A 117,029-nucleotide genomic window follows, 5' to 3' on the forward strand; every position below is an offset into this window, starting at 1 on the left:
CTGAATGAACTAATCGTATGAAATCCTTTCCTCTTTACATAGCTGAATGCGCTGACAACAAAATCACAAAAAATTATCAATGGAAATGAAATGTATTAACCCATGGAGGTCTGGATATGGAGTCACACTCAAAATCACAGTGGAAAACCGCACTACAGGCTGATCCAACTTTATGTAATGTCCTTAATACAAGTCCCAATGAGGCTCAGTAGTGTGTGTGGCCTCCACGTGCCCGTATGACCTCCCTACAATGCCTGGGCATGATCCTGATGAGGTGGAGGATGGTCTCCTGAGAGATGTCCTCCCAGACCTGGACTAAAGCATCCGCCAACTCTTGGACAGTCTGTGGTGGATGGAACGAGACGTCCCAGATGTGCTCAATCGGATTCAGGGGAACGGGCGGCCAGTCCATAGCATCAATGCCTTCCTCTTGTAGGAACTGCTGACACACTCCAGCCACATGAGGTCTAGCATTGTCTTGTATTAGAAGGAACCCAGGGCCAACCGCACCAGCATATGGTCTCACAAGGGGTCTGAGGATCTCATCTTGGTACCTAATGGCAGTCAGGCTACCTCTGGCAAGCACATGGAGGGCTGTGCGGCCCCCCAAAGAAATTCCACCCCACACCATTACTGACCCACTGCCAAACCGGTCATGCTGGAGGATGTTGCAGGCAGCAGAACGTTCATCCACGGCTTCTCCAGACTCTGTCACGTCTGTCACATGTGCTCAGTGTGAACCTGCTTTCATCTGTGAAGAGCACAGGGCGCCAGTGGTGAATTTGCCAATCTTGGTGTTCTCTGGCAAATGCCAAATGTCCTGCACAGTGTTGGGCTGTAAGCACAACCCCCACCTGTGGACGTCAGGCCCTCATACCACCCTCATGGAGTATTTCTGACCGTTTGAGTGGGCTCTGGCAGTGCTCCTCCTGATCCTCCTTGCACAAAGATGAAGGTAGCGGTCCGGCTGCTGGCCTCCTCCACACATCTCCTGATGTACTGGCCTGTCTCCTGGTAGCGCCTCCATGCTCTGGACACTACACTGACAGACACAGCAAACCTTGCCACAGCTCGCATTGATGTGCCATCCTGGATGAGCTGCACTACCTGAGCCACTTGTGTGGGTTGTAGACTCCGTTTCATGCTACCACTAGAGTGAAAGTACCGCCAGCATTCAAAAGTGACCAAAACATCAGCCGGAAAGCATAGGAACTGAGAAGTGGTCTGTGGTCACCACCTGCAGAACCACTCCTTTATTGGGGGTGTTTTGCTAATTGCCTATAATTTCCACCTGTTGTCTGTTCCATGTGAAATTGATTGTCAATCAGTGGACAGTGGGATTTCACACAAGTGTCAGTGACTTGGAGTTACATTATGTTGTTTAAGTGTTCCCTTTATTTTTTTGAGCAGTGTATAAGGATACTTTGCTATATAAATGCCTTTTTGTAAGGTGATGACAATTGTTGAGAGTTTATACAGAAATTGCAGTTTACACAATCACCACAAGATGGCACCACCACCCTCCATAAGCAGGTATGGCTGTCTGCACGGCTCTCGTTGAGTTCTCTTGCTGTGCGGCTGCGTCTCGTCTGTCTTCTGAGAGACTTTTCCCTTATATAACAGCACAGACACTACGACACAGTATTCATCACAGTAATTTATTAATTACAATTCTAAAATTAATATTAATAAATTAACATAAATTATTGCACTATTTTTTTATTGCTGTAAGTATGTACTATACTATTTGCAGTTGTAAACGTGTGTCTTCCTCCTCCATTGGTCCCTTATCAGAAGATCGCCCCCAATCCATTGTAGGATCTCTTGGTCGGGGCTGAACACTTACTTTAACCTATTGAATACTATTCCGGCACAAGAGCTACAGGGTCACTTCACTTTCTTAATCCAACTATTTGGGGCCTCCCTCACCTCTGATAAAGCCCCTCCCCCTTTATATTTTATTCTGTCATGTCCATAATACCTGGCCCTACCTCTCTCATACTTTGGGCTTTTCCTATTTGGGCAACCCCTCAATACTAAGGTCTAGTAGGGTTCCCATCATCAGGACCCCCCTCTATAGGCCAAAACGCTAACTCTGGAGGACCCCATTGCATTACACCAGTGGTCTCAAACTGTGGCACTCTAGATGTTGCAAAACTCCAAATCCCAGCATGCCCGAACAGCCAATGTGCACCAACTGAAGGCACCCAACAACCGATAGGGCAAAGATTGTTGCAAAACTCCAACTCCCTGCATGCCCGGACAGCCAACGGCTGTCCGGGCATGCAGGGAGTTGGAGTTTTGCAACATCTAGAGTGCCACAGATTGAGACCACTGCATTACACAGACACCTATTGGTTTTATGAATACTACAAAGGTAAGAGTCTGATGCCAGGTGCCTACCCTGGTCGTAGATCATAGGGAGGGACACCCCTTGAACAGCGAATAAGAGTTGCCTCTAAAGACAACCCCTTTAATACTAGTCTAACATAGAGCCTGGCTACCTATAGGAATTTACATGGGCATCCCGCCTGGTTCGCCAACTTTTGTCTGCATTATAAATGAAGGATGTATTTATGAATACTACAAAGGTAATGCTCTGATGCCAGGTGCCTTCCCTGGTCAGCAGATCATAGGGGGGGGGGGGGGCAATATCTTGATCAGCGAATAAGAGTTAGCCTCCAAAAAACAATGAGTCTATCATAAAGCTTGCCTACCTATAGGAGTATATATGGACATCCCGCCTGGTTCGCCAACTTTGTGTGTGCATTATAAATTAGATATTGCATTTTTTACCTTATACTAAGCATCACGATAGCAGCAATATAAGGAACTAAATTCATCTGACTTCTTTCTACATTCATTATAAAAATATTAAGCACGATATAAAATATACAATTATAACATAGAATCGATGGATGTAAACATAATTACGGAACAATGAGGAGGGGTTTTGGGGGTTTGAGGGGGCGATTCTAAACCTTTTTTTTTATATTATTAAAATGTGGGACTTGGATGAATATTAATGTATCAAAAGAGGACTTGGATGAATATTAATGTAGCTTATGTAGTACTGATCCCAACCTGTAGGTGATGTAATGAGAAAATAAATCATAGAGAGCAAAACTCCACCTATAGGTTATGAGTGGTAGTGCAACTTATTGTGTTTAATGATTTTTTCTTGGAAGTTGACTCCTTTTTATCCTCACGGTTCCTGCAGTTTTTGGAATCGACTTCGCAGTAATTTAACTAAATTACAAGGTTATCTAACATTCAATAATCCTCAGAGATGGATGTGGGATCTGTGTCTACAGATTATTGTACTTAAGTTGTTTGTTCACCTTCGTAAGTGTGAGAGAATGGATGTCACCATTAGGTGTTGCCTAGTTTATGGTGAAATATAATGGAATGTATCTGCCTTATTAAATATAAGTGGTAGATTTGGCAACCTTGAGATGGTTCTACACAATGTGCAGACGAGTTTCATGACTCTTGTAACCTGTAATATGTTCCACTTGAATAAGACTATGTAGAATGGTGGATCTGTGATGTGTTGTGAATGCCTGGTGACACCTAGTTATGGTCGGTGTCATCTGCTCTTTTCACCCTCCTCGAAGCTCTTCACCCAGGCCACCGTATGACGCTTGCTCTCCTCCCAGCTGAACAGCGGCTTGTAACCAAAGTGTCTCTCCGCCTTGTCCGTCTGCACCGTAAATGTGGTGCTGGCCACCGCCAGGGTGTACGGGTTGAGTATAGGGGCGTAGATGCAGAACGGATGGAGAAGCCATTGAAGAAGTGAATTAAGCAGGGCGATCAAATAGAGAAGGAAGTAAGGCACCAGGGGGCGAGACGAGATCATCCGAAACCCACAGGCCGACAGGAACTCCATGTTAAAGTCTTCGTAGCTTTTATATGGAGAGTGGTCGTAGCAGAAATAGACCTGTCCGCCCAGAGCAGAAGGGCGTTCCTGCAGATGGTGGGCAGCGAGGAGATGCATCCAGGCCACGTTACCTGCATGGGGGGGAAATGGAAAATAACAAGATATGAGGGACATCAAAATATTAGTACCACCAGAAGGAAGCGGGGAGACATCAGGACCAACAGCGTGAAGAAACCAGGAGAAGTGTGAATACAGCTCTTGATGTGACCAGAGACACATTAGATTATGGTTGATGAAAACGAGTGATTCAACCAAACGATTTCTCAAGTGAAATGTTATAGCGAACAATCGTATTATTTAATGGATAAGAGACCATCATAGAAAGAACCATCATGGAAAAAAGTCGACTGTGCTGGGAATTTTTTCATTCAGGACAGGTCTTTTATCCACAAACAATCTTTCAGGATAGAACATTCTCAGAATAATGGTTTTTCCTTTGCTCTGGGGTCATTGATCATGTATAACCAGTGTGAAGAGCTGTAATGGCCAATATGGTCTAAAATGTTGTTGGCTGCATTGGCAAAATGATGAGGCTATGAAGTTAGAAAGTGTTCCCCATCAGCCCCGTAAATATTCCATGGGCAGGTAGCTATACTTACCTAGTCTCGTCTTCTACGCCTGTAATCATACCCATTCAGTGTGATTGACCGCCTAGGCACAGTCCGCGTCATTGCTCTGTTCCGTCTGCTTAGCAGACGGAGGAGAGCGATGACGTGGACTGTGCCTGGGCGGTCAGTCATACTGAGGGGGCTTGATTGCAGCGGGTGAAGACGGGACTAGGTAAGTATAGCTACCCGCCCAGGGAATACTTACGGGGCTGAGAGGGAACACTTTCTAGTCTTATCCTCTCCTACTGTAATCATACCCCCTCAGTGTGATTGACCACCTAGGCACAGCCCATGTCATCGCTCTGCTCCGTCTGCTTAGCAGACGGAGCAGAGTGATGACGTGGGCTGTGCCTGGGCGATCAATCATACTGAGGAGGCTTGATTACAACCGGAGAAGACGGGACTAGGTGAGTATAGCTCCCTGCCCCGAGCACTACTTACGGTGCTGACAGGGGACACTTTCTAACTTCATATCCTCACTATCCCTGCAGGCAGGAACTTCTCCCAGGGATAGTGAGAAAGAAGATTCTACCATATATAATGTGTTGCCACGTCTTATATATATATGGTAAAATCTTATGATTGGTTCCTTTTAAGACACTATTGCTCAGAATCAGTAGCAGGGTGGTAAAGCACAGAATTTGTAAAGTTGCTTAACTCTAAACCTGTAAAAGGTTGTTCTTACCGACGTAAACTCTGCCGTGTTCTGTAGATGGAGGAATGGCTCGGAACACCCGACGCCCAGTCCTCAGCCCCTGCTTATAAAACTGCCTCATCAGCTCGTGTCCCTCGCCGTAGATCCCTGTGGGACGCAGCGAACAGGTGTAAAGGATCTTCCCGCCATTTATCTGCATGCACAACACAAATTATCCACTCGCTCTCCTGCAAGGACATCATGAATGTGTACTGTACCGACCCCTACAGGACATTCTGGGCATTACCTTTTTCCCGTTAGCCGCCAGCACCATTTTCTCGGCTTTGGACTTGCTCAGCGGGTACGGTTGGTCATGGTAGATGTTATATTCTGTGTCTTCGTTACCCCTGAAACATAAGACGCAAGAAGTAAACCTCGGGTCCTTGGCTTATAAAAGAGAAACCGCGACTAAGGGTCTAATTTAAAGGAGCAGCACCTACAGTAGGATTAAAGGGGTACTCCACTGGAAAAGATCTTATCCCCTATCCAAAGGATAAGATGTCTAGTCGCAGGGGGCCGCCCCTGGGGACTCCCACGATCTCCACTTAGGCACCCCAGTCATCCGATGCACGAAGCGAACTCCACTCTGTGCCGGTTGACTGGCGACTACAGCTGCCACGCACCCCTCCATTCATGTCTATGGGAGGAGGCGTGACGGCTACTACGTAGCCGTCACGCCTCCTTCCATAGACATGAATGGAGGGGGCGTGGCGTAATGTCACGTACATGAAAGCTCCAAGCTTCCGTGTTCTGGGCTCCGCCGCTGCCGGCCCGGAGATTGCGGTGGCCGGGACCCACGTGATTAGACATCTTATCCTTTGGATGGGGGATAAATAAGATGTTTTACGGCAGAGTACCCCTTTAAGGGATTTCTGTAAGCTTCTTAAAGGGCCACTAACCCTAGTAATGGCAGCTGGAGTGAGAAGAAGGCTGAAATCGGTGACACATATGGAGATAGGGGTTTCTGCACTGGACATATGTGACATTGGGGAAGGAAAGATTGTCATTCATCATATTCACGAATACCTATTCACAATACGGGAGTTGCCTCTTCCAGCCTTCCTGAATTGACTGATAAGAAAGAAATAGACTATATCCAACTCAACACAAAGAGGGAAAAGAGTCTGCAAGGAGCCTGCATATACATTACCTGTAGAAGGGATCCCCATGTATATTGGGCCCCACGACCTCCATACTGCTGGTGTAGACCAGATACTGGATCCCTTCCTCCTCACATACTCTCAGCACGTTCTCTGTTCCTGCAGAATTATTATGGTTAGTCATGATAACGTTTCACGTTCACAACAAGGTCACATGCACAGGGCATACAAAAAGTCTTCACCCCGCGGGCACTATTCTCACATTTTGTTATGCTGCTCCTCATGTTCCTCATTCTGACCGCAAGATCCCATAATGACAGTGATCACAGAATGTTACAAATCTTTACTAATTTATTGAAAAGGATAAACTAGAATCCTACAGTTACGTAAGTATTCATACCCTCTTCTATACCATGTGACATAAGTATTCATACCCTTTTCTCAGGACTTAGGTGAAGCCCCTTTGGCAGTGATTCCGGCCTCCAGTCTTCTTGAGGCCACGAGGTTCACCCACATGGATTTGGGGATTTTCTGCCATTCTTATCTGCAGATCCTCTCAGCTCTGTCAGGTTGGATGAGAACTGTTGGTAGAAGCTATTTCATTGGGTTCGGGCTCTGGCTGGGTCATCAAGGACATTTAGAGTTGTACCTAAGCTGCTACTGTGTTGTCTTGACTGTGTGCTTAGAGTCATTGTCTTGTTGGAAGGTGAGGTCAGCCCAGTCTGAGAATCAGAGCACTCTGGATAAGGTTTTGAATAAGAATATCTATGTACATTGTTCCATTCAGCTTTCCCTCAACTCTGAACAGCCTCCCTGTATCCATAGCATGATGCTGCCCCCACCATGATCACTGTAGGGATGGTATTGGGCAGGTGATGGGCAGTACCTGGTTTCCTCCAGACATGATGCTGCCCCCACCATGATCACTGTAGGGATGGCATTGGGCAGGTGATGGGCAGTGCCTGGTCACCCCCAGACATGATGCTGCCCCCACCATGATCACTGTAGGGATGATATTGGGCAGGTGATGGGCAGTGCCTTGTTTCCTCCAGACATGATGCTGCCCCCACAATGATCACTGTAGGGATGGTATTGGGCAGGTGATGGGCAGTGCCTGGTTTCCTACAGACATGATGCTGCCCCACCATGATCACTGTAGGGATGGTATTGGGCAGGTGATGGGCAGTGCCTGGTTTCCCCCAGACATGATGCTGTCCCCACCATGATCACTGTAGGGATGGTATTGGACAGGTGTTGGGCAGTGCCTTGTTTCCTCCAGACATGATGCTGCCTCCACCATGATCACTGTAGGGATGGTATTGGGCAGGTGATGGGCAGTGCCTTGTTTCCTCCAGACATGATGCTGCCCCCACAATGATCACTGTAGGGATGGTATTGGGCAGGTGATGGGCAGTGCCTGGTTTCCTCCATACATGATGCTGCCCCCACCATGATCACTGTAGGGATGGTATTGGGCAGGTGATGGGCAGTGCCTGGTTTCCTCCAGACATGACGCTTAGGATTGAGGCCAAAAAGTTTAATCTTGGTTACATCAGACCAGAGAATCTTGTTCCCTACAGTCTGATCATTTAGATCCTTTTCTATAATCTCTGGCATCTTCCATGTATATTACTGAGGAGGCTTCTTTCTCCCATAAAGCCCAAATTGTGGAGGCTGCAGTGATGGTTCTGGACCTTCTGGAAGTTTCTCCCATCTGCACACAGGATCTTTGGAGCTCAGTGACCATTGGGTTCTCGGTCTCCTCTCTTACCAAGACCCTTCTCTCCTGATGACTTAGTTTGGTGGGGCGGCAGCTCCAGGAAGAGTCCTGGTTGTTCCTTCTTCTCTCATGTAAGAATTATGGAGGCCTCTGAGCTTCTGGGAAATTTCAGTGCAGTAGAAATGATTTTGTCCTCTTCTCCAGATCTGAGCCTCCACACAAACCTGTCTCTGAGCTCTACAGGAAGTTCTTTCCGCCTCATGTCTTGTTTTTTTTTCTGATATCCATTGTCAGCATGAGACCTTATACAGATGTATCTGTGTCTTCCCAAATCCTGTCCAATCAGCTGAATTTACCACAGGTGACTGTGAGCAAGGATCAGGCGAGGCTAAAGTCTTATGGATTAGTCTCGGTGACACATGTAATCTCTTTCTTGGTTTGGTCTGTTGGCTGAAAACGTTACATAAGTCGCAGGGCAAGACACAGGTGACACCTTAGTTTGCTCTTGTTGATCAGACAGAATTACTAGAGTAGGCACAGTGGCCTAGTATAGGCTTTTGGTTGCCATAGCAACCAATCTGGCATCTGATAGTAGTGGCACCTTTCATTTAGTCTTTCGATCACAGCATTTATATGGTTAAATGCCCATCATTAGCATCATCGCTGTTGGTCATTGATGGTGTGTGTCGGCTGCTGATAGCATTAGCAGCTGGTACCCACCATCTACACCATCTATTAATCGAGTTCAGCTCCTGAACTTCCTTCACTGTCTGTTAGAATGCTGCTGGCATACATGTACTGCCATCTGCATGAAGGGGTTAGTAAAGACCGACTGTCACTGTGTGGGGGGAATACTACAGTCATTGTGTGGGGGGAATACTACAGTCATTGTGTGGGGGGATTTATGGTCACTGTGTGGGGGGGGGGGGGTTCTATGGTCACTGTGTGGGGGGGAATCTATGGTCACTGTGTGGGGGGGGATCTATGGTCACTGTGTGGGGGGGGTCTATGGTCACTGTGTGGGGGGAATCTACGGTCACTGTGTGGAAGGGGATCTACGGTCACTGTGTGGGGGGATGTACGGTCACTGTGTGGGGGGGGATCTACGGTCACTGTGTGGGGGGAATTCTACAGTCACTGTGGGAGGCGGGCATACTCCAGTCACTGTTTGGGGGGATTTATGGTCACTGTGTGGGGGGATCTACGGTCACTGTGTGGGGGATCTACAGTCACTGTGTGGGGATCTACGGTCACTGTGTGGGGGGATCTACAGTCACTGTGTGGGGGGATCTACAGTCACTGTGTGGGGGGAATCTACGGTCACTGTGTGGGGGGGATCTACGGTCACTGTGTGGGGGGAATCTACGGTCACTGTGTGGGGGGATCTACAGTCACTGTGGATTGCTGATTATGGATACAGCTTTATAGATGAACAGGAATCTCTCCCCCTCCCTGGCTGTATGTGGGTTGTTTTCTCAGAAATAAATTGAGCCTTTGCTGTGAGAGTGAAATATCATCGAATCCTAGAAAAGAGACCGCACCCTATACAAATATCAATGTCACCACTAGAGGAGAGACCAACAGGGTAATGTCCTCCAGAGCCGCAAGACTGACAGCAACAACCAGAGTCTTCACCATGAGAGGCACTACTATAGGGTACAAGTAGGCTCTGGTAAATAGGGGCAGTATTATAGTAGTTATATTCTTGTATATAGGGGGCAGTATTATAGTAGTTATATTCTTGTAAATAGGAGCAGTATTATAGTAGTTATATTCTTGTATATAGGAGCAGTATTATAGTAGTTATATTCTTGTATATAGGAGCAGTATTATAGTAGTTATATTCTTGTATATAGGGTCAGTATTATAGTAGTTATATTCTTGTAAATAGGAGCAGTATTATAGTAGTTATATTCTTGTATATAGGAGCAGTATTATAGTAGTTATATTCTTGTATATAGGAGCAGTATTATAGTAGTTATATTCTTGTATATAGGGGGCAGTATTATAGTAGTTATATTCTTGTAAATAGGAGCAGTATTATAGTAGTTATATTCTTGTAAATAGGAGCAGTATTATAGTAGTTATATTCTTGTATATAGGAGCAGTATTATAGTAGTTATATTCTTGTATATAGGGGGCAGTATTATAGTAGTTATATTCTTGTATATAGGAGCAGTATTATAGTAGTTATATTCTTGTATATAGGAGCAGTATTATAGTAGTTATATTCTTGTATATAGGAGCAGTATTATAGTAGTTATATTCTTGTAAATAGGAGCAGTATTATAGTAGTTATATTCTTGTATATAGAAGCAGTATTATAGTAGTTATATTCTTGTAAATAGGAGCAGTATTATAGTAGTTATATTCTTGTATATAGGAGGAAGTATTATAGTAGTTATATTCTTGTATATAGGAGGCAGTATTATAGTAGTTATATTCTTGTATATAGGAGCAGTATTATAGTAGTTATATTCTTGTAAATAGGAGCAGTATTATAGTAGTTATATTCTTGTATATAGGAGGAAGTATTATAGTAGTTATATTCTTGTATATAGGAGCAGTATTATAGTAGTTATATTCTTGTATATAGGAGCAGTATTATAGTAGTTATATTCTTGTATATAGGAGGCAGTATTATAGTAGTTATATTCTTGTATATAGGAGCAGTATTATAGTAGTTATATTCTTGTATATAGGAGCAGTATTATAGTAGTTATATTCTTGTATATAGGAGGCAGTATTATAGTAGTTATATTCTTGTATATAGGAGCAGTATTATAGTAGTTATATTCTTGTATATAGGAGGCAGTATTATAGTAGTTATATTCTTGTATATAGGAGCAGTATTATAGTAGTTATATTCTTGTATATAGGAGCAGTATTATACTAATTATATTCTTGTATATAGGAGCAGTATTATAGTAGTTATATTCTTGTATATAGGAGGCAGTATTATAGTAGTTATATTCTTGTATATAGGAGCAGTATTATAGTAATTATATTCTTGTATATAGGGGCAGTATTATAGTAGCTATATACTTGTATATAAGAGAAGTATTATAGTAGTTATATTCTTGTATATAGGAGCAGTATTATAGTAGTTATATTCTTGTATATAGGGGGCAGTATTACAGTAGTTATATTCTTGTATATAGGGGGCAGTATTATAGTAGTTATATTCTTGTATATTGGAGCAGTATTATAGTAGTTATATTTTTGTATATAGGAGCAGTATTATAGTAGTTATATTCTTGTATATAGGAGGCAGTATTATAGTAGTTATATTCTTGTATATAGGAGCAATATTATAGTAGTTATATTCTTGTAGATAGGAGCAGTATTATAGTAGTTATATTCTTGTATATAGGAGCAGTATTATAGTAGTTATATTCTTGTATATAGGAGCAGTATTATAGTAGTTATATTCTTGTATATAGGAGCAGTATTATAGTAGATATATTCTTGTATATAGGAGCAGTATTATAGTAGTTATATTCTTGTACATAGGAGCAGTATTATAGTAGTTATATTCTTGTATATAGGAGCAGTATTATAGTAGTTATATTCTTGTATATAGGAGCAGTATTATAGTAGGTATATTCTTGTATATAGGAGCAGTATTATAGTAGTTATATTCTTGTATATAGGAGCAGTATTATAGTAGTTATATTCTTGTATATAGGAGCAGTATTATAGTAGGTATATTCTTGTATATAGGAGCAGTATTATAGTAGTTATATTCTTGTACATAGGGAGCAGTATTATAGTAGTTATATTCTTGTACATAGGGAGCAGTATGTTGGGAGGTCTGCTTCCTTTCGTTCTTTCTTGCTTCATGAATGTTTTCTTTATACAAAACCAGGAGAACAATTATACTTTTGGATATAGTAACCGCAGCTACCGAGGGAACGGCGCCATTTGGACCGCTCTGTGTAGAGATCACATTTTACGATGGGGTCATCATTCTCTCTGATGAGTAACAATGTTTTCCTGAGGTTTATACATCAGGATCAGGTGGACTTGTGGTCTGGGGAACTTGTTGGGTTCATGAACTTTAGTCTCGGTGGGGGACGATCGGTGACACGTGGCTCATATATTTTATACGTGTCTTGGACTTGATATTTCCGTCATACATGTGCCAGGTTTTCCTCTGCAGCTTATTCTGTAGACACTTGTTGGGTTCATCCTGGTTGTTGTATTATACACATATCCCACATTCTTCTCCTTCTATGGTCCCATGTACTGTGTGGTGCCCAATATTTACCCTTTAGGGTTTGGCATGGATTTTGCATATTTTCTTATGAATGAAGACAGATCTGCTCTGGGCTCCCAAAAGAACACGTAAAACAAAATATGGAAATTCAAGCTCCAAAACTTCTCATGGTTATTTCTTACCTGTCACGTTGACCTTCGTGACCTTGCTGGCCGGGACACGACCCCAGACGTCCACCAAGCTGGCTGTGTGTATGACCACATCGCCACCGACGAGGGCAGCTCGGACGTCCTCCGGAGAGGAGATATCACCCTGGATCAGCGTGAGCTTCACCTGGTCTACGAGAGAACAGAGGAGAGTTGGAAATCCTGTCTCACTTAAAGGGGAACTCCACTTAAAGGGGAACTCCACTTCAATTCACAGTGTGAATTCTAAGAATTCTAAGAATTCTAATTCTACAGACATGGTAGAACATGTGACGGATCTGGAAACTTAGATAATGACCAATATTCATCAGGCTTCACCTTACATAACTTCTACACTTTTGACATGCCATCTCACAAAGCTGTTTTGTGATTGAGCAACTAACTAATACCAGTTACATACTTTTTCTCCTTGCACTGTGGATGTTTACTCTATATCTGTGGATATCAGAGGATCTTTGCTCTATTAATAGACATGAATGGCTCAACTGGTTGTGTGTTATTAGTTAGTTTGCTCTCTAAGTCAGTGTCTCCCAACCAGTGTGCCTCCAGCTGTTGCAAAACTACCACTCCTAGCTTGCCCGGACAGCCAAAGGCATGCTGGGAGTTGTAGTTTTGGAACAACTGGAGGCACACTGTTTGTGAAACATTGATTTAAGTCACCATTACAGACAAACAGTCAGAACACATTATATTAGTAATAAATGCTTAAATCTGGGGTATTCCAAAGGGTTTACTTTTTTTTGTTTTCTCCGTGCACTGTAGATGTTTACCCAATGTGCTCAATAAAGAGACTAATAACTCTACTGGTTTTATGTAATTAGTTTAGTGAGATAGCTATCTTAGCCAACATTATATTAGTAATCAATGCAGAAATCTGAGGTATTCCAAAGGGTTCACTTATTTGTTTCTCCCTGCACTGTGCATGTTTACACAGTGTGAATTCTAAGGAGTTCACTTACTTTTTCTCTCTGCAATGTGGATGTTTACTCAATGTGTTCAACAATAAGCCAAGAATTGCACAACTGGTCGTGTGTTATTCATTTAGTTAGATTGCTATATAGGTCTGTGTCTCACAACCAGTGTGCCTACAGCTGTTGCAAAACTACAACTCCCGAAGGCTGTCCGGGCATGCATGGAGTTGTAGTTCTGCAACATCTGGAGGCATACTGTTTGGAAAACATTATGGATAGGGTCACACGTAGCACATCCACTGCGTATTTGACGTTGCGGAAGCGTTACTGCCCGTCTCTAGAGTGTGCTTCCTGCTGTGCCCGTGTGTCCTGCAGCAATCCTCCGCTACGAGCAGACACAGAGGGAACTGTGAGATGCGCAGCTCTGCAGACATCGCGGCTGCTCCCCCTTCTCCCTGAGCTAGGCCGAGAGCGTCCATGATGTCTGCAGTACACTGTGCATGTGCTTGACTCACAGTTCCCTCTGTGTCTGCTCGTAGCGGAGGATTGCTGCAGGACACATGGGCACAGCTGGAGGCGCACTCTAGGGATGGGCAGTAGCACATCTGCAGCATGAAATACGAAGCAGATGTGCTACATGTGACCCCACCCTATATTAGTAATTAATGCAGAAATCTGGGGGAGTCATCTGGGGGCTTCATCTTCTTTTTCTCCCTGCTCTGTGAATGTTTACTCAGCAAAATAGCGTTACCAATACATGGTGCATGTACGCAGCACTGGGACTGGGGATTATGCTACATACTTCTTATGAAGAATGTTCCAGATGTGGGGAGGAATGGATGACCTGCATACTGAGAGATTTTTGGCCAGTGCACCAGGGTGCGGTATGTAGATAATATTTTCTGTAATTTCTCTTTGGCCTCCAAGAGCAACTCCTCCCGCGCACGCATCTGTCCACTTGTTACCATTTCTACATATCTCTCTTCTCCCTTTAAATAACTGGAGTCCAGTGAGTTGTCTAGACTGGATACAATTGTAACGAATCCTCAGCTGTGAGAACTAAGGTCAGGACTCATTTCCAGCCAAGAATGTTCCCATTTCCTGACTGAAAGCTTAAATATTGGAAAAGATGAAGAACCTGTTAGAAAGTTGCAGAATGTTCTAATGAACGACTCACGGGGGAGACCGCTATGACACGATGGACCCCGGGCGCTAATTTACAACCTTTTTGGAAAAAAATATGACAAGTTACGTTACAAATATTTTCCTAGAATTTTTCCCTTCCCCCCTCAGAGCAGAGGATTTCACAGCGACTGCACCAGAGGTTTATATAGGAAAAATGTTCTGGGTTGATTTAGAATATTCCTGATTTGGGGCCAGAATCTGCACAATATCTGGTGTGAATTATGATTTTTTAATAACATGACATTTTTGGCCGCCATCTTGGCTGATTTTTTTCCAGTATCAAGGACTTTACTGGAACTTCTCCATTTGGTGTCTTCACCACTATCTGGTCCCCCATGTGAGCCGGAGACGCGCCTGCGCAGATTTATTCCCGGTGGGGAATAGAGATCTGGTGACCAATGACAACCACTTAGTAAGCACTGATACAAATTGTCGTAGTCAGATTTGAATGGAAAGTTAGACTCAAAACATTTAAAGGGGTATTCCAGCACAAAAAAATTAAAATAAATAATAATAACAATCATAATGAAATGGTGCTAGGGCAAAAAAAAAATGAAATAAAAACATTCAGCTATTTTCCATTCGCTTCTGTGACCGTCCTCAGTCTTCTCTCTTCTTCTGAGATGGGTGCATGAAGCAGGACCTACCAGCTCAGCCAATCACTGGCTTCAACCATGTCCAGTGATTGGCTAGGTCGGCAGGTCCTGCATTGAGCGCATGTCTCCGAAGCAGGAAAAAGAGAGAAGATGGGAGGACTGGATGGAAGTGAATAGGAGCTGTGGGGGACCAAGGCTAGGTCAGTATTGTTTTTTATTTTATTTTTTTATTTTCCGTGACGCTACCAACATTTATACCCCTTTAAGCCCCACCTTTAAACAAATCAGTAAAGGACCTGAAACGACTTGAAATGAGACCAAAATGACCACTTTTAGGTAAGTTTTAATAAACCTCTCCTCTTTTGTTACCTGGTTCGCGTTATTTCAGTAAATCTGGGGTTGTTGTATTATTATATTGATACCCTGAGACAGCGTTTCCCAACCAGTGCGCCTCCAGCTGTTGCACAACTACAACTCCCAGCATGAGCTGACAACCTTCACACATTGCAGTTTTGTTGCGGTACTGCAGCATTTTAACGATGACTGCAGTACTGCAACATGTGAACGCAGCCTCAATATGCACGTGAGCTTAGGACAGGCTTGTCTCTATGACATGGAAGAGGCTGTCACTGCATGCTGGGAGTTGTAGTTTTCCATCAGGGAGTTGTAGTTTTCCATCAGAGACTTGTAGTTTTCCATCACTTTTCCATCAGGGAGTTGTAGTTTTCCATCAGGGAGTTGTAGTTTTCCATCAGTTTTCCATCAGGGAGTTGTAGTTTTCCATCAGGGAGTTGTAGTTTTCCATCAGGTTTTCCATCAGGGAGTTGTAGTTTTCCATCAGTTTTCCATCAGGGAGTTGTAGTTTTCCATCAGTTTTCCATCAGGGAGTTGTAGTTTCCCATCAGTTTTCCATTAGGGAGTTGTAGTTTTCCATCAGGGAGTTGTAGTTTTCCATCAGGTTTTCCATCAGGGAGTTGTAGTTTTCCATCAGTTTTCCATCAGGGAGTTGTAGTTTTCCATCAGTTTTCCATCAGGGAGTTGTAGTTTTCCATCAGTTTTCCATCAGGGAGTTGTAGTTTTCCATCAGTTTTCCATCAGGGAGTTGTAGTTTTCCATCAGTTTTCCATCACCCTACTGGGTGCACAAGTGTCTCTATAAATGTCTTCTGGACGCGGTCAGAGGTCACATGACAAGGTCTTGTGAGTCCAACGAGGAAAAAAAAATGTCACCCTGCGATAATCCAATTATATCAGACCATGTGACCTGAAAACGGAAGAATGAGGTCTGAGCTGGAGAATGGAAGCGAATTCACCCCAGGTTCCTGTCTGAAAGGAAATGTAATGATTCATGGAATATTTGTGCTGTGTTATCTTTAATATTATTTTAATCTTGTGTTTATCCAGACTGATGCTCCACTCACATCCGAAGCTGCGTTCACAAGGAATTCCTGCTCGGCTGTGCTGCACTGCAGGAGAAGTAGTGTTTACTAAAGAATTACTGCCCAAATTATAGGGCCGTGGTCTTCACACTGTGGGCCTTCAGATGTTGCAAAACTACAACTCCCAGCATGCCCGGACAGCCGTTGGCTGTCCGGGCATGCTGGGATTTGTAGTTTTGCAACCACTGGAGAAAGCTTTTGTAGAGCAGTGGTCTCCAAACCATGGACCTCCAGATGTTGCAAAACATTTAGGAATGCTGGGAGTTGTAGTTTTCTAAGCACTGAAGAACACAGGTGTAGAGCAGTGGTCTCCAAACTGGGGACCTCCAGATGGGTTCGCCATGTGTTCTCCAGTAGTGGCAAAACTACAACTCCCAGCATGTGTTCTCTAATAGTTGCAAAACTACAACAACTCCCAGCATGTGTTCTCCAGTAATTGCAAAACTACAACTCCCAGCATGTGTTCTCTAATAGTTGCAAAACTACAACTCCCAGAATGTGTTCTCCAATAGTTGCAAAACTACAACTCCCAGCATGTGTTCTCCAATAGTTGCAAAACTACAACTCCCAGCATGTGTTCTCCAGTAGTCGCAAAACTATATCTCCCAGCATGGGTTCCCAAGTGGTTGCTAAACTACAACTCCCAGCGTGTGTTCTCCAGTAATTGCAAAACTACAACTCCCAGGATGTTTTCTCCAGTAATTGCAAAACTACAACTCCCAGCATGGGAATAGTAGTTTTTACAACTAGGGGAGAACACTGATGTAAAGCAATGGTCTCCAGATGTTGCAAAACTACAACTCCTAGCATGCACGGAAAGACGGACGTTGTCTGTCCGGGCATGTTGGGAGTTGTAGTTTTGCAACCAATGGAGATCACTGGGGTAGAGCAGTGGTCTTCAAACCCTGGACCTCCAGATGTTGCAAAACTACAACTTCCAACATGCATGGCGAACCAATGGCTGTCCGGGAATGCTGGGAGTTGTAGTTTTGCAATCTCTGAAGAACACAGGTGGAGAGCAGTGGTCTCCAAACTGGGGGCCTCCAGATGGGTTCTCCATGTGTTCTCGAGTAGTCGCAAAACTACAACTCCCAGCATGGAAATAGTAGTTTTTACAACTACTGGAGAACACTGGTGTAAAGCAATAGTCTCCAGATGTTGCAAAACTACAACTCCTAGCATGCCCGGACAGACAACACTACAACTCCCAGCATGTGTTTTCTCCAGATATTGGAAATTTACAACTCCCGGCATGCTGGGAGTTGTGGTTTCGCAACCACTGTAGAAGACACACGCTAGGAGTTGTAGTTTTCCACTTTTGTGACCACTGCTACAGGGCGTTATATAAATAAAGTTTATTGAAGGCTTTATGGGATGGGATCACATGTTCCTTGGCAACCAATCAGCCTCCAGATTTTATTTTGTTCTGGTTTGAAAATGAAAGCAAAACTCTTGATTGGTTGCTATGGAGGTTCACTGTATCCCAGCTCTCTCTTTTCTTCAATAAACTTTATTTACACAGGTCCTGGAGGACAAAGCATAGTAGTATAGTAAATAAAGGCAAGAGAATGTAAATAATAATAGTAAATTAACTGCATAAAATTGTCTGTCGGATTTCATTTTATATGTGCACTGGAAATTTTAGCCTAAAAGTTTTTTAAAGCGGTTTTCAGCACCACACCTGTCCTCAGGTTATATGTGGTATTGCAGGTTAGTTCCATGAATGTGAATGGCCAATAGTAAAAAAAATTAAAAAAATTGGATCTTGTGCAGCACTGGTCTTGGCATAAATTGAGGCAATATCCCCGTTTGTTTTAGCGAAAATTACTTTATTTATTGCACATACGCATTTCACAACATGTTTCTGGCCTAGAACATGCCCTTTCGCAAGTGAAGTGCACATCATACTGACCACAACCATTTCACACTTAAAGGGGTACTCTGCCCCTAGACATCTTATCTCCTAACCAAAGGATAGGGGATAAGATGTCTGATCGCGGGGGTCCCACCCCGCAATCTCGGCTGCAGCGCCCCAGACACGCCGCCTCCCAAAGACTTGCATTGAAGAGGCACAGCCGTGACGTCACAAGTCTCCGGTGCTGCACCCAACGCTCTAAACAAACGCCGGGTGCAGGGGGGGGGGGGGGGGGGAGAAAATAGTAAAAAAGTAGAAATAAAGGGAGGACGAAGAGGGAAAAAACTAAATAACCAAACCACTGTTATAATGCACGGTGAAGGGAAAAAGAGTATAACTTATATAAAGACTAAAATAATCTATTAATATTCCATAGTAGCAAACACACTGGGAAAGAACATATGTGTCAAACTAAAAAACACAAGCTAAAAGCTATAGCCCCATGAATTAATATACTAATATAAATATAATTGCACACATATATATATATATATATATATATATATATATATATATATATATAATTATATAACTGGGAAAAGCCCAATTAAAATACATAAACATATAATTATATATACCAAAAATAAACTGATTAAATCAGTAAAATGGGTGTAATTTAAATAATAATGATAATAATGATGCACATTACAAAAATAGGATACGGTATGCAGTGATTAGTAGGTGACAATATCAAATTAGTTTAAAAATGCACATGTAACAATAATGACCTACCAATAATAATCTATATATAAAACTCTATGTATGTGGGTGTATGTTCCAGCATCACTTCCAAACGGCTGAAGATATTTCGATAAAACTTGGTCACATGTTACAAATATGTCAACTACAAACATAGGATATATAAATTAAACCTATCCCACCCCCATTTGTGAGGGTCGGGGTTTTTGTTTAAAGTCCCATACAAGTCTATGGGAAATGTATGTTCCAGTATAACTTACAAACGGCTGGAGATATTTTAAACAAGACCACATGGATCCATAGGATTAATACCCTGCAGCCTTTAGGGCTCAATGAGATCTCGGAGACTATCCTGATTTATATTTCCTGTATATTATTTATGGTTTAGAATTATATATCAGTGGAGACTAAATATTATATTGGAGAGGAGATAACCGGTTCCAGTCTCTATATGACAGTGTTATTGGTAGGTCATTATTATGACAGTGTTATTGGTAGGTCATTATTATGACAGTGTTATTGGTAGGTCATTATTATGATAGTGTTATTGGTAGTCATTATTATGACATTGTTATTGGTAGGTCATTATTATGACAGTGTTATTGGTAGGTCATTATTATGACAGTGTTATTGGTAGGTCATTATTATGACAGTGTTATTGGTAGGTCATTATTATGACAGTGTTATTGGTAGGTCATTATTATGACAGTGTTATTGGTAGGTCATTATTATGACATTGTTATTGGTAGGTCATTATTATGACAGTGTTATTGGTAGGTCATTATTATGACATTGTTATTGGTAGGTCATTATTATGACATTGTTATTGGTAGGTCATTATTATGATAGTGTTATTGGTAGGTCATTATTATGACATTGTTATTGGTAGGTCATTATTATGACAGTGTTATTGGTAGGTCATTATTATGACAGTGTTATTGGTAGGTCATTATTATGACATTGTTATTGGTAGGTCATTATTATGACATTGTTATTGGTAGGTCATTATTATGACAGTGTTATTGGTAGGTCATTATTATGACAGTGTTATTGGTAGGTCATTATTATGATAGTGTTATTGGTAGTCATTATTATGACATTGTTATTGGTAGGTCATTATTATGACATTGTTATTGGTAGGTCATTATTATGACATTGTTATTGGTAGGTCATTATTATGATAGTGTTATTGGTAGGTCATTATTATGATAGTGTTATTGGTAGGTCATTATTATGACATTGTTATTGGTAGGTCATTATTATGACAGTGTTATTGGTAGGTCATTATTATGACAGTGTTATTGGTAGGTCATTATTATGACATTGTTATTGGTAGGTCATTATTATGACAGTGTTATTGGTAGGTCATTATTATGACATTGTTATTGGTAGGTCATTATTATGACATTGTTATTGGTAGGTCATTATTATGACATTGTTATTGGTAGGTCATTATTATGACATTGTTATTGGTAGGTCATTATTATGACAGTGTTATTGGTAGGTCATTATTATGACATTGTTATTGGTAGGTCATTATTATGACAGTGTTATTGGTAGGTCATTATTATGACATTGTTATTGGTAGGTCATTATTATGACAGTGTTATTGGTAGGTCATTATTATGACAGTGTTATTGGTAGGTCATTATTATGACATTGTTATTGGTAGGTCATTATTATGATAGTGTTATTGGTAGGTCATTATTATGACATTGTTATTGGTAGGTCATTATTATGACAGTGTTATTGGTAGGTCATTATTATGACAGTGTTATTGGTAGGTCATTATTATGACATTGTTATTGGTAGGTCATTATTATGACATTGTTATTGGTAGGTCATTATTATGACAGTGTTATTGGTAGGTCATTATTATGACATTGTTATTGGTAGGTCATTATTATGACAGTGTTATTGGTAGGTCATTATTATGACAGTGTTATTGGTAGGTCATTATTATGATAGTGTTATTGGTAGGTCATTATTATGACAGTGTTATTGGTAGGTCATTATTATGACATTGTTATTGGTAGGTCATTATTATGACATTGTTATTGGTAGGTCATTATTATGACATTGTTATTGGTAGGTCATTATTATGACAGTGTTATTGGTAGGTCATTATTATGACATTGTTATTGGTAGGTCATTATTATGACATTGTTATTGGTAGGTCATTATTATGACAGTGTTATTGGTAGGTCATTATTACGACATTGTTATTGGTAGGTCATTATTATGACATTGTTATTGGTAGGTCATTATTATGACAGTGTTATTGGTAGGTCATTATTATGACATTGTTATTGGTAGGTCATTATTATGACAGTGTTATTGGTAGGTCATTATTATGACAGTGTTATTGGTAGGTCATTATTATGACATTGTTATTGGTAGGTCATTATTATGACAGTGTTATTGGTAGGTCATTATTATGACAGTGTTATTGGTAGGTCATTATTATGACAGTGTTATTGGTAGGTCATTATTATGACAGTGTTATTGGTAGGTCATTATTATGACAGTGTTATTGGTAGGTCATTATTATGACAGTGTTATTGGTAGGTCATTATTATGACAGTGTTATTGGTAGGTCATTATTATGACAGTGTTATTGGTAGGTCATTATTATGACAGTGTTATTGGTAGGTCATTATTATGACAGTGTTATTGGTAGGTCATTATTATGACAGTGTTATTGGTAGGTCATTATTATGACAGTGTTATTGGTAGGTCATTATTATGACAGTGTTATTGGTAGGTCATTATTATGACAGTGTTATTGGTAGGTCATTATTATGACATTGTTATTGGTAGGTCATTATTATGACAGTGTTATTGGTAGGTCATTATTATGACAGTGTTATTGGTAGGTCATTATTATGACATTGTTATTATAGGTCATTATTATGACAGTGTTATTGGTAGGTCATTATTATAACATTGTTATTGGTAGGTCATTATTATGACATTGTTATTGGTAGGTCATTATTATGACATTGTTATTGGTAGGTCATTATTATGACAGTGTTATTTGTAGGTCATTATTATGATAGTGTTATTGGTAGGTCATTATTATGATAGTGTTATTGGTAGGTCATTATTATGACAGTGTTATTGGTAGGTCATTATTACGACATTGTTATTGGTAGGTCATTATTATGACAGTGTTATTGGTAGGTCATTATTATGATAGTGTTATTGGTAGGTCATTATTATGACATTGTTATTATAGGTCATTATTATGACATTGTTATTATAGGTCATTATTATGATAGTGTTATTGGTAGGTCATTATTATGACATTGTTATTATAGGTCATTATTATGACATTGTTATTATAGGTCATTATTAATAGCTTTTAAACTAATTTGATATTGCCACCTACTAATCACTGCATACCGTATCCTGTTTTTGTAATGTGCATCATTATTATCATTATTATTTTATTTACACCCATTTTACTGATTTAATCAGTTTATTTTTGGTATATATAATTATATGTTTATGTATTTTAATTGCGCTTTTCCCAATTATATATAGATATATATGTGTGTACAACACAAATAGAGAAACACAGCCGCCCATCCACCATTTGTATTTTGATCTATTCGCTTCTCAGCATAATAAAAAAAACTAACAGGTTGTTATTATACATTTTGATCAAAAAAGTACAAGTCCACTCGTCACGTCAAGGCCACCTAGTCAGAGTGGGTCCCTAACCGAACACTGGTGTAGTGCCAGGCGGCGACCACTGCCTCAGAGACACCAGGCCCATAGGGGGAGCGACCCAGTGGCCAGGCAGCCCCACTACTACCCGACCAAGCCCCTGGCTCCGGGCCGCACCACCCCACAGACAAAACATCACAGAAACAATGGCCGCCACAGAGAACCACACCAGTATGGAACCTACCATGTACTCCCTGCCAGAGGGCTGCGCTCTACCCACTCCGCTCCACCCATATTATTCCCATCACTGTGCATCATAACAATGGTTTGGTTATTATGTTTCTTCTCTTCGTCCTCCCTTTTTTTTCTACTTTTTTTTTAACTATTTTCTACCTTCATTCTCTCCTTGTTTTCTTCTTCATCCTTTATTTCAGATCACGCCAAGCTATTCTGCTGTTTAATTCTTTCTACGTTTACGGTTGTGGTCAGTATGATCAGCACTTTTCTTGAGAAAGGGCCTGTTCCATGCTGGAAACGCGTCGATATGTGCAATAAATAAAGTAATTGCAAGTGGTGACTTTTTCGTAGGACTTTTCCATAACTCCCGGATTGGTGTAGATGGCGGCACTGCCCGGACGCTGCATTGTTACATAATATCCGAGCTGAGGACCCGATCAGTAGATAAAGGTTTATACGATGACATGGAGTAAAATTAGATGGGTCACCGGCTTCACCTGTCGTGTAGATGTCACATTATCCTGATATCAGCCTCTGTGGGGGCACAGTATGGCGGGTCTTGTTCTCTTGGTGTTGGGTGATTTATCCGCCGTCCTTCTCTGCTTTCAGTCCCGCAAAATAATAGTTTACCAAACAAAGTCACTGGTAGATACGGTCAGTACGTGGAACTTAATGGGCCCTGATATATGGGGACTGATATGGTGGTAGTGATATTGTCACGATTCGGCTTACGGGTTGTGGATCCGCTGTGTCAGTGAGGGATTGGCGTGGACCGTGCTAGTGGACCGGTTCTAAGAGGCTACTGGTTTTCACCAGAGCCCGCCGCAAAGCGGGATGGTCTTGCTGCGGCAGTAGCAACCAGGTCGTATCCACTAGCAACGGCTCAACCTCGCTGACTGCTGAGAAGGCGTGGGACAGAAGGACTAGGCAGAGGCAAGGTCAGACGTAGCAGAAGGTCGGGGGCAGGCGGCAAGGTTCGTAGTCAGGATGGATAGCAGAAGTTCAGGTACACAGGCTTTGGACACACTAAACGCTTTCACTGGCACAAGGCAACAAGATCCGGCAAGGGAGTGCAAGGGAGGGGATCAGATATAGCCAGGGAGCAGATGGAAGCCAATTAGGCTAATTGGGCCAGGCACCAATCATTGGTGCACTGGCCCTTTAAGTCTCAGAGAGCTGGCGCGCGCGCGCCCTAGAGAGCAGAGCCGCGCGCGCCAGCACAAGACAGCAGGGGACCGGGACGGGTAAGTGACCTGGGATGCGATTCGCGAGCGGGCGCGTCCCGCTGTGCGAATCGCATCCCCGACGGCCATGACAGTGCAGCGCTCCCGGCCAGCGGGACTGACCGGGGCGCTGCAGGGAGAAAGACGCCGTGAGCGCTCCGGGGAGGAGCGGGGACCCGGAGCGCTAGGCGTAACAGTACCCCCCCCTTAGGTCTCCCCTTTTTTTTGTCCGGTAACTGCCTCCCCTGGGATGAGGACACCGGGAAAGAATGGAGGGTTTCCTCAACGGCAGGCAGTGCAGCAGGAGTAGGAATGGGGAGGGAGGGCAGAGGGTGAAGCTTGGCACGGGGCAGGGTGACACAAGGACGGGAGCCATGAGGAGGCACAGAGGCTTGCCTGACGGGACTGGGAGGGGGGGGAGAGGCACTTCCTAAGGCAGGCAGAGTCCCAGTTCTTGATCTCCCCGGTGGTCCAATCAAGGGTGGGAGAATGAAGCCGGAGCCACGGCAGACCGAGGAGGACCTCAGAGGTACAGTTGGGGAGAACGAAGAGCTCAATCCTTTCGTGGTGGGGTCCAATACACATCAGGAGGGGTTCTGTGCGGTAACGCACGGTGCAATCCAGTCTGACTCCATTGACCGCGGAAATGTAGAGCGGCTTGACGAGACGGGACACCGGGATGCGGAATTTATTAACAAACGACTCCAAAATAAAATTTCCAGAGGCACCGGAGTCCAAGCAGGCCACGGCTGAGAGGGAGGAGTTGGCTGAAGGAGAAATCCGCACGGGCACCGTGAGACGTGGAGAAGCAGACTTAGAACCAAGAGACGCCACACCCACGTGAGCTGGGTGCGTGCGTGCGTTTCCCAGACGTGGAGGACGGATAGGGCAATCCACCAAGAAATGCTCGGTACTGGCACAGTAAAGACAGAGATTTTCTTCCCTACGGCGATTCCTCTCTTCCTGGGTCAGGCGAGACCGATCCACTTGCATGGCCTCCTCGGCGGAAGGCCCAGGCGTAGACTGCAAAGGATGCTGTGGGAGAGGTGCCCAGAGATCTAAGTCTTTTTCCTGGCGGAGCTCTTGGTGTCGCTCAGAAAAATGCATGTCAATGCGGGTAGCCAAATGGATGAGTTCTTGCAGGTTGGCAGGAACCTCTCGTGCGGCCAGCACATCCTTGATGCGACTGGATAGGCCTTTTTTAAAGGTCGCGCAGAGAGCCTCGTTATTCCATGATAACTCGGAAGCAAGAGTACGAAATTGGATGGCGTACTCGCCCACTGAAGAATTACCCTGGACCAGGTTCAACAGGGCAGTCTCGGCAGAAGAAGCTCAGGCAGGCTCCTCGAAGACACTACGGACTTCAGCGAAGAAGGCCTGGACTGTGGCTGTGGCAGGATCATTGCGGTCCCAGAGCGGTGTGGCCCAAGACAAGGCCTTTCCTGAAAGAAGGCTTACTACGAACGCCACCTTAGACCGTTCTGTAGGAAACAAGTCCGACAACATCTCCATATGCAGGGAACACTGAGACAAAAATCCACGGCAGAGTTTAGAGTCCCCATCAAATTTGTCCGGCAGGGACAAGCGGAGGCTAGGAGCGGCCACTCGCTGCGGAGGAGGTGCAGGAGCTGGCGGAGGAGATGGTTGCTGCTGTAGCAGAGGCAGAAGTTGCTGTAACGTGGCGGTCAACTGCGACAGCTGCTGTCCTTGTTGGGCAATTTGCTGCGATTGCTGAGCGACCACCGTGGTAAGGTCAGCGAGACTTGGCAGCGGCACCTCAGCGGGATCCATGGCCGGATCTACTGTCACGATTCGGCTTACGGGTTGTGGATCCGCTGTGTCAGCGAGGGATTGGCGTGGACCGTGCTAGTGGACCGGTTCTAAGAGGCTACTGGTTTTCACCAGAGCCCGCCGCAAAGCGGGATGGTCTTGCTGCGGCAGTAGCAACCAGGTCGTATCCACTAGCAACGGCTCAACCTCGCTGACTGCTGAGAAGGCGTGGGACAGAAGGACTAGGCAGAGGCAAGGTCAGACGTAGCAGAAGGTCGGGGCAGGCGGCAAGGTTCGTAGTCAAGATGGATAGCAGAAGTTCAGGTACACAGGCTTTGGACACACTAAACGCTTTCACTGGCACAAGGCAACAAGATCCGGCAAGGGAGTGCAAGGGAGGAGATCAGATATAGCCAGGGAGCAGATGGAAGCCAATTAGGCTAATTGGGCCAGGCACCAATCATTGGTGCACTGGCCCTTTAAGTCTCAGAGAGCTGGCGCGCGCGCGCCCTAGAGACCGGAGCCGCGCGCGCCAGCACAAGACAGCAGGGGACCGGGACGGGTAAGTGACCTGGGATGCGATTCGCGAGCGGGCGCGTCCCGCTGTGCGAATCGCATCCCCGACAGCCATGACAGTGCAGCGCTCCCGGTCAGCGGGACCGACCGGGGCGCTGCAGGGAGAGAGACGCCGTGAGCGCTCCGGGGAGGAGCGGGGACCCGGAGCGCTAGGCGTAACAGATATATGGGGACTGATATGGTGGTAGTGTTATATGGGGACTGATATGGTGGTAGTGTTATATGGGGACTGCTATGGTGGTAGTGTTATATGGGGACTGATATGGTGGTAGTGTTATATGGGGACTGATATGGTGGTAGTGTTATATGGGGACTGCTATGGTGGTAGTGTTATATGGGGACTGATATGGTGGTAGTGTTATATGGGGACTGATATGGTGGTAGTGTTATATGGGGACTGATATGGTGGTAGTGTTATATGGGGACTGATATGGTGGTAGTGTTATATATGGGGACTGATATGGTGGTAATGTTATATGGGGACTGATATGGTGGTAGTGTTATATGGGGACTGCTATGGTGGTAGTGTTATATATGGGGACTGATATGGTGGTAGTGTTATATGGGGACTGATATGGTGGTAATGTTATATGGGGACTGATATGGTGGTAATGTTATATGAGGACTGATATGGTGGTAATGTTATATGGGGACTGATATGGTGGTAATGTTATATGAGGACTGATATGGTGGTAATGTTATATGGGGACTGATATGGTGGTAGTGTTATATATGAGGACTGATATGGTGGTAGTGTTATATGGGGACTGATATGGTGGTAGTGTTATATGGGGACTGATATGGTGGTAGTGTTATATATGGGGACTGATATGGTGGTAGTGTTATATGAGGACTGATATGGTGGTAGTGTTATATGAGGACTGATATGGTGGTAGTGTTATATGGGGACTGATATGGTGGTAGTGTTATATGGGGACTGATATGGTGGTAGTGTTATATGGGGACTGATATGGTGGTAGTGTTATATGGGGACTGATATGGTGGTAGTGTTATATGGGGACTGATATGGTGGTAGTGTTATATGGGGAATGATATGGTGGTAGTGTTATATGGGGACTGATATGGTGGTAGTGTTATATGGGGACTGATATGGTGGTAGTGTTATATGAGGACTGATATGGTGGTAGTGTTATATGGGGAATGATATGGTGGTAGTGTTATATGGAGACTGATATGGTGGTAGTGTTATATGGGGACTGATATGGTGGTAGTGTTATATGGGGACTGATATGGTGGTAGTGTTATATATGGGGACTGATATGGCTGATATGGTGGTAGTGTTATATGGGGACTGATATGGTGGTAGTGTTATATGAGGACTGATATGGTGGTAGTGTTATATGGGGACTGATATGGTGGTAGTGTTATATGGGGACTGATATGGTGGTAGTGTTATATGGGGACTGATATGGTGGTAGTGTTATATGGGGACTGATATGGTGGTAGTGTTATATAGAGAATATTATACTGGTAATGTTATATGGAGAATATTATACTGGTAATGTTATATATTATACTGGTAATGTTATATATTATACTGGTAATGTTATATATTATACTGGTAATGTTATATATTATACTGGTAATGTTATATACTATACTGGTAATGTTATATATTATACTGGTAATGTTATATATTATACTGGTAATGTTATATACTATACTGGTAATGTTATATACTATACTGGTAATGTTATATATTATACTGGTAATGTTATATATTATACTGGTAATGTTATATATTATCCTGGTAATGTTATATACTATACTGGTAATGTTATATATTATACTGGTAATGTTATATACTATACTGGTAATGTTATATACTATACTGGTAATGTTATATATTATACTGGTAATGTTATATACTATACTGGTAATGTTATATATTATACTGGTAGTGTTATATACTATACTGGTAATGTTATATATTATACTGGTAATGTTATATACTATACTGGTAATGTTATATATTATACTGGTAATGTTATATATTATACTGGTTATGTTATATATTATACTGGTAATGTTATATATTATACTGGTAATGTTATATATTATACTGGTAATGTTATATATTATACTGGTAATGTTATATACTATACTGGTAATGTTATATATTATACTGGTAATGTTATATATTATACTGGTAGTGTTATATACTATACTGGTAATGTTATATATTATACTGGTAATGTTATATATTATACTGGTAATGTTATATATTATACTGGTAATGTTATATACTATACTGGTAATGTTATATATTATACTGGTAATGTTATATATTATACTGGTAGTGTTATATACTATACTGGTAATGTTATATATTATACTGGTAATGTTATATATTATACTGGTAATGTTATATATTATACTGGTTATGTTATATACTATACTGGTAATGTTATATATTATACTGGTAATGTTATATATTATACTGGTAATGTTATTTGGGCTCTTTGTCCTGTTTGGGGTCTGCACTGTGTATTAGGCACATATAGGGGGTCCCCTGTATAAGGGCCGCGCTCGTCTTTCGGGATTCTCTACATTGGTTATTACGGTTATTTTTGTAATAAACAAGGAAGGAAGTGAAGACGAAGGTGAAGAGATGAGGAAACCCGGCGTGACCAGAACATCCTCGTCTACGATTCATCACCTTCACATTGTACCGCCATATAGTGCGCACTACAAAACAATGTCATTATCTTGTATGTAGCTGTAATACACGTATGTGCAGGAATATCTACCGCCCTCCCCTGACCTCCTCTGTGCTGCTATCAGACATCTTTATATGTTCTGCTTCTCGGCCTTCACCTGAGGGGAAGTGAAACCTTTGTCAAGAGCAGAATGTCCCCTCCACTTCCCCCATACCAGTAATAGTACCGCCCTGCAGAGCAACCACACCCGGCAGAGCACCTCCGCCCTGCAGAGCACCTCCACCCTGCAGAGCACCTCCGCCCTGCAGAGCACCTCCACCCTGCAGAGCACCTCCACCCTGCAGAGCACCTCCGCCCTGCAGAGCACCTCCACCCTGCAGAGCACCTCCACCCTGCAGAGCACCTCCACCCCGCAGAGCACCTCCACCCTGCAGAGCACCTCCACCCTGCAGAGCAGCTCCACCCTGCAGAGCACCTCCACCCTGCAGAGCACCTCCACCCTGCAGAGCACCTCCGCCCTGCAGAGCACCTCCGCCCTGCAGAGCACCTCCGCCCTGCAGAGCACCTCCGCCCTGCAGAGCACCTCCGCCCTGCAGAGCACCCCCACCCTGCAGAGCACCCCCGCCCTGCAGAGCACCTCCGCCCTGCAGAGCACCTCCGCCCTGCAGAGCACCTCCGCCCTGCAGAGCAGCTCCACCCTGCAGAGCACCTCCACCCTGCAGAGCAGCTCCACCCTGCAGAGCACCTCCGCCCTGCAGAGCACCCCCGCCCTACAGAGCACCTCCGCCCTGCAGAGCACCCCCACCCTACAGAGCACCTCCACCCTGCAGAGCACCTCCACCCTGCAGAGCACCTCCACCCTGCAGAGCACCTCCGCCCTGCAGAGCACCTCCACCCTGCAGAGCATTACATTACTGGATTTATATATATCCCTTATTATGACCCCTACAGGCAGGTCAGGGACTAGCGGTCATCTGAGACCTACTATTAGGAGACGCCAGACTATCATTCTGTGGTTTCCTGTTTTGCTTCAGTTCCTGACGCGACTCTGTATAAGGATGATCCGGTGTTGTAGTATTATTGTTTAAGAGAACATGCCTCATACTCCAATCACCTCCAGAGCTGCACTCACTATTCTGTTACATCATGTCTCATACTCCAGTCACCTCCAGAGCTGCACTCACTATTCTATTACATCATGTCTCATACTCCAGTCACCTCCAGAGCTGCACTCACGATTCTGTTACATCATGTCTCATACTCCAATCACCTCCAGAGCTGCACTCACTATTCTATTACATCATGTCTCATACTCCAGTCACCTCCAGAGCTGCACTCACGATTCTGTTACATCATGTCTCATACTCCAGTCACCTCCAGAGCTGCACTCACTATTCTATTACATCACATCTCATACTCCAGTCACCTCCAGAGCTGCACTCACTATTCTGTTACATCACATCTAATATTCCAATCACTTCCAGAGCTGCACTCACTATTCTGTTACATCATGTCTCGTACTCCAATCACCACCAGAGCTGCACTCACTATTCTGTTACATCATGTCTCATACTCCAATCACCTCCAGAGCTGCACTCACTATTCTATTACATCACATCTCATACTCCAATCACCTCCAGAGCTGCACTCACTATTCTGTTACATCATATCTCATACTCCAATCACCTCCAGAGCTGCACTCACTCTTCTATTACATCACATCTCATACTCCAGTCACCTCCAGAGCTGCACTCACTATTCTGTTACATCATATCTCATACTCCAATCACCTCCAGAGCTGCACTCACTCTTCTATTACATCATGTCTCATACTCCAATCACCTCCAGAGCTGCACTCACTATTCTATTACATCATGTCTCATACTCCAGTCACCTCCAGAGCTGCACTCACGATTCTGTTACATCATGTCTCATACTCCAATCACCTCCAGAGCTGCACTCACTATTCTATTACATCATGTCTCATACTCCAGTCACCTCCAGAGCTGCACTCACGATTCTGTTACATCATGTCTCATACTCCAGTCACCTCCAGAGCTGCACTCACTATTCTATTACATCACATCTCATACTCCAGTCACCTCCAGAGCTGCACTCACTATTCTGTTACATCACATCTAATATTCCAATCACTTCCAGAGCTGCACTCACTATTCTGTTACATCATGTCTCGTACTCCAATCACCACCAGAGCTGCACTCACTATTCTGTTACATCATGTCTCATACTCCAATCACCTCCAGAGCTGCACTCACTATTCTATTACATCACATCTCATACTCCAGTCACCTCCAGAGCTGCACTCACTATTCTGTTACATCACATCTAATATTCCAATCACCTCCAGAGCTGCACTCACTATTCTGTTACATCATGTCTCATGCTCCAATCACCTCCAGAGCTGCACTCACTATTCTATTACATCACATCTCATACTCCAATCACCTCCAGAGCTGCACTCACTATTCTGTTACATCATGTCTCATACTCCAGTCAACTCCAGAGCTGCACTCACTATTCTGTTACATCATGTCTCATACTCCAATCACCTCCAGAGCTGCACTCACTATTCTATTACATCACATCTCATACTCCAATCACCTCCAGATCTGCACTCACTATTCTGTTACATCATATCTCATACTCCAATCACCTCCAGAGCTGCACTCACTCTTCTATTACATCACATCTCATACTCCAGTCACCTCCAGAGCTGCACTCACTCTTCTATTACATCATGTCTCATACTCCAGTCACCTCCAGAGCTGCACTCACTATTCTATTACATCATGTCTCATACTCCAGTCACCTCCAGAGCTGCACTCACTATTCTGTTACATCATGTCTCATACTCCAATCACCTGCAGAGCTGCACTCAATATTCTGTTACATCGTGTCTCATACTCCAGTCACCTCTAGAGCTGCACTCACTCTTCTATTACATCATGTCTCATACTCCAATCATCTCCAGAGCTGCACTCACTATTCTGTTACATCACATCTCATATTCCAATCACCTCCAGAGCTGCACTCACTATTCTGCTGTTACATCATGTCTTATCCCCCAGTCACCTTCATAGTAGCACTCACTATTCTGCCGTTACACCATGTCTTATCCTCCAGTCACCTTCACCGTAGCACTCACTTTTCTGCTGTTACTTCACATCTTTTCCTCCAGAGCTGCACTCACTATTCTGATATTATATCATGCCTTATACTGCAGTCATCTCCAGAGCTGCACTTACTATTCTGCTGTCACATTGTGTCTTATACTCCAGTTGTACAAAACAGAGATCCCTCCATACACAGCACCACCTATAGGTGGCCATAGGTACTGCAAAATCATAAAGAAAGAACAGAAGGATGTTTCTACTTATAAGCAGGGGTGGAGACATTTAGCCTCCTGGGTGGAGATGATGTCATCAGTGCTCAGTGACATCATATCATGGGATACCCTGGTCAGTGTTACTAATAGCAGGAATCCTCCCACTTAGAATGTAGTTTCTGTTTGTTACCATCCCTGGCTTGTGCAGATCTGTGCGGATTATAGCACATGTTTTGTGTGTTTGTACCCAGCATTCCCTAGCACATTGTTTCTCCACCAGTGTGCCTCCAACTGTTGAAAAAATGTAACTCCCAGCATGCCCGGACAGCTACTCCACTACCTTTTTCTAGTCTTGTTCCTATTTCTTCAGGTTGTTCTTGGTTCATCTTTTTTTTGTGTAGTTCTGTTTTTTTGTGTTTCAGTTCTCTCCTCGGCCTTTCTTTGTTTCTGGGCCCTAGTCTAGTGTTTCTCCTAGTCATCTATTACAGGGTTTCTATAGGAACACTGCAGGGACATTGGGGGTTATTTTTGGTGTTTAGTTAGAGTTCAGGAAAAGATCTAGGGAAAGATTAGGAACAGCTAAGTAGGTTTAGTCCTTCAGTTTTTTATGTTTTTGTTATCTTTATTATTCAACTTTCTTTCATTTGTGCCAAAATTCCTTCCATCACCTTTGGTTTCTGTCAATATTGGTGAGTTGTTATCCTTGTCCTTGTTATCTATTGGTGAGTTGTTATCCTTGTCCTTGTTATCTATTGGTGAGTTGTTATCCTTGTCCTTGTTATCTATTGGTGAGTTGCTATCCTTGTCCTTGTTATCTATTGGTGAGTTGTTATCCTTGTCCTTGTTATCTATTGGTGAGTTGTTATCCTTGTCCTTGTTATCTATTGGTGAGTTGTTATCCTTGTCCTTGTTATCTATTGGTGAGTTGTTATCCTTGTCCTTGTTATCTATTGGTGAGTTGTTATCCTTGTCCTTGTTATCTATTGGTGAGTTGTTATCCTTGTCCTTGTTATCTATTGGTGAGTTGCTATCCTTGTCCTTGTTATCTATTGGTGAGTTGTTATCCTTGTCCTTGTTATCTATTGGTGAGTTGCTATCCTTGTCCTTGTTATCTATTGGTGAGTTGTTATCCTTGTCCTTGTTATCTATTGGTGAGTTGTTATCCTTGTCCTTGTTATCTATTGGTGAGTTGCTATCCTTGTCCTTGTTATCTATTGGTGAGTTGTTATCCTTGTCCTTGTTATCTATTGGTGAGTTGCTATCCTTGTCCTTGTTATCTATTGGTGAGTTGTTATCCTTGTCCTTGTTATCTATTGGTGAGTTGTTATCCTTGTCCTTGTTACCTATTGGTGAGTTGTTATCATTGTCCTTGTTATCTATTGGTGAGTTGTTATCCTTGTCCTTGTTATCTATTGGTGAGTTGTTATCCTTGTCCTTGTTATCTATTGGTGAGTTGTTATCCTTGTCCTTGTTATCTATTGGTGAGTTGCTATCCTTGTCCTTGTTATCTATTGGTGAGTTGTTATCCTTGTCCTTGTTATCTATTGGTGAGTTGTTATCATTGTCCTTGTTATCTATTGGTGAGTTGCTATCCTTGTCCTTGTTATCTATTGGTGAGTTGTTATCCTTGTCCTTGTTATCTATTGGTGAGTTGTTATCCTTGTCCTTGTTATCTATTGGTGAGTTGTTATCCTTGTCCTTGTTATCTATTGGTGAGTTGTTATCCTTGTCCTTGTTACCTATTGGTGAGTTGTTATCCTTGTCCTTGTTATCTATTGGTGAGTTGCTATCCTTGTCCTTGTTATCTATTGGTGAGTTGTTATCCTTGTCCTTGTTATCTATTGGTGAGTTGTTATCCTTGTCCTTGTTACCTATTGGTGAGTTGTTATCCTTGTCCTTGTTATCTATTGGTGAGTTGCTATCCTTGTCCTTGTTATCTATTGGTGAGTTGTTATCCTTGTCCTTGTTATCTATTGGTGAGTTGTTATCCTTGTCCTTGTTACCTATTGGTGAGTTGTTATCCTTGTCCTTGTTACCTATTGGTGAGTTGTTATCCTTGTCCTTGTTATCTATTGGTGAGTTGCTATCCTTGTCCTTGTTATCTATTGGTGAGTTGCTATCCTTGTCCTTGTTATCTATTGGTGAGTTGTTATCCTTGTCCTTGTTATCTATTGGTGAGTTGTTATCCTTGTCCTTGTTATCTATTGGTGAGTTGTTATCCTTGTCCTTGTTATCTATTGGTGAGTTGTTATCCTTGTCCTTGTTATCTATTGGTGAGTTGTTATCCTTGTCCTTGTTATCTATTGGTGAGTTGTTATCCTTGTCCTTGTTATCTATTGGTGAGTTGCTATCCTTGTCCTTGTTATCTATTGGTGAGTTGCTATCCTTGTCCTTGTTATCTATTGGTGAGTTGTTATCCTTGTCCTTGTTATCTATTGGTGAGTTGTTATCCTTGTCCTTGTTATCTATTGGTGAGTTGTTATCCTTGTCCTTGTTATCTATTGGTGAGTTGTTATCCTTGTCCTTGTTATCTATTGGTGAGTTGTTATCCTTGTCCTTGTTATCTATTGGTGAGTTGTTATCCTTGTCCTTGTTATCTATTGGTGAGTTGTTATCCTTGTCCTTGTTACCTATTGGTGAGTTGTTATCCTTGTCCTTGTTATCTATTGGTGAGTTGCTATCCTTGTCCTTGTTATCTATTGGTGAGTTGTTATCCTTGTCCTTGTTACCTATTGGTGAGTTGTTATCCTTGTCCTTGTTATCTATTGGTGAGTTGTTATCCTTGTCATTGTCCAGGTCTGCCATCTAGTGCCCAGCTGGTATTTCTCAGGTCACCCACCTTGTGTTTAGGGCCTCATAACCATATATATTTATATTTACATTTATGGCAGTAAATGTTGGCCCCCCTGAAATTTTTCAAGAAAAAGAAGTATTTCTCACAGAAAAGGATTGCAGTAACACATGTTTTGCTATACACATGTTTATTCCCTTTGTGTGTATTGGAGCTAAAACATAAAAGGGGGGGGGGGGGTTGGAAGCAAATTGGACATAATGTCACCAAACTCCAAAAATGGGATGGACAAAATGATTGGCCCCTTTCATAATTGTGGATAAATAAGATTGTTTCAAGCATGTGATGTTCCTTTATACTCACCTGGGGCAAGTAACAGGTGTGGGCAATATAAAAATCACAGCTGAAAGCAGATAAAAAAGGAGAGAAGTTCACTTAGTATTTGCATTGTGTGTCTGTGTGTGCCACACTAAGCAAGGACAACAGAAAGAGGAGAAGAGAACTGTCTGAGGACTTGAGAACCAAAATTGGGGAAAAATATCAACAATCTCAAGGTTACAAGTCCATCTCCAGAGATCGAGATTTGTCTTTGTCCACAGTGAGGAACATTATCAAGAAGTTTGCAACCCCCGGCACTGTAGATAATCTCCCTGGGCATGGACGGAAGAGAAAAATTTATGAAAGGTGTCAATGCAGGATAGTCCAGATGGTGGATAAGCAGCCCCAAACAAGTTCCAAAGATATTCAAGCTGTCCTGTAGGCTCAGGGAGCATCAGTGTCAGCGCAAACTATCCGTCAACATTTAAATGAAATTAAATGCTATGGAGGAGACCCAGGAGGACCCCACTATGGAGGAGACCCAGGAGGACCCCACTATGGAGGAGACCCAGGAGGACCCCACTATGAAGGAGACCCAGGAGGACCCCTCCATGGAGGAGACCCAGGAGGACCCCACTATGGAGGAGACCCAGGAGGACCCCACTATGGAGGAGACCCAGGAGGACCCCACTATGGAGGAGACCCCGGAGGACCCCACTGCTGACACAGAGACATAAAAAAGCAAGACTACATTTTACCAAAATGAGCTTGAATAACTAAAATCCTTCTGGGAAAACGTCTTGTGGACAGATGAGACCAAGATAGATCTTTTTGGTAAAGCAAATCATTCTACTGTTTACCGAAAACGTAATGAGGCCTACAAAGAAAAGAACACAGTACCTACAGTGACATATGGTGGAGGTCAGTGATGTTTTGGGTTGTTTTGCTGCCTCTGGCACTGGGGGCCTTGAATGTGTACAAGACATCATGAAATCTGAGGATTACCAATGGATTTTGGGTCGCACTGTACAGCCCAGTGTCAGAAAGCTGAGTTTGTGTCCGAGATCTTGGGTCTTCCAGCAGGACAATGACCCCAAATATACATCAAAAAGCCCCAGAAATGGATGACAACAAAGCGCTGGAGAGTCCTGAAGTGTCAGCAATGAGTCCAGATCTAAATCCCATTGATCACCTGTGGAGAGATCTTATAATTACTGTTGGGAAAAGGCGCCGTCCAATAAGAGACCGGGAGCAGTTTGTAATGGAAGAGTGGTCCAACATTCCGGCTGAGAGGTGTAAGAAGCTTATTGATGGTTATAGGAAGAGTGGTCCAACATTTCGGCTGAGAGGTGTAAGAAGCTTATTGATGGTTATAGGAAGAGTGGTCCAACATTCCGGCTGAGAGGTGTAAGAAGCTTATTGATGGTTATAGGAAGAGTGGTCCAACATTCCGTCTGAGAGGTGTAAGAAGCTTATTGATGGTTATAGGAAGAGTGGTCCAACATTCCGGCTGAGAGGTGTATGAAGCTTATTGATGCTTATTGGAAGACACTGATTTCACTTATTTTTTCCAAAGGGTGCAACCAAATATAATTTTGTGACAATAATTGTGTCCGGACCATTTTTGGAGTTTGGTGACATTATGTCCAATTTGCTTTTTTTTCCTCCTTTTTCTGTTTTAGTTCCAATACACACAAAGGGAATAAACATGTGTATAGCAAAACCTGTGTTACTGCAATCCTTTCCTGTGAGAAATACTTCATTTTATAGAGAAATTCAGGGGTGACAACATTTACAGCCATGACTATATATATAATTCAGGGGGAACGTTTCGCATTCTCCAGGGAGATGTCAGGGTCTCTGTCAGTTTTTGTTTCCCGTTTTCCGTTCTGATAACAAGATGGCCGTATCTGGGCCGGGGAGAATATTGGCGCCTCTGGTTTCATGGTTCCTGCTGATAACAGACGGGAATGTTCCCTTGGTGGCGGCCATTGTGCTGGATATATGTACAGGCCTTCTGGGACTACAGATTCAACCTGCCCACTTGGGGGCGCCCTATATAGTGATACCAGATAACTCACCGGTGCTGAGCGTCCTGAGGGTCTCGTCCAGGTGAAGGTCAAATACTCGAATCTCCGCCACGTTCCTGGAGCGCTCCGCCAACATCCGCACCAGGTGGGACCCCAGGAACCCGCAGCCCCCCGTCACCACGTACACCTGCCCCTTCTCAGCTGGCATCTGTGGGCGAAAGAGGAAGGATGGACATGAGGCAAAGGGGACTACAACCTCCATCATGTGGGATACTGTCTGTTCAGCCATGTATCTAATTCATGTGGGATACTGTCTGTGCAACCATGTATCTAATTCATATGTGATACTGTCTGTTCAGCCATGTATCTAATTCATATGTGATACTGTCTGTTCAGCCATGTATCTAATTCATGTGGGATACTGTCTGTTCAGCCATGTATCTAATTCATGTGTGATACTGTCTGTTCAGCCATGTATCTAATTCATGTGTGATACTGTCTGTTCAGCCATGTATCTAATTCATGTGGGATACTGTCTGTTCAGCCATGTATCTAATTCATGTGTGATACTGTCTGTTCAGCCATGTATCTAATTCATGTGTGATACTGTCTGTTCAGCCATGTATCTAATTAATGTGTGATACTGTCTGTGCAACCATGCATCTAATTCATATGTGATACTGTCTGTTCAGCCATGTATCTAATTCATATGTGATACTGTCTGTTCAGCCATGTATCTAATTCATGTGTGATACTGTCTGTTCAGCCATGTATCTAATTCATGTGTGATACTGTCTGTTCAGCCATGTATCTAATTCATATGTGATACTGTCTGTTCAGCCATGTATCTAATTCATGTGTGATACTGTCTGTTCAGCCATGTATCTAATTCATGTGTGATACTGTCTGTTCAGCCATGTATCTAATTCATGTGGGATACTGTCTGTTCAGCCTTGTATCTAATTCATGTGGGATACTGTCTGTTCAGCCATGTATCTAATTCATGTGGGATACTGTCTGTTCAGCCATGTATCTAATTCATGTGGGATACTGTCTGTTCAGCCATGTATCTAATTCATGTGTGATACTGTCTGCTCAGCCATGTATCTAATTCATGTGTGATACTGTCTGTTCAGCCATGTATCTAATTCATATGTGATACTGTCTGTTCAGCCATGTATCTAATTCATGTGTGATACTGTATGTTCAGCCATGTATCTAATTCATATGTGATACTGTCTGTTCAGCCATGTATCTAATTCATATGTGATACTGTATGTTCAGCCATGTATCTAATTCATATGTGATACTGTCTGTTCAGCCATGTATCTAATTCATGTGTGATACTGTCTGTTCAGCCATGTATCTAATTCATGTGTGATACTGTCTGTTCAGCCATGTATCTAATTAATGTGTGATACTGTCTGTGCAACCATGCATCTAATTCATATGTGATACTGTCTGTTCAGCCATGTATCTAATTCATATGTGATACTGTCTGTTCAGCCATGTATCTAATTCATGTGTGATACTGTCTGTTCAGCCATGTATCTAATTCATGTGTGATACTGTCTGTTCAGCCATGTATCTAATTCATGTGTGATACTGTCTGTTCAGCCATGTATCTAATTCATGTGGGATACTGTCTGTTCAGCCATGTATCTAATTCATGTGGGATACTGTCTGTTCAGCCATGTATCTAATTCATATGTGATACTGTCTGTTCAGCCATGTATCTAATTCATGTGTGATACTGTCTGTTCAGCCATGTATCTAATTCATGTGTGATACTGTCTGTTCAGCCATGTATCTAATTCATGTGGGATACTGTCTGTTCAGCCATGTATCTAATTCATGTGGGATACTGTCTGTTCAGCCATGTATCTAATTCATGTGGGATACTGTCTGTTCAGCCATGTATCTAATTCATGTGGGATACTGTCTGTTCAGCCATGTATCTAATTCATGTGTGATACTGTCTGCTCAGCCATGTATCTAATTCATGTGTGATACTGTCTGTTCAGCCATGTATCTAATTCATATGTGATACTGTCTGTTCAGCCATGTATCTAATTCATGTGTGATACTGTATGTTCAGCCATGTATCTAATTCATATGTGATACTGTCTGTTCAGCCATGTATCTAATTCATATGTGATACTGTATGTTCAGCCATGTATCTAATTCATATGTGATACTGTCTGTTCAGCCATGTATCTAATTCATGTGTGATACTGTCTGTTCAGCCATGTATCTAATTCATGTGTGATACTGTCTGTTCAGCCATGTATCTAATTAATGTGTGATACTGTCTGTGCAACCATGCATCTAATTCATATGTGATACTGTCTGTTCAGCCATGTATCTAATTCATATGTGATACTGTCTGTTCAGCCATGTATCTAATTCATGTGTGATACTGTCTGTTCAGCCATGTATCTAATTCATGTGTGATACTGTCTGTTCAGCCATGTATCTAATTCATATGTGATACTGTCTGTTCAGCCATGTATCTAATTCATGTGTGATACTGTATGTTCAGCCATGTATCTAATTCATATGTGATACTGTCTGTTCAGCCATGTATCTAATTCATGTGTGATACTGTCTGTTCAGCCATGTATCTAATTCATGTGGGATACTGTCTGTTCAGCCATGTATCTAATTCATGTGGGATACTGTCTGTTCAGCCATGTATCTAATTCATGTGGGATACTGTCTGTTCAGCCATGTATCTAATTCATGTGGGATACTGTCTGTTCAGCCATGTATCTAATTCATGTGGGATACTGTCTGTTCAGCCATGTATCTAATTCATGTGTGATACTGTCTGCTCAGCCATGTATCTAATTCATGTGTGATACTGTCTGTTCAGCCATGTATCTAATTCATATGTGATACTGTCTGTTCAGCCATGTATCTAATTCATGTGTGATACTGTATGTTCAGCCATGTATCTAATTCATATGTGATACTGTCTGTTCAGCCATGTATCTAATTCATATGTGATACTGTATGTTCAGCCATGTATCTAATTCATATGTGATACTGTCTGTTCAGCCATGTATCTAATTCATGTGTGATACTGTCTGTTCAGCCATGTATCTAATTCATGTGTGATACTGTCTGTTCAGCCATGTATCTAATTCATATGTGATACTGTCTGTTCAGCCATGTATCTAATTCATATGTGATACTGTATGTTCAGCCATGTATCTAATTCATATGTGATACTGTCTGTTCAGCCATGTATCTAATTCATGTGTGATACTGTCTGTTCAGCCATGTATCTAATTCATGTGTGATACTGTCTGTTCAGCCATGTATCTAATTCATGTGTGATACTGTCTGTTCAGCCATGTATCTAATTCATATGTGATACTGTCTGTTCAGCCATGTATCTAATTCATGTGTGATACTGTCTGTTCAGCCATGTATCTAATTCATGTGGGATACTGTCTGTTCAGCCATGTATCTAATTCATGTGGGATACTGTCTGTTCAGCCATGTATCTAATTCATGTGGGATACTGTCTGTTCAGCCATGTATCTAATTCATGTGGGATACTGTCTGTTCAGCCATGTATCTAATTCATGTGGGATACTGTCTGTTCAGCCATGTATCTAATTCATGTGTGATACTGTCTGCTCAGCCATGTATCTAATTCATGTGTGATACTGTCTGTTCAGCCATGTATCTAATTCATATGTGATACTGTCTGTTCAGCCATGTATCTAATTCATGTGTGATACTGTATGTTCAGCCATGTATCTAATTCATATGTGATACTGTCTGTTCAGCCATGTATCTAATTCATATGTGATACTGTATGTTCAGCCATGTATCTAATTCATATGTGATACTGTCTGTTCAGCCATGTATCTAATTCATGTGTGATACTGTCTGTTCAGCCATGTATCTAATTCATATGTGATACTGTCTGTTCAGCCATGTATCTAATTCATGTGTGATACTGTCTGTTCAGCCATGTATCTAATTCATGTGTGATACTGTATGTTCAGCCATGTATCTAATTCATATGTGATACTGTCTGTTCAGCCATGTATCTAATTCATATGTGATACTGTATGTTCAGCCATGTATCTAATTCATATGTGATACTGTCTGTTCAGCCATGTATCTAATTCATGTGTGATACTGTCTGTTCAGCCATGTATCTAATTCATGTGTGATACTGTCTGTTCAGCCATGTATCTAATTCATATGTGATACTGTCTGTTCAGCCATGTATCTAATTCATATGTGATACTGTATGTTCAGCCATGTATCTAATTCATATGTGATACTGTCTGTTCAGCCATGTATCTAATTCATGTGTGATACTGTCTGTTCAGCCATGTATCTAATTCATGTGTGATACTGTCTGTTCAGCCATGTATCTAATTCATATGATCATGTGACCACACAGATGATGACATTAGCTGCAGTGTCGGGTCAGTGTATCGGTCACTCTCGGATTATGTCTTCTCAGCTTGTGGTCCTCGCCCACAGTCCTGGATATGACAGGTCAGCACAATGCTCAGGCCTACATGCTATAGCAGCACATCGCACAGCAGAGCCTGCAGCACATCGCACAGCAGAGCCTGCAGCACATCGCACATTGGAGTCACTGAATGGTATCTTTTATTTATGTGGAAAAAATCTTTTGTTACATGATGACTTAACTGCTGCCAGATCCTATTATCCTGATACATTGTATACAGCCAGTCCTATTGTACCTATTGTACCCTGTAAGGACAATGCTCTGTGAGCGGCAGACATCAGCAGCACAAATCTCTCTGGAAGTTTGTCACAAGGACGAGCTATGTACAATGTATCAGTCTGGGGTCCAGGATGTTTAGCTCACAGAGCATTGTCTAGACTGGATACAATTGTATCACTTCTCAGCTGAGAGCAGGACGAGCTATGTACAATGTATCAGTCTGGGGTCCAGGATGTTTAGCTCACAGAGCATTGTCTAGACTGGATACAATTGTATCACTTCTCAGCTGAGAGCAGGACGAGCTATGTACAATGTATCAGTCTGGAGTCCAGGAGGTTTAGCTCACAGAGCATTGTCTAGACTGGATACAATTGTATCACTTCTCAGCTGAGAGCAGGACGAGCTATGTACAATGTATCAGTCTGGAGTCCAGGATGTTTAGCTCACAGAGCATTGTCCAGACTGGATACAATTGTATCACTCCTCAGTAGATATATAAGCCCCCACTCGCCTAAGACCCCCTTGTATTAGGCTTTTGTCTGTACAGCAATGAGGGGCCCCTCACATGCTCTGTGGTCTCCCCTGCCCCCACTCAGGGGCCCCTCACATGCTCTGTGGTCTCCCCTGCCCCCACTCAGGGGCCCCTCACATGCTCTGTGGTCTCCCCTGCCCCCACTCAGGGGCCCCTCACATGCTCTGTGGTCTCCCCTGCCCCCACTCAGGGGCCCCTCAGTGTATATGGGGGTGCAGATACTGAATCGTCTTCTTTTCTAGTAGTTGTAGGATGTGGTTTCTGTGTTTCCTCCTGTGACGTGTGGAGCTGCGGGGCCACAGAGACAATACAGGGGTCCGGGGTCCACTGCCTTATCTTATCAGGACGGGGCACAGTACAGGGACACAGTGACCCCCCCGGATCACACAGGGCAGTCACTAGGACCTCAGGACCGCTGCACCGTATACTGCTCTGTATATTACACGGGGTCAGTATATACTGCTCTGTATATTACACAAGGTCAGTATATACTGCTCTGTATATTACACAAGGTCAGTATATACTGCTCTGTATATTATACAAGGTCAGTATATACTGCTCTGTATATTACACAAGGTCAGTATATACTGCTCTGTATATTACACAAGGTCAGTATATACTGCTCTGTATATTACACAAGGTCAGTATATACTGCTCTGTATATTACACGGGGTCAGTATATACTGCTCTGTATATTACACTGGGTCAGTATATACTGCTCTGTATATTACACGGGGTCAGTATATACTGCTCTGTATATTACACTGGGTCAGTATATACTGCTCTGTATATTACACGGGGTCAGTATATACTGCTCTGTATATTACACGGGGTCAGTATATACTGCTCTGTATATTACACGGGGTCAGTATATACTGCTCTGTGTATTACACAAGGTCAGTATATACTGCTCTGTATATTACACAAGGTCAGTATATACTGCTCTGTGTATTACACAAGGTCAGTATATACTGCTCTGTATATTACACAAGGTCAGTATATACTGCTCTGTATATTACACAAGGTCAGTATATACTGCTCTGTATATTACATGGGGTCAGTATATACTGCTCTGTATATTACACGGGGTCAGTATATACTGCTCTGTATATTACACGGTGTCAGTATATACTGCTCTGTATATTACACGGGGTCAGTATATACTGCTCTGTGTATTACACAAGGTCAGTATATACTGCTCTGTATATTACACGGGGTCAGTATATACTGCTCTGTATATTACACGGGGTCAGTATATACTGCTCTGTATATTACATGGGGTCAGTATATACTGCTCTGTGTATTACACAAGGTCAGTATATACTGCTCTGTATATTACACGGGGTCAGTATATACTGCTCTGTATATTACACAAGGTCAGTATATACTGCTCTGTGTATTACACAAGGTCAGTATATACTGCTCTGTATATTACACAAGGTCAGTATATACTGCTCTGTATATTACACAAGGTCAGTATATACTGCTCTGTATATTACACAAGGTCAGTATATACTGCTCTGTATATTACACAAGGTCAGTATATACTGCTCTGTATATTACACAAGGTCAGTATATACTGCTCTGTATATTACACAAGGTCAGTATATACTGCTCTGTATATTACATGGGGTCAGTATATACTGCTCTGTATATTACACAAGGTCAGTATATACTGCTCTGTATATTACATGGGGTCAGTATATACTGCTCTGTATATTACACGGTGTCAGTATATACTGCTCTGTATATTACACGGGGTCAGTATATACTGCTCTGTATATTACATGGGGTCAGTATATACTGCTCTGTGTATTACACAAGGTCAGTATATACTGCTCTGTATATTACACGGGGTCAGTATATACTGCTCTGTATATTACACAAGGTCAGTATATACTGCTCTGTGTATTACACAAGGTCAGTATATACTGCTCTGTATATTACACAAGGTCAGTATATACTGCTCTGTATATTACACAAGGTCAGTATATACTGCTCTGTATATTACACAAGGTCAGTATATACTGCTCTGTATATTACACAAGGTCAGTATATACTGCTCTGTATATTACACTCTGCGCGCTATTAACCCTTTAGACGCAGTGTTCTAAGTTGAACGCCGCATCTAATGTGAAGGTAAAACCCATGCCAGTTAGCTGTTCGGGATCGCCGCGGTGAAATCGCGGCATCCCGAACAGCTTACATAACAGCAGGAGGGTCCCTACCTGCCTCCATGCTGTCCGATCGCCGAATGACTGCTCAGTGCCTGAGATCCAGGCATAAGCAGTCAAGCGGCAGAATCATCGATCAGCGTTTTCTTATGAGAAACCAATGATCAGTGTAAGAGATCAGTGTGTGCAGTGTTATAGCCCCATATGGGATAACAATGATCAGTGTAAGAGATCAGTGTGTGCAGTGTTATAGTCCCCTATGGGATAATAATGATCAGTATAAGAGATCAGTGTGTGCAGTGTTATAGCCCCATATGGGATAACAATGATCAGTGTAAGAGATCAGTGTGTGCAGTGTTATAGTCTCCTATGGGATAACAATGATCAGTATAAGAGATCAGTGTGTGCAGTGTTATAGTCTCCTATGGGATAACAATGATCAGTATAAGAGATCAGTGTGTGCAGTGTTATAGTCTCCTATGGAATAACAATGATCAGTATAAAAGATCAGTGTGTGCAGTGTTATAGTCTCCTATGGGATAACAATGATCAGTAAAGGAGATCAGTGTGTCCAGTGTTATAGGTCCCTATGGGATAACAATGATCAGTAAAAGAGATCAGTGTGTGCAGTGTTATAGCCCCCTATGGGATAACAATGATCAGTGTAAGAGATCAGTGTGTGCAGTGTTATAGGTCCCTATGGGATAACAATGATCAGTATAAGAGATCAGTGTGTGCAGTGTTATAGCCCCCTATGGGATAATAATGATCAGTATAAGAGATCAGTGTGTGCAGTGTAATAGGTCCCTATGGGATAATAATGATCATTATAAGAGATCAGTGTGTGCAGTGTTATAGTCTCCTATGGGATAACAATGATCAGTATAAGAGATCAGTGTGTGCAGTGTTATAGTCTCCTATGGGATAAGAATGATCAGTAAAAGAGATCAGTGTGTGCAGTGTTATAGCCCCCTATGGGATAACAATGATCAGTGTAAGAGATCAGTGTGTGCAGTGTTATAGGTCCCTATGGGATAACAATGATCAGTGTAAGAGATCAGTGTGTGCAGTGTTATAGTCTCCTATGGGATAACAATGATCAGTGTAAGAGATCAGTGTGTGCAGTGTTATAGTCTCCTATGGGAGCTATAACACTGCAAATAAAAGTGGGGGAAAAAAGTTAATAAAGATAATTTAACCCCTTCCCTAATAAAAGTTTGAATCACCCCCCTTTTCCCATAAAAAAAAAACAGTGTAAATAAAAATAAACATATGTGGTATCGCCGCGTACGGAAATGTCTGAATTATAAAAATATATCATATCATTAAACTGCACGGTCAATGGCGTAGGGGGGGGAAAAAAGTCCAAAATAGTGCATTTTTGGTCACTTTTTATATGATGAAAAAATGAATAAAAAGTCAATAAGTCCAATCAATACAAAAATGGCACCGCTAAAAACTTCAGATCACGGTGCAAAAAATGTCCTCATACCGGCCGTACGCAGAAAAATAAAAAAGTTATAGGGGTCAGAAGATGACATTTTTAAACGTATACATTTTCCTGCATGTAGTTATGATTTTTTCCAGAAGTCCGACAAAATCACCTATATAAGTAGGGGATCATTCTAACCGTATGGACCTACAGAATAATGATAAAGGGTCATTTTTACCCAAAAATGGACTGGGTAGAATCGGAAGCCCCCAAAAGCTACAAAATGTTTGTCTCACAATTTTGTTGCACGATGATTTTTCTTTCAGTTTCGCTGTAGATTTTTGGGTAAAATGACTGATGTCTCTGCAAAGAAGAATTGGTGGCGCAAAAAATAAGCATCATATGGATTTTTAGGTGCAAAATTGAAGGAGTTATGAGTTTTTTAAAGGTGAGGAGGAAAAAACGAAAATGCAAAAACGGAAAAATCAGGAGTCCTTAGGTCTCTATCATATCCCTCAGTCTCTTCTTTCTTCTATACATGTTATGGTCCTTTAACCTTTCCTGGTGACTTTTATCCTGCAATCCATGTAGTAGTTTAGTGTTCTATGTCCCCATTTACCCCCCACACAGGTGGTGACAAATGGTGCAGAGTGTCAGCTCCGCGGTCCAGGCTCTGCGGTTCCTGTGCAGTCAGGTATAAATAGTATTTGGCAGGATGCCGGTGCTGCACTAGAGTCAGGACCCCCATACAGTCAGGACCCCATAGAGTCAGCCCCCCCCCTATAGAGTCAGGTCCCCAGGATTAGTGCTCTTACCTTGCTGTGACAGCTGCAGCAGCACACACTGCACAGCTCAGCTTCATCTGTGCACTAGAGTCAGGACCCCCATACAGTCAGGACCCCATAGAGTCAGCCCCCCCCCTATAGAGTCAGGTCCCCAGGATTAGTGCTCTTACCTTGCTGTGACAGCTGCAGCAGCACACACTGCACAGCTCAGCTTCATCTGTGCACTAGAGACAGGAGGCGGAGGCAGCTTAGTCATTGGATTAATCCTTATATGGAGCGCAGCCCCGCCCCCTCCGCAGCTCCACTTCACCAGTCCAGGGACACGACTGCTCCGTCCTCTATATTATCATCTCAGGTTATTAATGAAAAGATACTTTTGATATTTCTCAGACAATTCATAATCTTGAGGATCAGACTCAGTCTCCGCATATATCTCTACCTGCACTCACCCCCCAGTCTGTTTATGTTTTATTGTTTTTATCATTTTTTTGTTTTATTGTTTACATTTTTTGTTGTCCTATTGTTTTTATTTTCTGTTCTATTGTTTTGATCTTTTTTGTTTTATTGATATTATTTTTTTTTGTTCTTTTGTTTTTATCTTTTTGTTGTTTTATTGTTTTACATTTTTTTTGACTATTTTTGTCATTTGTCATTTATGTTCTCTTTTATTTTGTTCTTAGTTTTTTCTGTTTGCTCTTTTTTCCTTTTTATTTTAGAATTTTCTTCTGTATATTTTTTATAGATTTTTTCTTATTTATTAAAGTTTTTTTTTTTCTTTTTTAAGAGCTTTTATTTTACTAAAGAGTTATCCCAAGATTACAATTTATCCACTATTTTAGTGTTTGCCAACCATTGTGCTTGTGGCTGTTGCAAAACTACAACTCCCAGCATTCTGGCACACTGGTTGGGACACTTGACCGTCCCCACAGTATAGTAGACAAGTATCTAATCAGTGGGGGTCTGACTGCTGGAATAACCCCCTACAATTACAACAATGGGGGCATCTTGCACCCCACATGTGAATGGACTGGTGATCAAGCTATCCTCACCAGAAGGGGGCAGTGCTAATGTTTTGCATTAACATGTTGGGGACAAGGGACCCCTGTTTGTTATGCTTTGCGCTCCGGTCGCACGCGCTGGCCGTGAGCGCATTTCCCTGCTCTTTCCTGCTGCCCGCATGCGAATCCCAGCCTGTCACTTACCTCAGTCCTCTGCTGCCTCCTCCCCTGCTTCTCAGCTCCAGTGTGAGTGTCCCTGTCTCCTAGGGTGCGCGTGCGCCGGAGCTCTAAAATTTAAAGGGCCAGTATGCCCATAATTATGTGCCACACCTGTGTCTCATCTATAAGTTCCTGCACCTCCCACACCTCCCTGCCTGATCTTTGTTGCCTTGTGCCCTAGAGAAAGCGTTACTGTGTCTTGCCTTGCCGTGTTCCTGACCCCTTGTTCTGGGACCTGACCTTGCTCCTGTGCTGCCATACCTGACCTTCTGCTATCCTGACTACAAGTTGCTGTATCCCATCTGTGCCTTGAATCTCCTCAGCCACCTGTGTGGTTGAGTCATGCCAGGGGTAACGACCTGGGTGCCGTCTGCCGCAGCAAGACCATCCCACTTTGCGGCGGGCTTTGGTGGAGACCCCAACCATCAGACCCCCAATAGATGCTATTCATCTACCCTTTGGATAGGAAATATGTAGTAATCATTGGATAACACATTTAATGTGTAGTAGATTCTTTTTAGAGAATTAGGTCCTTTTTCTCTCCTCCACCTTGCACATTCTCTCTCTCCATCTTTGCTCAGTGGGCGGGCTTATCCTGGTGTGATGTCATCGCTGCACTGTGTGCTCTGAGCCAATCCCATCCACTGTTCCTCTACTCTCTCAGCCAGAAGCCTCATAAAAAGAGAAAAGCTGCATCTGCATACCCCTCCTCTCCCCTCCTCGCAGTCTTGTCATCACTGTATTACACTAGAAGGACTTTCTGCTGTTTGAGGTTTCTGAACATTTAAAGAGATCCAGCATGGCGCAGGAATCTGTGAGGGAGATGCTACACCCCCCCGATTAGACATTTTACCCATTTTTTTTATTTTACTTATTCTTTCTCTTCTTTTGTAGTTTCTTTTCAGCTGGTGTGACCCATCTTCTCTAGCCTTAAAGGGGTACTCCACTGCTCAGTGTTTGGAACAAACTGTTCCGAAAGCTGGAGCCGGCAGCTTGTGACATAATAGCCCCGCCCCCTCATTACATCACGTCCCACCCACTCAATGCAAGTCTATGGGAGGGGGCGTGACGGCTGTCACGCCCCCTCCCATAGACTTGCATTGAGGGGACGGGCGTGACGCCATGAGGGTGCGGGGCTATGACGTCAAGAGCTCCGGCACCAGCTCCAGCATTCGGAACAATTTGTTCCAAACGCTGGGCAGCGGAGTACTCCTTTAAAGAGTACCTGTCACCAAACTAAACTTTTAATATATTTGTTCCTAATGTAATTATAAGACACTTTGCTATTTATTTGCTGTTAAAATTCTCAACCTATATCTGTTTTTAATGTGATTGAAAAAATTGCCACTAGGTGGCTCTGTTCTGTTCCCTGCTCAAGTCAAACAGTTAGTTTGGTCTCCTTCTAGCCTTGTAGGAGACCAAACTCAGGAAGTGCGTGTGGGGCATGGCGGGCACAGCTGTCACAGGCTTCAGTGACGTCGCGCCTGCTGGGGAACGCCCACTTTCTCCTGCCGAGAGCTCACACAATGTGAGCATTGGGAAAGGTATGATACACAGCTTTCTAAAGATCAGAAAACTCTTTTAAGGGCAGGGGGGTGTTAGGAGCAGTTAGGGAATATAGTTAGTTTAGAAAATATGGTTTGATGACAGGTTCTCTTTAATGTTGTCATTCATAGTGATGATATATTTATGCCTCCTGCCTCTTTATCTACTTGTTGTTGGACGCGCATTCCGCACGTTCCTTTGTTTTGTTATGTGAGAATGATGACGATGATGGGCGTGACGTCCACAGCAATAAAAGAGAAAGGAAGAGATTACTGACCATTGTCTGCCCACAGATTTTGGCATCACGAACAGGGTACTGTGTGTGTGCCTACAAAACACTTCCAGTCTCAACTGTATGCTAGAAGCCGCACGGAGCATGCAACAGTTTACGCGCCAGAATCATTGTACGGGACATTGCTTTTATGCCGATTGGCGCTAAATAAATAAAGGGAGAGCACTTTATTCAAGGCCATACAGTGTGTGAAGATTGCCAAAGATTGTGTATTTCAAGTATGTGTAAGCAGCACAAATAATTCATGCTGCGCCACAGAATCCAGTCCGCACCAGGAGGGGTTAATCAAAAAAGCGCAAAGCGCGCAAAGAATTCCCGCCAGACTAAACGTCTCGGCCCTGAACTCAAAGGACTTCCCCCTTGTTGCACAGGGGACAGTTGAAGAGGCTGCACGGATTATGTACTTCCGGCTGGCGGCCATTTTGGGAGAGCCTGCTATAAAGCCTGTAGCAGGACTCCACCTTCCAGTTGTGCCTCGTGTGATTGGAGTGAAGAAAATGGCGGACAGCACCTTGTGTGCCAGTAATAAGTGGCGGCTGCCACTTCATCAAAACCTGACATTGACATCGCTGAGTTAGCGCAACTTCTTGCAGAGCGACTGGCGCTCCTGTCCTTAGTAGAAAGCTGGTTGACCGTCCCGGTGCCAGAGGATGATGCCTGGTCGGACGCCCCAGAACCCTAGAAGGCGGAAGAGCCTGTAGCCTCACAGCTTCCCACGTGGGGTTCTCTTCAAGACCTGTCTTTGCCTCTGGAAGCTGAAACTACTACTGACCATTCAGTGCCTGGACCCGGTAAGCGATCCAAGTCACCCCCGCTGCCACCGTGGGTGTTTGGCATCGAATTTGCGGTCATCCGGGCCATGCATAGGTTCCTTAGGCTACCGCCACACCGCCTCCCAACCACAGTGTCACGGCCCCCTTGCAAGGTTTGGCCGGAAGAGCGGGCGCCAGCAGTTTCTTCTGCAGCTCCTGCAGCGCGTGCTGCGTCTTTTCAAGTGATGGTAATGGTCAGCCCCTACATCTCTGGGTCACAACTGTCCATGGTCTCCTGGACCCAGATCATTACCACGCCTTCGTCTACCTCGTCATCTCATGGCGAAAGCAGAAAAAGGCTGTCCACAGTCCATCCGTAATCTGGCAATGTGTTCATTTACTCTCCATGACTGGCCCAGGAGAAGCTGTCCCCAAACCTCAGACCTTGTATAGGATAACGGTTCCCTTGCGTCACAATTTGATCAGGTATTTCCACCAACACCACCTAGATCTGTAGGAAGCGGAGGTATCGGGATGGGATAGGGCCCCAAAGGGTTGATGCTCTGGTAGAGAAGGGTGTTTCCTTTTGAGGTCATGGAATCCCTTAGGGATCTCATAGATAGGAGGGCAGACATTTACTTGAAAAAAGATTTGGAGGCCTCTACCTCTTCTATTAAACCCACTATTACTGTAAATTTGTAACTAGGTCCTTAAAGATCTGTTTAGATCATGAGGCTTATATAAAAACACGACAGACCTGCTCTTGGCTTCTATCCCTACTATATCCAAGGTAGTAGACATTATTCTGGATGTCTCTGCTGATACCCTCTTAAAGGGGTACTCCGCTGCTCAGTGTTTGGAACAAACTGTCCCGAACACTGGAGCCGGGAGCTTGTGATGTCATAGCCCCGCCCCCTCATGATGTCCCGCCCCCTCAATGCAAGTTTATGGGAGGGGGCGTGACAGCCGTTTGTTCCAAACACTGAGCAGTGGAGTACCCTTTTAAAATTAAACACCAAAGCGGTGGCCTTGTCCAGTCAGCCAGGAGGGATTTATGTCTCATGTTTTGGAACGGAGATGCCGGATGCGAGTTAAGGTTGGATTCCTCTTCGGAGACTTCTGGAGGAGACTTTCGATAGAGCTTCTGACTAAAAGAAAGGCTGCCCGGTTTCTTTTCCCAAGAATAAGCTATCTATTCAAGTAAGCAAGCCAAGAGGAAATTAGAGACTGCTGCGGAAACAAGACTCTCCTGTTAACTCCTGGTTTCCTTCAGGACTTGCAAACCATATCATTATGTCCTTGGGTCAAAAAAATCCTAAGAGAGGCGAATGGACTTCAGACCGAAACTGGTAGAACAGAAAACTCTTTTGGATGGATGATTTTTTACAAGCACTCACACAGGTATACCCCCACCTATATCCGCAACACTAAACATGTCATAGGCACATAGGAAAGTAGGACGTGGCAGTCTAATTATTCTTGGGCTACGCGTGATGTCATAGCTCTGTACCCTTCCACACCATGGCAGGAGGGTTTGCTGGCTCTTTCCCAACATTTGGTACTCCCCTGGTCTGGAGGAATTCCTCATCTTAGTTATTGATTTTTTATTACATTATAACTTTAGATTTTTACTTTTGTTTGATTGGGAATATTATCTTCAGACCAAGGGAGCCCCCATGGGTGCAAAATACTCTCCGTCCGTGGCAAACATTTTTTTTGATCAATTGGGAAATCCAGTAAAATTTTTCATCATCTAATCCATTTGCCCAACATATTCAATGGTTGGGACGTTTTATAGATGACATCCTGATTGTGTGGAAGGGTACAGAGCTAGAGTTTGAAGAATTTGTCAACTATATCAATGCAAACAATCTTAATCTAAGATTTATATCACACTACCACAAAACCACAGTGGATGTTTTGGATATTAAAGGGGTACTCCGCTGCTCAGCCGTCACGCCCCCTCCCATAGACTTGCATTGAGGGGCGGGGCTGAGGTCACGAGAGGGTGGGGCTATGATGAGCTCCCGGCTCCAGCGTTCGGAAGAGTTTGTTCCAAACGCTGAGCAGCGGAGTACCCCTTTAATATCACCACCTCTGGGAATACAATCTTAATTTCTCCATTCAGAAAAGATACAGCCAGCAATTCCATTCTAGAAGTGTCCTCGTGACACCCTAAGCATGTAGTTGACAACATTCCATATGTACGGTGTCCATATTAGGACATCCGAAAGTACATGGCCTCCCATGCCACGGAGGAGGGCCCCCAGAAAACTGTAGAATCCCCACAAGGGGACACCCGCAATCCTTAAACACAAAGAGCTCCCTAGTGACATAGTACCCCAATATAGGTAAGCCAATAGTGTTAATGAAATAGCACTGATCCTAGCAGCAATACAACAATACAAGTACACCAATAATATTAAAGATATTGCAAACTAATAGCAAATAGTTTAAATCATATATAATATCTATGCAACAAGACTAATAATATCAACAATGATTAAAATATTAATTATACAGTCATAATATCCGTAGTCATAAGTTAATAGTAATACTAGTCTATCCAGTCACATGCGAAAGTATGTCAATAATACATCACATGGTAGATACAAGAGCAGTCCCCACGCGTTCCGTCACCAAAAGTGACTTCCTCAGGTGCCTGTATTGCTGCTAGGATCAGAGCAATTTCATTAACAATATTGGCTTACCTATATTGGGGTACTATGTCACTAGGGAGTACCTGAGCTATTTGTGTTTAAGGATTGCGGGTCTCCCCTGGGGGGGGGGGGGATTCTCCAGTTTTCTGGGAGCCCTCCTCCGTGGCATCGGGAGGCCATGTATTTACTGGCTCCCCTATTTTAATTGTTTTTAATCTTGCTACATACACATACTTTTTTTGCTTATGTGAACCAATAAAAGTTTTTAAATATATAATTTGTGGTGTGCGCCTTTATATGCTCTTGTTGTCTCTTGTTTGTTAAATTGTTTCATTCAGGAAGCATTGGTAGCACCCAGGTTGTAATGTACTTAGGTGGAGCCTACATTCTCTCATTATATACATATTAGAACATCATCAGGCGTCAGACAAACCTCCGTCACACCTCAGACAAACCTCCCTCAGCTCTCAGACAACTGCGCATGTGCAGGGCTATGCTAGCGCTATGCTCCTAGTGCTGCCTACTTTAGCCCTACGCTGTCAGCGGAGTGCTGAGCATGCGCTCTCAGTTTTCTACGAATCGAGGCTGTTCGACTGACATCTGTGGCATGACGGAGGTTTGCCTGAGAGTTGAGGGCTGATGGAGTTTTGTCTGAGGCATGGCAGAAGTTTGTCTGAGGCATGACGGAGGTTTCGCTGAGAGCTGAGGGAGGTTTGTCTGAGATGTGACTGAGGTTTGTCTGAGGCATGGCAGAGGTTTATCTGAGAGCTGGCTGAGGTTTGTCTGAGGTGTGACTGAGGTTTGTCTGAGGCATGGCAGAGGTTTATCTGAGTGCTGGCTGAGGTTTGTCTGAGTTGTGACTGAGGTTTGTCTGAGGTATGACCGAGGTTTGTCTGAGGCATGACAGAGGTTTGGCTGAGGGAGGTTTGTGTAAAGTGTGACTGAGGTTTGTCTGAGGCATGACGGAGGTTTGGCTGAGGGCTGAGGGAGGTTTGTCTGAGGTATGACCAAGGTTTGTCTGAGGCATGACAGAGGTTTGGCTGAGGGCTGAGGGAGGTTTGTCTGAGGTGTGACTGAGGTTTGTCTGAGGTGTGACTGAGGTTTGTCTGAGGTATGACCGAGGTTTGTCTGAGGCTTGACGGAGGTTTGGCTGAGAGCTGAGGGAGGATTGTCTGAGGTGTGACTGAGGTTTGTATGACGCCTGATGATGTCCTAATATGGACACCGTACATACGGAGAAATGTGCCGACTAAAAATTGCTCTAAAGACAGCATGTTTGAAGTAGAAGCAGCTCATCTTAAAATCTATTTAAAGGAAAGAGGCTATGCAGAAAAAAACATAAAGCCAAATCTAGAATTGACAATGTGAACAGAGACCAATTAGCCAAACCAAATAGCAACAGCAAACACAGAGCCAGAGATAAAAAAAAACGTAAACCCATTTTTATCACGGCATATAGTGCCCAGTTCAGTTCAATCAGGAACATTATTGAGAAGTATATTCCTGTATTGGAAGTAGACCCCGTTGTGAAAAAGATTGTTGGGGAAGGTGTGAACATGGTCTCTGTATTGTCACCTAGCATGTTCGTTAGTGACAGGGCGAGCAAAACGCGCCCCACGTTGTTAACACATAAGGGTAATTGAAGATGTGGACATACGCAATGCTTAACGTGTGCTCACAATGCAGTGGGTGATACTTTTGAGTCATTCTCCACAAATAAAGTGTATAAAATTAAGAACTATTTGCACTCGATGAAGATGCAAATTCAACTTTATTCCCGGTTAAGGCATTACAATGACGTAAGGCGGGGGAGAAGTAACGGGACAACGTCCATTTCGCAGCCTGTGCTGCTTCCACTGGTCCCTCTTACAAAGAAGTCAGGAGGAGGAGAAGAAGTAACGGGACAACGTCCAATTCGCAGCCTGTGCTGCTTCCACTGGTCCCTCTTACAAAGACGTCAGGAGGGGGAGAAGTAACGGGACAACGTCCGTTTCGCAGCCTGTGCTTCTTCCACTGGTCCCTCTTACAAAGAAGTCAGGAGGAGGAGAAGAAGTAACGGGACAACGTCCAATTCGCAGCCTGTGCTGCTTCCACTGGTCCCTCTTACAAAGACATCAGGAGGAGAAGAAGTAAGGGGACAATGTCCGTTTCGCAACCTGTGCTGCTTAAACTGGTCCCTCTTACAAAGACGTCAGGAGGAGAAGAAGTAACGGGACAACGTCCGTTTCGCAGCCTGTGCTGCTTCCACTGGTCCCTCTTCCAGAGGGACCAGTGGAAGCAGCACAGGCTGCGAAACGGACATTGTGCCATTACTTCTCCCGCTCCTGACGTCTTTGCAATGGCTTAACCGGGAATAAAGTCGAAATTGCATCTTCATTAAGTGCCGTGAGTCCATCTTTGCTCTTGTCTGAATAAGGATTTTCTGTGTTTGGATCACAGAGCACCGTACTGCTTGATGCACCTACATGAGGTCAGTGTATAGCTGGACTTGCGGTCAGAAGACAGGTGTTATAAACTGGAAAACTAGCAGTGCCGACTGTGTTTCTACCTTTGCTAGTAGTATATTTAGCATTGTGTGTGTCCTGCCGCGTCCATTACGTAGGTTGTACGAGCAATGCACTGAAAACAAGACCAAGGAAGAATGTATCAGATGCAAAGAATCAGAGCATTAATATCTCTACCTTGTCGCGCCACTTTAGGGGTGTACACGCAGGTGACACTAATTCCTTAAAAATCTGTGGTATTGAGAAAGTATGTGCAAACTCTAGAGGAGGAGACCTCAAGAAGAGATTGTTCAATCGAGAGACATACTGGATTTTTGTCCTTGGCGCAAGACAACTGTCCAGTCTGAATCACAGACTCGATCTCATTACCACATATTAGAAGGAGCAGTTTTTGTTCAGACTGTGCAATTATATGAAGGGCAAAAATGAACAAAGAAATAAATTACATCCCTTTTTTTGTGTAGAATAATAAGGTTGGATGTTGTAAATCGCCTGTTACCTTGCATGCTTAGGGTGCATGCGCACCACGTTTTTGCTATACAGTTTCAAGTTAAAAAACTTGCGAACCGTATAGAAAACCGTATGCATTGACTTAACATTGTGAACCGTATGTCCAACACATCATCCAGTTTAGTCCGTTTTGCGTCTTATATGATTTTGTCCGTTTTTTTTTACCCATACCCAAAAACGTGGACTACCAAGTTTTTTTGGTCCGTGTGAAAAACTGTATTAAACCGTATACGTTTTTTTTTTTTAACATGGGAGTCAATGGGAACCATAGAGAACCGTATGTGTGTCCGGTTGCATCGTTTTTTTTAAAGAAAAAAACTATAAATGTTTTTAACTTTTCACTCCATTTTGAATAAAGTTTCACTTGTTTAATTGAAATTGCAAGAAAAAAAAAACTGCAAAGTCAAAAACTGTATGGAACAGTACGTTCCATACAGTTTTCACCATACAGTTTTTGACTTTGCAGTTTTTTTTCTTGCAATTTCAATTAAACAAGTGAAACTTTATTCAAAATGGAGTGAAAAGTTAAAAACATTTACAGTTTTTTTCTTAAAAAAAACGTTGCATCCGGACATCATTTTTCAAACCGTATACGGGTTGAAATTTGTACACAAGTTTTGATACAGTTTAGACAGGTTTTGAGGAATCAGTTTTTAATCAAAAACCTGATACGGGAACTGTATTGCAAAAACGTGGTGTGCATGCAACGGTTTTGAGCTTGTAAGTCACAAATTTTGGTTACAAGAAATATTACAAGCACCTGATCCAATCGTGCAAGGGTTAACATGCGGCCGAACTCCCCTGCTCCAAAGGTTCATGTCTAATTGGAAGTCCACGTCACAGGAGGAAGGATGTGGTATTCAGAATATTTTAATGAGAGTTTTATGTCTGTAAAACTATTCTTTGACTAAGCTCTGTTAGCGTGAAACGAGTCACAAAGCTTTTATCTCCAGTCTGTATCTTGGTGTTACTTCGTCTAATAAAGCAAAAGCATTTGGACTGCATTGCCTCAGTGCTGGACTACTTTTTCGCTCATCTGCTTTTCTGTTAAGCTGGAGACGTAACCGGCAGGTTTCGCGCACAGGCGTGCATCAAGAGGAAGGGTGAGCTGTTACCTGTGGTTGATAGGAAACTCTTTTACTTGAGGTCTCTTAGTACACAAAAGGGTCCTTGTCCTGGTTCCAGAGTCAGAGTGTTAAGAAGGATGTTATTCCACCATTTTCCTCATAAAGAACCTCAATGGTCCCTTATTAAAGGGGTACTCCAGTGGAAAACATTTTTTCTTTTAATCAACTGGTGCCAGAAAGTTAAACAGATTTGTAAATTACTTCTATATAAAAATCTTAATCCCTCCATTACTTATCAGCTGCTGTATGCTCCAGATGAAGTTTTGTATTCCTTTCCAGTCTGACCACAGTGCTCTCTGCTGACACCTCCATCCATTTCAGGAACTGTCCAGAGTAGGAGCATTTCCCATAGCAAACCTCTCCTGCTCTGGACAGTTCCTGACATGGACAGAGGTGTCAGCAGAGAGCACTGTGGTCAGAATGAAAGGAAATTCAGAAAGAAAATAACTTCCTGTGGAGCATACAGAAGCTTATAAGTACTGGAAGTGTATCACCGACCTGGATCGATAATTAATGATGTGCACTCCCTGCACTAGATAACCTATGAGATACAGTGACCCCCCGATCTACGATGGCCCCGACATACCATATATATACAGTGACCCCCCGACCTACGATGGCCCCGACATACCATATATATACAGTGACCCCCCCGACCTACGATGGCCCCGACATATCATATATATACAGTGACCCCCCGACCTACGATGGCCCCGACATACCATACATATACAGTGACCCCCGACCTACAATGGCCCCGACATACCATATATATACAGTGACCCCCGACCTACGATGGCCCCGACATACCATATATATACAGTGACCCCCCGACCTACGATGGCCCCGACATACCATATATATACAGTGACCCCCGACCTACGATGGCCCCGACATATCATATTTATACAGTGACCCCCGACCTACGATGGCCCCGACATACCATATATATATACAGTGACCCCCCCGACCTACGATGGCCCCGACATACCATATATATACAGTGACCCCCTCGACCTACGATGGCCCCGACATACCATATATATTCAGTGATCCCCCGACCTACGATGGCCCCGACATATCATATTTATACAGTGACCCCCGACCTACGATGGCCCCGACATACCATATATATACAGTGACCCCCCCGACCTACGATGGCCCCGACATACCATATATATACAGTGACCCCCTCGACCTACGATGGCCCCGACATACCATATATATACAGTGACCCCCCCTGACCTATGATGGCGACGACATACCATATATATACAGTGACCCCCCGACCTACGATGGCCCCGACATACCATATATATACAGTGACCCCCCGACCTACGATGGCCCCGACATACCATATATACAGTGACCCCCCGACCTACGATGGCCCCGACATACCATATATATACAGTGACCCCCCCACCTACGATGGCCCCGACATACCATATATATACAGTGACCCCCCGACCTACGATGGCCCCGACATACCATATATATACAGTGACCCCCCGACCTACGATGGCCCCGACATACCATATATATACAGTGACCCCCCCGACCTACAATGGCCCCGACATACCATATATATATATTCAGTGACCCCCCGACATACCATATATATACAGTGACCCCCCGACCTACGATGGCCCCGACATACCATATATATATAAAGTGACCCCCCGACCTACGATGGCCCCGACATACCATATATATCTATATATACAGTGACCCCCCCCCGACCTACGATGGCCCCGACATACCATATATATACAGTGACCCCCCGACCTACAATGGCCCCGACATACCATATATATATATATATACAGTGACCCCCCCCGACCTACGATGGCCCCGACATACCATATATATACAGTGACCCCCCGACCTACGATGGCCCCGACATACCATATATATATATACAGTGACCCCTTGACCTACGATGGCCCCGACATACCATATATATACAGTGACCCCCCCGACCTACGATGGCCCCGACGTACCATATATATACAGTGACCCCCGACCTACGATGGCCCCGACATACCATATATATATATACAGTGACCCCTCGACCTACGATGGCCCCGACATACCATATATACACAGTGACCCCCGACCTTCGATGGCCCCGACATACCATATATATACAGTGACCCCCCGATCTACGATGGCCCCGACATACCATATATATACAGTGATCCCCCCCCGACCTACGATGGCCCCGACATACCATATATATACAGTGACCCCCGACCTACGATGGCCCCGACATACCATATATATATATATATACAGTGACCCCCCCGACCTACGATGGCCCCGACATACCATATATATACAGTGACCCCCCGACCTACGATGGCCCCGACATACCATATATATACAGTGACCCCCCGACCTACGATGGCCCCGACATACCATATATATATATACAGTGACCCCTCGACCTACGATGGCCCCGACATACCATATATATACAGTGACCCCCCCGACCTACGATGGCCCCGACATACCATATATATACAGTGACCCCCCGACCTACAATGGCCCCGACATACCATATATATACAGTGACCCCCCGACCTACGATGGCCCCGACATACCATATATATTCAGTGACCCCCCGACCTACGATGGCCCCGACATACCATATATATACAGTGACCCCCCCGACCTACGATGGCCCCGACATACCATATATATACAGTGACCCCCCGACCTACGATGGCCCCGACATACCATATATATACAGTGACCCCACGACCTATGATGGCCCCGACATACCATATATATACAGTGACCCCCCGACCTACGATGGCCCCGACATACCCTATATATACAGTGACCCCCGATCTACGATGGCCCCGACATACCATATATATACAGTGACCCCCCGACCTACGATGGCCCCGACATACCATATATATACAGTGACCCCACGACCTATAATGGCCCCGACATACCATATATATACAGTGACCCCCCGACCTACGATGGCCCCGACATACCCTATATATACAGTGACCCCCGATCTACGATGGCCCCGACATACCATATATATACAGTGACCCCCCGACCTACGATGGCCCCGACATACCATATATATATTCAGTGACCCCCCGACATACCATATATATACAGTGACCCCCCGACCTACGATGGCCCCGACATACCATATATATATAAAGTGACCCCCCGACCTACGATGGCCCCGACATACCATATATATATATATATACAGTGATCCCCCCCCCCGACCTACGATGGCCCCGACATACCATATATATACAGTGACCCCCCGACCTACAATGACCCCGACATACCATATATATTTATATACAGTGACCCCCCCCGACCTACGATGGCCCCGACATACCATATATATACAGTGACCCCCCGACCTACGATGGCCCCGACATACCATATATATATATACAGTGACCCCTCGACCTACGATGGCCCCGACATACCATATATATACAGTGACCCCCCCGACCTACGATGGCCCCGACGTACCATATATATACAGTGACCCCCGACCTACGATGGCCCCGACATACCATATATATATATACAGTGACCCCTCGACCTACGATGGCCCCGACATACCATATATACACAGTGACCCCCGACCTTCGATGGCCCCGACATACCATATATATATACAGTGACCCCCCGATCTACGATGGCCCCGACATACCATATATATACAGTGACCCCCCCCGACCTACGATGGCCCCGACATACCATATATATATACAGTGACCCCCGACCTACGATGGCCCCGACATACCATATATATATATATACAGTGACCCCCCCGACCTACGATGGCCCCGACATACCATATATATACAGTGACCCCCCGACCTACGATGGCCCCGACATACCATATATATACAGTGACCCCCCGACCTACGATGGCCCCGACATACCATATATATATATACAGTGACCCCTCGACCTACGATGGCCCCGACATACCATATATATACAGTGACCCCCCCGACCTACGATGGCCCCGCCATACCATATATATACAGTGACCCCCCGACCTACAATGGCCCCGACATACCATATATATACAGTGACCCCCCGACCTACGATGGCCCCGACATACCATATATATTCAGTGACCCCCCGACCTACGATGGCCCCGACATACCATATATATACAGTGACCCCCCCGACCTACGATGGCCCCGACATACCATATATATACAGTGACCCCCCGACCTACGATGGCCCCGACATACCATATATATACAGTGACCCCACGACCTACGATGGCCCCGACATACCATATATATACAGTGACCCCCCCGACCTACGATGGCCCCGACATACGATCATTTCAGCATACGATCACTCTCAGAGACCATCGCATGGTGAAGGCAGCATCAACATACGATGCTTTTGTATATCGGGGCCATCGCATAAACGGCTATCCTGCAGCGCAGACTGCTTCAGCTGCCCCCGGATAGCCGTTTACGGTGCCCCGTGTGGTCCGCTGACGATCACTTACCTGTCCTCGGGGCTCCGGCGCGTCCTCTTCGGGATCCCCTGCATCGTCGGCGCTCTCCATCATCATCATCACGTCGCTGCGCACGCCGTCCCGTCATCCAATAGGAGCGGCGTGCGTAACAACGTGATGGCGGCAACGGAGAGCGCGGATGCCGGGGAAGCAGAGGCCTTCAGGAGCGTCGGGGAGACCTTGGGGGACGCAGCGACAGCGATGGACAGCGACATCCAGGGCAGCGGTGACGAGTGGTGACGGTCCGGAGCGGCGGGGACACGTGAGTACAACTTCTTCTAACAGTGGTCTACAACCTGCGGACCTCCAGATGTTGTAAAACTACAACACCCAGCATGCCCGGACAGCCGTTGGCTGTCCGGGCATGCTGGGTGTTGTAGTTTTGCAACATCTGGAGGTCCGCAGGTTGTAGACCACTATCCTATACTTTACATTGCACGGATCCCTCAACATGTGATGGTTTCAACAAACGATGGTCCATTTGTAACGGATCACCATCGTATGTTGAGCGACCACTGTATTACAACACAAATTCACCGAGTAGAAAAGACCTAAATTTCTCACAATTAAGGGCTAAAACGTAAAATTAAAATAACAAAAACAAATAAATCACCTATAAAAATATGTGCACACAACATAAAGGACATGTGTCACCAGGTGACGGGACAAGAGCCATAGTAGGTGATGATCTAATAGTTGTAGCCTAGGAGGGGGATCTCTAGTGATGATGTAACTATAGAGCTGGTAGTCCCCTAGAATATAATTGTTTCATGGTTCAACCACTGAATTGGAGGCAGAGATGAATAGGGGGAGTGCACTCCAGTACTAGGCCTCCCTCACCCACTGTCCTGCCTTTGGAGGGACCAACCTCCTTAACAGGGTGGCCTCAACCACGGTGACGTTCCATTTCCTGATATGGGAAAAAAACTGAAAAAACTATGGAAATCAGCAAAGACCCTATAGATCACTTAGTCCGTCACACTGGCGGCACAATAGTCATATACAATAAACAATAAGAGCCCCTGATTGTCCGATCTATTGTGTATATTAAGACATTATGGTCGTATGTTCCAACTAGGGATCGACCGATATCGATTTTTTAGGGCCGATACCGATAATCGGTGGAGGTTAGGGCCAATAGCCAATAACTTATACCGATATTCCGGTATAAGTTATTGGCTTTTTATCCACCTCCCCGACCCCCCCAGGACACCACCGCAGATCTTTGACTTAAAGCAGGCGCTTTAAATCAATGAACTGCAGCAGCTTTTGCGGTGCCATAGACCACCGCCGCCACCCGCTTCTCTCCCTTTGCCTGTCCGGGGGTCCTCCTGATTCCTATCACCGCGACACCGCGTCGCACTCCCCACCGTGTCGCACCCCCCACCGCACCGCCCGTCCCCATTGCCTCCCCCATTCCCGGTTTTATAATTACCTGTTCCCGGGGTCCACTTTACATCTGGCTCCGGTGGCGTCCTCCTGAGCTGTCACTGTGCGCACTGACGGTAACGTCGCGTTACGTCACTCGTCATTGCACACAGCGTAACGCAGGACGCAGCAGGAGCCAGAAGTAGCGGTGGGGGGTGCGGTGCGGTGGGGTGGGTCAGTGGGGGGGGGGGGGTGGTCACGGTGCGGTGGGGGAGGCGCGGGGGGAGGGGGCATTATCGGATTATTGGCAAGGTAATTGCCGATACCGATAACACCCAAAATCGTGAATATCGGCCGATAATATCGGCCAAACCGATAATCGGTCGATCCCTAGTTCCAACGCGTTTCCCCGTCACATCGACTACAGGTTCATCAGGGAACCAAAGACCAATAGTTACAAGATCATGTTAAATAGACGTGACTGTGCAGAACCAATAAGTGAATATATAATAGTAACAATATTCAGACACAGGATTCAACTGCCCAAATGGTATTGTGCCTAGATACCAACATATATACAAAGCTATGATATATTGATGGTAAAAATGAATGATGCTTGTACCCACTGTATGCAGTAGTGCCCAAATCCGTCTGAACTGTATATAAAGCACCGATACAATAACGTGTCAGTAGCAAACAGTATAGATAACGCCTCTGCACCAATAACGCAATAATGCACCAATAACAAAGAGTAATTCCAGTACCGTATCTGAAGACAGTAGTTGTAGTAGAATACAAATATACAGATGAGTATATGGGGTTATAATAGGATGACATATGATGTTATAGCAATACCAACCCCACTCTCTTACGTATAAACGATCCAGCACATGGCACACACTGGGTACACTCATCGTAAACACCGAGCCTCGCCAGCGACAGTTAGCAGGTCCCCCAATATCCCATAGTCCTGATGGTGGACTACGGAGAGCGGCACTGACAGTCACATAACATCCCGCCACTATTTATATAGTGATGCCGCAGCTTGTTTACGTGTCTCGCCTGCAACCGTGAGGGTATGTGTTGGGCGAGCGCCGGATGTAGGCGCCAAGTGGCGTGCATGTCAATTACCGGAACTGTTTGTGTTCCATGTATACGGTGCAGGCGCCGATTACAGGTGCTCATCGTAGGTCGGGGGGGGTCACTGTATATATATGGTATGCCAGGGCCATCGTAGGTCGGGGGTCACTGTATATATATGGTATGTCGGGGCCATCGTAGGTCGGGGGTCACTGTATATATATGGTATGTCGGGGCCATCGTAGGTCGAGGGGTCACTGTATATATATATATATGGTATGTCGGGCCATCGTAGGTCGGGGGTTCACTGTATGTATATGGTATGTCGGGGCCATCGTAGGTCGGGGGGTCACTGTATATATATATGGTATGTCGGGCCATCGTAGGTCGGGGGGTCACTGAATATATATGGTATGTCGGGGCCATCGTAGGTCGGGGGTCACTGTATATATATGGTATGTCGGGGCCATCGTAGGTCGGGGGGTCACTGTATATATATGGTATGTCGGGGCCATCGTAGGTCGGGGGGTCACTGTATATATATGGTATGTCGGGGCCATCGTAGGTCGGGGGTTCACTGTATGTATATGGTATGTCGGGGCCATCGTAGGTCGGGGGGTCACTGTATATATATGGTATGTCGGGGCCATCGTAGGTCGGGGGTCACTGTATATATATGGTATGTCGGGGCCATCGTAGGTCGGGGGGTCACTGTATATATATGGTATGTCGGGGCCATCGTAGGTCGGGGGGGTCACTGTATATATATGGTATGTCGGGGCCATCGTAGGTCGGGGGTTCACTGTATATATATGGTATGTCGGGGCCATCGTAGGTCGGGGGGGTCACTGTATATATATGGTATGTCAGGGCCATCGTAGTTCGGGGGGTCACTGTATATATATGGTATGTCGGGGCCATCGTAGGTCGGGGGTCACTGTATATATATGCTATGTCGGGGCCATCGTAGGTCGGGGGGGTCACTGTATATATATACGGTATGTCGGGGCCATCGTAGGTCGGGGGTCACAGTATATATATGGTATGTCGGGGCCATCGTAGGTCCGGGGGGGTCACTGTATATATATGGTATGTCGGGGGGGGTCACTGTATATATATGGTATGTCAGGGCCATCGTAGGTCGGGGGGTCACTGTATATATATGGTATGTCGGGGCCATCGTAGGTCGGGGGTCACTGTATATATATGGTATGTCGGGGCCATCGTAGGTCGGGGGGTCACTGTATATATATATGGTATGTCGGGGCCATCGTAGGTTGGGGGGGGGTCACTGTATATATATGGTATGTCAGGGCCATCGTAGGTCGGGGGGTCACTGTATATATATGGTATGTCGGGGCCATCGTAGGTCGGGGGGTCACTGTATATATATGGTATGTCGGGGCCATCGTAGGTTGGGGGTCACTGTATATATATGGTATGTCGGGGCCATCGTAGGTCGGGGGTCACTGTATATATATGGTATGTCGGGGCCATCCTAGGTCGGGGGTCACTGTATATATATGGTATGTCGGGGCCATCGTAGGTCGGGGGTCACTGTATATATATGGTATGTCGGGGCCATCGTAGGTCGGGGGGTCACTGTATATATATGGTATGTCGGGGCCATCGTAGGTCGGGGGGTCACTGTATATATATAGTATGTCGGGGCCATCGTAGGTCGAGGGGTCACTGTATATATATATGGTATGTCGGGGCCATCGTAGGTTGGGGGTCACTGTATATATATGGTATGTCGGGGCCATCGTAGGTCGGGGGGTCACTGTATATATATGGTATGTCGGGGCCATCGTAGGTCAGGGGGGTCACTGTATATATATGGTATGTTGGGGCCATCGTAGGTCGGGGGGGTCACTGTATATATATGGTATGTCGGGGCCATTGTAGGTCGGGGGTCACTGTATATATATGGTATGTCGGGGCCATCGTAGGTCGGGGGGGGTCACTGTATATATATGGTATGTCGGGGCCATTGTAGGTCGGGGGGGTCACTGTATATATATGGTATGTCGGGGCCATCGTAGGTCGGGGGGTCACTGTATATATATGGTATGTCGGGGCCATCGTAGGTCGGGGGGTCACTGTATATATATGGTATGTCGGGGCCATCATAGGTCGGGGGGGTCACTGTATATATATGGTATGTCAGGGCCATCGTAGTTCGGGGGGTCACTGTATATATATGGTATGTCGGGGCCATCGTAGGTCGGGGGGGGGGTCACTGTATATATATGGTATGTCGTGGCCATCGTTGGTCTGGGGGTCACTGTATATATATAGTATGTCAGGGCCATCGTAGTTCGGGGGGGGTCACTGTATATATATTTATGGTATGTCGGGGCCATCGTAGGTCGGGGGGTCACTGTATATATATGGTATGTCAGGGCCATCTTAGTTCGGGGGGTCACTGTATATATATGGTATGTCGGGGCCATCGTAGGTCGGGGGGGGTCACTGTATATATATGGTATGTCGGGGCCATCGTAGGTGGGGGGTCACTGTATATATATATATATATATATATGGTATGTCGGGGCCATCGTAGGTCGGGGGGGTCACTGTATATATATGGTATGTCGGGGCCATCGTAGGTCGGGGGGTCACTGTATATATATGGTATGTCGGGGCCATCGTAGGTCGGGGGTCACTGTATATATATGGTATGTCGGGGGCCATCTTAGGTCGGGGGGTCACTGTATATATATATATGGTATGTCGGGGCCATCGTAGGTTGGGGGGGGTCACTGTATATATATGGTATGTCAGGGCCATCGTAGGTCGGGGGGTCACTGTATATATATGGTATGTCGGGGCCATCGTAGGTCGGGGGGTCACTGTATATATATGGTATGTCGGGGCCATCGTAGGTCGAGGGTCACTGTATATATATGGTATGTCGGGGCCATCGTAGGTCGGGGGGTCACTGTATATATATAGTATGTCGGGGCCATCGTAGGTCGAGGGGTCACTGTATATATATATGGTATGTCGGGGCCATCGTAGGTTGGGGGTCACTGTATATATATATGGTATGTCGGGGCCATCGTAGGTTGGGGGGGGGTCACTGTATATATATGGTATGTCAGGGCCATCGTAGGTCGGGGGGTCACTGTATATATATGGTATGTCGGGGCCATTGTAGGTCGGGGGGTCACTGTATATATATGGTATGTCGGGGCCATCGTAGGTCGGGGGTCACTGTATATATATGGTATGTCGGGGCCATCCTAGGTCGGGGGTCACTGTATATATATGGTATGTCAGGGCCATCGTAGTTCGGGGGGTCACTGTATATATATGGTATGTCGGGGCCATCGTAGGTCGGGGGGGGTCACTGTATATATATGGTATGTCGGGGCCATCGTAGGTCTGGGGGTCACTGTATATATATGGTATGTCAGGGCCATCGTAGTTCGGGGGGGTCACTGTATATATATATATGGTATGTCGGGGCCATCGTAGGTCGGGGGGTCACTGTATATATATGGTATGTCAGGGCCATCGTAGTTCGGGGGGTCACTGTATATATATGGTATGTCGGGGCCATCGTAGGTCGGGGGGGGTCACTGTATATATATGGTATGTCGGGGCCATCGTAGGTCGGGGGGTCACTGTATATATATATATACATATATATATATATGGTATGTCGGGGCCATTGTAGGTCGGGGGTCACTGTATATATATGGTATGTCGGGGCCATCGTAGGTCGGGGGGGTCACTGTATATATATGGTATGTCGGGGCCATTGTAGGTCGGGGGGGTCACTGTATATATATGGTATGTCGGGGCCATCGTAGGTCGGGGGGTCACTGTATATATATGGTATGTCGGGGCCATCGTAGGTCGGGGGGTCACTGTATATATATGGTATGTCGGGGCCATCATAGGTCGGGGGGTCACTGTATATATATGGTATGTCAGGGCCATCGTAGTTCGGGGGGGGGTCACTGTATATATATGGTATGTCGGGGCCATCGTAGGTCGGGGGGGGGTCACTGTATATATATGGTATGTCGGGGCCATCGTAGGTCTGGGGGTCACTGTATATATATAGTATGTCGGGGCCATCGTAGGTCGGGGGGGGTCACTGTATATATATTTATGGTATGTCGGGGCCATCGTAGGTCGGGGGGTCACTGTATATATATGGTATGTCAGGGCCATCTTAGTTCGGGGGGTCACTGTATATATATGGTATGTCGGGGCCATCGTAGGTCGGGGGGGTCACTGTATATATATGGTATGTCGGGGCCATCGTAGGTGGGGGGTCACTGTATATAAATATATATATATATATGGTATGTCGGGGCCAATCGTAGGTCGGGGGGGTCACTGTATATATATGGTATGTCAGGGCCATCGTAGGTCGGGGGGTCACTGTATATATATGGTATGTCGGGGCCATCGTAGGTCGGGGGTCACTGTATATATATGGTATGTCGGGGCCATCGTAGGTCGGGGGGTCACTGTATATATATATATGGTATGTCGGGGCCATCGTAGGTTGGGGGGGTCACTGTATATATATGGTATGTCAGGGCCATCGTAGGTCGGGGGGTCACTGTATATATATGGTATGTCGGGGCCATCGTAGGTCGGGGGGTCACTGTATATATATGGTATGTCGGGGCCATCGTAGGTCGGGGGTCACTGTATATATATGGTATGTCGGGGGCCATCGTAGGTCGGGGGGGTCACTGTATATATATAGTATGTCGGGGCCATCGTAGGTCGAGGGGTCACTGTATATATATATGGTATGTCGGGGCCATCGTAGGTTGGGGGTCACTGTATATATATGGTATGTCGGGGCCATCGTAGGTCGGGGGGGTCACTGTATATATATGGTATGTCGGGGCCATCGTAGGTCGGGGGGTCACTGTATATATATGGTATGTCGGGGCCATCATAGGTCGGGGGGTCACTGTATATATATGGTATGTCGGGGCCATCATAGGTCGGGGGGTCACTGTATATATATGGTATGTGGGGGCCATCGTAGGTCGGAGGGGGTCACTGTATATATGGTATGTCGGGGCCATCGTAGGTCGGGGGGTCACTGTATATATATGGTATGTCGGGGCCATCGTAGGTCGGGGGGGTCACTGTATATATATGGTATGTCAGGGCCATCGTAGTTCGGGGGGTCACTGTATATATATGGTATGTCGGGGCCATCGTAGGTCGGGGGTCACTGTATATATATGGTATGTCGGGGCCATCGTAGGTCGGGGGGTCACTGTATATATATATATGGTATGTCGGGGCCATCGTAGGTTGGGGGGGGTCACTGTATATATATGGTATGTCAGGGCCATCGTAGGTCGGGGGGTCACTGTATATATATGGTATGTCGGGGCCATCGTAGGTCGGGGGGTCACTGTATATATATGGTATGTCGGGGCCATCGTAGGTCGGGGGGGTCACTGTATATATGGTATGTCGGGGCCATCGTAGGTCGGGGGGTCACTGTATATATATGGTATGTCGGGGCCATCATAGGTCGGGGGGGTCACTGTATATATGGTATGTCGGGGCCATCGTAGGTCGGGGGGTCACTGTATATATATGGTATGTCGGGGCCATCGTAGGTCGGGGGGTCACTGTATATATATGGTATGTCAGGGCCATCGTAGTTCGGGGGGTCACTGTATATATATGGTATGTCGGGGCCATCGTAGGTCGGGGGGGGTCACTGTATATATATGGTATGTCGGGGCCATCGTAGGTCTGGGGGGTCACTGTATATATATGGTATGTCAGGGCCATCGTAGGTCGGGGGGTCACTGTATATATATGGTATGTCAGGGCCATCGTAGTTCGGGGGGTCACTGTATATATATATATGGTATGTCGGGGCCATCGTAGGTCGGGGGGTCACTGTATATATATGGTATGTCAGGGCCATCGTAGTTCGGGGGGTCACTGTATATATATGGTATGTCGGGGCCATCGTAGGTCGGGGGGGGTCACTGTATATATATGGTATGTCGGGGCCATCGTAGGTGGGGGGTCACTGTATATATATATATATATATATATGGTATGTCGGGGCCATCGTAGGTCGGGGGGGTCACTGTATATATATGGTATGTCGGGGCCATCGTAGTCGGGGGGGGGTCACCTGTATATATGGTATGTCGGGGCCATCGTAGGTCGGGGGGTGACTGTATATATATGGTATGTCTGGGCCATCGTAGGTCGGGGGTCACTGTATATATATGGTATGTCGGGGCCATGGTAGGTCGGGGGTCACTGTATATATATGGTATGTCGGAGCCATCGTAGGTCGGGGGGGTCACTGTATATATATGGTATGTCGGGGCCATCGTAGATCGGGGGGTCACTGTATATAAATGGTATGTCGGGGCCATCGTAGGTCGGGGGTCACTGTATATATATGGTATGTCGGGGCCATCGTAGGTTGGGGGGGTCACTGTATATATATGGTATGTCGGGGCCATCATAGGTCGGGGGGTCACTGTATATATATATGGTATGTCGGGGGGGGGGTCACTGTATATATATGGTAGGTCGGGGGGGTCACTGTATATATATGGTAGGTCGGGGGGTCACTGTATATATATGGTATGTTGGGGCCATCGTAGGTCGGGGGGTCACTGTATATTTATGGTATGTCGGGGCCATCGTAGGTCGGGGGGTCACTGTATATATATGGTAGGTCGGGGGGGGGGGGTCACTGTATATATATGGTAGGTCGGGGGGTCACTGTATATATATGGTATGTCGGGGCCATCGTAGGTCGGGAGGTCACTGTATATATATGGTATGTCGGGGCCATCGTAGGTCGGGGGGTCACTGTATATATATGGTAGGTCGGGGGGGTCACTGTATATATATGGTATGTCGGGGCCATTGTAGGTCGAGGGGTCACTGTATATATAGGGTATGTCGGGGCCATCGTAGGTCGGGGGTCACTGTATATATATGGTATGTCGGGGCCATCGTAGGTTGGGGGGTCACTGTATACATATGGTATGTCGGGGCCATCGTAGGTCGGGGGGTCACTGTATATATATGGTATGTCGGGGCCATCGTAGGTCGGTGGGGGTCACTGTATATATATGGTATGTCGGGGCCATCGTAGGTCGGGGGGGTCACTGTATATATATGGTATGTCGGGCCATCGTAGGTCGGGGGGTCACTGTATATATATGGTATGTCGGGGCCATCGTAGGTCGGGGGGGTCACTGTATATATATGGTATTTCGGGGCCATCGTAGGTCGGGGGGTCACTGTATATATATGGTATGTCAGGGCCATCGTAGGTCGGGGGGTCACTGTATATATATGGTAGGTCGGGGGTTTCACTGTATATATATGGTATGTCGGGGCCATCGTAGGTCGGGGGGTCACTGTATATATATGGTATGTCGGGGCCATCATAGGTCAGGGGGGTCACTGTATATATATGGTATGTCGGGGCCATCGTAGGTCGGGGGGGTCACTGTATATATATGGTATGTCGGGGCCATCGTAGGTCGGGGGTCACTGTATATATATGGTATGTCGGGGCCATCGTAGGTCGGGGGTCACTGTATATATATGGTATGTCGGGGCCATCGTAGGTCGGGGGTCACTGTATATATATGGTATGTCGGGGCCATCGTAGGTCGGGGGGTCACTGTATATATATGGTATGTCGGGGTCATCGTAGGTCAGGGGTCACTGTATATATATGGTATGTCGGGGCCATTGTAGGTCGGGGGGGTCACTGTATATATATGGTATGTCGGGGCCATCGTAGGTCGGGGGTCACTGTATATATATGGTATGTCGGGGCCATCGTAGGTCGGGGGGTCACTGTATATATATGGTATGTCGGGGCCATTGTAGGTCGGGGGTCACTGTATATATGGTATGTCGGGGCCATCGTAGGTCGGGGGGGTCACTGTATATATATGGTATGTCGGGGCCATCGTAGGTCGGGGGGTCACTGTATATATATGGTATGTCGGGGCCATCGTAGGTCGGGGGTCACTGTATATATATGGTAGGTCGGGGCCATCGTAGGTCGGGGGGTCACTGTATATATATGGTATGTCGGGGCCATCGTAGGTCGGGGGGGTCACTGTATATATATGGTATGTCGGGGCCATCGTAGGTCGGGGGGTCACTGTATATATATGGTAGGTCGGGGCCATCGTAGGTCGGGGGGTCACTGTATATATATGGTATGTCGGGGCCATTGTAGGTCGGGGGGGTCACTGTATATATATGGTATGTCGGGGCCATCGTAGGTCGGGGGGGTCACTGTATATATATGGTATGTCGGGGCCATCGTAGGTCAGGGGTCACTATATATATATGGTATGTCGGGGCCATCATAGGTCGGGGTTCACTGTATATATGGTATGTCGGGGCCATCGTAGGTCGGGGGGTCACTGTATATATATGGTATGTCGGGGCCATTGTAGGTCGGGGGGGTCACTGTATATATATGGTATGTCGGGGCCATCGTAGGTCGGGGGGGTCACTGTATATATATGGTATGTTGGGGCCATCGTAGGTCAGGGGTCACTGTATATATATGGTATGTCGGGGCCATTGTAGGTCGGGGGTCACTGTATATATGGTATGTCGGGGCCATCGTAGGTCGGGGGGGTCACTGTATATATATGGTATGTCGGGGCCATCGTAGGTCGGGGGGTCACTGTATATATATGGTATGTCGGGGCCATTGTAGGTCGGGGGGGTCACTGTATATATATGGTATGTCGGGGCCATCGTAGGTCGGGGGTCACTGTATATATATGGTAGGTCGGGGCCATCGTAGGTCGGGGGGTCACTGTATATATATGGTATGTCGGGGCCATTGTAGGTCGGGGGTCACTGTATATATATGGTATGTCGGGGCCATCGTAGGTCGGGGGGGTCACTGTATATATATGGTATGTCGGGGCCATCGTAGGTCGGGGGGTCACTGTATATATATGGTATGTCGGGGCCATTGTAGGTCGGGGGGGTCACTGTATATATATGGTATGTCGGGGGGGGGGGTCACTGTATATATATGGTATGTCGGGGCCATTGTAGGTCGGGGTCACTGTATATATATGGTATGTCGGGGCCATCGTAGGTCGGGGGTCACTGTATATATATGGTATGTCGGGGCCATCGTAGGTCGGGGGGTCACTGTATATATATGGTATGTCGGGGCCATCGTAGGTCGGGGGGTCACTGTATATATAGGGTATGTCGGGGCCATCGTAGGTCGGGGGGTCACTGTATATATATGGTATGTCGGGGCCATCGTAGGTTGGGGGGTCACTGTATATATATGGTATGTCGGGGCCATCGTAGGTCGGGGGGTCACTGTATATATAGGGTATGTCGGGGCCATCGTAGGTCGGGGGGTCACTGTATATATGGTATGTCGGGGCCATTGTAGGTCGGGGGTCACTGTATATATATGGTATGTCGGGGCCATCGTAGGTCAGGGGTCACTGTATATATATGGTATGTCAGGGCCATCGTAGGTCGGGGGGTCACTGTATATATATGGTATGTCAGGGCCATCGTAGGTCGGGGGGTCACTGTATATATATGGTATGTCGGGGCCATCGTAGGTCGGGGGGTCACTGTATGTATATGGTATGTCGGGGCCATCGTAGGTCGGGGGGTCACTGTATATATATGGTATGTCGGGGCCATCGTAGGTCGGGGGGTCACTGTATATATATGGTATGTCAGGGCCATCGTAGGTCGGGGGGTCACTGTATTACTGTCACAGTGGTTAAATAAATGATGTAAAGGATAAACAGTCATTTAGTCCATTTGGGGTAAGTGTACCAAGCCGGTAAACCCACTGTCCTTCCTTTTGGAGTAGATGTCGGTCCACGTCACGTCCCCTTTGATTTAACCTAATCACTTCCAAAAGCTGAAACTGCACAGCCATAAGATCAGTGGAATGGGAGGAATGCATGTGGTTCACAAGGGGTTTGTCCCTTTGATGGTTAATATCTCCCACATGTTCCAATATTCTTCGAGGAAACTCTCTTTTTGTTTGTCCCACATGGATTAAAGGTCACGGGCAGATACAGGCTTAGATGACATTAATTGCTTTACAGTTAGCAAAAGAGCGATTCAAAAACTATTTCCCTTCCTTTCAAGACACTTGGTCCCTTTTATAAATTTACCCACTTTACACGTATCACATCTATAGGTCCCTGTCACATTGTGATGTAACCAGATTCCTTCAGGAGGTGGCGGTGTATAGTGCATTAGACCAGTGGTCCCTAACCTTGTAGAGGTCCTGAACCCCACCAGTTTCATATGCGCATTCACCGAACCCCTCTTAATTGGAAAAATAAAATATGATTTTTTCTAATTCAAAACATAAGAGGTATATATTTATACATAGGAGGTATATATTTATACATAGGAGGTATATATTATACATAGGAGGTCTATATTTATACATAGGAGGTATATATTATACATAGGAGGTATATATTTATACATAGGAGGTATATATTTATACATAGGAGGTATATATTTATACATAGGAGGTGTATATCTATACATAGGAGGTATATATTTATACATAGGAGGTATATACTTATACATAGGAGGTATATATTTATACATAGGAGGTATATATTTATACATAGGAGGTATATATTTATACATAGGAGGTATATATTTATACATAGGAGGTATATATTTATACATAGGAGGTATATATCTATACATAGGAGGTATATATCTATACATAGGAGGTATATATTTATACATAGGAGGTATATATTTATACATAAGAGGTTTATATTTATACATAGGAGGTGTATATATATTTATACATAGGAGGTATATATTTATACATAGGAGGTATATATTTATACATAGGAGGTATATATTTATACATAGGAGGTATATATTTATACATAGGAGGTATATATTTATACATAGGAGGTATATATTTATACATAGGAGGTATATACTTATACATAGGAGGTATATACTTATACATAGGAGGTATATATTTATACATAGGAGGTATATATTTATACATAGGAGGTATATATTTATACATAGGAGGTGTATATATATTTATACATAGGGGCACAAAATGAACAAAACCATTAAAGAACAAAATCATTAAGACACATTAGGCGCAGGCAGTGTTCCCCCACATTAGGCAGTGTTCCCCCACACATTAGGCGCAGGCAGTGTTCCCCCACACATTAGGCGCAGGCAGTGTTCCCCCACATTAGGCAGTGTTCCCCCACATTAGGCAGTGTTCCCCCACACATTAGGCGCAGGCAGTGTTCCCCCACACATTAGGCGCAGGCAGTGTTCCCCCACACATTAGGTGCAGGCAGTGTTCCCCCACATTAGGCAGGCAGTGTTCCCCCACACATTAGGCAGGCAGTGTTCCCCCACACATTAGGCAGGCAGTGTTCCCCCACACATTAGGCAGGCAGTGTTCCCCCACACACTAGGTGCAGGCAGTGTTCCCCCTCATTAGGCGCAGGCAGTGTTCCCCCACACATTAGGTGCAGGCAGTGTTCCCCCTCATTAGGTGCAGGCAGTGTTCCCCCACACATTAGGCAGGCAGTGTTCCCCCACACATTAGGCAGGTAGTGTTCCCCCACACATTAGGCAGGCAGTGTTCCCCCACATTAGGCAGGCAGTGTTCTCCCACACATTAGGCACAGGCAGTGTTCCCCCACATTAGGCAGGCAGTGTTCCCCCATGCATTAGGCGCAGGCAGTGTTCCTCCACATTAGGCAGGCAGTGTTCCCCCACATTAGGCAGGCAGTGTTCCCCCACATTAGACAGGCAGTGTTCCCCCACATTAGGCAGGCAGTGTTCCCCCACATTAGGCAGGCAGTGTTCCCCCACATTAGACAGGCAGTGTTCCCCCCACATTTGGCGCAGGCAGTGTTCCCCCACACATTAGGCAGGCAGTGTTCCCCCACATTAGGCATGCAGTGTTCCCCCACATTAGGCAGGCAGTGTTCCCCCACATTAGACAGGCAGTGTTCCCCCCACATTAGGTGCAGGCAGTGTTCCCCCACACATTAGGCGCAGGCAGTGTTCCCCCACATTAGGCAGGCAGTGGTGTTCCCCCACATTAGACAGGCAGTGTTCCCCCCACATTAGGTGCAGGCAGTGTTGCCCCACATTAGGCAGGCAGTGTTCCCCCCACATTAGGTGCAGGCAGTGTTCCCCCCACATTAGACAGGCAGTGTTCCCCCCACATTAGGCAGGCAGTGTTCCCCCACATTAGGCAGGCAGTGTTCCCCCACATTAGGCGCAGGCAGTGTTCCCCCACAGACATATAGCCTCCAGCCATATACAGTGTATGCCTGTGTACTGCCCCACTTCAGTGCTCCGACCACCGCTCCGGCTATAGCAGCAGTTCCCGATACTGGTGGTCAGAGCACAGAAGATGACGCCCCGCTGGTCACTTACCAAGCTGGCCAGCGCGCGTCTTCCTCCTTCTCGATCCTCCGGTCCTCGGCGCCTTCGTTTCTATGTCGTCAGTGACATCCCGGCATGCGCTACCTCCGGGGGCCCCTGCACTTTTAAACTTAATGTGGGGCTGCAGGGAGTAAATAGTGATGGTGGGAATTGCCCCGTCGCTACAGGATGGGCAAATACCGGCTCTGCTCGGGGCCCCAAGCAATTGCTTGGTTTGCCTGTCCAGTTGCGACGGGCCTGGAGTCGGGTGTGTGTCTTGACCTCCGCCGAACCCGCGAGACTGACTCACCGAACCCAGGTTAAGAACCACTGCCTTAGACGATCCCTTAGATTTCTCCCTTGTCTATAGGTAATTGCCGGTCGCTCTCTGACTATGTCAGCAATTATCGGGTCCGCAGTAAGGATGGGTCAAAATCTGGTAATAATCTGCCTGATTTTGACTGATGCAGTGTTAAATGTGCCTATGGGGTATTGTCAGTGGTTTTCTTCTCTTTTGGAATAAGTAAAGAGTTACGGTCATGGCGCATTGACTCCTGATATGCTGACTTCAGTACAGTACTGGGGTAACCTCGCTTCGTGAATCTCTGACAGAGACCCCGACCTGTATGTTGAAGTTATCGGTGTTAGAACAATTTCTCCTTATTCTAAGATATTGTGCTTTGGGAATGCCCAAGTGGCTAGGGATGATGGCTCTCCCATTTTAATAAGCTGTTGCCAGCCGTGGGTTTCCTAAACACCTATTCTGCCTGCACCGTCCCTTCTCAGTCTCATGTCCAAAAAGCAAAGTTCATCTCGATTGATTTCATAGGTAAATATTTAAAACCCAGATCGTTTATATTCAAAGTGTCAGCAAAGTATTCAAACTCAGATATCGGCCCTGACCAAATTATAGCCACATCATCGATGTATCTGCCCCAAAAGGGGATACAATCCTGGAAGCTCTTGTAGTCCTCACCAAACACAACGGTTTTGCTCCAGCCCAGGAGCAAATTTGCGTAAGATGGTGCTACGGGACTGTCCATGGCAGTGCCCCTGAGCTGGTGGTATACCCATGTGTCAAAGATGAATACATTTTTGTTGAGGACAAATTCCAGTAAATTCAATACTGAGAAAGAATTCCACAGCTTTCAATCCCCCATCGTGCAGGACTGAGCTGTAGAGTGCCTCTACGTCTATGGAACACAACCACGAATTGTCTTCGAGGGTGATGTCTTCTAATTTCAGGAGCAAATCAGTTGTGTCCCTAATATTAGACGGAAGGGACAAAACAAAAGGACGTAAGATCTGGTCCAAATATACCCCAATATTTTGCATGGGATTATTCACTCCGGACACTATGGGGTAGAATGTAGGTGTCATTTTGGTAGCCCATAAAATGTCGCCCCCGTAGGGTGTGCCAGATACAAAAACAAGAATTTGTTCTCGTCAATAAGGCCCTCGGATCTAGGGATCTAGCTACCATAACTATACTTCTAAGTTGGAGTTGAAAAACTGGTGTGGGGTCATTGTCAAGAATTCTATAGCCTGTGGTATCCTGTAGTACCTGTAGGCACATGGACTCATACTTAATAGAGTCCATTATGACCAGATTACTACCCTTGTCAGAGGACTTTATGATAATATTTTTGGCCTTCTCTAGGTTTTATAAGGCCTTAAGTTCGCCTCTGCTCAAGTTGGAGACTGGTCGTCTACCATGATGTAACGTGTCTTCAATTTCTTTAACAACGACTCGAGTAAAGGTGCTGATATTATCGTCCTCACTGACTGGTGGCATTATGGTACTTTTTGGTTTACAATTAGAGAAGGGACCCAAACCTGGCAATTGTTCAGTCTCTTCTATCATTGATGCCAACAATCGTACATCCTCCAACTCATTGGCTGAGATCCCCAAGGCATTACTCTGTCTCATAGCGCGTAGTTTAAAAAATGTTTTCACTGTAATGACCGTGCAAAAAAGATTTAGATCACCTACCCCACCAAAAATATCTGGGTGATTTGTGGGAATAAATGAAAGCCCTTTCCATTCCCATTCCACTGATCTTATGGCTGTGCAGTTTCAGGTTTTGGAAGTGATTAGGTTAAATCAAAGGGGACGTGACATGGACCGACATCTACTGCAAAAGGAAGCACAGTGGATTTCCCGGCTTGGTACACTTTCCCCGAATGGACTAAATGACTGTTTATCCTTTACATCATTTATTTACCCCCGGTGACAGTAATAATATATCATTTCTTTCTTTTTATAGGTGATTTATTTGTTTTTGTTATTTTAATCTTACGGTACATAATAAAGGTTACGTTTTAGCCCTTCATTGTGAGAAATGTAGGTCTTTTCTACTCGGTGAATAAATGCTGGAAGGGTTAAGATTTTAAAATATAAGTAATTTACTAATATTTTGAACATTCTGGCACTAGTTGATTAAAAAAAAAAAATTTTCCATCGGAGTGCCCCTTTAAAGGGGTATTCCATGATTATTATTATTTTTCATTTGACTGTGCTAAAGGGGCTGTAAAGTTATTGTAAGTCATAATATAGTGTCTGTACCTGTGTATGATGGTGGTCTCGCAATTCTTCTGTGATCTTTGCCCTAAAGTTTATTTTTAACAGCATACAAAATGAGTGTCATCCAGGGTTTTTCCAGGTTTTCCAATGTGGCCCTAAACATTACATCACTAGTCAGGTGATGTGAGGAACCTGTCTGCTTCAATGGGTGGAGCGACCACTGGATGGGAGGGAGATCATTCTGCAGGGAATTGTAGTTTTGCAAAAGCTTGAGGCACTCTGATTAGAAAACACTGGTCTATTGAATGGAAGGCAGCTCAGGTGTGCTTCAGTGGGTGGGGTGGCTGATATGTGACTTACAAAAAAGGAATCATGGGACTTGTAGTTGGAGTTAGTTATTTTACAAAAAGATAATGGCAATCTTACAACGCAGCCATTTAGCCCCAAGACAAGCACTGATCCTTTGTAAGCATGTCCATTACTGTCTGGTAGGTACGTATTAAAATGAGCTTATGGTGGAGAACCCCTTTAAGTGCAATTATTAATCTGAAGGAAATGAACAGATTCTTATGTTATGAGACATTTAAGATGGAAACCACCCAGGTCACCATCCATTTCCTATTCAGGGACGGTCTGATTATTTATCTAGATATAAAGGATTCGTATGACCACGTCCCGGTTCACAAATCATCCCAGACCAGTCAGTCGTCCATTTTCAGTACGGAGATCTCTCCTTTGGTGTTGCACAGGCTTTGGTCTTTACTAAGGTGATGGCCCATATGACGCAGAAGGAAATCATTAAATTTCCATAATTCCTAGATGATTTCCTGGTGGTGGGTCACATGATAAAGAACATTAGAAGCCTCATGTAGTAGGAGATAGTGGTTATGACCAGGCTGGGGGGGTTGATCCTTTCTTGTCCCAACCTGCCGTCATATTTTCCTAGATATTCTATTAGGCTCCAGCTGAGTTTCCTTTCCGGACACCAAAACCCATTTAGTAATATAGATAGGATGAGACTGTGCAGGTCAGGACTGGTGACGTTAAAGGGAAGCCATGTCAGTGTTAGGTCTCATGACATCAGGATCCTGGCAGACAGCTGGCTCAGCATTGGTCTCCTGTCCGGTGTGGAAAGACGCAGCCGGTGATGGGTAATACAGTTGCAGTACCAAGCGTATGATGGCCAGCAAGTTCCGTGCACTAGTCAAGGTTATCAAAAAAAAGGTCTCGTGCACGGAAGTCACTTGGCTTCGTACAATTGCTTCTGCATCTGTATTGCCCAGTGCCGGCTGCGTCTCTCCACACTGACTTTGCAGATTGGGTTGGAAACCAATGCTGGACATATTTTAGATTTCTTGTTGACTTGTTAAAGGGGTTCTCTGCTGCTCAGCCTTTGGAAGAAACTGTTCCGAATGCTGGAGCCAGCACCGGGAGCTTGTGATGTCATAGCCCCGCCCCCTCAATGCAAGTCTATGGGAGGGGGCGTGACAGTTGGTCTCTCTGACGTCATCCGGCTGCTGCCTTATAGAGGGCTGTAGTGGAGGTGAGAGGTTCCCTAATCTACTTTCCTGACTGACAGATCCTGTGAAGCCCCCTGGTCCTTTCCGTTTGGATTTCATGTTGCTGAGCACCTACAGATGGGGCCCCACAGTGAGTGCTGTTTTCGGCTTCTCTTAGAGGTGGAGGAGGACTACCCTACTATCTTTGTGCCATTTCAGTATATCTGCTCTCCCAGTTATAGGACTATCTGGGACTGTTCTCTCCCCTATTATATCTGTGCAAGCGGCTGGAATTCCCCGGTCCCCTGCGGGTGTCTACTGAACTGTTTCTGCCCACATTGCTGGACTCTGAGGTGCTATATATCCTTCCATTATAACTGCTGCAGGTCTTGTTTTTCTTGGAGGGCTGCTGTTGCTTGCACTCTGTGCTCTGCTGGGACTTGTGGTGCATTCTCTGTTAATTTGTTTGGCCCTGCTACAAATATGGGTGGACCGCAGGGCAGATCTAAACAATCTAAACTTGCGCCAGAAGCTGCCGGACAATCCTCTGATGAGACCCATTCCCAGGCTGGTGGCCCCATAGGAGAGACTCCTGTGCCTCCACACCGCTGGTTACTAAAGTTTCTTCTCATGCTGTAGAGACTCTCACCCAATTCTCCAGACCTGCAGATGACTTGGATGGAGCCTCTCCTGAGCCCTCTCCCCCTATGTATCCTGGTTCACCTAGCTCAGGGGGGCACTGCTCTCCGCACCATGCTACCTGCTCTACTGAGTCTATTGACCAAAAGTTTACACAGCTGCTGGCGGACTTCACCTCTTGTCAAACCACGATGGTGTCAAAGGTGGACGAATTGAGACAGGAGTTCGTGATTCTCCATCATGAGACACAGAAATTCAGGAAACCTCTTCCTGAACAGATGTCATCCAGGCTGCGCCAAATCAGATAAGTGTTTGACCGGGCTGATGATCTTGAGAACAGACTGCGGCGGAATAATATACGTCTGGTGGGACTGCCTGAAAAAGCTGAGGGATCCGATCCTGTGGCCTTTCTTGAAACTTGGTTGAAAGAAATCCCCCCCCCCCCCCCCCCGTACACCTTTTCACCTTACTTTACTGTTGAACAGGCACACAGGGTTCCAGCCAGGCCTCCTCCCCCGGGTTGGCTGCCTAGACCGTTTCTAGCTAAGCTAATCCACTACTGTGACAGGGAGGCTATCCTACGGGCAGTCCGCATAAAGGGAGAGGTGCTCTTCAATGACAGCAGAGTAGCCTTTTACTCTGATTTCTCGGTGGAGCTGCTTAAACAAAGGATAAAATTCACAGAAGTCCGTCTCCGGCTACGCACCAATGGCTGCAGTCATGCTCTGCTGTTCCTGCCGAGACTTATAATGGTGGACGGAACGACTGCTCGGTTGTTCACATCACCTGCTGAAGCATTGCAGTGGGTGGACGCTGCACCTGTTGTGGAACCTCCAAGCTGATTGTCTCATGGGACTATTACTGCTGACGTCTAGTCTGATAAGATAGTGTAGGGAGTTAGGTCAGTCTTAGGGCTGTTATCTACGGACCTGTCATTAAGTTGTTCCTGTTTACTATTTACTAAGGGGTTAGTGAGTCAGTTGGCCCTTAGCTAACATAGTCGGGGTCGGGTTGGTGGGAGGATTCGGGAGTGTTTGAGTTACTTGAGTTCTTGCCACTACTCATCTGTTAGTGTTTAGGGTCTAGGCCTGCACGAGTTCCCAGTGTTAGGCAGGGATTTTGTTTTTGGGGGTTGTTTTTGCTTAAAGTTGCATTTGTTTCTGTGTTGTCTATGTCTGTTGGTTGGTGGTCTTGTCGTTGTCTGGGGTATGTATGGTGTGTGTTCTCGGAGTTCCTCAGGTGGTGGTGTAGTGTCCCAGGTACAATATTATTTCTACTCAGACCTTTTTTTGGGAGAAGTGGTAGGTAGTGTTTATCCTGCTGCTTGTTTGGTTAGGTGTATATAATGGGTTCCCTTAGATTAGTGAGCTGGAATATTAGAGGCCTTAACTCCAAATTTAAGAGGGTCCTGTGTTTGGACTTCATTAAAAAGCAATCCCCATATCTGATTTGCTACAGGAAACCCATCTAACTGGTCAGAAAATACTTGCCCTAAAGAGGGCATGGATAGCTACAACTCTACCTATTGTGGTTCTTCCCAAACCGGGAACGGATCTGATGGTTCCAGATTCTTATGGATCTATTTCTAATTAATGTTGATATCAAAATTCTGGCTAAAATCTTGGCTAATCGGTTACGTAAGGTTATAGCCACTATCATCCATCCTGACCAGACGGGCTTTATGCCAGGGAGGGCTACTGACATTAACTTCCAGCGGTTGCACCTCAACATTGCTGCAGCAGAAGGAGAGGCCTCGGGGGGGGGGGGGGGGGGGGTTACGTAAGGTTATAGCCACTATCATCCATCCTGACCAGACGGGCTTTATGCCAGGGAGGGCTACTGACATTAACTTCCAGCGGTTGCACCTCAACATTGCTGCAGCAGAAGGAGAGGCCTCGGGGGGGGGGGGGGGGGGGGTAGGTTAGGTAGGGGCATGAAGCAAGGTTGTCCACAGTCAAGTTTTCCATGCATTTGTTTGGGGAGTTTCCCTCTTTCCCCTCTTTCCAGGAGATGTGTGACCGCTATCATCTCCCTCGGAGTGCCCAGTTTCGGTACTTCCAGCTGCGACGTGCATTGATGGCACAATTTGGCTCTCTTGATGTGACTCCAGTCTTTTCTGATGTGGAGCTGCTTCTGGGTACCACTGACCTCCCTAAACCCGTGACCCATACATATCCATTGCTACAATCGGTAGGTCCAGATCCCTTTGAGTTGGCTTTTGTTAAATGGGTGGTTGATAATTCTGATTTGACAGACGAGCGAAAAGTAACAAAAACCTATTACCCCACGGTGGTTAGCATTAGAGATTTACTTAGTTTGACTCATTTTACATTTATATTATACTCCGGTTAGGTTGGTCTGTTTTGGGGTCTCCTCCTCAGATTCTTGTTCCCGGTGTAATGCAGATCTGGGCTCTCTTATACATGTGATGTGGAGCCGCCCCTGTGTAGAACCCTTCTGGAGGGAGGTGATGCAGTTTTTGACAGATCACTTAGAATCCCCCTATGTGTTCTCCCCGGTTATTTGTCTATTAGGTGTCATTAATGATCTGGCCTCGGGCTCCCATAGGCGCCTGCTCATTCGCTTTTTATTGTTTTGTGCACGGAAGGTTCTGATTATGGCCTGAAAGGATTCTTCCCCTCCTCCCATTACACGGTGGTTTAACTTGGTTGTTAGGATTTGGCAGGCTGGATGTGGATCCTCTGTGTCAGAGAGGGATTGGCGTGGACCGTACCGGTGGACCGGTTCTAAGTTGCTACTGGTATTCACCAGAGCCCGCCGCAAAGCGGGATGGTCTTGCTGCGGCGGTAGCAACCAGGTCGTATCCACCGGTAACGGCTCAACCTCGCTGACTGCTGAAGATAGGCGCGGTACAAGGGAGTAGACAGAAGCAAGGTCGGACGTAGCAGAAGGTCGGGGCAGGCGGCAAGGTTCGTAGTCAGTGGTAACAGCAGAAGGTCTGGAAACACTGGTAAGGCAATCACAGGAACGCTTTCACTAGGCACAAGGGCAACAAGATCCGGCAATGCAGGGAAGGGGAAGTGAGGTTATAAAGGTGTGGAGCAGGTGGGAGCTAATTACACAGATTGGGTCAGGCACTGCTTCAGCGGGGTGGTCTGGCTGCCCCTAATATGCCCAATTACTTCCTAGCGTCTCAATTGGTGGATGCTGCCTGGTGGGTCGACCTGGACCTGGCGAATGTTTCTACTGCTTTAGCGGGAGCTCTCATGGGTTCGTATGAAACGTTGACTCTATAGATAGACTTCATCTTCCAGACTGTTGGACAGTGTCAGAACAGCGGCTGAGGTGGGGTCAGGGGTTTCTGGGCGCTTCCCGCAGCCGGCAATGTCCCCTAGGGCACCTCTGTGGGGAATCCTCATTTTGAGCACCTAACGGGGGTTGGATGTAGGGTTGGGCGGTATATCGGTTCATACCGAATTTTTTTGGCTGCACGATATGAATTTTCCCCCATACCGCAATACCGGTTAGGCCCCTCCCCCTCGGGAATGTATTATCAGCCTAGCGCAGCGCTGTCCCCACATCGGGGAACTAATCCTACGTTTACCCACCAGCGCTGTTCTGCCCCCCCCGAATCAATGATCAGCCCAGTGGTCTCCAACCAGTGGTCTCCAAGCCGTTGGCTGTCCGGGCATGCTGGGAGTTGTAGTTTTGCAACAGCTGGAGATCCGCAGGTTTGAGACCACTGCTGTACGCTGTATACTAGAGTTGAGCGAACTTACAGTAAATTCGATTCGTCACGAACTTCTCGGCTCAGCAGTTGATGACTTTTCCTGCATAAATTAGTTCAGCTTTCCGGTGCTCCGGTGGGAGTTGTAGTTTTGCAACAGCTGGAGATCCGCAGGTTTGAGACCACTGCTGTACGCTGTATACTAGAGATGAGCGAACTTACAGTAAATTTGATTCGTCAAGAACTTCTCGGCTCGGCGGTTGCTGACTTTTCCTGCATAAATTAGTTCAGCTTTCCGGTGCTCCGGTGGGAGTTGTAGTTTTGCAACAGCTGGAGATCCGCAGGTTGGAGAACACTGCTGTACGCTGTATACTAGAGTTGAGCGAACTTACAGTAAATTTGATTCGTCACGAACTTCTCGGCTCGGCGGTTGCTGACTTTTCCTGCATAAATTAGTTTAGCTTTCCGGTGCTCCGGTGGGAGTTGTAGTTTTGCAACAGCTGGAGATCCGCAGGTTTGAGACCACTGCTGTACGCTGTATACTAGAGATGAGCGAACTTACAGTAAATTTGATTCATCACGAACTTCTCGGCTCGGCAGTTGATGACTTTTCCTGCATAAATTAGTTCAGCTTTCCGGTGCTCCGGTGGGAGTTGTAGTTTTGCAACAGCTGGAGATCCGCAGGTTTGAGACCACTGCTGTACGCTGTATACTAGAGTTGAGCGAACTTACAGTAAATTCGATTCGTCAAGAACTTCTCGGCTCGGCGGTTGCTGACTTTTCCTGCATAAATTAGTTCAGCTTTCCGGTGCTCCGGTGGGAGTTGTAGTTTTGCAACAGCTGGAGATCCGCAGGTTGGAGAACACTGCTGTACGCTGTATACTAGAGTTGAGCGAACTTACAGTAAATTCGATTCGTCACGAACTTCTCGGCTCAGCAGTTGATGACTTTTCCTGCATAAATTAGTTCAGCTTTCCGGTGCTCCGGTGGGAGTTGTAGTTTTGCAACAGCTGGAGATCCGCAGGTTTGAGACCACTGCTGTACGCTGTATACTAGGGATGAGCGAACTTACAGTAAATTTGATTCGTCAAGAACTTCTCGGCTCGGCGGTTGCTGACTTTTCCTGCATAAATTAGTTCAGCTTTCCGGTGCTCCGGTGGGAGTTGTAGTTTTGCAACAGCTGGAGATCCGCAGGTTGGAGAACACTGCTGTACGCTGTATACTAGAGTTGAGCGAACTTACAGTAAATTTGATTCGTCACGAACTTCTCGGCTCGGCGGTTGCTGACTTTTCCTGCATAAATTAGTTTAGCTTTCCGGTGCTCCGGTGGGAGTTGTAGTTTTGCAACAGCTGGAGATCCGCAGGTTTGAGACCACTGCTGTACGCTGTATACTAGAGATGAGCGAACTTACAGTAAATTTGATTCATCACGAACTTCTCGGCTCGGCAGTTGATGACTTTTCCTGCATAAATTAGTTCAGCTTTCCGGTGCTCCGGTGGGAGTTGTAGCTTTGCAACAGCTGGAGATCCGCAGGTTTGAGACCACTGCTGTACGCTGTATACTAGAGTTGAGCGAACTTACAGTAAATTCGATTCGTCAAGAACTTCTCGGCTCGGCGGTTGCTGACTTTTCCTGCATAAATTAGTTCAGCTTTCCGGTGCTCCGGTGGGAGTTGTAGTTTTGCAACAGCTGGAGATCCGCAGGTTGGAGAACACTGCTGTACGCTGTATACTAGAGTTGAGCGAACTTACAGTAAATTTGATTCGTCATGAACTTCTCGGCTCGGCAGTTGATGACTTTTCCTGCATAAATTAGTTCAGCTTTCCGGTGCTCCGGTGGGAGTTGTAGTTTTGCAACAGCTGGAGATTCGCAGGTTGGAGACCACTGCTGTACGCTGTATACTAGAGTTGAGCGAACTTACAGTAAATTCGATTCGTCACGAACTTCTCGGCTCGGCGGTTGCTGACTTTTCCTGCATAAATTAGTTCAGCTTTCCGGTGCTCCGGTGGGAGTTGTAGTTTTGCAACAGCTGGAGATCCGCAGGTTGGAGAACACTGCTGTACGCTGTATACTAGAGTTGAGCGAACTTACAGTAAATTTGATTCGTCACGAACTTCTCGGCTCGGCAGTTGCTGACTTTTCCTGCATAAATTAGTTCCGCTTTCCGGTGCTCCGGTGGGAGTTGTAGTTTTGCAACAGCTGGAGATCCGCAGGTTTGAGACCACTGCTGTACGCTGTATACTAGGGATGAGCGAACTTACAGTAAATTTGATTCGTCACGAACTTCTCGGCTCGGCAGTTGATGACTTTTCCTGCATAAATTAGTTCAGCTTTCCGGTGCTCCGGTGGGAGTTGTAGTTTTGCAACAGCTGGAGATCTGCAGGTTTGAGACCACTGCTGTACGCTGTATACTAGAGATGAGCGAACTTACAGTAAATTCGATTCGTCAAGAACTTCTCGGCTCGGCGGTTGCTGACTTTTCCTGCATAAATTAGTTCAGCTTTCCGGTGCTCCGGTGGGAGTTGTAGTTTTGCAACAGCTGGAGATCCGCAGGTTGGAGACCACTGCTGTACGCTGTATACTAGAGATGAGCGAACTTACAGTAAATTCGATTCGTCACGAACTTCTCGGCTCGGCGGTTGCTGACTTTTCCTGCATAAATTAGTTCAGCTTTCCGGTGCTCCGGTGGGAGTTGTAGTTTTGCAACAGCTGGAGATTCGCAGGTTGGAGACCACTGCTGTACGCTGTATACTAGAGTTGAGCGAACTTACAGTAAATTCGATTCGTCACGAACTTCTCGGCTCGGCAGTTGCTGACTTTTCCTGCATAAATTAGTTCAGCTTTCCGGTGCTCCGGTGGGAGTTGTAGTTTTGCAACAGCTGGAGATCCGCAGGTTTGAGACCACTGCTGTACGCTGTATACTAGAGATGAGCGAACTTACAGTAAATTTGATTCGTCACGAACTTCTCGGCTCGGCAGTTGATGACTTTTCCTGCATAAATTAGTTCAGCTTTCCGGTGCTCCGGTGGGAGTTGTAGTTTTGCAACAGCTGGAGATTCGCAGGTTGGAGACCACTGCTGTACGCTGTATACTAGAGTTGAGCGAACTTACAGTAAATTCGATTCGTCACGAACTTCTCGGCTCGGCAGTTGCTGACTTTTCCTGCATAAATTAGTTCAGCTTTCCGGTGCTCCGGTGGGAGTTGTAGTTTTGCAACAGCTGGAGATCCGCAGGTTTGAGACCACTGCTGTACGCTGTATACTAGAGATGAGCGAACTTACAGTAAATTTGATTCGTCACGAACTTCTCGGCTCGGCAGTTGATGACTTTTCCTGCATAAATTAGTTCAGCTTTCCGGTGCTCCGGTGGGAGTTGCAGTTTTGCAACAGCTGGAGATCCGCAGGTTTGAGACCACTGCTGTACGCTGTATACTAGAGTTGAGCGAACTTACAGTAAATTCGATTCGTCAAGAACTTCTCGGCTCGGCGGTTGCTGACTTTTCCTGCATAACTTAGTTCAGCTTTCCGGTGCTCCGGTGGGAGTTGTAGTTTTGCAACAGCTGGAGATCCGCAGGTTTGAGACCACTGCTGTACGCTGTATACTAGAGATGAGCGAACTTACAGTAAATTCGATTCGTCACAAACTTCTCGGCTCGGCAGTTGATGACTTTTCCTGCATAACTTAGTTCAGCTTTCCGGTGCTCCGGTGGGCTGGAAAAGGTGGATACATTCCTAGGAAAGAGTCTCCTAGGACTGTATCCACCTTTTCCAGCCCACCGGAGCACCTGAAGCCTGAACTAATTTATGCAGGAAAAGTCATCAACTGCCGAGCCGAGAAGTTCGTGACGAATCGAATTTACTGTAAGTTCGCTCATCTCTACTGTATACCTATGCCCGGGTTGCAACAGATACAGAAAATAAACTTTTAACTCCCCCACCTCGGCCGCTCGCTGGGGACTGGAACGTGGACAGCCATCAACCTATCAGCAGCCGGAGTGATGCCCCGCCCCGGCCAGTGATAGGCTGAGCCCACTGCCATGTAAGCGCTGGCGGGTCACATGATTTGGGGGGGGGGGGGTGAGAAAATACCGTTATATACCGTGGAGCCGCCGTAAGTTAAACAAATACGGTGATACACATATTTGGTCATACGGTTTCTGGAGCGATCATGGAGTCAGGTTCGCCATTTGTTTGTTTCCTCCTTCCCTTCATTCCAGGAGATGAGTGACCGCTTTAATCTCCTCGGAGTGCCCAGTTTCGGTACTTCCAGTTGAGACGTGCGGTGATGGCAGAATTTGGTTCTCTTGATGAGACCCCGGCCTGTCCTGATGTGGAGCCGCTTATCGGTACCGCCGACCTCACGAAGCCACTCGGGGATATGCTTTGCTGCGATCGGTCCTGATCCGTCTTGGCTTCTGTAAAGTTGGGGCTGATATCCCTGAATTGAGGGAAGATCAATGGCGGGAAGTGTGAGGGATTTACTCATTCAGGTAAGACTCCTCCTCCGTTTATACGACACTCCGGTTGTTTCGTATCCTCTTGGGATTCTGGTTCCCGGTGTAATGCAGATGTGGACATCTATTCGGCATTCAATGTGGAGTGGCCCTTGTGTAGAACCTTCTGGAGAGAAGTGATGCAGAACATGGCGGATCACTTGGACTTCCCTTATGTGTTCTCCCCCATTGTTTGTCTATTAGGTGTTCTTAAAGGGGTACTCCACCCCTAGACATCTTCTCCCCTATCCAAAGGATAGGGGATAAGATGTCAGATCGCCGGGGTCCCGCTGCTGGGGACCCCGGGGATCGCTGCTGCAGCACCCCGCTATCATTACTGCATAGAGAGATCGCTCTGCACATAATGACGGGCAATACAGGGGGCGGAGCATCGTTACGTCATGGCTCCACCCCTCGTAACGTCAAGGCCCGCCCCCGTCAATACAAGTCAATGGGAAGGGGGCGTGGCGGTCGTCACGCCCCCTGCCATAGACTTGCATTAAGGGGACGGGCCGTGATGTCATGAGGGGCGGAGCCATGACGTAACGATGCTCCGGCCCCTGTTTCGCCCGTCATTATGTGCAGAGCGATCTCTCTATGCAGTAATGATAGCGGGGTGCTGCAGCAGCAATCCCCGGGGTCCCCAGCAGCGGGACCGCGGCGATCTAACATCTTATCCCCTATCCTTTGGGGGGGAGTACCCCTTTAATGATTTGGTCACAGGCTCCCATAGGCGCCTTCTTATTAGGTTCTTATTGTTTTGTGCTCTGAAGGTTTTGATAACGGCCTTGAAGGATACATCCCCTCCCCCTATCACAAAGTGGTTCAGTCTGGTTAATAAATATGTTCCGTTGTATAGGACACTGTATATTAGCCGTCAATGCCCCAAAGAAATGTCATAGGGTCTGGATGCCTTGGCTACTAATAGGGGAATCGGTGGTTCCCCAGGGAGGGTCAGTTCTCCGGGATAGTTTGGTTGTTGGTGACTGGACATGGGGGAAGGGGAGTTCTCCGGTAGTGTGTGTGAGGACATGTTGTTTGTCTTAGTGTCCATTGTTTTGCTGTTGGCCGGTTGTGGCTCTCTAGCTCGTATCTTCAGTATTGCCATGTTACTCCGCTTTTGTTAACCCTGTGTTGATAGGCTCGGGGCCCGGTGTTGGGCAGTTTGTTCTTGTATTCCTTTGTTCATTTACAACCCAAAAAAGTTTTAAATACTTAAAAAAAATAAAAAATAGAGATTCAAGTTTAAGCAGAATTCCTTTTTAGGTGTTAACTTTGTTTTCTTCAGTGACATGAGAACAAGAGGTGTAAAGCCACCATACTGTATCCTTAAAGGGGTACTCCGCCCCTAGACATCTTATCCCCTATCCAAAGGATAGGGGATAAGATGTTTGATCGCGGGGGTCCCACCACTGGCGCCCACTGCGGCACCCAAAACATCTGGTGCACGGAGCAAACTTTGGCTGTCTATGCAGGGCGGGGGCTCGTGACGGCCATGTCCCCTCAATGCAAGTCTATGGGAGGAGGCGTGCCCAAGACATCACAAGCGGGGAGTGACCGTGACATCACAAGCCTCCGCTCTAAACGAACGCTGGGTGCTGCAGGGAGATCGCGGGGGGTCCCAGCGGCGGAACCCCCGCAATCTCCTTTGGATAGGGGATAAGATGTCTAGGGGTGGAGTAGAGCCAAAGGCTGTCCAGGCATGCCGGGAGTTGTAGTTTTGCAACAGCTGGAGGCACACTGGTTGGGAAGCACTGCTCTAAACGAACGTAGAGTGCAGCAGGGAGATTGCGGGGGTCCCCAGCAGCAGGACCCCCGCGATCAGACTTCTTATTCCCTATCCTTTGGATAGGGGATAAGATGTCTAGGGGCAGAGTACTCCGCTGGAAAACATATCATTAAATCAACTGGTGCCAGAAAGTTAAACAGATTTTAAATTACTTCTTTAAAAAAAATCTTAATCCTTCTAGTACTTATAAGCTTCTGTATGCTCCACAGGAAGTTCTTTTCTTTTTGAATTTACTTTATGCCTGACCACAGTGCTCTCTGCTGTCACCTCTGTCCATTTTAGGAACTGTCCAGAGTAGGAGAAAATCCCCATAGATCACCTCTCCTGCTGTGGACAGTTCCTAAAATGGACAGAGGTGTCAGCAGAGAGCACTGTGGTCAGGCATAAAGTAAATTCAAAAAGAAAAGAACTTCCTGTGGATCATACAGAAACCTATAAGTACTGGAAGGATTAAGATTTTTTAATAGAAGTAATTTACAAATCTGTTTAACTTTCTGTCATCTGTTGATTTAAATGCACGGAGTTTCCATAAGAGACAAGGTCGGGACCAGTTCTTATTTAGTAACAAGAGGAAAGTTCTGTTTACTGGCAGCGGTCACCTGGCAGCGGTCACCTGGCAGCGGTCACCTGGCAGCGGTCACCTGGCAGCGAGGAGGCAGATTCCTGCCAAGGACTCCGCTGCCCAATAAAGATTTTCTTCCACCGCCAAACAGTCGGTATTTATACCTGCACCGGGTGTTTTCCCGGTGGCCCCACAGCCTATATAGGTTCTATATGATTTTATCCTATATCCTGCTTTTTCCTATACTCATCCTGAGCTCCCTGGTTCATGACTAGAATACCAGAATTACACTTCTAAAGGACTGTTTATTCCTTTTAGGTCTCTGCGGTCGTAACCGGGTGGAGTGATGGAAATGGTCCGTCATGTATATATTTACAGATGTTTATCGCGGTTGTTAGGGAATCATCATTTCCATATGTGTGTGAGATAAATGACCTTTATATTACTGGGGGAATCCAAATAATGTCAGATCTGTATGTGGTCTCCCCTCGGGGTCCCCCCTTATAACCAAACAAGCTGCCGCCCTCTCCGCATCCGAATCGGTGATCAGAAGGAACATTTCATGGAAAGACTGAGAAATCTACTCCAGGAAAATTTATAGGAAACAAATAATGGAAAAAAGGCCAAAAATATCCTATTATATAAACAGCAGAATAACAGGAGAGACAAATATAACAGATGGGGCCCAGGGCAATGTCCCCCGACCTGTGGCTCTATGTCTATGACTCCCATCATGTCCTGACAGCCGCAGGGAGTAGTCTTGATATGGCTGGTGAGACAGAGGTGGGAACACTGGCCTGGAGGTCATGACCCTGCACTGGGCAATGAGAAGGGTCACATCCTCATAAAGCTGGAGGTATATTATATGCAGAAGAGAGATCCAGTCCCTGGTGTCCGGTGGTTTAGTGTCTCAGTCCCTGGTGTCCGGTGGTTTAGTGTCTCAGTCCCTGGTGTCCACTGGTTTAGTTCTCCAGTCTCTTGTGTCCGGTGCTCCAGCTCCTGGTGTCCAGTGGTTTAGTGTCTCAGTCCCTGGTGTCCAGTGGTTTAGTGTCTCAGTCCCTGGTGTCCACTGGTTTAGTTCTCCAGTCTCTTGTGTCCGGTGCTCCAGCTCCTGGTGTCCAGTGGTTTAGTGTCTCAGTCCCTGGTGTCCGGTGGTTTAGTGTCTCAGTCCCTGGTGTCCGGTGGTTTAGTGTCTCAGTCCCTGGTGTCCACTGGTTTAGTTCTCCAGTCTCTTGTGTCCGGTGCTCCAGCTCCTGGTGTCCAGTGGTTTAGTGTCTCAGTCCCTGGTGTCCAGTGGTTTAGTGTCTCAGTCCCTGGTGTCCAGTGGTTTAATGCTCCAGCCCCTGGTGTCAGGTGGTTTAGTGTCTCAGTCCCTGGTGTCCTGGTGTCCGCACTCCCATTCACATTTCTGAATTTCTGCTGTGTGAATAGACCCTTAGGCTGGGTTCACACTGGAAACTCTGAGCAGAATTTCTGCCGGAGATCGAGCCGGCAGCACTAGAACCACGACGGCTCGATCTCCAGCAGAAATTCTGCCCAGAGATTCCACAGTGTGAACCCAGCCTAAGGGTTTATTCACACAGCAGAAATTCAGAAATGTGAATGGGAGTGCGGAATCCCATAGAAGTCTATGGCCTTTGATTTGAGGCGAAATTCCACAAGCAGAAATTCTGCCGTGTGAATAGACCCTAAAGGTCTATTCACATGGGCGAAATTCCACCTCAAATGAAAGCCTAATCGACTTCTATGGGATTCCACACAAAATCCACACAAGCCAGAAACCACCCAAGGAAGCAGAATTGGTGCTGGAATTCCGCCTGTGTGAATAGACACTAAGGCTCAGGACCACCTCCAATCACTCTAGTTGAACATCCCATCGACGTTGGGGCAGGAATCTGTCATCAATAGAACGGATCTTCTAAATTCTCCCCCAAACCTTCATAAACCATAATTGGTGGCTTTCGATCGCCAACCTCTTGTCAGGAAGATATTTTTCCCCACGTAAGCGGACTATAAATACTTCCGACACCTCAGTTCCAGGTTGGAGAGAGATGTTTGGATGGAGAACCGATGGGGCCCCTGAAGACGTCTGTCACGATTCGGCTTCCAGGTAGTGGATCCTCTGTGCCAGAGAGGGATTGGCGTGGACCGTGCTAGTGGACCGGTTCTAAGCCACTACTGGTTTTCACCAGAGCCCGCCGCAAAGCGGGATGGTCTTGCTGCGGCGGTAGTGACCAGGTCGTATCCACTAGCAACGGCTCACCTCTCTGGCTGCTGAAGATAGGCGCGGTACAAGGGAGTAGGCAGAAGCAAGGTCAGACGTAGCAGAAGGTCGGGGGCAGGCGGCAAGGTTCGTAGTCAGGATGGGTAGCAGAAGTTCAGGTACACAGGCTTTGGACACACTAAACGCTTTCACTGGCACAAGGCAACAAGATCCGGCAAGGGAGTGCAAGGGAGGAGACTAGATAAAGGCAGGGAGCAGGTGGGAGCCAATTAAGCTAATTGGGCCAGGCACCAATCATTGGTGCACTGGCCCTTTAAGTCTCAGAGAGCTGGCGCGCGCGCGCCCTAGAGAGCGGAGCCGCGCGCGCCAGCACATGACAGCAGGGGACCGGGACGGGTAAGTGACCTGGGATGCGACTCGCGAGCGGGCGCGTCCCGCTGTGCGAATCGCATCCCCAACGGCCAAAACAGTGCAGCGCTCCCGGTCAGCGGGACTGACCGGGGCGCTGCAGGGAGAAAGACGCCGTGAGCGCTCCGGGGAGGAGCGGGGACCCGGAGCGCTAGGCGTAACAGTACCCCCCCCCTTAGGTCTCCCCTTCTCTTTGTCCGGTAACTGCCTCCCCTGGGATGAGGACACCGGGAAAGAATGGAGGGTTTCCTCAACGGCAGGCAGTACAGCAGGAGTGGGAATGGGGAGGGAGGGCAGAGGGCGAGGCCTGGCACGGGGCAGTGTGACACCAGGACGGGGGCCATGGGGAGGCACAGAGGCTTGCCTGATGGGACTGGGAGGGGGGGAGAGGCACTTCCTGTGGCAGGCAGAGTCCCAGTTCCTGATCTCCCCGGTGGTCCAATCAATGGTGGGGGAATGAAGCCGGAGCCAAGGCAGACCGAGGAGGACCTCAGAGGTACAGTTGGGGAGAATGAAGAACTCAATCCTTTCGTGGTGGGGTCCGATAGACATCAGGAGGGGTTCTGTGCGGTAACGCACGGTGCAGTCCAATCTGGCTCCGTTGACCGCGGAAATGTAGAGCGGTTTGACGAGACGGGTCACCGGGATGCTGAATCTATTAACAAAGGACTCCAACATAAAATTCCCGGAGGCACCAGAGTCCAAGCAGGCCACGGCTGAGATGGAGGAGTTGGCTGTAGGGGAAATCCGCACGGGCACCGTGAGACGTGGAGAAGAAGACTTAGAAGCAAAAGATGCCACACCCACGTGAGCTGGGTGCGTGCGTGCGTTTCCCAGGCGTGGAGGACGGATAGGGCAATCCACCAAGAAATGCTTAGTACTGGCACAGTACAGACAGAGATTTTCTTCTCTACGGCGATTCCTCTCTTCCTGGGTCAGGCGAGACCGATCCACTTGCATGGCCTCCTCGGCGGGAGGCCCAGGCGAAGACTGCAAAGGATGCTGTGGGAGAGGTGCCCAGAGATCTAAGTCTTTTTCCTGGCGGAGCTCTTGGTGTCGCTCAGAAAAACGCATGTCAATGCGGGTAGCCAAATGGATGAGTTCTTGGAGGTTGGCAGGAATCTCTCGTGCGGCCAGCACATCCTTGATGCGACTGGATAGGCCTTTTTTAAAGGTCGCGCAGAGAGCCTCATTATTCCAGGATAGTTCAGAAGCAAAAGTACGGAATTGTATGGCGTACTCGCCAACGGAAGAATTACCCTGGACCAGGTTCAGCAAGGCAGTCTCAGCAGAAGAGGCTCGGGCAGGTTCCTCAAAGACACTTCGGACTTCAGCAAAGAAGGACTGGACTGTGGCTGTGGCAGGATCATTGCGGTCCCAGAGCGGTGTGGCCCAAGACAAGGCCTTTCCTGAAAGAAGACTTACTACGAACGCCACCTTAGACCGTTCTGTAGGAAACAAGTCTGACAACATCTCCATATGCAGGGAACACTGAGACAAAAATCCACGGCAGAGTCTGGAGTCCCCATCAAATTTGTCCGGCAGGGACAAGCGGAGGTTAGGAGCGGCCACTCGCTGCGGAGGAGGTGCAGGAGCTGGCGGAGGAGATGGTTGCTGCTGTAGCAGAGGCAGAATTTGCTGTAACATGGCGGTCAACTGCGACAGCTGCTGTCCTTGTTGGGCAATCTGCTGCGATTGCTGAGCGACCACCGTGGGAAGATCAGCGAGACTTGGCAGCGGCACCTCAGCGGGATCCATGGCCGGATCTACTGTCACGATTCGGCTTCCAGGTAGTGGATCCTCTGTGCCAGAGAGGGATTGGCGTGGACCGTGCTAGTGGACCGGTTCTAAGCCACTACTGGTTTTCACCAGAGCCCGCCGCAAAGCGGGATGGTCTTGCTGCGGCGGTAGTGACCAGGTCGTATCCACTAGCAACGGCTCACCTCTCTGGCTGCTGAAGATAGGCGCGGTACAAGGGAGTAGGCAGAAGCAAGGTCAGACGTAGCAGAAGGTCGGGGGCAGGCGGCAAGGTTCGTAGTCAGGATGGGTAGCAGAAGTTCAGGTACACAGGCTTTGGACACACTAAACGCTTTCACTGGCACAAGGCAACAAGATCCGGCAAGGGAGTGCAAGGGAGGAGACTAGATAAAGGCAGGGAGCAGGTGGGAGCCAATTAAGCTAATTGGGCCAGGCACCAATCATTGGTGCACTGGCCCTTTAAGTCTCAGAGAGCTGGCGCGCGCGCGCCCTAGAGAGCGGAGCCGCGCGCGCCAGCACATGACAGCAGGGGACCGGGACGGGTAAGTGACCTGGGATGCGACTCGCGAGCGGGCGCGTCCCGCTGTGCGAATCGCATCCCCAACGGCCAAAACAGTGCAGCGCTCCCGGTCAGCGGGACTGACCGGGGCGCTGCAGGGAGAAAGACGCCGTGAGCGCTCCGGGGAGGAGCGGGGACCCGGAGCGCTAGGCGTAACAACGTCATTCTTGAGCAATCTAAACGAAATCGGGGCAATTCTCACTGCATGGATGTTTGTTCCCGTATCCCTGCCTCCTCCAGATCTAGAGAGTTCTGCAGAGGATCAGAGAAGAAGATCCAGAGGTCTTTCTCATAATTCTGGCCTTGCAGAGTTTGGTTCTCGATGCTACTTTGTAGGTCTGAGGGGAGACTTCATACCTACAAGAAGAAATGACACATCACAGCCTGGCACTTGAGGATCATATCTCGAACAGCAGAGTAGAGTTATTTCCCCCCTTCTAGACTTAAAGGGGTATTCCGCCCCTAGACCTTTTATCCCCTATCCAAAGGATAGGGGATAAGGTGTCTGATCTGTTCCCCGTGGGACCCCCCGTGATCTCTCTGCTGCACCTGGCATTCGTTTAGAGCGTCCAGTGCAGCGCCGGATGCTTTTGATATCACGGCCACGCCCCCTCAATGCAAGTCTATGGGAGGGGGCGTGACGGTCGTCACGCCCCCTCCCATAGACTTGCATTGAGGGGGTGTGGCCGTGACATCACAAGCCTTCGCCCTGCATCTCCAGTCATCCGGCACTGAGCAGAGTTTGTTCCGTGCACCGGATGTCTGGGGTACTGCAGCCGAGATCGCGAGGGTCCCCAGTGGCTGGGACCCCCACAATCAGACATCTTATCCCCGATAAGATATCTAGGGGCGGAGTACCCCTTTAAGTCATCTTTGGCTTACATTAATATACATAACAATCTGGCCCATCAGTCATGTCCGGTGTTCTTCTCAAACCATTACAAAACTTGGCTCAGTTGCTGAGATTTTTACCGGATAATTTTGATAAGGGTTTCGAACCTGTCACCTGGAAGGTCTAGTGTCCCTCAGTGAAGGAACCCCATAATGGAGGCTTAACGTGAGAAGGTTCTTCAAGAGTCCTGAGTCATCTTAGACTGTGTGAGTTGGTCTTATCTGAACATCGTTCTCAGCACTTACATAGTTCAAAAGGTCAAAAAAGACCAAAGTCCATCAAGTTCAACCTATATCCCTATTGTGTCCTTACTGCGTTGATCCAGAAGAAGGCAAAAAACCCTCATAAGGCTGATGCCAATTGCCCCATATCAGGGGGAAAATTTCCTTCCCAACTCCAAATATGGCATCAGAATAAATCCCTGGATCAACTTTCTGTCCCTATATAATGTTATTACTCCCTAGAAATGTATCCAGGCCCCTCCTCCTGGACTCTTTTACAGAGCTCCCCATGACCACCTCTTCCAGGAGAGAGTTCCATGGTCTCACTGCTCTTACAGTAAGGCTAGGTTCACACTACGGAATCTCCGGGCTGATAATTTCCACTCGGAGATTCCGGGTGCGGCCAGCGCCCACTAAATCAGTTGGCGCTAGGACCGCGCGGACACTGCAGTCTCCAATAGACTGTAATGTGTTCCGCCAGTATTACCGCCTGAAGAATTCCACCATTCTTGAGGCGGAAGTTTTCAAGCAGATTTTCCGTTCACAAATTCTGAAGTGTGAATATGTGGACGGAAACCCATTCACTACACTATACATTTTAGCAAGCAGAATTGCAGGCGGAAATTCCTTAGTGTGAACCTAGACTAAAGAACCCCCGTCTGTGCTGGTGTAGAAACCTTCTTTCCTCTATACGTAGAGGATGCCCCCTTGTTATTGATACAGTCCTGGGTATAAATAGGTCATGGAGAGATCTCTGTACGGTCCCCTGATATACCGTATTTTTCGCCGTATAAGAAGCATTTTTTCTTCCCCAAAACTGGGGGGGAAAAGTTGGTGCGTCTTATACGGCGAACACACACCTATCGGGTCTGTCCCTGCGGCCATCAATGGCCGGGACCCGCGGCTAATACAGGACATCACCGATCGCGGTGATGCCCTGTTTTAACCCTTCAGACGCGGCGATCAAAGCTGACCGCCGCGTCTGAAGCGTAAGTGACAGTAACACGGCTGCTCAGTCGGGCTGTTCGGGACCAACGCGGTGAAATCGCGGCATCCCGAACAGCTTACAGGACACCGGGAGGGACCTTACCTGCCTCCTCGGTGTCTGCTCCGTGCCGGGATCCCCTGCATGGCGGCGCTCTCCTTCCACTTCATCACGTCGTCGCGCACGCCGTCCCGTCATCCAATAGGAGCGGCGTGCGTAGCGGCGTGATGGCGGCGACAGAGAGCGTGGATCCCGGGGAAGAAGACGTCCGGAGCGTCGGGGACACCGCGGGGATGCGGTGACAGCGATGGAGCGACATCCAGGGCATCGGTGACGGGTCCAGAGCGGCGGGGACACGTGAGTATTACCTCCTATCCAGTGGTCTTCAACCTGCGGACCTCCAGATGTTGCAAAACTACAACTCCCAGCATGCCCGGACAGCCGTTGGTCGTCCCTGAGCCGCCTTTTTTCTAAACTAACTTACTTCTTAGATCTCTTTGAGCCTCTGTCTTTCAGTATTTTCTCAGTATTTATTTAGATTTTGCAAGAAAAATAACAAACACCACCAATGGTGGAACGAAACGAAACAAATACAACGACTCTAAGGGTCTCAGAGACCTATTTCAAAACATGGACTAAAATCAGAACATATATTGAATTGCTTTGGTTACTCAGCAGGGAGTGTCAGAGACCCAGAGGAGAAGGCCCAACACAAACAGACATACACACACGCAAACCCTCGTCCCGGTGACCCCAACCCCCCACCTAGACCCCCTTGGCTATAAAGGTCAGTACACATAGCAGACTATTGGGACATACTTGCCGGAGGATCCGCTGATGCATTACGCATAAGCCAGGAGGTCCATACCTTGTCAAATTTTTTAGGGCACTTACGACATAGAAAACCTGGTATAACAGGACATACTTGTTGACCAGAGACAGCCAACGAGACAGCGGGGGGAGGGAAGGTGTCCTTCGTCATTCCAGGTCATCACCACCAATTTGCAGGTACAGAACAGCAGAAATCGAATCAATAAGCGTCTGTGAGAACTGGAAACCATCTCATTGATAACCCCCAGCAGGTATACCGTAGGGTTGAGTAGAAAAGGAAAGTCTAGATTATCCCCATCACCTCCCTCCAGAAGATGGCAACTACAGGGCACTCCCACATAGCATGGAAAAAGGTACAAACTTCACAGGAACAAAGGAAACACATATCAGGTTGAGAAACACCAATGCTTTCAATTTAGCAGGGGTAAAATACAACCTTAGAACATATCTGGATTGGATCAGCATATCCCTACTACTGACTACCGTAGAATAATAAGAGCCCTCAACCTCCTTCCACTGATCCTCAGATAATTCTGGAATGTCAACCACCCATTTATAGAATTCTCGTAAGAACTGGCTAGGCCCAAGCGTAGGCGTAGGCCTGAGTTAGGGGTTTACAGAGGTCCGTGGTGCCCAGGAGTAAATCCACTTTGGAAAACTCCGGAGTAACCGTCAGGGAGCCAAACTGCGCCGGATCCGCATGCCGAAGCTGAAGATACCTATAAAAGACATTTCCAGGGATGCCGTAACGTTCTTTCATGTCCGAAAAGGATACGAAAATCTGATCCTCTCCAAACAAGTGGATCACAAATTTGACACCATGAGTACCTCAGAATCTGGCCTCCTGTAACCCATGCAGTTAAAGGTAAGTGAGGTAAATGTACGTTCCCCCACTAGGGTGCTCTAGGAGATACCAAAGGCTGCCGGAATTTACCCGACACCACGGACCATAGTCTGCAGAGGAACAGGAAAAGAAGAGCGAGAGTGATACCTGTAGAGAGTGTTAGTAAGAGCTTCATTAGAACCCATCATGGCTCCAGCCAAGGCCGTCGCCGAGTTCGACAGATCCAGATCGATCCACCACGCGGCGTAGACCAGTTGGGAAGCAAAAACAATAATTGTAGACATCAGGGGGCTGCTTAGCCGCCCTCCACTTAGGAGCCTGGAGAAGAGCCCGACCAAACCTGGGAGACCTCCCCTGCCAGTAGAAGGATCCCAGAGCTCCACACAGTGTGTTCAAATACTTCTTAGGGGGAATTATGGGAGATAAATTAAATAAATAAAGATATTTAGGGAGGTAAATCATTTTTAAAATATTAATCCTACCAGCAAGGGAAAGAGGGAGTTAGGACCAGGCATTCAACCGCTCTACAGGGGAACATAAAAGCGGCTCTAGGTTTAGGGGCAGATAATCCATCAGGGACCCTGTTACCTCCACCCCAAAGTAGCGAAAAAGCCTCTGTCTTTCTTAAAAATCTCTTTGTTTAAAGGGGTACTCTGGCTCAAAAAATCTTATCCCCTATTAAACGGATAAGATGTTAGATTGCGGGGATCCCGCCGCTGGGGTCCCCCGCGATCTCCCTGCTGCACCCGGCGTTCGTTTAGAGCATCGGGTGCAGCGCCGGAGGCTTGTGACATCACAACCGCGCCCCCTCAATGCAAGTCTATGGGAGGGGGCGTGACGGCCGTCACGCCCCCTCCCATAGACTTGCATTGAGGGGGCGTGGTCATGACGCTTCGAGCGGGGCGTTACCGTGACGTCACGAGTCTCTGGCATGGAGCAAAGTTTGCTCCGTGCACCAGATGTCTGGAGTGCAGCAGCCACACCCCCTCCATTCAGGTCTATGGGAGGAGGCGTGACAGCTACGTACTAACCGTCACGTCCCCTCCTATAGACATGAATGGAGAGGGCGTGGCATGACGAACACGAGAGCTCTACACGTCCGTGTTCCGGATGCTACTGCTGCCGGCTCGGAGATCGTGGGGGTTCCCAGCAGCTGGACCCCCGCAATCTAACATCTTATCCCCTATCCTTTTGATAGGGGATAAGATGTTTTGCATCGGTGTACCCCTTTAAGTCCTGTTCCTGGTGGCAACTTGTACTGCTGGAACAGTATCTGAACGTTAAGGAGTACCTTTTGACATGTCCTAGAAACATGTGTTGCTATCAGGAGAACGAGTCGGGAGTAGACTGCTCTGATGCGCGGTCCTCTCCCTACTTTGTGTCATGTGATGGAGACACTCTCATAGACTTAAATGGCGCGTTTGTCTCGATCAGGTGACATGGAGCCGGGAAAGAACACGCTGGGCGCGAACTTCTCCTAGCTCGTCCTCGATAAAAATTCTCCTTCGCTTGGGTGTCACGATAGTCACGATAGTCATCTTACTGTATCTTCACTCCACTGGCTTCTTCTACAAATAATACTTACTCTTCATCAGGGGTCAAGTCCTGGGGGATAAAAAGCCTTTAACTGGAACCCACACAAGATTTCAAGTGAATGACTGGTTCTGCAGGACTCCTGTTAATGGGAATATTGGGGGAGATTTATGAAAACATGTCCAGAGGAAAAGTAGCCCATAGCAACCAATCAGATAACTTCTTTCATTTTTTAAAAGGCCTCTGAAAAATGAAAGAAGTTATCTGATTTGTTGCTATGGGCAACTCAGCTACTTTTCCTCTGGACAGGTTTTCATAAATCTCCCCCAGTGTTCTTGCTGTGGAATATGTGCAGGAACTCCATTCCCGTGCGTCCCTGCAGGACTTGAGCCTTGCTCTTCTTTCACTTTCAGGGACCTAAGAAAGGTTTGCCGACAGTGGTGCAGTTGCCCATAGCAACCAATCAGATGGCTTCTTTCATTTTGCAGAGGCCTTGTTATAAATGAAAGAAGTGATCTGATTGCCTTCGGCTGTCTGGGCATGCTGGGAGTTGTAGTTTTGCAAGGTCTGGAAGCACCCTGGTTGGAAAACACTGCCCGATATGCATGATACGTACATGACAGAAGACGAAGACGAGAAAGTCTCCACAGAGGTGCGTAGGGTAGGCAGTAAGGGATAGGTCACTTATTTATGCATACGGTGCGAACTATGGCCCAGATTCTCATTGGAAACCGGACTCGTATTACATGCAGCTTACAGGCTCATTCCAACGTGTATTGCAGAAGATCTTCCCCCCGCTGAGGGCTGTTCTGTAACCCTTCGGTGCCCATATGTTTTTAATACGTCATTATTATTTTTTTTTTTATATTTTTTTTTCAATTGCACATAAAATTACAAAACAAGATAATCATCAAATTCTCTTATCTATTCCAATTTCCTTACTCCCTCCTATTACTCCCGCCCACCCCATGAGAACATCTGACTTGTTGTACGCAGCTTCACCTTCCAGCCACACGGAGCAGACACCATGCCTGTAAATCCAATTTCCTGGAGTCTGTAGGCGGCACACTAATGGGTTAAATGACTTCTTCAACCTAGAGGTATAAACCCAGCAGGGAAAAACATCGAATAGTTAATGACTTTTCCGACCCGCAGATGGTTGAGGTTATACAACCCCGGAGAGACGATATGGAAGTTATGTCATGTAGGGGTTTTTCTCTATGTGTTTCACATTAGGGTGTTCTGGCCTGTATACTGCACACTACCTATGTATACTACTACCTGTAAGCGGCTTATATCATCCTTTTTTTGTGTTTTTATTTTAGTTATTTTTATATGGTTTTTTTCTTATATGCCTCTGATTCTGCAGATCTCAAGTGTCTGTATTTTTAAGGGAACCAAGCATCAGATTTTGCTATATATAAAACTTGGTGACGCATTATATATTGTAGAATCTGTATCCTCACCATCCCCGGGGGACGTTCCTGCCTGCAGGGATGGTGAGGAGATGAAGTTTGAGTTGATCCCCCTCCTGCCCTGTAAGTAGTCCCCTTGGCAGGAGCTATACTCACCTAGTCGCGCTGCTCTGACTGTAGTGACAGCCCAGGTCACCGCTCTGCTCCCTCACAGATGGAGCAGAGTGATGATACAGGCCGTGCCAGGGCTGTCAATCACACTGAGGGGGTGTAATTACAACTGAAGCAGCGGGACTAGGTGAGTATAGCTTATATATGGTAAAATCTCATGATTGGGTCCCTTTAAAGGGGTACTCCGGTGCTCCATCCTTCTGAACATTTTGTTCAGAATGCTCAGAGCCGGAGGCCGTGATTGTGATGTTACGACCACGCCCCCTCGTTATGTCATGCCACCCCCCCCCCCCTCCATTCATGTCTATGGGAGGGGGCGTGTCCCATAGACATGACTGGAGTGGGCATGTAGTGATGTCACGAGGTGATGTGGCTGTGACATCACAACCACTGCCGCTGGTATCCGGTGTTTGTTTAGAATGCCGGGTGCTGCGGGAGATCACGTGGAGCCCCAGCAGCTGGACCCCCATGATCAGACGTCTTATCTCCTATCCTTTGAATAGGGGATAAGATGTCTAGCAGTGGAGAACCCCTTTAAGATACTCTTCTCAGTCGCCATAACTTCCGCAAGGAGACTTAGTGAACTGTCATGCAAAGAACCGTTCTTAAGGATACTGTAAGCAACTGGGTAGTGGATCCACTGGCCTGTGTGGACAATGGCTCAACTGTGCGCACCAGGGAGCGAAGTCTAAGGTGCCGCTGGTTTTCACCAGAGCCCGCTACAAAGAGGGATGGACTTGCTGCTGCAGGCGGCACCCAGGTCGCTACACCTGGCACGATCCGTCCACACAGGTTGCCCAGATGTAACTTGGCACAGATGGTGAGACGTAGTCAGGACAAGTACAGGTCAGGAGGCAGGCGGCAAAGGAGCAAGGTCAGGTCACGAGCAGGAGGTCAGGAACACAAAATAAGCAATCACAGTAGAAGCGCTTTCTCTTGGCACAAGGCACGAAGATCCGGCGCCATGATAGGGAGGTGCCGGACTTAAATAAGGTCTGCCCTGCAGCAGACCAATTGAGGGTGCACTGGCCCTTTAAATCAACAGCGTCAGCGCGCGCGCCGGGGACGTGCAGACACAGAGAGGCCGGGAGCACTGCGGGGTAAGGAGATGCCTGGGATTCATGTGTGGGCGTGTCCGGGCTGAACGGCCAGAGCGTTGCCCATAGCAATGCCCAGGACTTGCATGCGAGCACGTTCCGCACTGCGAGTCCCAGAGCCACTGGTACCAGCAGGGAGGGAGCGCTCACGGCCAGAATGAATGGCCGGAGTGCTGCCCATAACAGATACTACCTGAAGTAGTTGTTCTAAGGACCATGCCAGGATTCCTACCGAAGGACCCACTACCAACCTTACCCAGGAATTGGTTCCTCCATTATTGGTGAATATCATCTTCATTTAATGGCTGCGTAAAGAACAATATCGATGTATCTGAAACGCGCTGCTCAATTCTGAAGCTTTGTTTGTCCAGTTTGGAGACCTGAACCAAGGCAGACGGACCGGTCTTCACTGGTAAAATGTAATTAAATGTTGCCATTCTTTAGAAGGTCTTCAGTCTCCTCCGGCCCTCCAGCCACATTCCACCAGATCTCATTCATGGGAGCATAGACGTCACTTTCTTAAAGGGGTTGTCCACCATAAGGTGATTTTAGTATGTACCTGCCAGACAGTAATGGACATGCTTATGAAGGATCTGCGCTTGTCTTGGATTGCCATAACGCTGAGGCTATCTTTTTGTTAACTAGCTATTTCCTGTTGGAGTTCCCTTCCTCCAACTACAAGGAGTCCCATGATTCCTTGTTTGTAAATGTGAGGTCACTTTTCTCCCTCCCACACATCAGCCATCCCACCCATATAAAAAAAAACTCCTGAGCTCCTTCCATGCTGCCTCCAGCTGTTGCAAAACTACAATTCACTTCAGAATGATCTCCTCCCACCCAGCAGTCGCTCCACCCATTGATGCACAAACACGCTTCTTTCATCACCTGTCTAGTGATGTAATGTCTCGGGCTGCACTGCAACCTGGGAAAACCTGAGAGGACATTGGGGCAAAAAGTCACAGAAGAATTGTGAGACCACCATGAAACACAGGTACGGACACCATATTATGACCTACACTAACTTTACAGCCCCTTTATCATAGTCAAATAATTTTAAAAAAGCCTGGAATACCCCTTTAAATCTGTAAAGCGGCAGCTTTGTCCTCCACATCTACAGTCATGAAGCATTATAGGCTCAATACTATGTCAGCTGCGGGTTCAGCCTTTGGCAAGAGAGTCATCCAAAGAACTCCTGATCATAAATACCCCCCCTCCCCCTCTTTTTATTTCTCTATTGCTGTTATTGTCCACTTATTGTGCTGCTGCAGGATGATCAGGAGGTGGAGAATTTACTCTCCTCTCTGCTCATTTCCTGGAGTCCATAGGCAGCACATATATCGCCCTCAAAGAAATAAATATGGCTGCTTCCCTTACGTCCTAACCAGCAGCACAAGTGGGGTGTTCTGCCCCTGTGAAGCTGGCAGGACGGTGGAATTTTTAATTCCGCCCAAGCAATTTAAATTAATTAGCCCCCCCCCATAAAAGGCCTCCTCCCCTAGGCCATCTCGCTTTTTTTCTGTCCTGTGTAAGGACAGCAGGACGGTGCAGGCTCCTTTGGAGCCTGCCTGGATGTCTCCCCTGTATTGGGGAGATATTTTTTGGGGCGCAGTACCTTTTCCAACTGCCCCCTGTTTTTTTCTTTTTATATTATCTGGGCCTCCGGCCTGGTTTATCTTAAAACTATTTGTTTGACTATTTTATGTTGCTATAGGGATCCGGTGATCCCTCATAGCATTAGGGATGCCGCCGCGGGTTTTTTTTCTTACCCGCCTGGCGTCCCACGTGTCCCGGCGCACGCTCGCCTCCATTACACTGTGCGAGCCGTGGACCGGAAGTACGTCATCTGACGACTTCCGGTCCCGGCCTCACTTTCTTCAGCGCTTTGCGCTGCCTTTTAAGTTTCATATTTAGGTGAAAATTCAGGCGTGAGCCCTTTCCTAGTTAGGGAAGGGCTCAGTGGATAATTTTTATTAAAAATCCCTTCCGGGTGTTTCAGCCTATTGCAGGCTGGTCTTTCTCTGAAGGGGGCGGGGCTTCCGGGCCCCTTCCCATATAAAGACAGCTGAGACCTTCATTCAGTCTCTGCTGCCATCATAGCTAGTCCTATTTACAAGCCTAGCATTAGTGGTTAGAGCTCCTATCTGCATTATAGGTATCTCTCCCTCTCTATTTGGCGTTAGGGCGATAATAATTTTATTTATTATCCCTAACTTATTTTCTTTCTTTCCAGAGTCATGTCTACTCCTTCCTCTAGTGACCCACACTCTGGTGGTCGTAAGGCTAGCGCCAAAAAACGCCATCTAACTTGCGCCAATTGTGGCACTCCGCTTCCGGACGCTTACGAATATAACAGGTGTCCCGGTTGCCGTCCACCCTGTAATCCAGCTGAACCTACTGTCCAGGACATGTTCATCTGGATGAAGGAGTTTATGGGAAATTCCATATCTGAAATTAAGAGTGCTCTGGTTCCCAAAAGAGCTAGAACTGAATCCACTCCTCCTTCTGTGGCGGAAGAATCCGTTATGTCGGTCGATGTATTGGACCAGAGGTCATCTGTACAGTCTGAACAGCCTGTTGAGGTGAAGATGTTTCCGTCTCTTTTCCCTGCGGAAAAAACGCAGAGATTACTTAGGTCCATCCGGTCAAGGGACCAGGATGTTGACCAAGGGGAAGCCTCTGCATCCACCTCTAGAGAACCTTGGGTTTTCAAGGTGAATGATGCACGCAAAAAGATGATGAAGGCTGAGTGGAAGCACCCAGATAAACCTGCGCTTGTCACTCGTACCTTCAAGTTGATGTACCCTCTCTCGGACGCGGAATCTGATTCCTGGATGCCACCTCCTAAGGTTGATATGGCAGTAAATAAACTGTCCAAGAGAGTCTTGGTTACCGCGGATGATGGAAGCAACCTCCAGGACCCGCTTGATAGGAAGGTGGATTCCCTTCTCAGACGCACATATTCGGCAGCATCAGCGTCTGCCTCTGTGGCTATTGCCTCGGGAGAAGTGTCTGACTTCGTGAAGGAGCGTGTGGAGCGCATACAAACCGAGATTGACAACAATGTCCCCAGGGAAGACATCTTGGACAACTTCAAGACACTCCTCCTTGGTATAGACTTCCTCTGCGAGGCCTCCCAGCAACACCTTAAGCTAGCTGCCAAGTCCATGGCACTCGCTTCTGCTAGCAGACGTCCCTTGTGGTTACGCCCTTGGGTAGCGGACAACACCTCCAAGTTTAACTTGTGTGGGATGCCTTTCGAGCCTACTTGGCTATTTGGTTCTGAACTGGATCGCATAATGGAAGGTTATGCTGACAAAAAAGGCAGGTGCCTTCATGTTCAGGCCTTTCGGGGTAAAGGTAGAGCAAGAGGGGGGAAGTCCCAGGGCCCTCCTAGATCCCAGAGACGTCAGTCCTTTCAAAAACGTGGTGGAGGTCGCGGCCGCGGTAAAGACCGGAAGGCCGAGCTATGACTCTCCACTGACATCCACCAACGTTTTCCCTCTCCCTTCCCCTCAAGTGTTTGTTGCAGAGAATCTATCTGCCCATCCTCCTCCAGTAGGAGGACGTTTAAGTTTATTCCTTACAAACTGGATGCAAGAAATCCAGGATCCCTGGGTTCTGAAGGTTATTCAGTTGGGGTACAGGATAGAATTTACCTCCCCTCCCCCAAGGAAGTTTGTCTTAACAAAGTTACTTCCTCAGCCAAAACAGGAAGTCATAGAAACCTCAGTTCTCCAAGCTTTGGAAGAAGTTCCCCCAGATCAAAGAGGATCTGGCGTCTACTCCCCGATATTTTTGGTTCCCAAACCAAATGGCGACTGGCGCATGATAATAGACCTGCGCTACCTAAACCGATTTATAAGGAAAAGGCGGTTCAGAATGGAAACCATTCGCTCGGTGGTCAGTATCCTGAACCCACAAGATCTCATGGTCACTATAGACTTGAAGGATGCATACCTTCATGTCCCTATATTTCCTGCCCACAGGAAGTTCTTAAGAATCGCCGTCACCATAAAAGGTATGGTAAGGCATTTCCAATTTGCTGTTCTACCGTTCGGCATTACCTCCGCTCCCCACACCTTCACAAAGGTGGTGGCTCCAGTTGTCTCTGCTCTAAGACTAAAAGGCCTAGAGATTGTTCCTTATCTAGACGACTGGCTTTTAAAAGCCGCGACTCTAGACATTCTTCAAGCTCATCTTCAACTGACCCTGGATTTTCTTCAACACCTAGGGTGGCTCATAAATTGGGAAAAATCCGAGATCATTCCATCTACCTCAAGAAGGTTCCTGGGGTTTGTCCTAGACTCCTCTCGGATGACGCTGTCTCTCACCCCAGAAAGGAGAGAGCGCGTCATAAGAGCCGCAGAGTTTTTGTCGGTACCTCGCAGAGTGCCCATCAGAACTCTAATGAAGATGTTGGGCCACATGTCAGCATCTGCAGAAGCAGTCCCCTGGGCCCTGTGGCACCTCCGACCTCTCCAAGATCAGGTCTTGACTGTCTGGAATCGCAACCCCAGTGGGTTGGACAAAAAATGCACCCTGTCGTCCGAAGTCCGTGCCTCTCTCAGGTGGTGGACGAACCTGACAGATGGGAAGTCCTTGATTCAACCTCTGTGGATCACTCTGACCACGGACGCCTCCCTTCTAGGGTGGGGAGCCCATCTGGACGACCATCCGGTTCAGGGTACCTGGACCCCTCAGGAAAGGTTACTCTCATCCAACATGAGAGAACTGAGAGCAGTTCGTCTTGCGCTCCTCCACTTTGCTCCCCATATCTTAGGGAAAGCAATAAGAGTCCGGTCAGACAACACCACTGTAGTGGCTTATATCAACAGACAGGGTGGCACAAAGTCCCATGTGCTCCTCAGGGAGACTGGACTTATTCTATCGTGGGCAGAGCTCAACCTATCCCACCTTGTTGCAGTCCACATCAAGGGGGATCTCAACGTAGTGGCAGATCGTCTAAGTCGCGGGCTTGCAGTCCAGGGAGAATGGTCTCTCAACGAGAAGATCTTCAGGAGGATAACCCTGAAGTGGGGTACACCAGAAATAGACCTCATGGCAACCCGGCTGAATGCCAAAGTGAGCAAGTTTTGTTCCCTTTACAAGGAGGACAATCCGGTGGCGATAGACGCTCTGTCCATCCCATGGAGGTTCAGGCTGGCCTACATATTCCCTCCACTTTCCATGATACCCAGGGTATTGATGAAAGTCAGGCAAGACCAGACCTCAGTGATTGCCATCATCCCATTCTGGCCGAAGAGGTCTTGGTTCACCCAACTCATGAGGATGAGTCAGGGGTGTTATTGGAGGCTTCCCCACGTGCAGAACCTTGTGTCCCACAACACAGGCTCCTGCCTAGATCTGAGGAGACTCAATCTGACAGCCTGGAGATTGACAGGACCCTACTAAGGAGTGGGCTTCCTGCGGAGGTCTTGAGAACTATTGCACACTCTAGAGCAGAGTCTACAAACAAGGTTTACTCAAGGATAAAGAAGATTTTCCTTCAATGGTGTGCAACGAAAGAGGTAGTTACCTCAGATCCTCCTCTTTCTGCAATACTGCGTTTTCTCCAAGATGGCCTTGACAAGGGTCTTAGCCCATCCACCTTAAAGGTTCAGGTCGCAGCACTCTCTGCCTTCCTAGGCAGGTCTCTATCACAAGAATCCCTGGTTAGAAGATTCCTCAAAGGGGCTGAAAGACTTAAACCTACAGTTCTCAGACCTATTCCCAGTTGGGATTTAACCACTGTTCTCAGGGGGTTATGCGTTCCCCCCTTTGAACCTCTGGAAGAAGTAGACTTTAGGTATTTATCCCTTAAAGTCACTTTTTTATTGGCCATAACCTCAGCCAAGAGAGTGGGTGAGCTTCAGGCCCTTTCGGCTTTCGAGCCTTATACTGTTTTTCTACAGGACAGAGTCCTGTTGAGGTTTTTACCTACCTTCCTTCCTAAGGTTCCGACTTTCTCCAATACCAACCAGGTTATTTCTCTTCCAGTTCTACTGCCTAATCCATCCTCTCCTGAAGAAGCGGTTGACCACACTCTGGACATCTCTAGAGCTCTCAGAGTCTATATCTCAAGAACTGGAGAATTCAGGAAGTCGGAACACCTCCTTGTTTCTTTTTCTGGAAAGAACAAGGGCTTGAAAGCCTCTAAACCTACCCTAAGTAGGTGGATTAAGGAGGCAATCCGAGAGACCTTCATAGTCCAGGAGCTAACTCCTCCTGCCTTTGTCACTGCCCATTCCACTAGGGCAGTCTCTACTTCCTTTGCTGAGAAAAGGTCTGTTCCTCTGGAACAGATTTGTGCTGCTGCTTCTTGGAGCACCCACAATACTTTTTTGAGTCATTACAGGGTTAATGCCAAACGATCGGAAGAGTTGGCCTTTGGGCAGTCAATCCTAAGTGCCACTCTGCCGTAGTCCCTCCCTATTTGTGTTGTTACTCGCTAAGTCCCCACTTGTGCTGCTGGTTAGAACGTAAGGGAAGCGTTAATTTTTAACGTAAATTTGTTTTCCCTTAGTCCTAACAGCAGCACACAAATTTCCCGCCCTAAACTTTTTTGTTACTTGTTATTAAGCGAGATGGCCTAGGGGAGGAGGCCTTTTATGGGGGGGCTAATTAATTTAAATTGCTTGGGCGGAATAAAAAATTCCACCGTCCTGCCAGTTTCACAGGGGCAGAACACCCCACTTGTGCTGCTGTTAGGACTAAGGGAAAACAAATTTACGTTAAAAATTAACGCTTACATTCCGTGTGGTCTATTATTGTGTAGCCTTTACCGTCTGTCGATCACATAACTGTTTTACTCTTCTATTGTTTTCACTTCTAGGTTATACCTTATTTAACCCCTAATGTGCTGCCTACAGACTCCAGGAAATGGAAATTTTATTTGAATAAAATCTTACCACATTCTTCTCGTATTGCACGTTGTGATCAGATGATCAGCTTCAGTCACAACAAGATGAAGAACATGAAGGAAAGCAGCAGAACTATGAATGCAGCTCTGGATGTCACCTCAGCATAAGACATGGTGTAAGTTATGATTGCTGCTCCGGATGTGACTGGAGTATACGAGATAAGTAAAGTTCTGCAGATCTGTGAATGCAGCTCAGGATGTTACCGGAGCATAATATATATTATAAGTCAAGATCAGGGTCACATGCTGAGCGCACACCTGATGCATTACGGTGGTGGTGACAGTCACATGACCAGACCTGGCCGCTTGCCTTATCTACATGCTTTGTGTCTAGTGTGATAAGGAGCACGGCAGAGAATAATCCGCCCCTTCACCTTGACATTTGATTAACCCCTTCCACACTGCAGCCCTGATCATTAACCCCGTCACCGCTGGTGGTTTATTTTTATTTCACACCTGGTCACCCAGCTACACAGGACGCCCTGGGGCCCTCCTCAAGGTCATTACCGATGGGGCTGCCAGCTGGATTGGGGCCCAGGCGGGTCACCTGACACCCTGTCACAGTCCGCTGCAGGTCCTTGGCAGCTTCGTCTTGTCTTGTGGTGAAATCAGGAGGAAGGTGCAGGACTCTAACATAAGGCACAACCACATGGGGAGGGCAAACTGGGGGGCAAGGTATAGAACAGGGGTCTCCAAATGGTGGAACTCCAACTGTTGCAAAACTACAACAGCATGCCCAGACAGCTTGGGAGTTGTAGTTTTGCAACAGCTGGAGGCACACTGGTTGGGAAACACTGGTATAGAGTACCAGAGCAGTACCCTCCATCCCCCGCTCCCTCTGTTGATGTGTCAGTTCACACTGCTGTTCTGGCTTTCTATTCACACATAACGTAGTCGTAGTCAGAATTTTCTTTACCGGGGGGAGGGGGGAGGAAAAATTCAATGTACTGCCCCAGTCCTGTATCTGAATACCCCAGCGTCTCAGGATCTGGGACATATGTCCACCTTTCCCTACTAGCCAGGAGGATGATGAGAGATATAGAGTTAATGTAGATAAGAAAAAGCATAAGTGATGTCACCAAACCCAGTGATGTCACCAAACCTAGTGATGTCACCAAGCCTAGTGATTCACCAAACCTAGTGATGTCACCAAACCTAATGATGTCACCAAACCTAGTGATGTACTGGTCAGATCACACATGGAATACTGTGCACAGTACTAGTCAGACCACACATAGAATACTGTGTACAGTACTGGTCAGACCACACATAGAATACTGTATACAGTACTGATCAGACCACACATAGAATACTGTGTACAGTACTGGTCAGACCACACATAGAATACTGTGTACAGTACTGGTCAGACCACACATAGAATACTGTGTACAGTACTGGTCAGACCACACATAGAATACTGTGTACAGTACTGGTCAGACCACACATGGAATACTGCGTACAGTACTGGTCAGACCACACATAGAATACTGTGTACAGAACTAATCAGACCACACATAGAATACTGTGTACAGTACTGGTCAGACCACACATAGAATACTGTGTACAGTACTGGTCAGACCACACATAGAATACTGTGTACAGTACTGGTCAGACCACACATAGAATACTGTGTACAGTACTGGTCAGACCACACAGAGAATACTGTGCACAGTACTGGTCAGACCACACATAGAATACTGCGTACAGTACTGGTCAGACCACACATAGAATACTGTGTACAGTACTGGTCAGACCACACATAGAATACTGTGTACAGTACTGGTCAGACCACACATAGAATACTGTGTACAGTACTGGTCAGACCACACATAGAATACTGTGTACAGTACTGGTCAGACCACACATAGAATACTGCGTACAGTACTGGTCAGACCACACATAGAATACTGCGTACAGTACTGGTCAGACCACACATAGAATACTGTGTACAGTACTGGTCAGACCACACATAGAATACTGTGTACAGTACTGGTCAGACCACACATAGAATACTGTGTACAGTACTGGTCTGACCACACATGGAATACTGTGTACAGTACTAATCAGACCACACATAGAATACTGTGTACAGTACTGGTCAGACCACACATGGAATACTGTGTACAGTACTGGTCAGACCACACATAGAATACTGTGTACAGTACTGGTCAGACCACACATAGAATACTGTGTACAGTACTGGGCACCAGTGTACAAGAAAAATATAGTGGAGCTGGAGAGGGTTCAAAGATGGGCAACCAGGGTAATACGGGGAATGGGAGGACTACAGTACCCAGAAAGATTATCAGAATTAGGGTTATTTAGTTTAGAAAAAAGAAGGGGTGACCTAATAACTATGTATAAATATATCAGGACAGTACAGAGATCTCTCCATGATCTATTTATACCCAGGACTGTATATATAACAAGGAGATGACCTAATAATATATATAATATATCAGGACAGTACAGAGATCTCTCCATGATCTATTTATACCCAGGACTGTATATATAACAAGGAGGTGACCTAATAATATATATAATATATCAGGACAGTACAGAGATCTCTCCATGATCTATTTATACCCAGGACTGTATATATAACAAGGAGGTGACCTAATAATATATATAATATATCAGGACAGTACAGAGATCTCTCCATGATCTATTTATACCCAGGACTGTATCTATAACAAGGAGGAGACCTAATAATATATATAATATATCAGGACAGTACAGAGATCTCTCCATGATCTATTTATACCCAGGACTGTATATATAACAAGGAGGTGACCTAATAATATATATAATATATCAGGACAGTACAGAGATCTCTCCATGATCTATTTATACCCAGGACTGTATATATAACAAGGAGGTGACCTAATAACTATGTATAAATATATCAGGACAGTACAGAGATCTCTCCATGATCTATTTATACCCAGGACTGTATATATAACAAGGAGATGACCTAATAATATATATACTATATCAGGACAGTACAGAGATCTCTCCATGATCTATTTATACCCAGGACTGTTTATATAACAAGGAGGTGACCTAATAATATGTATAATATATCAGGACAGTACAGAGATCTCTCCATGATCTATTTATATCCAGGACTGTATATATAACAAGGAGGTGACCTAATAATATATATAATATATCAGGACAGTACAGAGATCTCTCCATGATCTATTTATACCCAGGACTGTATATATAACAAGGAGATGACCTAATAATATATATAATATATCAGGACAGTACAGAGATCTCTCCATGATCTATTTATACCCAGGACTGTATATATAACAAGGAGGTGACCTAATAATATATATAATATATCAGGACAGTACAGAGATCTCTCCATGATCTATTTATACCCAGGACTGTATCTATAACAAGGAGGTGACCTAATAATATATATAATATATCAGGACAGTACAGAGATCTCTCCATGATCTATTTATACCCAGGACTGTATATATAACAAGGAGGTGACCTAATAATATATATAATATATCAGGACAGTACAGAGATCTCTCCATGATCTATTTATACCCAGGACTGTATCTATAACAAGGAGGTGACCTAATAATATATATAATATATCAGGACAGTACAGAGATCTCTCCATGATCTATTTATACCCAGGTCTGTATATATAACAAGGAGGTGACCTAATAATATATATAATATATCAGGGGACAGTACAGAGATCTCTCCATGATCTATTTATACCCAGGACTGTATATATAACAAGGAGGTGACCTAATAATATATATAATATATCAGGACAGTACAGAGATCTCTCCATGATCTATTTATACCCAGGACTGTATATATAACAAGGAGGTGACCTAATAATATATATAATATATCAGGACAGTACAGAGATCTCTCCATGACCTATTTATACCCAGGACTGTATATATATAACAAGGAGGTGACCTAATAATATATATAATATATCAGGGAACAGTACAGAGATCTCTCCATGATCTATTTATACCCAGGACTGTATATATAACAAGGAGGTAACCTAATAATATATATAATATATCAGGACAGTACAGAGATCTCTCCATGATCTATTTATATCCAGGACTGTATATATAACAAGGAGGTGACCTAATAATATATATATAATATATCAGGACAGTGCAGAGATCTCTCCATGATCTATTTATACCCAGGACTGTATATATAACAAGGGGGCATCCTCTACGTCTAGAGGAAAGAAGGTTTCTTCACCAGCACAGACGGGGGTTCTTTACTGTAAGAGCAGTGAGACTGTGGAATTCTCTCCCTGAGGAGGTGTCATGGTGAACTCTGTAAAAGAGTTCAAAAGGGGTCTGGATGCATTTTTGGAGAATAATAACATTACTGGTTATGTATATTAGATCTAT

The 117,029-nt window shown here is 46.0% G+C and overlaps 1 protein-coding gene across 2 annotated transcripts; it reads right to left on the reverse strand.

The window, feature by feature from the left end:
* Positions 1-1,645: 1,645 nt before the first annotated feature.
* HSD3B7 (hydroxy-delta-5-steroid dehydrogenase, 3 beta- and steroid delta-isomerase 7) lies at positions 1,646-47,875 on the reverse strand. 2 transcript variants are annotated; one of them, XM_056536235.1, is made up of 7 exons: positions 47,692-47,875; positions 37,927-38,083; positions 12,464-12,619; positions 6,393-6,501; positions 5,490-5,589; positions 5,234-5,396; positions 1,646-4,011 (listed from the first exon to the last, which is right to left on the reverse strand). In XM_056536235.1, the coding sequence occupies exons 2-7, from the start codon at positions 38,081-38,083 to the stop codon at positions 3,590-3,592; spliced, it is 1,107 nt and encodes a 368-aa protein (XP_056392210.1). In that variant the 5' UTR covers positions 47,692-47,875; the 3' UTR covers positions 1,646-3,589. The 2 variants fall into 2 exon arrangements, with proteins under 2 accessions (XP_056392210.1, XP_056392211.1); XM_056536236.1 differs by lacking the exon at positions 47,692-47,875 and adding an exon at positions 47,552-47,598.
* Between the last annotated feature and the right edge of the window lie 69,154 nt (positions 47,876-117,029).

This window comes from Hyla sarda, chromosome 8 (assembly GCF_029499605.1).
Source record: "Hyla sarda isolate aHylSar1 chromosome 8, aHylSar1.hap1, whole genome shotgun sequence".
Taxonomy (NCBI): Eukaryota; Metazoa; Chordata; class Amphibia; order Anura; family Hylidae; genus Hyla; species Hyla sarda.

What these genes read in the sequence shown, in the direction of transcription:
- HSD3B7 (XM_056536235.1), bottom strand. Translation starts at nt 38,083, where the DNA reads ATGCCAGCTGAGAAGGGGCAGGTGTACGTGGTGACGGGGGGCTGCGGG. An exon ending in CACGAAGGTCAACGTGACAG is followed by an intron (nt 6,502 to 12,463) that starts GTAAGAAATAAC and finishes ATAATTCTGCAG; the next exon opens with GAACAGAGAACGTGCTGAGA. An exon ending in CATGGGGATCCCTTCTACAG is followed by an intron (nt 5,590 to 6,392) that starts GTAATGTATATG and finishes CTTATGTTTCAG; the next exon opens with GGGTAACGAAGACACAGAAT.